Below are 124,467 nucleotides of genomic sequence, written 5' to 3'. Positions count from 1 at the left end.
GTTGACATGGCTGCCATCAGCTGGATGTGGAAAAAGAAGAAAAAAAGAGAACTGAGGAGTTTGAAATCTAACGCTCCATCGAGGGTATAACCGACTTCAGCAGATCGTGCGGAATGTTTGAAAAGGAATGCAATCCTTAAAATAAGAGCCACAGACTACTTTTTATCAGTTATATAAGGCTCAACAGATGCCAACCGCTAATCTAATGATGAATATCAAGTGCAGACTTTGTCAAAAGCTTTTATATTGAAGGTGTTGTGATTTTAGCAAATCTCCAGATCATTTTACCTCCTGAAATCGAAGGAGCTCGAGTAGCTGGTCATAATAAATTATGTCACATAAATCAATCTGCTGAAAAAAAAAAAAAAAAAAGACCTGTGGAAGAAAATCTCCATTCATGATGGGAAGAATGAACGCATTGTCTGAGCAGCACTGTACTTCACTGTACGGCGTTCCGCGTTAAAGAGACAAATCACCCCAGGGCTTCATGAGTGAAGCATAGTGGGAGGCCAAGATGAATTCAGGACATTTCCCCTCTCTGTTTCCCTCTCAGCTACAACATAGCAATTAAAAAGTCCCCATACAGTAGAAGCAGAGCTGTAAGGAGCCAGCAGCTCAGTGAGAGACACAGACCACGGCCTCTGCTCTAATTGAAACAGGGCCTAAAGTCTAACGGCAATACCCACATTTATTTATTTTCAGCCATTTAACATGTCTGAGATCTTTGTCTCGGAGAGCTAATTGCTCCTTCCGACAGGAAGACAGTGAGTCAATGGGTAGTTTATGTACGAAGAGATTTTAATCTGATCCCTCTCCTTGTTTTCAGCTTCGTAGAATCAGTAGAAAATATGGAAAGTATGAGGGTCTTGTCTCAGTGTTATAACAATACAGGATAATCCCCGACTGTTTTACTAAGGTTGGTAAATATTTAAACTGTTTGCCGGGGTGTAAACTTTTGGTTATTGCTCTAGCAGTGTGGACGAGAGTTTACGTTTTGTTGTTGCTTGCATCTCTCCAGTTCATTACATCATGAGATCATTTGTTTGAAAGTTTGATTAGGGGTCTCAGAAAATCCACAAAAATGCACAAAATCGCTTTTTGGCCTGGCACACTCTGAATAAAGGCAGAGAAAAAAGAAAAGAAAGCGCCGGGTGAGCAGGAATGTAATCATGGCGTGTTCATGGATGTGCACTGAAGGATCTTTTAAAGATCTCATCCGATGAGTCTCCCAGACCACTCCAAGTAAAGTAGAAAATGGGAAATGTTATACTTTCTCTCTCATCGACCACACACTCGCTTGACTAGCTAAGTATCTGAGAAGCACTTCTGGAGTAACCAGAGCTTTTTGGTTTCTTTGTGCACCCCCCCCCCCCCCCTTTTGTTTTTTCTAACTGTCTGCGTCGCAAGACCCCTTGTGTGTATTTCCAGAGTGTCTGCACACAATTTTATACGAGCATGAATTTTCTTTACTTCTTTGTTGCTGAATTAGCTGAACGTCAGGTGAGCGGAGAGGAAGGAACCAGAGACATGGTCACTGGCTCTCTCGTCTGAGCACATCTGCTTGCCAGCTGTGCATATGTTTACACCTGACCCCAGCCAAGTCACCGTCTGGGTCGCTCCCTCGCATCCCCTCCATGCACCCCCCCCCACACACACACCCCCTCTCCCAAAGGTTTTCCTTCCTACTGTCGAGGAAACTCTTGAAACTCAAATGAGCTACTGCAGCAATGCTCAGTGTCTCACCTCAGTCACACACACACACACACACACACACACACACCGGCTCGGTCAGAGCTACCGCAAACTCTGAAAATTGGTTAGATTCAGAGGTGATTAAAGTAATCAAAGCAAACTGAGGTTATTGAAAAAAAAGAGGATCATCTCAAACTTGTGGCAGTGAGCTAAGCCAGCAATCGGTGGAAAAAACTTTGACGTGACGGATTTTCAGAGAGAGAAAAGGCCGATTCATGGTGGTCATGTGTGTCATGGCTCACATATGACTGATACTACAATTACTGCTCCCCCCCCCATAAACACTGGCATTGTATCATGTGCTTCTGCTTTAGCAAACAATACAACTATGCCATCACATTCACAGAGACATTTCTGTCCTTTCCTTATCCAAATGAAGCCGTTTTGAGAAGACAAGTGTTTACATTCGCGCGGACAAAGGGGAAGTCTCGGTTTGACTGATTGCTAAACAATGCTAATCGCCATGATAAAAATGCAGCATTAAAATCAGCGTTCGATAAACATGAGCCGGGGAGTCACCAGAAGATAGCCTTTGATACAAAGGGGTTTTTCCCTCGTCTTTTCTTGTGTTGCTGTTCTGTAGGTGGCCAACCACTGGGCCGAGTTTGGAGTGTAGTGAGACTTTGGTTTAGAGAAGGACTTGGGGTTTTAGCTGTCATTCTGAGGAAACAAACAAATCTTGGCAATCAAAGTCACTGTTTGGAGCGGGCCAAAGTCCCATTCCAGCCCGTCTACCAGCCATGGGGGTTTTCTCATTAAAGGAATTTGTATTGTATTCTAAGTGCTCTTTAGCTTCCTCTGTTTACAGATCTCTGCCTTACAATTTAGTTTACCGTTAGACCTCATGAGTTCATGGCTTACATTGTTTGACAGAAAACTGGACAGAAATTGTGTAAAGATTACAAACAGTATTATTATTTGGACCATTACTAACACTTCCTTCTGTCACAGTATAAATAAGTACGATTTTCATGAAATTAAACCCAGTTTTTGATACTATTTATTATTTTGTATAATGCTTGTTCCTCTGAAATAGTTTCTTCCAGCGTTCTTGAGAAAAGCTCATCGCTCCTTAACTGCTAGACTCAGTCTGCAGAGCCCTGAAGCCCCAATAAGCAACACTACCAGGAGCCGAGCAGTCGGCCCGTTTCGATTGGGCACGCGCTCTGAACGGCCACGCCCAAGTACACCAGTGTCCCTAATTTCAATCATCTGTTAAAAATGTTTTTTTGTACCCTGACTTTGGTAAAGTCAGCAACAAGATCCTTGGGATTGAATCTCACAAATACACCGTAACACTGCTAGCCGGGACAGCTAAATCCTACACACTGCTCCTTTAATCATGAGTAGCTCAGCATGAACACACGTCATATGACCCCTGAACTCTGACGCGACAAATCCAAACACTGGCTCTGGAAAAAGGCCTATCGCGTTTGACCACTCTAGTTCTTCTACAAGCTTGGAGAAGCAGGGGTGGAGTATTCAGTTGGTTGCAATCTGCAACCTCGCCGCTAGATGTCACTAAATCCTACACACTGCTCCTTTAAAACAAGCTTGCGGCTTCAGAGTGAATGTACAGAACAAGCGCCACAAGTTGATGGTGACAGGTATGCAAGCTGTCTATAGTGCCAACATGTCGTAGTGCAATATTGTCTACAATCCACAATTGAAGTGTGGCGTTATGTCATATACCGTATTCAACAAGTGCTATATGTTAAATGCAATATAGAGTTATATATCTCCAGTATAATAGGTTGTAAAGTAAAGTGGTCTGGTCTGAAGCATGAAATTCCCAGGCTGGAAATGAGTCCACTCCGGCCCTGACTGCTTTATAAGGGATTTTCTTTTTTTTAAACTTAAAAACACTCCCACGCAGAGGCCTACCAGCCTTCGTCAGGGGCCAGGGGGTCTACGAGAGCCAGCGGGGGCCACATGGATGAGCACGGCCTGGTGAGCCAGACAGTTACGGATCGCTTGCTTTTAATTAGCGGCTTCAACATGCAGTCCGTGTGGAGCTGCGAGCCCACCGCAAACGCATGGAAGATGTGACAGTTCCCCCCTTTTGGGAGACACGGCCCGGGGAAAGGCTCCGGCATTACTGCAGCGTCTCGAAACTCAACACAATGCCCAATGTGCACGCCAGACCCACGGCAATTAGCTTCTAAGGTTCCCCCTCGTTCTTTGCCTTCTCTCTTTCTTTTTAATGTCGGAGCTTGGAAAGGCTCAATATAATCAAGTCAAGAAAAGTTTATTCTGTTTAGAATTCCATCTGGTTCCAGGGGGGCTAATTTTAGCGGCGTGCAGAGCGGTATGCAGTGAGGCTGCATGTACCATCCTACTTACAGCGGTGGTGGGTGGGTGGGGGGGAGCAGCTCAGCGCAGACACCCAGGCTCCTAGGCAATAGACTGGCCGACTGGTGTTTCTAAACACTGCTGTAGCCGTTCTCCCATCACTCAGCACACCCTGTGTTCCAACAAAATGTGTCCCTCTGGCACTTACCACAGGATCCGAGGCTCCTTCACCCCTCCCCGCCCCCTCCACCCCTGATCCCTCTTGCCCCCTTCTCTTTCCTCACCCTTTCTTTTCTGCTCCGTATCGGTAACTTTTACTGTGTTTCAGCGGTCGAGTATCGCCTCAGCCGAGGGCCCCGCGGAGAGAATGACTGCGCTCCAAGCTGTGATGCTTTGTGGTGATGGCCGCTGATTGGATGTGGCACTTGAAATTACCTTGGTCTGACTGCGTCGTCATTGCGTATATATACGCCTGCATCATTTACAAGCAGGACGGAACGGCAGAATTCAATTCACTGGGAAAGTATCGTCTTTGTTTCTCCATGGGATGATTGCAGGATTGTGACAAAACATTACTCTCGAATTTCAAGGTTGGAAAGCCACGTCGACCGCCCCTCGACCTGAACATGCACATATGGGTTTTCCATTCTACAGTGTGGCAAACATATCATGTATTCTTTCCATGTCATACCTGTGCATGAGTTTAGTAACAGATTTAAATGTATTTTGATTTGATTTTTAGCACAAGTTCCAGCATGCGTCGTGCAATTTCATTGCCACCTGCAGATGTATGGTGAGAAATCGCACCCGACTGAACAGCTTTTCGCGATGTAAGAATCTTTTAGGTGGTGGAAAATGAAGGCCCGACTGTGGATGTGTCTGCCTCATCCTCTCTGGTTGTGTGTGACTCTGCCGAGAGACGGGGAATAGAGGCAGACTTGTCCTCTGTCAGGCTTCCATTACACCAGAAGGGAAGCCTTTTCACGCCTAGCTGAAGAAATTTGAGAGAGCTTATATACGAGCTCTGTGGGACCCGCAGAGTCCAGTAGTGATTCAAACTGGTTAAGAATAACACACCCTCACCTACTAAGTACTGTTCGGGCTAATATTTTCTCTTTGGAAAAAAACCCTCTCTGGTCAGAGCACTGATTTGTTACCGTCTCTGGACTGTCATTTGTCATCGCACATTGTATGTCAGCATTTTTACTTCTGTGAGAAAGATGTGAATCCCCACCGACCATAAGCAGATTGTTTATGGTTTCACTAATTTTAATTTAGGGTGTTTGATGGATCATGGACAAGAGCACCAGCCACATAATCACTGCATTGAGGCATTCATACCCTCCATAATTAACCGTCTTATAGTGAAAACATCATGGCTTTTTAACCTTACCATTATCTGTGCCCTGATAGAAATAGTACAGTTTAATTTACAAAGTCAGTTTACTATTAAAAGCCGAGTAACCGAGTAAAATAACATTCATTCATCCTGAATGTCCAGTTGTTCCTTCCATTATTTCTTCAAATAACCCAGAGGAGAAGTGTGGATTGGTCATCAGAAAATAGTGTTATTAATCTCTGTCTGCAGTCTTAACAAATGAAGGCTGCAATCATATGGAAACAATCTGGCCCTTGCCCTCCAAGAGACAGAAAACAGAGCCAAATGAAGAACATCCTTTCTCTTAAGACCTGTAATTTGTTTTTATTACCTATTAGGTAAAACACCTCATTTATCAATGTCAAGCCCCTTACAAAATGATAGCTGTCCACATGTAAATCAGCTAATGCGATGTATGGTTCAGAATTAAGTGGGCTCTTTCTTATGAAATGCTCTACTCTGTGGGCTCAGTGACCCAGCTAAGCCACCCACGACCAGACGTTTTTCTTTCACAGGGCTGTGCTGGAAAACCGAGAGCAGAGAACACTTAAAAACAGAACTGATTAAGCACAGACCAAACTGTGTTTCTGCACCACACACAGTAGAGGCCAGGGACATGACTGTGTGTGTGTGTGTGTGTGTGTGTGTGCGTGCTACAAGTCAAGGAATTAACGCTGAATAATATTAAATACGAAAAGGCTGAGGAATGGAGAATAATCTGAAAAGCAGCGCTCCTCTCACTCTCCCTGTTTTTGCATTTTATTTGACGAAGTCATTTAATGCCTATATTCCATAAAAAAAGGATTCAGATCTTCACCTATTTTTCCACATTATCTTAACAGAGACTCAACAGTTTGCTGTTAATACGATCTCTGAAATAAATATATGACCTTTAACCACACAAAGATCTTCAGCGTCAAGACGCGTCCCCCCTATACTGCTAAACACATTACACATAATCAATAAAAACCTTTTATTCAGTATAGTATAGAGTATAGTTTGTCAGTTAATAACTTGCGTCTTTATTTCTCTGACATTAAAGTTAAAACATGCCAGTCAAAGTGGAGGATTTTGTCATATTTTATGTGTGAGTTCTTAAAGGGGGAGCTGAGCGCTCTATCCACAAGCGCCTTTACGATTACTTATTCAACATATTGCACCCTATGCCATCATAAGCAACTCGGACCACTACTCTCAGCTCGGCACAAGCACGATGAATGACAGGTCTTGTCTGAGCTGTGCCAAGTAACACAACTCAAAATACATGATACGGAACCATCCAATACTACTGTAGAGCATATCTGGCAGTCTGGCAGACCTCTCCAAAACAGGGACCACACACTCTTTATTACGGCCAGTAAAATGTCCCAAAGACGTGGCTCGACTGTGCTTTCTGCCTGGCTACTACGAACAATAGCAGGATTGTGCTGCTCCTCTCTTTTCCTTCTTGCAGGCCTATTATTTTTCTAGCATTTGTTATTCTCACTTAAACTACAGGCTGGCTCCACGAGTGGGCCACGGCGTCTCAGAACCGGGCCTGCTCAGGCCAGGAAAAACCCGGAGGAGCCAGACGAATAAAAAAGCCAAAGCGCCGACGCCGCGCGGCTCCCAATCTGGTTCCTGTCAGGGGGACATCAAGGGAACACCCGCAACGCAATCTCCAAGCTTCTCCCCTTCCTTTTTCCTCCCTCCCTGCCTCTCTCCCTCCGTCTCTACCCACCCTTCAAGCGATACGTCTTACAGATGACTGAACCATCGCCAAATGCTCCCAAAATGCTGCTTTTTTTTTTTCTTCCCTCCTCCATCTCCTCTTTTTCCCCGTCTCGTGTCTCTATGTTTGGAGCCAGCCCACATGGATTGGGATCAATTTAGGATGAAATGATAATTACCCTGTCAGTTTCAATTCCGATGTGATGAAGTGAGAAACAGGAAATGTAATAAACATAAATGGAATCAAGCGCTTCTGATTGGACACGGAATTGAATCAGACTCCACAAACTCGGTCGGATCGTCAGCTCCGTGCCATCCCTGCTGAGAGACAGTTATGCATTTATGCCTCGCCTCGCACCGAAACGCTGGATAAAGCGCATTGCTGCAGATAATTACCGAATTCCACAGTCAATACTGAGACTATATGCCTGTTACTGTTTAGTTTGGAGCTTCATACATAATAAATGATTCGTGTCACATCTTTCCAGAGGGAAACTCGGGAGCCTTTTCCCTCCTTCAGAAACCCTCAGCAGAAGCCACATATCTCAGTATATTTGATCGCCACATCCAACACCTGAGCTAAAGTGAGTTTGTCGTTTTCGAGCATATTTGGCGTTGGGAGATCAGTGATAGTGCGCGACTAACGGTAGCCAGCTCTAACCCTGTCATGTTGGCTGCTGCACAGCTGATGTATGGAGCTGATTCCTGGCGGGCCGCGCTGCCTGGATTTGTTTAACCCGGCAGATCAACCTTCAGACAGGAGCATGTGTGCAGGTAATGGCTGCCAGATGAGGTGAGGCCGGCTCTTAGAGGCCTAGTGGATGCTACAGACGAGCAAGAAATAAAGCACACACACACACACACACACATACATACGCACACAAGCACACGGCCGCTGGAAGTGTTATGAGAGACAACAACGAATGTGCAAATGAAAAAGCATCACAAACCCCTCCCTGTTTAGGTGGTTCATTGAAAGTTCCACCTTTTTAGATTTTCAAAATGTTGATACAGACCTAAAATAATCCGAGGCCGGGCTTGCTGCTGTGATGCCAGTGTGGCTTCGAGCTGAGCCCCGTTGTGCCGTCGGTTGCCATATAGCGTCTGGACACAGGGAGTGAGAAGTGAATGGACACGGGCTGAAGGGCGAGGTCGCCAGGCGGTGTCTGGACGTTGGTCTGGAGGAGCGGCCGCCTGACCAACCACAGTCTAGCGGGATGAACGGCCCCCTGTGATGAGGATACACTAGAACTAGTCGATGTTTCCAGCTTGCATATTCATTCACAAAGCAAACAAATAAATGTCAGAGATTAAACACGGCGGGGGCATCTTTGGCATGAGCCACGGCCACCCAGGCGGCCACAAGGGCCCAGAATGACTCAGCCGCTCGAACAGAAATAAACAAAAAACAACACCCTCTCACCGAGGATGCGAATAATTAATTGTGCATACAGAGTGTTTTGGAGTTAATGTTCTCAATGAATGCATCTTCAGATAAAAAAAAAAGTTTGAGCTGTAGATTTTGGCGATTTTAAAAGGAGCAATTTCAGTATCTGATTTCATCTCCTTCACACTGTTTTACAGTGTGGCTTTTAAGGGCAAGCTAAAACTACCCCCCCCCTCATACGTCATCATGTTCTAAACTGGTCAGCATGACTGTAAATTAATTTGTTCCCTCCGCTGTACAGACGGCGAACTTGAGCAGTAAATTTCCAAGAGTAAGCTCGGAAACGATGAAGGAGATCATTAGTGAGCGCGCCTCCTCTGATGGGTCAGATAAATTTAAATAGCTGTTACACAAACCCATCTTTTTCCCCTCAACGTGGTGATTAAAGATCGTTGGGTAACGCAGTGACACACACGCAGTGAACAGCAAGGGAGGGCGAGACGTGGAGAAAAACATAAAAAGAGGAACCACCCTGGCTCATGAGGCTGCTTTTACGAGCTGGCTTTTATGTAATTAAAAAGAATAAAGATGAACGGTGTAGCTGATATTTCACTTGACCTTCTGTGTGAGCCAGGGAGCTCCCCGACATCTCCTGCAGTCTTAATTTATATCGGCAAACCCACCGAGCAGCAGCAACAGGAGCACAAACTAGACCCAGGGGTTTGATAAAGAAGCTTGGCGATGAAAAGGCCTCCGCTACCAGCAGCCGCCCCTCCTGCCTGCACAAGCCAGAGAGCAGGGGGGGGGGGGGGGGGGGGGTGAAGCCAAACTCTGCACCTGGCCTCTGCGGAGTCCGCCAAGTCTTTTTTCCTGTTCCTGTTTCCTGTTATGACGTGTTTCTTTTCAATTATTCTTCTTTTTTTTTTTCTTCTTCTTCTGGCCGTGTAGCTTAGAGCAGGTAAAAGGGGCATTCAAGCATTGAAGCCACCTGGGATAGCAGGTTGAGCAAAGCACCAGGGAGTCGTGCTCTGGAACATGTCTGCGGGCAAATTACTCTGCCTTTACTGATTAGTCCGGCCAGCCTCTCACCTGGCAAACACAATATCACCATGTGACAGTGGAACAGAGGGAACTCTGTCAGCTAAGATGTGTGAAACATGCTCATGTTGTTTCTTTGACGTTTCAGGGATTATATTATTATTATTATTAGTAGTTAATAGTTTTGAGTCTGCAATGTGTTACATATAAAATATACAGTGTATCTGGTAGAGAACTCTTAAATGTAGCCTTCCATAACCTGAATGGATTTCATTCATACATTATGGCATCACAATTAACACACATTAAAATTAAAAAGCTCGAGTGCTTTCTTACGCAAACTATTTTTTAACAATATAAGTTACTATATTGGACTATTAACACAATATAGATTTTTTTAAAAATGCACATTTTGTGTTTTTCCCAGCTGATACTACTTGAGAACAGTCTTTTTTACTCCTGTTATATGACAGTCGAGATTAAATAAAAATGCCATATTGTACAATATATGCAGTAGAAAGTAATAAAAAATATATATATAGATATACAAATAACTCATTTTATATTTCTGTATCGAAGTCCAATCATATTCTTCCTGTAAAAGAGTGCTTCTGTAAGCTTGTACCGACCAAGTTCAACCAATAATATGACATCCATCACTCAATCTGCAACTTCTAGCCACGAGGAAGGTGTGCGTGGAGCCACAGTCTTATGACAGTCCAGTCATAAGAGAAGGATTTGATTTAAATCCCTCTGTAAGTACATCTACTGAAGTACTGTGCTTAACTACAATTTTGCGGTATACCTGTATTTTATTTGCGTATGACCAGCTACTTCATACTTAAACTCTACATTTCAGAGGTAAATATTGTATTTTTTTACTCCGCTACATTTAACAACTTTAAAGTTACTTTATAGATCAAGACTCTACATACAAAACGTATGATCAGTTTATAAAGTATGCATGGCTCTAGATTCAACTACTAAGCATATCAAATAGACAACATTAAGACGCTGCTTACATGTTATTGATCAATAAGAATGATCCAGTGATACAATAGAACATTACTCACAGGGTCCATGCCACATTTATTTTTGCTGATACTTGATTGCAGGATTTTTACTTGAATATCAGAGTATTGCTACTTTAGAGTAAATTATCTGAATACTTTTCCAACCACTGATTACTGATAACATTCACGTTGATCATTGTTTACTCATTTGTCCTTTTCCTCTTTGCTGTGCTAAAGCCCCCGTGGTTGTACACTGGGTGGCACTGTGCAGGCTGATGCTGAGATCCTGACTGCAGCACGAACAACAAATCTTGAAGATGGAGAGAAAGTGTAGCCAGCCAATCCAACTGGTGGTCCACTCTCTCACCATCCTCCTGCATCAGCACAACGCTGGCTGAGAGCTGGGCAATATTTAGCCGTAAGAAAATATGAAACCCTGTTTCTATGACGGTAGGCTGAAGTACACAAAAATCTGGAAGAAATCCCCCCCCCCCCAGGAAAACGGACTCACATTTCAGCACTCGGTGTACATAATAATTAGTCTGACCACTCTTTTCCTCGCCTTTCTTCCTCTTGTCCTCATCCTCCTCCTCTCCTGCCGCCTCCGTGAGACAGAAATAGTCGGGCGGATTCCCATGCAGGGTGTTTTTTACTCGGGATGTACTTTTGCTGCGTTTGTGCTTCATCCATAAAGCTAATCAAAAAGGTATAGAAAACCTTTTTTGATTTTGAGCAAGTAGGACATCGTGTATGTGCCTATTCTAAACATCAGCCTGTGTGTGTGTGTGTGTGTGTGTGTGTGTGTGTGTGTGTGTGTGTGTGTGTGTGTCATAGTGTTGGGTATTAGAAAGGCTGCTTATTATTGAATGGACTCTCTGTGAGGTTTCCGAGGCAGGAGGGCATCTATTAGGAGGTTAGCAAAACACTATCAGCTAATACGACCTGTAATTACCCCAGCAGTGAGGAAACGCAGCAAGCTAACACCAGTATGGAAACAATCTGACAATGCAAACACTGCAACTAAGCCACCGCGTGTGTGTACCTACATTTGTAGGCCTGTATATGGGTGAGTGAGTGCACGCATGTGTGTGTGTGTGTGTGTGTGTGTGCGGACGGTGGCCTCCTTGCGCAGATTGTGGGTGTGCGAACTGTCAAATTGGAGCGGGTGGGTGGGAGGGGAGGGAGCACATCTGGAGGGAATTTATTGTATAATTCAGTCTATTATTGCTGCGGTCTGTGCTTAAGGAGCACGCACACAATTACCGTCCACTCTGCAAGGCTACAAGTGGCCCCTGGCCTAAACTAATAAACTGTGGAGGAGGGTGGAGAGAGGAGAATTCATTTGAGGTTATCATCATCACACTCCTCTCTGCTACCTCTCACACTGACACTTACCAGAGTTTATAATAAATCAATAAGGAACACCTACTGATCAGGCCCAGATTATGTTCAAATTAGATCTGAATCTGGCTTTAAAGGTTTGAATTGGACACACATTGCTGGAGCAGCACACGCATGGCGAGGTTTGTTGAACTCGTGTTCAAATGCTTTGTTTTTCAAGTACTGAAAGTGTAACACCGGATATTAACTGAACAATTTTGATGTTTTTTTTATTTTTTATTTTATTGTAAAACATTTGTATGTAAAATAAGCAGTGGTGTACTTAACGTCGCAAATGTAAAACTACTAACTTTGTGAAACAAAAAGATACTTTGTGAGTGATCTATTATAATACAGAATATTATTATATTGTTAATACTGATAAATCAAAGCACAAGTCACATGCTACTGTTGTAGCAGGTCGCCGTGGAGCTCGTAACGTTACTTAGTTTGAACTACATGAATGCATCGTATTTAATAAACTCATCACAGGATTCTAATGTAAAATCTTAGTCTGAAAAGTAACTAGCTAATAAAGAAAGTTGCTAGTTAGAAATGAAAAAGTATCATGAAATAGAAATGCTCAAGTAAAGCATCAGCAGCTCAAAATTTGAGCTTGATACTTGAATAAATGTTCTTTCCAATACTGTAAATATGATTCTTTAAAATAGTTTAATATAAACTTTAGGGCTGCGAGTAATGAGTATCACTATTTATGAATCTGTCTTTATTTTTACAAGCTATTTAGAGTTGCTTGTTTAACATGACCAACAGTGCAAATCCCAAAGATATTCAAGTTTATTATCATGCATGGCAAAGAAAAGCACAAAATCAATTTCCACATTTCAGAAACTGCAACCAGAGAATGTTTGATTTATTTTGTTTGAAAAATGAAGCTATTATGTTGTTGATAATCAAATAGTAAAATAGTACATAGAAATAGTATAGTATCAATACTATAGATTCTTTTGTTTTTTGACAAATAATTTGAGCTCTAATGTAACCACACAAACGAGTGTTCTGCGGTCACCATTACAGTTCATATCATTATCTCAATGCATTTTGCAGCTCTCGTGTTTCATGTGAAGGACCCAGCGTGGTGCATTGAGTAGGTGCATGAGCGAGGAAACCCTATTGGTTTATGAGGTGGTGTCTTTTCATATACATTATAGTTTGTATCATAAAAAACGGTCCGAAATAAAAAACCCACCTCGTCTTTTCCATTTCAGCAGCCTCTAGGAATAGACTGGTGAGGCGTCTAGGATAAAGACTTTACCAGGGGAAAACTGTGCTCAGGCAGGGCAGTATCTGGCTCAGGCAGCCCCGAATGACCCGCACTGTGTGTGCGCGCGTGTGTTTGTGTGTGTGTGTGTGTGTGATTTAGGAGCTCCTAACAGCGCTGGCGAGGAGCTCGTAACCCAGAACAATAAAGCGCTTCCCCTCCAAGCCTCCCGGCAGCGACCTCCGCTAAAAGTTGAAGGTTCAACTAACTACACGTGTCGGGGTGGTGACCTTTCACCCCCTCAGCGTCTCGGCCTCTTGCTCTTTTTTTCCTGCCTATTCTCTCTCCTGCCTCTTCACTCACTGTTAACCCCTCTACACTCACCTCAACTATTCTCTCCTCATACCACTTAATGATGCTCTGTGTCGCTCGCTATCTACGAAAGTTATCGTTACGGATTCATTAACTTTACAATGTTTTTTATTTTCAGTGTAAGCTGAAATGTTTTCAGCTCCTAGTGTGGTCAGGCAGACTTCCAAAGCTGCATTCTACCGGCTGACAAAATTGCTGCTTGTGTTACTTCAGAAGAATTGCAAATACACCAACGCTTAGACACACACGTCATGGGTTATGCGTCATGTTTTGTTTCTCTCAAGGTGAGATCATAGCAACTACCTAACCCACCCTGTTTACAATTGTTTTTATTTGTCTGCCGTCTGTTCTTCTATCAGTTCAATGTCCTGGTAATGGATTTTAGCAACAGTATGCCATTTTATGGAATACACATATGCTTTCTTGTTGGGAGCTAAGGCCTTTACAGACCGGTGGTCTAATAAACAACAATAAAATGTAAAATACTTCAAGACTATTTTACAGAACAGAAGGAGTGGTTCTGTTATGCGCTGCTGTAAAGATTGTAAAGAGTAATAAAGTCTTGGTTCGGAATATTAAGCCGCCATGTTGTTAATAATCCTTATAAATGTAGGCGCCACTAACCCATTCCGCACAACTTGATTGGTTGATACCTTTTTATGAAAGTGTGAAAGCTCAGAAAAAAACAAACCCAGTACCGGGGGAAAAAAAGACGACACTTTCTGGCGAAAATACTTTTTTGAGAAAAAATATATTATTGTGCAAAATAATCGCACGGGAACTTTCTTTTTGTAAAGGCCCTAAAAAGAGAAGTTTAGGGCCAATCTCATGTCTGTACCTGAAAAACAAAGCTAGGGCTAGTAGCTGGTTAGCTTAGCTTAGCATAGAGTCTGGAAACAACATGAAACAGTTAGTTTTCTTTTAATAATACTTTGTTTACTGTAAAGCCTATGCAGCCTTTGCTGCATCGCAGTTTGTGGAAGTCGAAACGATCGTTAGCTAGATAGTTAGCTAGCTAGTTAGCTAGCTAGTTAGCTTGCTTGTTAGTTGTGAGCATATCTTGTTATCAGCTCCTGTTTTACAATACAACCGCAGTATTATGTCTGGCCCCTGAGGTGTCGAGTCTGCCGGTTGTAGCGCAGTCCCCATCCTGTGGATTCACTACAGTATTTACCAATTTTGAAATAGCTTCGGATGAAGTGAGTATTGAATCAGGAATGTGCTTGTGGCAGATCTCCACCCCTGATAATGTATGGTGTTTTTTCCCCCCAAGTGGTTTTGCCCACTTGTTTTTCTCTCCGTGTGTTTTTCTCCTGTTGCAACGCTCTGTCACTCTTCCAGTAACCGTATGTATGTGTGTGTGTTTGTGTTTGTGTGTGTGTGTGTGTGTGTGTGTGTGTGTGTGTGCGTGTGTGTGTGTGTGTGCGTGTGTGTGTGCTTTAAGGAGGTTTGTTTTTATTCCGGTTTCTGTTTGTGTTTGTCGTTATACTATCTTTACAAGCCTTGAGTAGCGAGTTGGAATGTAAAGTCACACATGTCCAAAGAACACAATAAGGTCTGATGGTTACACTTCCTCTGCGCAACCTCTGGGCTATGCTAGTCCATTTATACGACTTAATCACATCTTATTCAAGCTCCTGTAAAATAAAATAAATAGATATTGGTTATAGCTTCTGTGGCCTGTTGTAGTAAAGGAGTGTGTGCTTCTGCATTCATCTCTTACTGTGATTTGTTGGCTTGTTTTACAATGAATCTGAAGATGAGAATACATCAAGAATACTTGTTTTGGTGTCTGTTTATTACAGTGATAATTATGTAGATCTGAATTAAAATGTGTTGCTGTTGAAATAATAATAATAATAGTAGTTTTTGACAGACTGTCATGACACTGTAGAACATCAAACCCCTAGAGGCACTTCAGAAGGCGATCAAACATGCAAACTGAACAGGCAGCGCGTGTCCGGCTTGCTGCTTCATTCATTCAATACTGTGCCACAGCATACAGTATTCAAAATGATACCCTACTCTTTTGTCTGTCCCAATGTGCAACACAGCACAGCTTGGTGATTTGGTCAGAGGGAGACCACACGATGAAGGGTGATAGACCACAGACCAAGCGGCAAAAGGACAGGAAATATATGCGATGAAATGTGCAATGAAGTGGATGAGGTCACCCACACGCAGCAACCGAAAATCAAGAGACTCGCAGCCTCAGAATTAAAGATAATAATTTCTGTGACCTACAACATCTATGCTGCCACCACTAAAACATTTCTACAAGTGTAGTTTTGTTTTCCCTTCCTCAAAGCAAGCCTGAGTGTCCGTTCATTTAAGCTGAGTGTAGAGAGCCCACATAAGAGGAGGACACAAACAGAAGCCAATTAGAGAACGATGGGGAAAAAAAACGACAAGAAAATTAATGTCACGAAACAGCTGCGGTCACTATACTTGTGCGACAGTTAACGGGCTTTCATGAAAGGGCGAAGAGAAGAAACACTTTGCATATCTTGACGAGAACAAGGGGGATGTGGAGCAACCACCACCACGCATTCCTCTTTTAGTTGGTTCGCTGTTTTTATTTTCTCCTTTTTGTCACTTAAAAGGATCATGGTGTCTTTGTTCTCTGGATAGCGTGGAAAAGAGTAGTTGATTGTAAAGTTTTTTTTTTTGCTTTCAGAGGGTTGGGTGATTCAGAGGATCAGAGAGCACCTATACGCTCACTCAAGGCCACTGGCCAGAATATTGTAAAATACACTAAATGGGATCTGCCCCCCCTCGTAAACATGAGAGTGTGTCTATGTGTGTTTTTATAGCGGTGTGGCTTTACCCTCTGTCCGATGGTCAGTTAGTCCAGAACTATCTCAACAAATGAAATGTTGTACTGCCATTCATGATCCCCAGAGGATGAAACCTAACGACTTCAGTGATCCCTGACTTTTCTTCTAGCCCCAACAGCATTTTTTTTTTTTTTGCTTTGCAAGCATTGGATAGATTCCTATTCAGTTTTTTTTACATTCATTCAAGGTCTCCAGAGGATGAATCCTGATTGGTGAAGCCCTGATCTCTATAGTGGCAATCTGAAGTTGATATTAGTGGTTTTGAGTGATCAACTATTGGTTGGATTGCAGTACAATTTGGTACACATATTCATGTTCCCCTGAGGATGAATTGTAATTGTTATCTTTAGTGATCATTGGGTCAAAATGTATTAACATTGTCCAATACTTTGGTTTACGACCAAATACCTGCAAAACGAATAACATTCCAATCAGCCTCAAACCTACTAAACTAAGTTGTGTTAGAGTTCAGCTTCCAGCAGCGCCACACCGCCACTAGCATGACTGCAGACTGAGTCTTATTTGCATGTATATAGAATGTGTTCTTGTGTGTCTCATCTCGTCACTGTCAAAGTCAGACAAGTGTGCATGCTCAGTGTTATCCTGTTCACTTATATTCCTAGCCATGTTGAGCAAACGGTCAGCAGAAAGATGGTTACAGTGTATAAACCCTTGCCGCTGTCAAATTTCAAAGGGTAATCTGCGTGTGGCAGAAATACATTTCAAATTCACTCAGAATCTTACTCTGTCAGAACCCATAAACAGCGGCATCACAATTACCAACAATTACAGAGTAAACTTCCATCTACTGTTACCAAATAATTTCTTTTTGTGTTTAAAGGGGCCTTATAAATGTACGTAAATGTAAAGAGCTGTTTTTTTATTTTTTTTATTGGGTCCACAATCTTCTAATCCCGGAGCACTTCAAAGTATTTACAGGAACAAGCCATAACAAGATCAACCTCTGAACAAGGCCGGAGATCAAAGCCAGGGGCTGCTGCCGACATAAATATGGAAATAATATGACTCAGTGGGAACATAGGGTGTAACAGAGCAGAGATTGTTGGACAAGAGAGAAAAAGATTGGTAGACACACGAGAGAGGAAGAGACCTGGTTTGAAAGAGACGCTGATTTTGTACATTTGTGTTTCAAGTCAATTACTCAAGTTCAGGAGTTTTTTTTTTTCATTATTCCCCTGGAGCAATTTGTCTCACAGTTTGCAGATTTTCTTCGACCCAAATTTAGTGTTGTGGGGGGTTCAAAGCAGCAGGCTTTCTCCGTTGAGTGAGTTATGGCTTTTCATATAAAAAACACTAAGAATAACAGACAACACAACCGTGTGGGGGGAACTTGGCTGATTTATTTGTATGCAGGTAGTCAGAGACTTGTTAACTAACCATGACGCACTGGCAAACAGCACTCTATCGCTCCAACTCAAGGAAAACAGTAGCTCACGGCCCGCAGTATCCTGCTGACGAAACACTGCACATGACCCATGTTGAGTTTCATGACCTTTAAAAATGACAAAGGAAATGTTAACTTCTAAAAACCAACTGCATTCTGAGGAGTTGGTGACATGAATAAAACCCTGCTTGTAAAAGTTTTTTTTCAACTTAAGGTTGTCCAAATTAATCAGCGCACACATCTACGCATACTGTATGAATATACTGCAAACATTTACTTATCAAAGTTTATTTCACACCTTTATTGTACACTTTTCATAAACACTTATTTGATATAAGCCAACAAGGCCTAGATTTATGTTTTTAACAGGCAGCAACCTCCGGTTCTGCTGAGTGAAACCACTGCGCAAGTGTCTGAAAAGGTGCATTCTCTCTACCGACCATCAGGGGGCGACTCCTCTGGTTGTTTTGAAGTCTATGAGAAAATGACTCTACTTCTCTCTTGATTTATTACCTCAGTAAACATTGTAAACATGAGTTTATGGTCTCAATCTCTAGTTTCAAGTCTTCTTCAACACAGCATGATGTTCATTTAGTAAAATAGACCTTAAAGCGGAGTATGCTTTAGGGCGGGCTTGCGGTGATTGACAGGTCGCTGCCAATACCAGAGACCTCTACGCCGTCTCTACGTCACTCCTCCGCATTCCAAATATGATAACTTCCGTTCATTGGCTGCAAAAAAAACAACATGGCGACGGCGGAATCACCGAACTCGAGGTTTCAAAACATCAGTCCACAAACATATTCCTTACAGCACTGACGTCGTTCCTCCGTCCTTTACTGTGTCTTTACTTTTCTTTTATAAGTTAGGCCTTTATTTTTCTCATGGTGGTTGATCAGTTTGCTTGTGGGGTTGGGTTGGTGCAATAGTAATAAGATTTACCTTAATGTACTCTTATGGTCTGGTTGATAAGCTCGTCAATGCTGAGGGGTATGAGAGCATCTCTGTGTGGAGAATGCATGTTCTTCTCGTGCGCTGGTTTCTCCAGGTGATCCGGGTTCCTCACAGTCCAAAGACAGGCAGGTTAGGTGATCAAGGTGTGAATGTTTGGATTTAAATAAGTATGTTTATTACATGACTTTAGTAACGTAGTCTATCTTACTCATGTGATGTAAGTTAAGTACTTTACGTAACGTACTGACATAATACTGATAATAACTTATCACACGGGACACAAACAACTGTCTCCTGAGTGAAAGTCCTGTGATCGTTGATACATCCATCCACCCCGTCGTCCTCTCTACGCGGCCTTTGACCCAATTTATACCACGTCACCTGACTTCCAGAGCAGTTGCTTTGAGCGTCTAATATTGCTACGGATGGGTTGGAAGGATTGAGGTTATTCACAGCAGAATACAAAAATAAGATTGTATTTTTCAACTCTTCAAGCTCGTCAAAGCTTTAAAAGATCTGTTTGCTTGTTTTAAATGAAGATTACTAACCTCCTCCTCAAGCTAAGACATAATAAATATATAATCTTTCACTTCCTTAATCACAGTGCATGTTTATATATCTGTGCCCAGCCCGATGTGTGTCCACATATCCCTGTGTAGATGTGTGTGTGTTCTCTATTTGTGTGTGTGTGTGTGTGGGCGAGTGGGAGTGTGGGCGCGGGGTAAGAATTAAAGAGGCCCTGCGATGAATATGTACAGCAGATGTAGCAGCCGAGCTCAAAGGCTTACGCCTGGAGCCCATTTGACACTGTAGGAAATGTCGTCTCTGACAGAAGGCAAAGCGTCTGTGGGGTCACCAGGTTGAACTAATAACTGAGATCTTCAAAATGATATAAACATATTCAAAAGTATAACTGCTTGACCCTTCCAGAGGAGCGTTGCTGTTTAACAGAATAATGGAGGCTGTTGCCATAAGTCTGGGAGTGCGCTTTTACGACTTCCCCATTTAATTTCTGTTCCTCACATAAAGGCATTTGTAATATAATAAATGCCAGCGACTTCTAGGGGGAAAATCTATAATTCGCTCCAGTTGGGTAATTTATTCCATTTGTTTAGTCACAAAGGGCTTCGGTCCGGATCAGGAAACTACAGAGACAACTGTCTTTCGAAAGCGAGCAGACTGGCCAGTGATCAGTCAGTTCCTCCGGAGCAAAAACGAGGAAAGCGTTTCTCTGTAGTCTCAACAACGCCTCCGAACTCACAGGGCCGTTTCTGCACCATAAGGAAACTCCATGTCAGCGTTTCATCTGACTCCCACTCTCTCTCTCTCTCTCTCTCTCACACACACAGCTCTACCTCTCCCTATGTCTCTCCCTCCCTCTCGGATTCTTCTCTCTCAACTTGCAAAAAACAACAACAAAAATAGCACACACATACACACACACACACACACACACACACACACACACACACACATGCCCATAAACAAGCAGAAAAAAAACCCATCCATTAAAAGTCTGTGAAATGAAGCCTGAGCACCACAGCATCTAAGCAGCTAGAAAGAAAGTGTTTGATTTAGCAGCTGGCCTGCAGGCAGACAGCGTCGCAGGAGATTGGTCATTTAAAGTGTGAGCTGCAGCCTAAAGGTTAGACAAGCTGATTTGTGATCAGAAAGTTTGCTGAAAGGCTTGAAAGGCTGCCTATGCACCCAGTATTTAACCCTCATCCACGCCAGCAGAGCCGCTTTGTGGCCGGCACTCGACGACTTTGGATATTTTTGCAGCTACCATGGTGTGAATGTGTGTGACTTGTGTAAATGTGAAGCAGGGTGTTGCTGAACAGACCGCGTGTGCTCTGTCAACTTTTGTTGGAAAAATTAACAAAAATACTTGACTGAAGGCAATATTTGTCTTCGTCACATATATTCATTAAATGTTTTAATCCATAGAAAGTGTCTGCTTTACCCCGATAATATTCAAAAATATGTCTCCAGAATGTTGAAATTTTCAAAGAGCGTTGCTGCTCAGCTGCTCTGTGCCAGACACTATTTCGGATTCTTGTCCCAGTCTTGACTGATAGTGTTTATTTTTCTGGCAACGGAGGCACCGAGTGTTAGTGCAAGACACTGAACAAAGTGTATAAGTAGATTTGGTGTGGGACTTGGTATATTTGGACATCCACGCTTGTGTACAGTAGAGGCCCTGGAGCTCATTGCGGTGTGTATTTGTTTGCACCTGTCTGTCTCTGTAGATATAACCAAGAAAGATGCAAGTGTCCATATGGGAGAGGGACTAAAATAAGCTTCTTTTGAGAGTTTATCAAAGTAGTGAAAATATTACTTTACCTGCAAAACATACAGCACTGTGCAAACATCTGAATTGTTGAATCTCAAATGAAAGACAGCGTTGCTGTACTGAAATTAAAAAGAAGAGTCGGTTTGAGGATGAACTCGTATGGCATCATGTGTGTGTGTCTGTCTTATGGTATGTACTTATCACTGACCAATTCCTGTACAGTCCGTTTTACATCTTTCTGCAGTTTGTGGCTTGCAACTTCAGCTATCTATTGAAACCATGTGTCTCGTATTAAACACTTCCCCTCCACTTTAAATAAATCAGCCATAGTTGACGTTTTAACTTTATAGCAGCTGTGTTAGGCTGCGTCATCCCTCTCAAGCTACAGCTTAGATATTCTTTTATTTTTTATTGGAGCTCCTGTTTGGCTACCCAGGCGTGCTAAAGGTAAAACAGCTAGTTCCTGGTAATGCCATTTTGTTACAGAAGAAGTGGAAAATTTCACGTTTCCCTTTTTTTCATACATGCACCCAACTTTAATCTGGCATCAAATTCAAGATTTGCTTTGCTTAAGTTGATCTGAAAAGAAAACCCTTTCATCCTTTCACGACTGAAAGCTCAAATAGTGGAGGGATCTATTTTTAGGGAGCGCCACAACCCCGAGTCACCCCACCCCGCCCGTGTCCCATCCCCACAGTGCCTCGGTCTGCCCACTGCTCAACCCTCCCACACATGCTCGAGCCTCCTCTCCTGCGCTCGCCAAAGCCCTTCTGATGCTTCTCTGTGATGAACTAATCTCCGAGGTGAGGGTCAGGCTGCAGTAGAGGATGGCACGCCTCTGACTCTCCTCATCCATCCAGGCCTTTCATTACTTACCCCCATGCAGCTCCGTCTTCCGTGAAACCCCAACCCTCGCAGCCTCAGACTCAACCTCAGCCCAGGGCCCTGAGACAGCCAGGCAGCCAGACCCCTTAGAGAGGCACGGTTGCCTTTGTGTGGCTGCGCTCCCCAGCTCGTCTGCCTCCCATTATTCCCCCATTCAAGCTCCAAATCAAAGCCAGCTCACATATGAAATGCTTTTGAGGTTTAAAGCTTAACTATACCACTAGTGCAACTACTGCAGCTACTATTACCGACGTGCATGATGGATCAATATCCATGCATACCTCCAACTGTACAGAATTATAGGCATGGTCATCCTATGGCAGCTAATAACTCCAATATCAATCTCTTTGTATTTAAAACTAATAAGACTGCGGTGACCATGATAAAATATGCACTAATGTATATCTTCTTCATTAATAACTGCTCAGAGTCTTGTGGCGAGTCATAATTACAGTGTAACTTCTTCATTCTCAGTTTGACAAGTGGTCAGTCAAAAGCAGTGCCAGAGGGCTGGGGACTCCAGAGTACAGAGGGGATTTTTTTCTTCTTGTGCAACTCGCTCTTTATTTAATGTAGCGCGAGTGGAAATTAAATGACAGCTGTACCACTCATATGCTCCCCTCGCTGCGATGATGGATGCTTTTTGAATCGTTTTTTTCCCTTCTTTTTCTGATGTTCATTTTTTGCCATGGTGCCCTTTCAATAAATATTTTTAAATCTGTCAGTTAATTCTGAAATTCCATCGATGAACTCTGTCCAGATAAATAAACAGGGCAGCCACAGCAGTTGGCCTGGATGGGGAGTTGTTATTTTGTTCGGGCCATTGGCAGGGACTCTCTGCAGAAATATTGCTTATTTTGCTTCGTTTCACATTCAAGCTTCTGACAGTTTATGTGAAAAACTGCAAACTGTATTGCCATTTAAACACAACTGCTCGGCTCTGTAATTACAAGCTCCATTCACACAGATGAATGAGACGGACGGCCACAGAACGAGGATTGTTCTTGAGACGTACACATTCCTAAGAAACAAATTGTGGTTAATTTGCAATCAGGAGGAGAGAAAAAAAAAGCAGATAATTTCCCTCATCATATCAATCTCTACTTTGTTTTTAAGGATAGAACTAGAAACCTTGGAAATCCCAACCGGGCAATTTGTTGGGTTGAATTTGGGAAAACACTGTGGTGAATGTCAACGTCTGCTCCGTCACTCACATTTCTTTATAAAGGATGTTGCAGCGCAGAAATGTTGACACAATCACCTCAAAAATGTCCTGCGTCAAAAAGGCAGCTTCGTCGGGCGTTTTTTTCGACCCAATCATCTGGCTTTGTTGTAAAAGTCACGAGTGGGCGAGTGGCCGTAGTGGCCCACAACCCACTGAGTGGGCTCGCTCAGAAATAGAATGGTACATTCCAAACCAATATAACAGCGGCAGTGCACCATCACAAGACCGCAGTAAATGGCAAAATTATTGTGCATACTTTCTGAGGCACGCCTAAAAAAGCCCACATGCACTCCCGCTAACATCAGGTAGCACTTAAGTGTCCTTCGCCCTAATGTACGACTAAGCATGCGGCCCCTTCACTGAGCTATCCTGATACGCGGAGAGGTGACGCTGCCAATGCGTTGATGCTGCCTCACCAGGCAATAAAGACACCCGGGCCTTCAATAACAGGATATGGTCTGCATTTCTCATTTTGAAAATGTGCACAAACAGGTCTTAAAAATAAAGCGCAGCTTCTGTTTGATAGAAGAGAAAAGACAAAAGAGTCCCGGAGCTGCCGCCCATATCCTGGGAAACTTCGCTGTGTCGCCGAAGCGTTTTCAAATGTTTTCCTCTCTAACTGTGCAGTCTGCTGTTTTCCCACTCTTATGTTGTAAAAATCAGGAATGTCCCCCCCCCCCTATAATGAAGCGCCTCTCTGAAAAGACAGGATGAGAAGAAAATTGAATTAATGTTAATGTGGCCATTAGGTTACCACCCAGCAGGAGAAGTATGGCGAGCCCCAGCCATTCATGCCGTAAAAATCACTTTGTTACACTCCGAACTTTCATCTGCATAGTTTTGGCCGGGAGCAGGGGGAGAAGTCAAGCCCAGAGCTAAACCAGAGATCTGTCTGCAGCGTAGTCTGTCTTCCAACCACGCACTGAAAGCTCCTGGTGAACACACAAACTCCGCTGTGAGGTATCCTTGAGGAAAATATCCATTTACTTCACAGCAAACACACAAAGGTGTACCTCAAACCGGGCTGGAATAGAAAAGCTGACACACGCCGGCACACTGGCTGCGTCAAATATCCCCCCGTTTCAGGTTCTCGGGGGTGAGCGTATCTGCCAGTACTTGTTGGCCTTTGGGGAGGCCAGTGGATGAAAAGGAGTAGTGACTTGGACTAACGCTGTCAAAACGTTTAATTTGATCATGATGGAAAACTTCTCCTCACACAAAAACGGAGTTTTACATCTGTTGGGCTTTTATTTGTTGCAGAATTAATGGTTTAAATATTGACTTAAAATTGCGCCTGTAGTAAGCTGTGCCAAGTTTGAAATAAACAGCAACAGAAGGGCTGAAATTGCGCATGCGGATGCAGTCGCCGTATAGCACGGATGCAAAAACCTGCGCTCGTTCCCATTTCACCTGAACCTGCCTGTAGCCTGTCAGAGTGTTTGTGTATATCCCGTGAATCATCTGTTGTATATCAAATAGATCCACAGTTTCATCTGACAACGGGAGTAGCATCAATGTGTTCCAGATCTGGCAACGTGATAGCCTGCCTTTCTTCTCCCCTGTGAACAGATCATCCATTCAAAGCCTCTACATTTTACTTAAGACCAGCCCAGGCTCGGTGTCCGCTGACTGGTTCCACGTGTGGGCAGGCGGTACTGAGCTGTGTGTGTGCGTGTGTGTGTGTGTGTGTGTGTGTGTGTGCGTGTGTGCGCAGGCTCCACTAAGGGGGGTCATGAGTCACTGGAGCAGGGACGTGACTGATGCCCTCTCTAAGTCTTACTCTAATTACTGCTGAGGTGTCGGTGATGGCCCTGGTGACAATCCTGAGCCCGGCTGGTGTGCAGTTTCAGCCCCGCCAGAGATGACACTGTCACAAAACCCAAGACCGTAAGGTGTAATTGTGCATTTTCAAAAGTACTGCATTAGTCAATCACTGCACACCTTGGCGTTTGGATGTGCGTAGGTCGCGGGCGAGCGGCGACCCTGTCAACTGCTGTAGTAATTGCTGCTGAGTAATGTTCTTGCTTTGGCTCAGATGGTGAAAAAAAGTCACCAATAAATCTGGAGACCATTTTAGGACGTCGCCCAACAGGCTTTGAGTTCGCATGGGGGAAAAGAAAAAACCTCGACTATTACAAGCCAAGAGAAATGGCAAAGTTGAAACCGTACAACCTTAACAACATCAAATTAAAGCTCTCATCAAAAGTTGGCCGCCGTGGAAAGAGGGCGCGAAGGCACAACGTTGGCCAACAAAGCAGCACAGTTCAAGGAAATAGCCGCACCGCTGACTGCACAGAAGCACAGCCTCCAGTCATTTCCAATGCTTGCAAAGACAATGGGGATACGCTGAGGCTTAAGTAATAAGCCCAAAATGACTTCCAGAGCGGCGGGGCCTCCTCATTTCAGCGTGGCAGCGATGCGGGGAAATCAGAGCCATGCGAGTTGAGGTTTTTTTTCATGGAGGATCAAAGATCGTGATTAGCCGACGCTGTCCATCCACCATTACGGGGAGATCTGCCGCCGATGGCAACCATATGCCGGCCGGATTAACCTCTCCATCACAATCACTATCCGAGGGAGGCGGAGACGAAGGCGAGGGAAGAAAAGAGGAGAGAGAGGGAAAAAAAAAGCGCAAAGCAGGAGAGGAGAGCAGAACAGAGAGGTGAGAGGAGCCCAGGGAGGCGGGGGGAGGGATGAGAGGAGTGGAAGTGGAGAGGTGGAAAACATCAAATGTCAGTCAGCGATTGTGTGGCACAACACGTGTGCCCAATATGCAGGAAGCCGTTCGGCAGGTTTCCCTGACCTATATAGTCCGGAAGTTGGAGAAACTGCAGGCTGAAAAAAAGTCTTTCAACTTTTAAATGAGCCGCAGTAGATGCTCTGTGCTGCACATTTTTGGGATTTTAATAAAGCTGAGACGAGTGAGCAGTGAAGTCATGTAACTTGTTGAAGGGGAGGTTCTTCAATTCGGTAGAAATGGCAATATTTTGTATCCACCAAAACTAAAATTTGACTTCCTCGTAAATATTAGCAATTTTCGTCATTTAGTGCCTTAAGAGGACAGGAAATGAAGGGGGACATGACATGAACTAAGGCCCCCCACCGGACACAAAACCAGGGATGTTACCCCCCGTCCACCCCTTTGCCCCCCCATACTGCAGCTATATTGCTTTTTATTACATAAAGGGAAATCTAAATGTTATTTTCAGACGTTTAATACAGGTTAGAAAAACATGAACAAACTACAGGGACTACAAATCTGTGAAGTGAGTTGAACAAAACTGTTTCTATTATTACTATCAGAAACAGTTTATCAGATTCTGCAATTAAATGCATGAATAGAAAAATGATTTCGGCAATTATAACTCTGACCAAAATAGGTCAAATCAAACACCGAGGAGGATTTCTTTTGGAAAATCTAAATTTCAGTACAGCTTTAAAAGTTGAACCATAAAAAAAAATTTGTTTGTTTGTCTCTCTATCGTCTTTTTCTGCTCCCCCGGCTCTGTGCCTGTTCCAGATTACTCAGATGAGCCGATGAGTCGTACGGTTTAATGGTCTCTCTGCTCTCTTTCATCAGCAGAGAGCCGGGTCATCACCGCTGAGTGGAAAGCCTATGAGGGCCTTAGCTGCTCTGGGAATAGGAGCGGGATTAAGTCATATCATATTGTTCAGCGGGGGAATCTCCCTCCCTTGGCAACGACCCTGAGAGCCAGTCATGCCTTCAGTAGGTGGAGAGTCATCGTGTCTTATGATTCGGATCTGTATCGCTGATATTTTATCTCACAGCTGTCATGACAATAAATTGAAGTTAGAATGAAGGGCATTTATCAGAAAAGGATGAGTCACTTGTATATCATACAGGCACATTCATCCAGTTATATTACACACACACACACACACACACACACACACACACACACACACACACACACACACACACAGCATCTGTGACAAGTCTGTCTTTCTGCTCTCTCCAGCTGAGAAAGTGAGTGGGTGGGACAACTCAGCCAATTTCTCTTACGGCCTGATCTTACATGGAGAGTGGGCTATCTGATGAGTTTCATGAAGCAGTAGTTTACATGTTTTCTGTGTGAAAACCATTCGGCCTTGTTTAGCAGGAGGACACTTGGCCGCTGTGAAGTTTCTTTATTAAAGTGAGATCATGTTGACACATCAGTGAAACGTAGATGAACTGACTGTAGCGCAGAGATGCTTGAGGGAGAACCTGGCCCTGGTTATAAGAGAAGGTCAGGGCAGATAGCGGCTGCTGCTGCTCGGAGACTTTGTAGAACTCCCCCGTGGCTTTTTCAGCTCTCACAACAAAATGTTAATGTCAATTCTTAGAGCCTTGATACCGTGAAACCTGAACCTCCCGAAGTCTTGCAGTTGCTTTTTTTTTCAGAATCATAGCGCCAGAGAGAAATCCATGTCTTGCTGAATTTCACTTTGCGCTTGAATAACGCAAACCTGTATATCCTCGTTTATATTGAGGTTTGCCAAAATTAATGAAACGAGGAAACGGCGTACCTGAAACAACACAAAAGCATTGCGGTCGCTTCAGAGGGAAAGGGATATTTGTGAAACTGGTCCGGCGGTTTGTGCCTGTGAATAAAGCAGAGCCTTCCATCCACCGTGCCGCTCTAATTAGGTGCAACAGATTCAATATATAAACGTCACGGCCTTTCATATAATCCTGCCCATTAAAATAAGAAACCACCATTAGGGAACACTGAGGTAATGACTGTTATGAATGCAAGCAGTTCTAAATGTCAGATGTCATGCATCACGGCCACCCAAGTTTCTCCGTGTTATGAAACCTTTAGGAACGTTCACAGAGGATTATCACGATGCTACGTCGGTTCTTTTCTTTGACCAAACACAAGCCTCGACATGGTAAAAGTGGAAGTATTGAAAAGGAACAACACATTTCTGACAAATCTGGTAGTAATAGTGTCTCCTTTGAAGTAGACACTATAGGCTTTGTAGCTACTCAAGTTTTGCCCTTCACAAACCAAGCAATCCCAGAAAAACGCTGGTGGATAATAAAGAAAGAGTCGCCACCCTTCAGTGACTTTTAAACTCAGGATCTTCAGCAGCAGAGTTGTCCTGTTTGTGGCCAAAGGGGCGACTGAGAGCTGTCAACAGGATCCATTTCGATCATCTCTGATACTGTCAGAATTAACAGCATCCTCACAAGTGCAGAATGTCATCACTAAATTGAATGCCGCTTTTGAATCTAATAATTATTGGAGAATAATTGAAAAGTGAATGTGTGCATCCCAGTGCTGTAGCCGCTGTCACTAAATGATTTCAGCAAAGCGGTTTGGTTTTATTTCTTCAAATTTGGCACAAACGTCCATTTTTATTCGAGGTTTAACTGAGTAGAATTTGGTGGTCAGAGTTCACGACCTCGCAAAACACATTGTTGACCGTAACTCAAGGATTCATATATGCTAATTATGACAATTTCACACAAATGTCTAATAGCATCTCATTATGAAGTGATGACATGTTGGACTGGCGTGGATGTAAACTGCTGCTTGACTGCTCGGCGGTTTTCACGTGATTTTATAATTTAAGAAATATACTTACTTCTAAAATGCCTTCAACGATACACTCAGTGGCCACTTTATTAAGGACGCCTGTAAAATGTGATCCGATATAACAGCTCAGCCATAAATTCTGCCTTTACATTCTCCTCCATTTACATACATAAGGGGGCGGAATATTAGAAACACATCATTCAACATAACGCAGTCCAGCACCACTAACTGTGACCTCAATAATAAACACAAAGCACTCGTGTATAACCGCTCTGACGATGTCAAACGTGTTGTACTGGACTGCATTGAATTGTAAAGGTGTACCATATAAAGTGGCCAGGGTGTGTATGTCTAATGTAATTATGTAATATCAATTCTCACATCATTTCTATATTATTTTGTAGAAATCGACTGGTGTGTTGTTTTAACCGTATTGCTCGCTGGAGAATCAACTCCCTAGACAAATGTCTACACATTGCTCATTATATGTGTTTGACACAACACACTGCATGCTTGCCACTTTTCTACAAATACAGTAAGTCATATTTTAACACCACGTTCTAGTGTTTACTCATATTTCTTTTTGGTGTTTTCCATAAAAAGAAGGAGATAGTGTGTGTGCACGTGTTAAGATGATGTTAAGGAGTGCAAACTGTTTTTCTTGCAGTGAATTACTACGGACACATTTTGCATTATTAGCAAATGAATGACTTGTTTTTCATGAAGGAACTTACAAGTACGTTCAATGCTTTTTAAAGCAGGAATTGTATAGCGATGAAGCGTTCCAACATCTGAAAGTGAAAAAGCAGAGCTCGGATGTATTGATTGATTCCCCTCATGGTGTAACTTTAGCAATGCCCTCTGGAAGTATCTATTCCTGTGGCTGGTTCTCCAAAGGACAACACCAAATACACTCTAGAACATTTCATCAAATTTCATGACACCGAGAGACATACAACAAGACAAATGTTATTTTTACGTTTCATGACAGTTGACATTAATGGTGATGTATGAAGTGCGATGTGTGAAGTTTAGAAACTTCTTCAGTTCTCAAATACAGCGAAGGAGTCTTCCAGAGGAAAGAGGTTGACGGGTGAAATGTTCCTGCAATCTATTTTGAGCACAAGTTGGCTCATTAAATATCCTGGAAAATCACTTTTTTTTGTGCAGTTTATAAGTCAAAGAGAGGATTTAGAAATCGAAATAAAGACTGAGACAGATTTTGTCTTTAATGTCTCGTCTGTTATTTCAGTGGGATCAAATGGTCAGACTGTGCTTTGCTTGAGCAGCAGTCAGTAAACACTACAGCAAATATGTAAGTTGGACAGGCTGGAATGCCTCAGCATTTAAAATGTAAGTTTTGATTAATCTAAACTAAATCACCAGCGAAGACAAGCTTAGTTTATAGTGTAGTGATGATGTCTGCACGGACATAAAAAATGTTGCTTCCCCACCCCGACTCTTTAGGAAAGACACCAAGGGGAAAAACTGTAAATCTATCATGTGCAAGACTCTCAACAGTTTAGTCACCCTTTGAAATCTGCCTTGATGAGCTGTAATTGCCATCCAGCCCTTCCATCTTCTGCACACTTTCATGTCCCCTCAGTGGGTCTTGAATCATGGCAACTCGTGGTCTCCTAAATGACCCTTCAGGTGTCTGATCTCTGACAGAAGACCACCAGAACTGCACAACTTTGGCACCTAAGAGGGCCCTCCGGTGTGCCCATTAAATCATCTTACCCTATTCCCATCTCAATATAGCCACGTATTTCTGAACAAGATAAATATTTGACTAATGCATACTGTAGGTGCAGGACTGAGCTCGGGCCAAAAGCACCACTATCAAAACACGAGTGAAAGAGGAGCATTCACCAGCCGCTGATTATTATACACAGATGCAGCGTTTGCACATCTCTGATAAGGCAGGATGTTCATAAATAACACATCCTAAATAAAATATCCAACATTGACCTAAAGCCACAAAGTACATTTTTGTATTTTGATTCGCGGACACAAATTAGGTCCTTACAAATAACGTCTCTACAGCCAGAAACTACGCCTGTTACTTGTCCTCTTGGAATCTGTTGGCCCGTTTGATAATGAATTAGAAAAATAATTGCCGGCACAACGTCCTTGGTTTCAAAAGAAACAGAGTCGACGTAAAGAGCAGTGCCTTCCAATTACAAACTGTTTCAAAAAATATCAGATATAATGGAGCAAAAATAAACACTGATAATTTGTTGAGAGACAATTTTGAAATGTTTACGCTCTCTCAGTTACATAATGCCTTTCAGGATTCTAGTCCAATTCGACAGACACTGCTGGCTTTCATTAGCAGCAGGCATTTTTCTCCATCATATTGAGCGATGCTGCCAGAAGTCTGTGCTTCTGAAAACATTGCATGGCCCTGCCAACAAGTCCCCCCCCCCCCCCCCCCCCCCTCTCCTCTAAGCGCAGCCAGAGCGGGGCCAGATTGCTGAAAGGCAGCACAGCTAGTGTGGCCCTTCTCCAAAGCCTGGCCACTTTGGAAATCGCCACACGCAAGTGCTGGCCTCTCTGTCGGTGGCGTGATGGGGTCACCTCTGGGGCCCCGGGGTGGATAAACACACATGACCCAAGACAAACTTTCGCAATTCCGCCAGGTGTGCAAACAGAAGGCCGCAAAAAATACCCGGAAAACTCTGACCATGCAAAAACAATATAACCGCCTCCGATGAACTCCTACGAATGCAGAGGTAGAGAAGGCAAGAAAAGGCCCAACCGGCGGAGAGGGCATGTTAGCATTGCGCAAAGAAATTCGTCACGCCTTAGAGAAGGAGAGGGTTTGGATTGGTTTGGATGGGGCGAACTCACCTGCCCTGATTGGTCTCCAGCGTGGATCTCATCCAACCCATCTAGTCAGCTGAAAAAACTCTAAAACGTCATGTAGGAATAAAATGAGAAACAGGAAAAAGAGGCTTTTTTTTTTTTAACAGTGTCGATTAAATCTGAGCAGTTGTTGAGCATTTTGCTCCGTGCCTAGAATTCTAGCTCAATAAAGATCCCCGCTTGGCCAACAGTCTACTTAACGTCTCTCAAGTGTTCGTTTCATGGCCTCCACCAGCGATCCAATCCACCCGGTCCTGATCCACTGTCTCCTGGGCCCTTGAGTCCTGAAGCTGAACCCTGTGGGGAGTCTTCCAGGCACCACATGCTGGTTTTTGCATCCACATGAACTCTAACTTGCTTGAGCACTCGGGCCTACGGCACCAAGTCGGAAGGACACAGCTAAACAAGGATTTAACTACAACCAGATGCAGCACTGTCCTCCCAGATCATCCGCTATGCTTCGTGTTAGATGTTCCTCAGATAGTCGCGCTGCCGGTGGAAGCCTGTTTGTTTGCTCGTTCCCGAGGGGAAAAGTCAAAAGCGTTTTGCGATGTGTTCACAAATAGGTTTCAATTCCGGCTGCCAGCTAGTGCCATGGCACAGACTGAACATCTGGCGCTGCGCTTCTGCAAACGTCGTTTCCATTCGTGATTTCAGAATTATTCATCGGATGATAATTAGAGGATAATCCTACAGCTGACACCCAGAGTTAAGACAAACTGATCATTCTTTTTAAACTGCAGTAAATCTGTGTCAAAACAACATGCAATTTGAGCCCCCCCCCCCCGATTTCTGCTTCATAATGCTATCATTGTTACAGCTTACCTCTGCTCACCCCTGCTGCTAGACCTTGAGTAAGCACGTAGCAGCCTGCTGGTTATACTATTAGCAGAACAGATGAGAGATGTCTGCATGTCTGTAACGTCAACCTGTAATTATCATGGCTGTATATCCCCGGGCTAGAGACTAAGTCAGATTTATAGATTTATTCTGTCTTCAAATTAGCATCATGCCTCAGATTCCAGCATTTCATCTTTGCAAGCTGCTGGAATGTTTTGAGAGTAAGAAAAGGAGTCATTGTAATTCACAAGTACACATCCCGAAAACCACCATCTGTAAAATGATGTCGGAGAGGCAACGATATGCGAGTGTGCTGCTCAAAAGAGGCGCATTAGGAACCTCATTGAAGTGCGGCCTGCTCTCCTTGTATTTTCGTAACGGTTGCAGACTATTTTGATTAAAAAAAAGGCCACAACGGTATCTCATTTTATAAGTCTGTGCTCCTGCTACAGGGAGGTATGCTGCTGGAGGTCAGCTCCATGAGGGCTCTTTGCTCATTTGAATGATTTCTCCTGCTGTATTTAAAAGTGTTGCTGCCACAAGGCACAGCTCAGTACACACCCTCATTCATAAATTGCTCCAGCTTTCCATCTTAACGGTGTGTACCAAATATAATACTACACGTCTTAATTTTTATCTTTAGTTATTAGAAAGACTTGTATGTTCTATTTTAGAGTTCAATTTAAGGAACTGGACGGCCAACAATATCACATGTATTTAGTTTGATGAATAATCATTTTATGTCACAATGTTATGCGTAAAGTGGGCTATTAAGCCCCTAGGACATGAAATACTGTAAGTTTAGCACATTAAAAATATATTTCATTTAGTGACTGATAAGCTGGACTATCACAGTTCTCGGTGATAGTCCACATGCTGGAAAGTCAAGATGACGAGGTGATGAGACAAAGAATAGTGGTGGACTTTACCTTTACTCAATCAGTGTAATTAAGTACTTTACTTGAGTTTTATACTACTGTGTACCTTCTATTTCACTACATTTCAAAGGAAAATATGTACATTTAAAAAAAGAAATGTAACTTCACCTCCGTCAGTAAAATGCTGCTGATCAGTGAAACACATTTGTGCATCACAATCTGTAATCCAATGTCATAATATAGAATAATATGCCACTCACACTCTTTCTCCACAGCGAGTAGTTTTACTGTTTTTTGATAATATTTCTGTATTTTTCAGTGCAGGACTTTTACTTACAATCTTACTGGCCTTACTACTATTTAAGAAGATGATCTGAATATCTCCTGCGGCAATGAAGAAGCAACTGGTGTGAAATGTATTTCAGGAATGCATTTTAAACTCTTTCCTGTGCCACATTTTATAACACTGCGTTTAACTGGGCTTTTGCGTTTCTTGCCTTCACTCCCAGAAGCACAGTAAGCCTCTCATTTTTTACAAGCATATTTAATCTGCGTGCATGTTTTAACGGCACATACTGGAATGCAGGTTCTTTTTAAGAAAGTGTTTACAAGTGCTCCCTCACCCAGCCATCCTATAATAGATGCATACCTACGTGTCACTATGCTGTTGGATTAGTCAAATTCCAGCATGCATTATTATCTCTGTTTGAAGTTAAGTGGTTTTTTTCTTCCACGAGGAGTAAATACATTCCTCAGTTGTTCTGTCCCGGATTGATCTCTGCTGACTCAGAAAAAAAAGATTGCATACCTACCGAGCATCTAACAGACGATGCCTCGGGCTTCCTTTAGTGCACGTACTGTACGTGTGCAGACGGCTTATTTTACAGTCCAACCTCGTTGTTGATGTAGCGACACAGACTCTCATTTACACTCCGCAGACTGTAGTGTTCCGCTGTCAGCAAGAAAGAAACATCAATCTTACATTAACATTATGGGGTTCAAATATGAGCTCATAAATCCTGATACAAAGCAGCTTTATTAAACTGCTGTTTAATGATGAAAATAATAGTAAAAAACAGATATAAATGTCAGATGTAATATAGTTGTACAATGCTACACTACACATGGTAACCTCTTTTTTTTCATTCAGTATAAATCTGGGTTGACTCAGGAGTATTCCCATCTGATTTGAATTTGATATTCAGACAGCAATAAGATATAAAGCCATAAACTATGGGACAGTTGTGTGAGCTCTTTAAAACGATTATCCTAAGACAATACAGCCAGTAAACTGTGGGAGCTGGCCCGCCTTCCTGCGCTGCAGGCCGTATTGTGACTGGTTCAAGTCGGCGTCCTGCTCATACATCTTTCTAAAATCATACACCACAAAGAGGAAAAGCGGCCACTTCTAAACAATGTCAAAAATTCAGATTTAGATCCCCTCTGTCTGTTCTTTTTTATATCTTGTTATTGTGTTACACAGGGACTGAAAGACGAGTCACGGCATTATGAAATCATGTGAGGAGGGCAATTATCCATCACAAAAACCCCACAGAAAGAAAATAAAAAAAGACAACAGAGCCTTTTGTTTGCCCCATTGTCAGTGACACAGTGCCGAACTCCTCCTCATAATGGCTTGTTTCTCCAGTGAGCCGTCTGCCTTCATCAGGCATACTTTGTTCTCGACAGCAAGTAAACTTGAGTTTCTGAGAATCATAATGGGCGGCTTATGTATAAGCTCATTCAGGTTTGCGATTGGCTGCCGTGACCTCTGGCTCTGAGTCACGGCCAAGTGCCGAGTTAACGTATTCCTCCTCGCTCTCGCTGCACGCACGACACACACAGTCATTTCTGTTATTGACATTTGCCCAGAGTGACGGCATCCCTGCGACCGGGGGGCCATCATGTGACCTCGTAGTGGAGTTGTATCATCAGCACGATGTAATTATAATGCTGACTTAGCAGTTTAGACGCCTGAACTCGGTTGACCTCGGCCCAGCAGATTTGTAAAAAAAACTCTCAGCTGTTGACAACTGACCACGCAATGACAGGGTTCCCGGTGGCCGCGGCGACACTGCACCGACCTCAGAGTAGAGTCAGAGTAGAGGCTGGAGCATCACGAGGTCCTCGGTCACGGCCAGCTGGTCTTCGGTATGAAGACGCCGCTGGAAGTCTCGGATCAGGTCTCGGCCGGCTGGACCTGTCCTCACCTTTAACACAGCATGGCATATATAAGGCTCGCGGAGGACCGTGTTGCTTTTCATACTGAGAAGAACCATAAAGTTTCTCAGAGGTGGAGAAATAGCGGGAGAGTGGTATGCATGCCAAGGGAGAAAGATATATAGAAGTGCACCCTCCATCTACTTAGCACACACATTTAAAACAAGTTGTCAGTGAACATTTAGAAATCATCGCTCGGGTCTCAGCGGGCCACGCTGTTTGAACTGCAGTGTAGGTAGGCAGTGTTTATCCTGGACCGGGCCCTTGATTAAAATGAGGAATGGAGCAAAAAAAAAAAAAACGCAAAATGGCCGAGTCTGTCGGTGGTCAGCCACAGGCTCCTCATCGCAGCCTCCACCGCTGATCTGACTTTCCCCCCTTTTTGCAATTTTTATGTAATCACAACTCCAGGAGCTATTTTTAATGTGTGTTTAGGTTGTGCGCCCGCCATGCGATATTAAACATTTCCCCTTATTACTTAAAGGCCAACTTTATTTTCCCTCAAAGCTGTGACTCCAAAAACATCTGTCCAGACACCACAAGAAAGGGCCTAAAGTCACTGGAAGATGTAGATGCCACTGCTGGACTCCAGAAGAAAAATATCTACTTTTCATTAAGTATATACCATACCCGTACCTCGCCAAACAATTCACACAGAACATCAACATCCTCTTGGCGACGCGGCGTCGTGGATCGAGTTTCTGCACCTCCGTGAGTTTTGGAACCGTGTCGAAGTGAACTCCTCCACGACTCTTGCTTCGCTGTAGGGGTCCGGGGTCACCGTGCCGCCTCAGCAGCGCTGTGAGGAGATATTTACGTTCACACCGGCGGCACAGGGGCCAACAGGAGCTGATTGCAAAGTGGTGTTTGTTTCCAATGAAAGCACGTTAATTCGGGCTCGGGCCGCAGTGTAAACTACCTTGGCGTTTTACAGATGTCGCCTGTTAAAGCGAATCACTGTACCTGCCTGTTTGCCACGGCCGGGCCGTTCTGATGCCTCGCCAGAGAGAGTACACAACACGAGCCAAAGGGGCTATTAATAAGCCCTTCCTCTTCTAATACTGTAATACCTCCACGTGTGTAATGTCTGCGCTGGGCTAATTATGTCACGTCTATTTGAGCTCTCGCAGAGAGACGAATACAGACAGACTCAGTCTGAGTTAATTTTAACTCATCTTGAGTATCATTATCCCCCAATGTGTTTTCCCCAGAAATATTCTGTTGCAAGAAATCATTTCCTGTTAAAAACAGTCCACGGCGAAGTTCATCAGCTGCGACAAAGCGAGGAAAGCAGCAGCAGCACCGAATGTACTCACACACGCAGGCCGTCTTAATAGCATGTGTAATTTTAAAGCATGTTCCAACACATGATACCTCTATTATGTTTCTGCGAGAGCTTGCGATAACAAAATGAGTCCACTTGAAGGTGTGTGGTCCTGAGTGGTAGGAGAGAGAAAGTGTCTGGCAGGGTGGGCCATCGACCACAGTCCTCAGGGCAGACCTTGGCCAGAGCTCAGAGTACGGCCAGGCTCTTCAGCTCCGCACACACACACACACACACACACACAAGTATAGCAAGTGTAGTATACGGCCACCAGTGGAGAACCAGTAATGAATGAAATATTATATTCCACATCATATTCCAGCCTTTAATATTATTACCTTCGCATAAAGACCTTTTTTTTTTGACAGCAAGGAGGACATATATTACAAAAATTGTCTGTACAGCAAAATGAAGTCACTTCCAAACTGTCAGTTTCACCTCAAGTGAAATTTATTTATATTATTTATTGCATAGAATTCTCTGTCCACTGCTTCTATACATTCATAGTATTAGATATGTTAAATACATTAAAACAAACAAACTTCAGATCATTGGCTCCTCTCGTAATATAATTGCTAAAAATCCCTCCAATCAGGCCGGAATACATGCAATAAATACCATAGTCGGCGTTTTTTTTGCCAAATGTCCCAAAAACATTATACTCTGGAAAACAAAATCAAAAGCTTTCATTTGCATGTTTTGGTGATTAGATCAGCGGTGAGTTGAGTTGAATCTTCAGACTTGCTTACAGACACAAGTAGAGGTTGTAGTCAAGGTTTCAGTGATGGAAACAGTTTGTTGTGATTTTCCTAAGGTGGGTGAAACGCTGACCCGACCGAAAGTTTGGCAAGTGAAACAATATTTGGCCGACTTCAGCTAAACTTTGTTACCGTATCGGGGGGGAAAACATCATCCGTTCCCTGCAGTTTCAATCCATCGCAGTTCGTAAAGAATTCACGCAGAGACATCCGAGACTACAACGTCGTCATAGCTCAGGATACTCACCATCAAGGATGTTTATCACATGCCGTGCCACCCAAGGAGTGATGTTTGCTGCCATGTGAGTTGAGGTTTGACATTTATGCTTTGTTTTTCATTCGCTATTTTAGACTCAATCACGATGTGCGAATTACATTCCCATCACCCTGAGTGTAATTTACTGTGGCTCAGCAGAACTCACTGCACTCCGTCCTAAAGCTGAATGCTTCTGACAGCAAAGCATCCGTTCGCAGTTACCTTAAAAGTGTTTATACATGTCCTGGAATATTATTCCCGAGGTATCGAGTACCAGACTAAAGCTTATGTCTTTGCCATTGCGCTGGCGATCCAAAACATATAATCTTACAATTATTAAGGAAGACTTAAGACATATTCAGTGTGTGTGTGTGTGTGTGTGTGTGTGTGTGTGTGTGTGTGTGTGTGTGTGTGCGTGTGCAGCATCTGAGCAGGCCTTTCCCTAAGGATTCTGTAAAATGCCCTGCAACTCCAGAGGCGTGTTCTTGTTTTAGACAGCAAATATTTACAAAGCACCGAGCCAACGAAAATGTCTCACTGCACAAAAATAAGGTCGGCCGCAGAGAAGTGCTGTTGGATTTGTGGGGATTGTTTGTATTTCATGTTTTTTTTTATTCACTGCTTCTTCTTTTATTTTTCAAACTCTATATTAAGGTCATTAAGATTTGAAATAAATAAGGGCCCCATTTCTAAATAATGAAACATGTTTAGCAGAAGCACTTCAACAGATTATTTATTATTGCTCGGACAGATGTTTTTTCATTTATATTTGTAGCTTAAATGTATTTGTGTTGAGTGTGCAAACACTGGTTAGAGTTACTAATTTGTTTATTGACCTCACTTGGATGAAATGCAATAATATGTACATCATTGATGTTCGTTGATTTTGTTATCTCAGGGCTATGATGTAGTACTTATAGGCATTATAATTACCATAAAAATGTTTGCCTTTTCAGATAGTTCGAGACAAACGACCAAGTGCAAATCAAAAAATTTAAAAAACTTAGTTTATGTCCAAAAATACACCCAAAAATGCTTTAACATGTCTTATCACTTTCCTCTTGCGGTGTCTATCTATCCTTGAGGTTTTGGTTTTAAGATATGTCTGCTGTCACAACAATGCAATAGAAGTAAAAGTACGTATATTTGTGACACTATAGAACTACTATAGAACGCAATAAAGAACTTGTACACAAATTATCCACAAAACACAGTGAACAGTTTTAATTGGGGGACTATTTCTTCAGCAGAAAGTAGTTCCAATGAAAACAGTTCACAGTGAGGACTGTGTACTGTGAGTAGTAATGGGGACACTGATTCTAGAGAGATGTTTTCAATAACTTTCATTCTGCTCTCTTGCGTTCAAATATCAGGGAGGGTTGTCTTGAAACACATTGGCACATAAAACATGACATTTTTTAAAATTAATTTCTCTAAAATCACAGGCTGTAGTTAAACAACAGTGAGGGATTTAATAATGATTGGAAGCTAGTTTCCACTGGCAGCTAACAAATCACAAGAAAAGAGCCCGAAGCACTGTTCGTCTCTTTTCTGCTTAGTCACACTTGTCCACTGGCCAGTGACACGACGACTGACGTGCTTTCGAACCTGACTGAACTCCCAGCTTCATTCCACGCGTTCCACGCCCCCCCCCCCCTGTCTGTGGTTTTGATCTTTGAAACAAACACCTACGGACGCCGATCAAAGATGAGCTGCGACGTGTGAGGTTGTGTGTGGGAATCTGTGTGCGTGTGTTTGGAGTGGGATGATTCACCGTTGATTGTTCACGAGCTGCACACTACTTGTTGGCAGGCCATTCTTGCAGGGCGTCTGTGTTACAGTGTGTGTGTGTAGGTGTGTGTGTGTGTGTGTTTCCAAGTGTTCGCGAGACTGTGAGAAGGCATCTCTTTCACAGAGGAGACAGGTGGCCACGATTTACGGCCTCTTACTGGAATTGCCCTTGTCTGTCGCTTCTATGAGAGCCAATTAAAGGTCAGTGCAGACTTGCATTCATGCACACACAGAGTTGTTACACTCATGACACAATAACGTGATACTGTCTGCGGCACGGCAACATGAAGAGTGTGAAACGGGAGAGAAAAGCTTTAAAATTTAGGCTGCAAAAGTGACACTGAAGCAGCTCTCACACACTCTGTAAATAAGCAAGTTTCACACCGCCTCCGCTCTCTCCTCACACACACACACACACACACACACACACACACTCACCCAGCCTTTCTGTCTCTCTCTCTTTCCCCATTCTCTCTGCTGCACATGCATACACAGACAAACACACACACCCAGTCTCACACACCGCCAGCCAGCCAGCCAACCATTCGCTCCTCACTCACACCCTCAAATCTTACCAAGCTCAGCTCTCCCTGCTCAGAGGCAGACGGGAGCAGCAACGGCAGCCCGTTAAAGGAGCTGAGGGACGGAGCAGCAGAGTCAGAGAGAGAGAGAGAGAGAGAGAGAGAGAGAGAGAGAGAGAGAGAGAGAGAGAGGGAGGGGGATGAAAGAGTGACGGGACAGCAAAGCAGAGAGAGCCCTGTTCCCCATATGCTGAGGAGGCACGGGCGGTTGAACAAGCTGCCCCCCACCCCCGCCCCCACCGAAGCCTCCTGACTCATGGGAGCGTCAGACCCCGATCCCCCAGAGAGCCTGCAAAACGCCGCCGAACCACGCTTAAGCGAGAAGGAGGGGAGCCAGAGAGGAGAGAAAAAAGTCCTGGGAGGGGGGAGAGAGGAGAGGGAAGAAAGCCACAACGGTAGGCTGTCCCACTCAACTGCTCTGCCGTGATGACGTCAGGGGGCATGTGACCCAGGCTCTCCAGTGACGGCACATGGAGGGCAGGAAAGAGACGAGTTTTAAAGCTGGTGCCTCTTGGGTTGTGTGAGGGCTCTGCTCGCCTCCCAAACAACCACAGAACCACAGACGTGCGGCTCGGGCTTGGTGTTTGAGGGCGACCCGGAGTGTAAATGGTTAATCGTCGCGGGCCAGCACCAGTCACAAGGACGGCGCTAAGCGAGTAAGTACGTTTCCAACCACACTCGCCAAGCAAGCAAGTCCGACACCATCTGATCTATCCGCAGAGGCGATATTTGCCTCTGCAATTTTTCTTTTTTCTTTTTTTTTGCTCTATAAAACCAGACCTGGTTGTTACTTGTGGTCATCCAAATAGTTGATTCGTAAAAGCATGTCTTTTGGATAGCTTTTCCATTTTTTTTTCTTCATGACACGCTGCGTGCTCTTGGTTTAGGACGTGTCAAGGGTCACGGAAACCGCAGAGGAACGAAAGTGGGGATTGCTGCAACCAGAGGCAGCTATGGCATCTAACAGCCTCTTCAGCACAGTGACACCATGTCAACAAAACTTCTTCTGGGGTGAGTACCGCTTCGGTTGTCGCTGTTGAGTGTGGAGTTGGGTTAGAGGAGATCGGGTCACGGGGAGGACTTGGGGTCAGGTGTTGAGGTCTGGATCGAGGAATTAAGGGCTTTGGGTAAAGGGGTGAACGGTCTTGGATCTGATTGAGGGATTTGGGTCCAGATGAGCGGAGGGGGATCAGCTGAGGTTATCGAGGACCCTGATATCAAGGTCCAGGCTTTTGTGGTGGAAGAAAGACCCGACTATGATGAAGGCTTTTTGTGGTGCACAAATACAAAAAAAAAAAAAAAGCTCTCTGTGTTCACAGATTCCAGTATTTACTCTACGTGATGTTTATAAATATTTCTGGAGGAGGAAGATGAGATGTTTGTGCAACGTACCCTTAGATTTACAAAGCGATGCCATTGCGGAACCAAAAAACAAAAGCACGGGTGATATTTTTGACAAACGTAAACAGACGCCGCACAAGACAGTTTACAGTTGAGCATTGAAACAAGATGTGGGGATTACTGGGTTGTGTGTGTCGGGTGTCTGTTGTGCGTGGGGAAGAAGTATTGATTAATTTTGCCAAGAAAGGTCTGTAATCGCTTCCTGAAATTGTTCAGTGGTGCTGCTGTCATTAATTAATCAGTGTAGATTCCTGCAGCCTCCAGGGAGCACTTAATCGACAGACGTAAATCCGCTTTGGACAAAAAGTGACTCCATGTCGACATCCGTGATATGAATTTGTAATTTAAGTGCTGGAATAATTCATTCTAATTTAAAACAATCAATTAACTCTGAATTATTGCATCTCCACAAATTACTAAAAAGATCAAATGTATTTTTTGGAGTTGATAAACTCTCGATTCGTACCTTCTTCTCTTCAAAGACTTGCACCAGAAATACAACAATTGTTCTTCATTTTCAACCGTGTTTTGTTTGTCCATTCATAAACACCAGATCCTGCGTGGATCCCAAAGTGGATCCATAGGAAGTAAGACCACAAACATTCAAGACCCGTGAACAGTGTCAACTTTATGATTTTCAATTACCTGTGAAGGCCAACTCGCATTGTGCAGTTTGCGGCCTCTGTTTTGGGTTTGCTGTATTCTATTGTGACAGATTCTCTACACAATCAAATTTAATCAGCAAAATAAATGATGTTTTAGGTTTACCAGATGAATTTTCTAAATTTAAACAAACATTTCCATCCCCGTGCGACACAAGGAATAGACAGTTTAATATACCCCGCCCCCCCCCCCCCCCCCCCCCGCCCCCCTTTCTCCGCTTCGGTCCATAGCCTCCGCTCCTCTGTCCAAATCAAATGTTTAAAAGATGTTTTTAAGAAGTCGCTCCGTGGTCAGGCACAGCTGTTCTGGGCTCCGGCTCCGCACAGAAGCAGGGTGGCTCCTAATGCGCTCTGAAAGCCGGGAGAGAGTGAGCGTCTTCTACCAATCACCACCACCTATTACCATGTTAACCCCTGACCCCTCGGTGTGTCTCTGGGGCCGGAGAGGAGAGGAGAGAGAGGAGCGGCGCTGCAGGAAATTGAAAGCATGCTGCACGCGGAGGGAGAGAGGAGCAGATGTGTGCAGATGTTCAGGTGGAGGGACTCGGAGGAAAGGCGATCAACTGATCAATTCTCTGGTATAAAGCATTGCTAACTGATGTTGTGCTGCAGCTCATTGATGTTGCCCCTGTTTATGAACATCTGGGCAGTAAATCTGTCAGTGCAACCACAAAAAGCCCCCTTGACAGAGTAGTGTGATTTTGCAAGACCACCAGCGCTTTCTGTTGTATTTATGATTTAAAATAAATAAATGTAGTGTACGGTAGTGTATCAGAGCTGGTAAAAATTAGGATTGGCGCTGTAAACATTTTGGTTTTGGTTTAGACAAAAAAACGGCTCTGAGTTTGAAGGAAGTTGATTTTGAGTATTCATTAAACTGAAATATGGGGAAATTTGATAGAAAATGTCCTATAGAATTTAGATGATAAGACTTATATTTATTTCTGTTCATCTTAAGCATGAGGGTTAATTGTTTATTCCTCACAACTTGAATCCATTTGGTGGACAGACACATGAAATAACTGAGCTCAAGTTCTGCTTTTGTTTGATTCTCTTAAAGTTTTGCTCCCATGTTTCTCCCGGGTCGTTCTGTCCGGCGTCAGAGAGTTTTATGAGAGCAAAAGTTACAAAATATGTTTTGTTAGTTAGTAAGCCACATTGCTCCATCCCGTCCGTAGGTTTGTGTTCGAGGACATTTTTAATTTTGGACAGAGCGTACATTCCCAGTGATAAATTGAGCCGACTTGAGGGAGCAAACAAATATTCCAAATTGAGAAAAGGGGGCTCATTAAAATCTGCCTTGGCCTTTACGTCAAGCTTTTTTTTCCATTTAATTGCCTCAAATACATTTTTTTTTTATAACTCCTCAGACTGGCAGATCAGATGAGGAGGGCAGAATAATCTTCAACATGTGTGGCACCCACTCAACCACCGTGCCTCTCTGGGGAACATTTAAGTGCCCATTTTCTCTATTACAAACTTAATTACATATAGACAATTAAGTCATGGGAGCAATTATCGTTCGGTAAAGTTGTGCAGTCACAGTAGAGAAGAAAAAAAAAAAAAGTGCTTACACAGACGGACCCAAATCAACACGATCAAAAGGAAAGCGGGTAAATATCTGAAGACTCCGGGCGGAAAACTTTCCCCAAAAGAAAATCTCAGATAATTTGCAGGGAAACCGTATATGTATCTGAGAAAGGCAGCTTCTGTTGCATAAGTGTTGCCTTAGATCTAACCACAGGCCTGCTTCTTGGAGACATCTTAAAAGTGATCCAGACATCCTCCACCCCCCCAACCCCCCCCGGCCGTGGAGAGACTTGAAGTCCACTCATCAATAGGTAATTTGAAAAAGCCAGGGGGAAAAATCCGAGCGCTTCACTGGCTGCTACTGTGCGAGAAGACTCTTCCCTTAACTCCACGCTCAAAGGAACTCTATTTAGCATTGGTTAATTGTACCTCAGAGGCAAACATGTTATTTAGTCCCGGCAGGGTCATATTGATGGAGTGAAAACGCTGCTGTGTGTGTGTGTGTTTTACGCACCGCGCCAGCTATTAGGACTTATTAGCGCTGGACGTCCACATTAGTCTACATAATTCCTGAGGGTAATCAGGGAGGTGCAGCGTGTTAATGTGATCAGTGTTTAATCAGAGATAGATTGATTGGTCTGTATTTTCACTCACATGAAGCAACAGTGAGCAGTGGGTTGAGTTTGGCCCGGAATAGGCTGTAGGCACTTATTAAGGTCTGAATGAGAGCGCCATGGGAACTCGTGTTCCTGTAACCTGTGATTTGAATGGCCTGAAAGTTGAGGAGAAAGTTGTGCGTTTTTCCTGTAATTTGTAAAGCTGTTTGCGTGGTCACAGAGGATGTTCTTAACCGTGAAATGGGACTAAAACAAGATATATATTCAATCAATGAAAAGGAGCGTATAGTCGTTTCCCAGAAAACAAGAGAAAACCTGATTGTGAGGCACTTTTCTGTCTTTTTTTTTCCCAGTAGTGTCAACTGCCGCCCTTTGTTGTCTGGTCCAGAACGACTCTGAACTGCAGAGACATGTACAATATCTGCTTCTCCTGCTTCCAAAGGAAGCAGCGAGGAGTTATTGAAACATGGGAGAAAGGGAGTCTCACTGCAGACGGAGATTACAGTCGCTCCTGTATTATGGAGACGGCAACAACAAACGGAGAGTTGGGTGTAAATACTCACAAGGCGCTGTGTATTGTCCTTTCTTTTATCCACATATTCAGTAGCTGAGGGGCTCATTGCACTGTTATGATAAGACAACCTGCCAATGGACTGAGCTTATAGACTCAAAAACAATGATCCCAATGGAGCGATACATCCTATTTGTTAAACACCATGAGTGCTAACATCTCTGCTTTTTTTCCAACATAAATCAAAGCAAACCGTTAATATCTCCGTGTTTATTCTAGCTGCACGCCAAATTGGTGTGTGTTTTTTTTTGGATAGCGCCGCGTTTCTACACGACACAAAAGCTATGATTTTTTTCGAATGCACCATAATTACCAGCTGGTTTAATGCCATTGCGTTGGCCGGTGAGGCTTTTAATGCGGCGCTGCGCTATTTTCACACTTAACAAGATCCTGCAGCCCTTCATCCATTTCAGTTGCATCACGCTGGGCGAATTACCGTTATCCTATATAAGCCCTCAGAGAGGAAGTAACTACCTAACACTTTGGAAATTGGTCTGTCTTGGAACCAGTTCACCCTAATGAAACAGAACACCAGCATTATAACCCAGAATCATATACCTTTTTTCACTCTGTTCTCTCTGTTTCAAAGTCCTCTCTCTTCTCTTCATCCACGTTTTATTTGAGTTATTTAAGTCAGAAGACGACTTTCAGCAGAGCTGATGCAGCAAACCACAGGAAGCCTGAACAGCATTGTTTAGCTGCCCTGAACCCCCCACACACCCCAACTCGCTTTCTCGTGAAACGGCCGGTCGCTTCCACGCTCCGTGTTTCTATAAGGGGGAAATATGGAGTGTCGAACCTCCTGGATGTTTGGCTTCGGCCTGTAACGACGTGAGTGAGAGTGCGGCCGCAGCACCTACACAAGGCCGTACCTGTTCTGCCCCACGCCGGAGAAAAGGCCCGGTTTTTCCCCTTGTTAGTTTAATCTTGAAGGAATGCGGTGTCCCCTCCGACTCGGGCCAAACTCCCAAATATATAAACCTACTTACCAGCAGGTCACGAAAAGAGCAGCACAGGTTGGACGTGTTGTGTTTTTTCGAGAACTTCTGATTATTTATGTCAGGTAACACACACGCTGTGAATTGCCGGAGTGTCAACACAGAAGGGAGGGGACTCTGCTCAGCTTTCGAGGCGAAGGTGAAACAAGATGAGTCAAGGAGCATCAAAGAGTTGCAGCGAGCTCTGACTGTGATCAATGGCCTGGCAGCAGATCAGTGGGGCTGTCTGAGGGGGGATAAGTACACCTTGTTACAACGTGCCTTCAGACGCCGGTATCAGCGCTCCCACTCGCTTCATCACAAGTCATAATCGCTTGTCGCTCAGCGCGGGTTTTAAAAACACTCGTGGAGAAATTTTGTATTTTTAAATTGGAGTTTGATACGTAGCAACGTCGCGGAATAATGACTGGGGTTTGTAGTTACTACTGTGCAAACATAGTACTGTAAGGAGTGTATAAATGTACAGTATGGTGTGTGTGTGTGTGTGTGTGTGTGTGTGTGTGTGTGTGTGTGTGTGTGTGTGTGTGTACTTGAAGGTGTCTGACAGGAAGATCTGTCTGCTTGATTAATGCTCTCACTCAAACTGGCACCTGGAACCAATCCCCTCCTCCTGTGCCGCCCCCGTCCCATGTGCATCATGTGTGTGTGTGTGTGTGTGTGTGTGTGTGTGTGTGTGTGTATGCGTGTGCATTCCACACACTGCCCTGTTGTGTGTTGAACAGGAGGCACAGATGGGACCGGGGGGACCCTGAGCGGAAGAAAAAGAAAGGTGCATGCAGAGGGGGGAACAATAGGTGGACGTGCAGCAGAGGGTGTGGGGTGTCACTAATAACACACGGGCCCCATCTCCTAATTTGCTCAAATTACCTGCCCACACAGCGGGACCCCTGCCAGCGCAGAGGTGTGAACACAACAGATCAAAATACACCTGGAAATCAGAGTGCCCACCCACTCGGGCGACGCCCACGCGAGCCCTTTTATGGTCCGACAACTGAGAGTGTGTGGAAGAGATGGGTGCCGTGATTATTCTTTCATGTGAGAGTGAGGGATGAAAAAATAAAAAGTGAGGAAATTAGAGCGAGAAAGAAGGATTAAAAGGAAGAAGAAGAGTAAGCGAGACAGAGATACGACACAAAGGGAAGGATCGGTTTGCACTCAGGAGGCGTACAGCGAGAGCAACTCAAGACTGACTCTTTCAAAACCACCTCCCATATGGCACCGTGGGGGTGGCCATTTACCAGCATCCACCCTCCTCTTATTTTCCTTTCCTTCCTCCTTCTCCTTCCCCTTATGTCCACCCTCCATCCTTCCCCTCCCACCCACGCTTTCGGGGAAGAAATAAAGCGATGACAAAATGTGACGGGGCGGCGATGCTTTGGTCACCGCAATAATCAGTGCAGAGTAACCGGCACCGTACCACCTGTGGCACACACACACACACACACACACACACACACACACACACACACACACATGCATGGACACATAATCCAATGTGTGCACAGACACTGAAATTAAATATGCCCCAGAGACACAAAAGGGGACCAGGAGAGTGTGTGTAGGTGTGCGTAGTGGGATGCTAGTCTTTGAACTTTGAATAGTGCGTGTAGCTGATATTGACAAGTCTCCAGGGAGAAGTGGGAAGCTAGACATGCTAGCTCTCATTTGTAAAGATAATTGGGTTTTTATGTGGCCGACACTTTAATTTAACTTCTATATTAACCTCAAATGCTTAAACGTAGCTTAGTGTAGTTGTAAGCAGTTATTGGGACATTTTAAGTGGTTATTAATGTATTTGTGGACATTTCTAATCCCTGTTATGAAGCATCCACAAGCTAAACGTTCACTTGCCGGGTTTGTCCCGGGGCTTTCACCCGCATCGCATGGCCTTCATCAGCGGGCCGATTTTGCTCAGTTGTCACGGAGAGTGAAGGAGAGATGTTTACATATTAATGCATACTTCATTAATTAGTACTATTTCAATGCAATTCTGAACCGAAAGCTGACTGAACCAGAGTGAGCGGGTTAAATAATTACAAACACTTACATGTAAGGTGATTAGAATAGTTTTATATTGTATCGTCAAACTGAATGCAAAGGAGGAGTTACAGTCGTTGACAAATACATTAAAAGACACTTAAAAACCTCCGTATATCTGTTTAAAACTACATTATGATGTGTTATTAATGGTTCATTAAGTTGTAACGTACTGCTTATGAAGGCTAAACAGGGGGTTAAATAAAGTGTTGCCCGTTAGGTTTTCCTGACTTACAACTTTTCTGCATTACTTTTTACTGTGAAAAAAAAGTTTCTAACAATTATTGCTTGTACAGCAATGTTACAAAACTGCAAAAATCCCCCACGTTACACTTGAGGTTGGTTCAAAGCTCCCTCCTGTGACTGAGGCTGGCATCTTTTTGAGAACTTGTAGCTGGTGTGTTTTATGCTGATCCCAGAGCTGTTCCAGTTTACACACATTCAATCCGATCGCACCGCTCCGACACGCAGCTCTGTGTGATCAAAGTCTACATACATACACGTCGTCTGATCCTCACTGAAGCAGGCTTTCCGTCTGGAGTCGAATCCTGTCACTCACCCAGACAGCTGCCCTCTTACAGTCGTCTGTAGCTCATTTTGTTGTCGCAGTTAAAAGTTTTTCCGTCAACTGTTGCGCCGCTCATTCTATTTTCTGTCTTTCCCCAAAGGAAATAGGTCTCTCTCTCTTCTCTCTCTGTCTCCTTTTTTGAACGGAGACCAATACCAGGCGTTTTCCACTTCACGTCTCCTGATGCTGAATGAGCAAAGGAGGGTCCCAGAGGAGCGGGAATATTTTATTAGAGGGATATTCTGAAAGTTCCTCCTCTCCTCCTCTGTCTTTCTTCCTTTCTCGTGATGGAATTTTTGGGATGCTGCAACAAATCTTACTGTTAGCGTGTGTGTGTGTGTGTGTGTGTGTGTGTGTGTGTGTGTGTGTGTGTGTGTGTGTGTGTGTGTGTGTGTGTGTGTGTGATAGAAAACAGCTCACGCAGGGCAAAGACAATTCAAAGTTACACCTAAATGACAGGCTGGGAGCTCCAGTCTTTTGAATTGTATTGTTTTCTTTTTTATTCCTGCTCGGGAGGAGGATTGGTATAAAAAAAAAAAAAGACAAAGCCCAATTGGGACAGAAAGCTCGCAGTTTGGTCTCAGGAGAATTACTCTCTGCACAAACAAAAATAGCAGTCATTTTTTGCTGACAAACACTTTTTAATGTGAGGGGTTGTTTTTTTGTGAAGTTAAGCTCTTTTTGTTTTCTTATTTATGACAAAAGCTGCCATTGCAGGAAAGAAAGGGCGGTGTGTGTGTGTGTGTGTGTGTGTGTGTGTGTGTGTGTGTGTGTGTGTGTGTGTGTGTGTGTGTGTGTGTGTTGTAGCCTTGATTTACTGTCGCTTAAAGGTGTAGGAGGAGAAAGAAGAGTGAGGGATGTCAGAGTTCTTTGGCTTAATTGGAAGCGCTGGTTTCTCCAAAAAGAAGCTCATTAAAACAATATGTTACTTTAAGGAAATGTGTCCTCCAAATGCTCTTTACGATGGCCACGGACAAATGTATCTTTACATATTGTACAAAATGTCACTTTCACATGAATACGACATTACACACGCAATTACACCTCCACACACTCGTGCACACGCAGCCAGACATGAAACACACACACGCCCTTTTCCTGCAGGGCCCTGCAGATGCAGCAGAAACAGTGGAGTTGGTCTCTCTGGTAAACAAACAGTGAGAGGCTGCTGGGAGTCTTCACTGGGCCTCCAAATTATAGCCCGGTTAACCAAAGTCTCAGAGCCGGCCCCCTTTACTGCGCTCATGCTGCGCGTACACACACATGCGTATGCGCACATACACACAGGACCTGTGCACATTAAAGGCACCGTAGAGGCACTCTTTAAAAGAGCATATACAATCAGGTTCTAATGGGACCTTGTCTGCGCTACAGTTGAGCCGAGAGTAAAAGATTTTATAGACATAAGAGAGAGTGAGAGGGAAGCAGGCCCTGAGGGCCTATCATAAATATTACCCAATCATCAGGCTCACAGTGTGAGGCAATTACTAATGAAAAAGAATCCCTTGCAATGTGAACGCGGGTTTAATGTTTACAGCTTTTAACCTTGTATACCATTGTTATAATTTGAAGGTTTTCTTTATTGGGAGAAGCTGCTTTGCTTTGCTTGGACTCAAAGATGTTCAGAGAGCTGTGTGCTGATGTGTGTGGTTTGTAAAACGTCAAATATTTTTCTCCTTTTCCCAGAAAGCTGCTAATAGAGCACTAGTTTGGTTTTATCCAACAGTTCAGTGTGAGGAGGTGGGGTTGTTTAGAGCTTCTTTAATCGTCTGTAAATGAGTTCTGCAACTACTGGGGACAGTTTTCAGTCTCTGGAGGACACACCAACACATCAGAGTGATCTATGACGCCATAAAAATACAGTTAAAACATTTTAAAGATGATCAGTTCTCGTGAAATTATCCGCCGTAAATCTCACGCCTCCAGAGCGACGGCGTATTCCGAGCGGACAAGTTAATTGTCAGCCGGAGACCACATCCCAACAGCCCCGTTGCCAAAGAGGGATTTTTAATGTGTGTGACGTTCAAATTCTCAGCTTTGCCATAATGCACCACCACAGAGTAGATTGTGTTTGAAGGACCTGCATTTCACAACGTAATTCATGTTCCCCGTGGGACCCGGCAGTCGATGAGTCTCCCTGCTCGGGGACGCGTTGCAGGCGCTATGAAGCTGGCGTCATCCGAGCCTCAGCTAGATGCAGAGCAGACGCGACATGAAAAGGCCCCGTCCTGGAATAACCGGCAACTTCTGAGTGCGTGCGGAAAACACAGGGTCATAGGTCGCATAATCACACAATAGCCATTTATCTTGTGGGAAATTTCATTGAATCTGCTTTTCCAAAGACGACTGGAAGTGATTTTGTCTGAGGACGTCTCAGGCCGAAAGCTATGAAAGTGAACTCCACCCACCCTTCCCTTTCTCCCCCTCTACACCCCCACCTTGTTGTGAGTCACTTCTGACCAGTAGCTTAATAGGCTCAGTGTAATTACAGGCTAAGGTTTTTAGGCATCTCCGAGTGTGCTGCATCAGCGGTGACACTCTCCACTTGATCTGTTAACTCATTCGGCACGCAGAGAATCAGACGCCACACTGTGAGGCCTGTCGAAATGTTCACAAGCTCGAGGGCTTCCTGGGGGCCGTTTCCACGTCTTAACGGTTTGGAATCCGATCCAGTGTGTATGGCTCCAGGTTGCAGAGTTCATGCTCAGCGTTTTTTTGGAGCGGCTCCCGAGCTGGATTGTGATCAGTAAGAGATTGGCAACAAAAAAAACAAAAGGGAGAGCGATATCCAAACCCTCGGAAGTTGAGCGCTGGTGCTCGATGCTCGCTCGGTGCTGTGGCTGCTCGTGGCGCCTGCCCAGTACTGTTTTCATTTCCTGTTTATCTGATTGGCTGTCGTTTCAGTGCTTGACATGCTGACTGACAGTCTTGACATCGATTCCCCCCAACCCCCCCTCTCCCCCCAAAAGGAAGAAGCAATGCCAGGACTTCAGCTTTTTCGATATACGCTCACATACCATCAGTAATATTCATGATACCCAGTCTGTAGCGATGGCCAAGCAAAACATATAGTATATTTAACACATTTAAACGCTCTGAGACAGAAAATGCATATGGTACATTTCAAGACGTGGGTTCACCCGTCTATGTTTATGTCTGTGTGCAATTGAGCATCAATGGCAGACTTTTTTTCCCCCTCCATCTGGCCCTCCTCTACAGCTCCTTCTATCGATTTGGACCCAGTGCACCTGGACATTCCTCCACCCTGCCTCCGTTCATATGCACACATCCTCACCTCCTGTCTCCTTTCCTCTCCCTCCGTCACCTCCAGTCACCGTCCGTCCTGTCTTGCCTGCCCACCAGGCTCGAAACAGGAGCAGTGGAAACCGGCGAGCGATAGCTAATAGCCCCCTCTGCGACTGCGAGTCTGGGCCGCTGCGTGTTTGCCTCTCTCGCCGTGCGGTCACTCTATCTATCTCGCCTGGGCTTCCTCGCCTCACATAAATCATCCTCAGTCGCACTACCTGGACAGGGGGAGAACAGAGAGAAATCTGCCCCTATAAATCTGGTATTAGTTTTACCTCGCATAATGAACACAGGGCTAAACGGTCCTGGATACATGAGAACAGCATGTCTTGCAGATGTACTATAAATATTTTGATACTAGCCGGCTAGTTTGCAGAGGGGAAGTAGACCAGTGAAATACACAGAGGAAGGGGAAAAGTGTAAAGTGGAATGTTGGCCTAGCCCGAGTGTCTGTATTGTCTTTAGCACCTACAGAGGGTCTCGGTCCAAGAAAAACGCTCTTTACAGGGTTCCTGTTCCCAGCCGTGGTCCGGTACCACTCATGGATACGCTGCGTTTCCTCCAAGCCAATCCTTCAAAACTGGTCTCCGAGGAGGGGGGGGGGGGCTCATTGTTTGATTAATAGCACGATCAGACCTGATTGAGTGATAGATGCTTTGAGGGGGGGAACAGCGTGCCTCGGGGACACTCCGGGACTGAGTCTGGGAAAGGCAGATTGGTGGAGCGGCTGCATTAAAGTGAAGGGCTAATAATAGCAGAGCTAATGACACAACGGCTGCATAGAGCCAAATGTGCCTGATCACTTAACAGATATTTTGTTGCAGCTATGTAAAGACAAACTGTAACGCACACACACTTGCATGCAAAAGTGGAAAAACTGAACTCCCCCCCCCTTTTTTTGTGGCATATGTCTGGCCTCAGCCCCGGGCGCTGTCACTCTGCCCCCTTCAAAGAGCCACCCACCCACCCACCCACACACAGAAAGCCCCACGCACTCGCACAGTTGTAGCGCTGTGACAGCAGGTGGCGTGTGACACGTCAACATCTGAGGGTTCCCCGGCAGACGGGGAAAGAGTTCTCTGCCGCCCTTCGCGCCCCAAGTCGCTCAGATCTCTCATTGGGACTCTTTAATGGCAGCCTTCGTCACATATTACTGCTTTATTTTCTCCTCTCCATCTCCCAGCCCACAGAAGTTCCTTTTTTGTTCCTATTTTTAAGTACAAGTGATCTCAATTAGGGACCTCCATGAAGGCGGTAGGCGGCAGACAGTCAGAGCAATAAGAGCAGAGAGGAAATTGTCTTTATACCCCACCCTCCCTCCCTCCTCCTCTACCCTCCTGCCACAAGCAGTGAGCAGCCGCCCCCTCTGTGTCTCCATCACTTTCCAGGCTGCTCTCTGCCATTTTCAGGAACGGAGCGAAATATCAGGCAAACTCTTTCTGTATTCTCACCGAGAGATGAACACATTAAACCTGGTTAGCCAGCCACGCCACCTCAAGGTCTAACACAAAACTTGTGGTGGTACGCTCCGTGAAAACGGTCGCTCGGGAACACACACACATACACACACACACCACAGAACGTGCCATCCTCGTCTGAACGGTTCACGGTGATGTCACGGGCTCGGTGACAAACAGTCATCAAGGGCTTAGCTGTGATCCGAGATCAGCGCGTGAATGTGAGTCGGTGAGGTCGGGTAGATGAGGTCACGATGAGTAAAGTTTCTGCCCATCGTCATCCTCCTCTGATGGCTAGCTGGTTCACAAATTGAGTGCCCGGTTGGCCGACTACCAGCCCAGGTCCAGCTAAGTGAGCGACTAAGTTTTGTGGCCCCGTTTCTGCTCTCTTGGTTGGTTTGGTTGACGGGCTAATAGACTGGATCTTTGGCTGCTCTGCTGGCGAGCCTGGTGGGCTCGCTGATTGGTTAGCTGGCAGGCAGGTTTGCTCTGGTGGCCCGCTAAACATGGAAACATCCCGTTAGAGCTGAAAAAGCCTGGGCCTCGTCACTGCCCTCCTCTAGAAAGCTATAATTAAGTGTCTTGAAAAATGCACCACTGTGAAATGGAGCCTTTATCCTGAGTCTTAAGTGGCTGTACTTTTCCTCCTGAATGATGAGAGTATGCGCTTGTGAAAAGGAGAAGGACGGAGGAAGAGTGTTGCTCTCTTGTGTTTTTATTATATAGTCAAATATATTGTTATCGTCAAATTTAAAAGTGCGCGCATGAACCCATCGAGCCGGGTGTGTCCCGCTTAAACTGTTGCACCAGACTATTGATGCACTGTTTTAGCTCTTGTTTGTCCTGCTCTCTAAATGAGGTGTCAATAGTGAGGTCAGATGGGCCTCTTAGGAGTGTGTTTGTTTGTGTCTCTGCGTATGTCAGAGATGTGAAGATGTTGACAGACTAGACAAAAAAAAGACTACGGAAGAAAGAGATTCTGCATGCAGCTGACAACATTAAAGACAGCATGTGTGCGTACATATTAGCGGTTCACACAGTCTCCGTCATTCCAAGTGGGCACGAGAACAGAAACTTTCCTTACACGCTTGATATCTCGACAGGAAAAATCAGCCAGCGAGCGTCAGCCGTGTTTGATTTTTATTGAAAACAAATAATTGAAACTGAGCGGCAGAAATACAATATTACCATAAATCATAAAACGCACATCCTGCTCAATGTGGTTCGTCACTGTTAGTGACTTCTCCTACTGTGCAATGACTCTGAGCCAGTGTAACACAGTAGATGAATAATACCAGAGCTGAGAGAGACGATCCAGCTGTGCACCAGGCGAGCAAGCAGCCGCATCGAGTGAACGGCTTTATGCTTGATTCATTACTACATGATATTAAGTTTGTTAATACTGAGCGGGATAGGTCAAACACACCAGTACAATACTTGCGTAAAAGTTACAGCATTGGCGTTTAATCAGAAAGTTGATTTGTGGCTGGATTAAATCCAGGACAGTGAAGCGAGGAAGTGGTATTTTCTTGATTGAACAGCGTATTCTGGCACATTAACGCCTTCTCTGGTGTCTCCCTCACATCTCCGGGACTTCAAACGACCGATTTGGAAACTCAGAGGTCGCCTACCTCTGAATGACATGGAGACAGACAGCAGGCCTTGCTGTGTGAATGCGGGCCGTATCCTGTATAGGGAGCTGGAAGACAGATGCTGGACGTGCAGCGGAGAGGCAAAGCGGAGTCAGATGGGACAAACAGTCTTTGATGAGCCGAGCTTGTCAGTGTTTTAGTCACGACTACAGTGGGAGGGGGGGCGTTTGGGGGCCTGGGTTCAGGCTGGGAAAATCAAGAGGCTCTTCCTGCTGCCGTCTCTGAAGGGACAATAACAGGGTGCAGAAAATCCAAATTTAAGACTGATTAGTTGGCCTGAAAACGAGTGAAAAATTGGCTTGTGACATCTACAGAGTCTATTAGGGAAAAAAGAAAGTACAAAAAAAGATTGAATTCCAGTTCAAATTTCAGTCAAAATAACATAAAACACATATGCGTTATAAATAATTAGGCTGATTAAATTGATGGCATGAAATTGACTCAGAGGTTGTTTTTATTTCATCCCCGACATTTCCTAAATTAAATTCCACTACAACATTAAGGATGTTTTCCACATTACGCCAAATGTATTCAGCGGTGAAAAAATGATATTATCGGAGCTGAAACTTAACTCTGTTGGAATAAACCGGCTCCACGGTTTCTGCAAGGCCATGTTTATCACTATAACAGATTTAATTACCACTATTCACATTTATCCATCCATGAATAGTTAGTTGATCGTTCAGAATGTTGGACAATGTGAACCATATTTCTGGTGTTTGGGGCACACGGAGGGGAAGTGTAACTCAATCACTCTTTCTTTTTTTTTCTCTCCCCTTCCCCGTCCACATGACGAGGTGCCAGATGCATGTCAATGCTTTCAGACTTTATATATATATCCCTCCCACATCCTCACACACACACACACACACTCGCTAACAGACATGTATGCATGTGCACACCCACGTACATACATACTTATGAAACACAAGAAGTCAAGTTATTTCAAGTTACTGACAGTCCTCAGGCTTTAGGCTTTTTATTCTCTCAACACAGAAACCTTATTATAAAATGTATAAGACTGTGTCCAACTTTACAGCATAAAAAACAAGCTGCAAAAGCCCTGACAGGACCCAAATAACCTGACAGCTGTGCCTCCTTTAGTCCCTTTTATTTTGAAACAGGCCCCGGAGTATCAAAGGCCTTTGTCTTTAAGACTCTCTGCAATAAAAGTCTGTGTGGGAGCAACGGAAAAGGAACACAGAGTGGCAAATACACATGCTGCTGTGTGATGTGGCACTCAAAAAAGACGTGCTGGGAGACTGATGGGTAATCAGGGCCGTGGGTGGGGGGGGGGGGGGGGGGGGGGGGGGGGTGAGAGCCGGCTCACAGAGGGTAGATGATGCCCTCTACAGTAGACACAGGAAGGGCAGGCCTTCTGAGTTGTTGCCTTCAGAGCAGCATCCACACTAAAATATGACGCATTTCAGCCATGAAATCAAAGCATGAAATTATTTTTATTTGTTTGTTTTTTTCCTTACGGTGGGAAGTTTTAGTCATGCTTTGTTAAAAAGATACCTTTAATGTTTTTGTTTTTTTAGAATTAATCAAAATATGGGATTTGTTTTTGGCCTTGGTTTAGAAAATGTACAGTTTGCAAGCTGAATATTTTTACATTATTCAATTTGCAGTGATAGATTAAAATCCTTTTTTAAGTATATCATAACACGCTGGGAAAGTCTTGTGTTGAAAATATAACATGATAAATAAATAAGTACTCATAAAGCAGTACAAATGCTTCTGTGAGGGTTATTATATGTGTTGTTATTGGAGTCTTATGCATTGATGTGTAAGAATCTTTTTATGGTTTATGTTTGTCGAGGAGCCGCTCATTTTAACTATTTTATAATGCTGGGAAGTTGCATTATTTTTGATATACGCATACGTTTTGAATGTAAAATCTGTATTTCCAATAACTAAAACTGTGAAATAAATGTGGTGTTTTAAAAAAAACAAAAAAGTACCATAGTTCTTTCTGAATTGTAGTGGAAGTTGCACTCAATGGAAATACTCAAGTAAAGTACAACTACCTCAAATGAAGTAAAGTGATTAAGTGAATGCACTTAATTACTTTCCACCACTGTCATGTTGAATTATGCCTTGGAATAGTCAGGGAGTTGTGCGTAATTACGCATTGGCTCACCTTTTAGCGCTGTAGAGTTTACATGTAATTGTAAATATCTAATAATTGTACAAGTTGTATGAGGCGGACAGCAGATTAATTAACATTGTATACTGCGGACTTTCTCAAAAGAACCTTCGCTTTACAAGAGACGGCCACATGGGTGGAAGAACATAAATTAGAGCGCGTGTGTAGTAGAATACCTGTACACCTGCACAACAGCTCTCCCCTGCGACCGGCTGAAACTCTACTCCTGCGCCTCGACCTGACTCACCGCTCTCCGGTGACTCACTCGCTCCTCTACCTTATGGAGGAGTGTAACTCACTTGTCGCGCGGGCTCGGCTCTCTGAACGCACCTTTCCCCGAGCCGAAATTTGTCGGGACTTTAGCGGCAACGCTACACGGTAACACTGATGCACCGACGCGTGTTGCCGACTAAAAAATGATCATCCCCGGAGTCAGGAGCGCGCGGACGGTCCGGGGGGAGCGGTAACATGTCGGTACGTACAGCGGTCGGTGTGTGAAAGTCTTATCTGTGAATAACGAGAGAGAAAGACGTGAAGCCCCGTGTGTGTTTCATGAAGGTATAGACTGGCCGGTCGTCTGGCGTGATAGATCATGACAGAGGGAATGGATCTGACTCCAGACACCACGTGTTGGAGTCGCATCAGCGCAATAATTGGTGGGCGCTCGAGCTATATAAACCACAAAAAGCCTGAGCACGGGAAACCCCGTCCTCCAAACGCTAACCACATTTACGGCTACAAAAACGGGATTCTATTTTCCGCCTCCTTCATCTCACCGGCGATGACTTTTTGTTTCGACTTCATCAACCTTTTTTAAGCTTATTTACAAAACCTGTCGAGCGACTTTACGGAAAATATGCACAATTTGCAGGCGTCGCGGGGTTATAAATATCTGTTAAAGTATTGTTAAAGCGTTTTCCTTTGACTTTGAACACTTTTTGGTGTGTGTGTATGTGTGTGTGTACATCGCCTGCGGCCGCTCAGGGAGCCTTTCAGTTTGGCACAAAGACTTCAATGACGCACCTGGAGCAGCGCTTTGACTTTTCACTAAAGGAAGACAGACAAAAACTTCTTTGAACATCTGGGTCGACCGTTCCATTTTAGACCTGATTTTTTTTTTTTTTTTTTTTTTTGTAATCGTGTAGCCCATTAGGCACTCGGACATTTATTTGATGTTATTTATATCCTCACACAAGCAACTACGCCTGCGTTATGGCGCATGGACGCTTCCCTCGAGAAGTTTGAAAAAGGGCTCGTCATTTAAAACATCATCACGTTTTCAGGGGTTGTTTCTCTCTTGCCGGACAAGTATATTTTGTCGTTTTGAAGGCGCCCACTAAAGTTTGAAGTGGAGAGGGTTTTTGACACGCGGTGTGCGCTCACGAAGTCCCATTTTCCATTGGCATTAGGAAAAGCGGCGCACACTCCCGAGTTTCCCGAGCGTGTGAGAAACAAAGAAAGAAAGAAAGAAGAGAGGAGCTGGAGAGCCTGCGGTGCCTTCTTTTTTTTTTTTTTTGATAATCAACGCTGTTGTGATGCGAATTCCCCTAGATCCCAGCGCCAGTCGGAGGTTCAGTCCGCCGTCCAACAGCCTCCAGCCGGTCCCAGGAAAGATGAACGACGTGAGCTCTCCAGCCGGGCAGCCGGACGCAGCGGCCGCGGTGCCAAGACTGCGTCCCCACGAAAACCGCAGCATGGCCGAGATCATCGCCGACCACCCGGCCGAGCTGGTCCGGACCGACAGCCCCAACTTCCTCTGCTCGGTGCTGCCCTCCCACTGGCGGTGCAACAAGACGCTGCCTGTCGCCTTCAAGGTGAGGCCCCGTCTCAGCGGTGCGCTGCTGAATTAAAAAAAGCGGATAAACCACAATGTGCTGTAGGACAAACGAGCACAACATGAGGACAAATAACATTTTAGAAAAGCGTGAATGCATTATCTTTCTTTTAAAAAACAAATCTATACAACTTACATTAATTTAATTCTGTTATCAATTATTTGTTTTTTCATCCCCTTCTACTTTCTCCCAGTTTTTGAAAAAAATATGTCGTGAATTGTTATTATACATCGCAAACAAATGTAGTCTGTTTACATCGTTCAGCATGAATGCTGCAATGTGATCTGTGTGTCTTTTTAAGTATCTTTTCTCAAACTAAATATATTCAGAAAATGAATTACAAAATACAAAAGCATGAAGGAAACATGGTGTTTAAAAGGCCAGAAAAAAATATAAACGTCAAAGATTTGGTAACATAGAAGGAAAGGAGTCACGTGTTCTCTTTTTATTTTGTAACCAAACAAAAACTACTTTTTAGTTAAAGTATAATAATTATAGCTCATTAAAATAGCCGCGCAGTGAATAATTCCACAATCAAAGCTTTGTTTCCATAGTTATTTATTACATCTTTCTATATAAGGCAATTCTTCTTTTGTGTGTTAAAAATGATTTAAAAAAACTATATTACAACATGTTATTTATATGTTAAAACCACATCAAGGCCTATTATAACCACTATTTTTATGATTATACTAAATTACTGTCATTGGTCTCCACATGTTGATGTTAAAGCAATGTCAGAAAAACAGTGTATTTCCCCACACAGCAAAGACTAATTGTTTATACATTTCAGGCCTCCTCGGTCGTTTTTTGAAGCTCTGACAATTTTTCGCTCCCATGATATTTCACAGGAAAGGCCCTATTAATTACTTGACAGATATTATTTACAGGATGGATCAAAGACACATCACAGTGGAAATGTGTAGCTGTTGCCCTGGCTCCAAATCAAATGTGACACATTTCATTTTTTTATTACTGCGGCTCTGTAATTATTGCTGCTCTGTGGGCCTCCTCGCACTCTTTTATCTGTATCCAGGAATCTAAATGATAACATGAGGCCGATCGCCGCTTTTGTTTTAAAGACGGCACCAGAGGACTGAAATGAGGTGAAATTAAATCCGTTTATCAACACGATGCGAAGGAAGATGGTTTGGTGTAAAACAAGCCTGTCACATTAGCTCGATGAATTATTTGAATGAGGTTTGATTTCACTGTTATTCTTGGCTTTTAAACTGAAGCAATTTTTCTTCTTTTTTTCTGGAGTCTGATGTTCTCTAACCGTGAGCAGAAGAAGAGAATATGTTGTAGTATACCTGAGTCGTCACGGAATTTTCTGATCTTTGAGCTTTGTCCCCCCCCCCCCCCCCCCCCCGACAGGTGGTTGCCCTGGGAGACATAACTGATGGGACCGTTGTCACGGTCATGGCGGGCAACGACGAGAACTACTCCGCCGAGCTGCGGAACGCCTCGGGCGTGATGAAGAACCAGGTGGCGCGTTTCAACGACCTTCGCTTCGTGGGCCGCAGTGGCAGAGGTGAGCCCCCGAAAACACAACCATCCACGGAACACTGCTGCAACTGCAGCGGGAGCTATTAGGTTCAGTGGTGTGGATTAGTGGTCACATTCCCCTCGTGGCAACCACATAATGATCTCTAACTCCGGGCTCAAATCCCACCGCCCGTCTCTTAACGTCTGAGCGGTGAATCGTGTTGCTTTAAAACGAGGGCCCTTTATTTATTTGTTTTTGAACCCAGGTGAGACGGTAAAGCTTCATAAAGCCGACTGTTTCCCGCCTGTGATCTTTGTCCTTTTAGTTTAAGAAACAAAGCTTTGGACACAGATATTATGTGTGATCAGTCCAGCTGCATAAGACAGTGTTGATCTCATAACAAACAAGTCCTTTATTTATTTTCCTTGTTCACCTGACATGACCCGGCTCAGTTCAGGCTCATAAACATGTTGGGTGGTGCTGCAGCCCCACAGCTGATCTCTCTGTACATATCGTCAGGCAGCGAGGCAGAGGCACACTCCTATTGGCTCCAGTAGCATTCCCTGAATATTTGGCATCGCCAAGGCGACTGCTAGCAGCATTTACCGTCTTGCTAAATCGTCTGATTAACGATTTGAGATCTGGCACCGAGGATGTGCTCTCTCCAAACTCACTGGAAACGTTTTCTGAGAGTCTTGTCTACAAAGTCTCACAGAAACGATAAGTTGATGGTGATAAGAGCTGTCAGCGGCTCCACCAGTGACTCTCCTTCTCAGCTTCCTTCTCCGCTGTAGCTGTCAAACAGGAGAGGAAGCGGAGGCGATCGGGAGAGATGAGGAGGTGACAAAGTATAGAAAGCGGAGTAGGCAGGGTGGCGGGTACCTGTTGCCACGGAGACCTCGCGTGTGCGTCCCTCAGATGTGACACAGAATCTAGTCACAGGAAGTGACATAGGAGCCGGGGGAGATCAGACTACGAGGTGTCTGAAATGAATACCCGCGATGAGTGCAAGCAGAGCGAACCGATAGGATGTCAGATAGCTGAAAGTCGTGCACACAGAGGCGGGGACAGCCGACAGAGATGAGCAAGGATTGATAGTCGCTGGGCTGAAATGGTGCCGCAGTGCGATGACAGCAGGGATAGATGGGGCAGTTCATTTAGAGAGTAATCAGATACCTGTGATAACATCATTAGAGTTAATAGTATAGCGGGGTGCAGGAGTGTCTTGACATTAAGCCCAAATTAGATCGCAGGTAAACAGATGACAGCAGCAATTATGGCCGGAAAGCAGAGAGGTGACGCTCTATCGTCATTCACCCTCATGCACGCCCGACCAGGTATGTGGAACACCTGTTGCATCTTTGCTCTGCTATCTCCCCGACATCGTCTCATCACCGCTTTGAAGAGGCATGTTTACAAGTGAGCTGCTGTACTCTGCAGTGTAGAGGGGAGGACACGCAGTGTGGGTAGGTGGCTGCGGCCAAGCGGACAGCTGCTCCAATGAGTCGCCGCAGCAACCTGCCCACCCCCCCCACCCCCACTTCCTGTTTCCTGCACGTAGCAATGGCTATGTGACGCGTCTGCATACCTCAGACGTTAGCGCTGCTGCTGACTTGGCTGTTGCACTCTGATTCACAACCGTTCCTCAAGCGTGCACATGGGAGCGTACGCACACGCACTCAACCCCGAGGCAGCAACTGCTGGGGATTATCGGGAGGGGAAGTGACTATTAAAATGCCTCTCGCCCACTCACCCTGCGTTAGACAGGGAGAGAGTCTGGATAACAAGATGCTAGCTCCTCCAGTCGAGCTCCCATTCAGGCTCCGCCAAAAAAAGAAAAAATAGACCCTCTCGAATAGCCAAATGTTGTCTGTCGTTAAAGCTCTTAAAGGCGATTTAGCATTTGCTGTTATGTGATAACAACCACACTTGTGACTTAGGGATGATTTAGCAATGAATGCAGGTCATTGTCTCTGCGAATGGCATTTCATTTGATGTTGTTTGATGTCACCACAGGCAAGAGCTTCATGCTGACAATCACAGTATTCACCAACCCGCCACAAGTGGCCACTTACCACCGAGCCATAAAGGTCACCGTGGATGGACCGCGTGAGCCCAGGAGTGAGTACAAAGGCACACACATACAGTACAGCATGGGAATATGTTTACACACACACACACACTGCCAACAACATACTTGTTCCTTTAATTTGCCTTTTAACTGGTACAGCGATTTAGTATTAGGAAGCAATGGATCCTACATCTCCCAATATGCAACTCAATAGCATCCTTCAATTAGACTCTGCTACAACATTACAAAGCTCCCTCCGGAGTGCTAAACTTGAAAATCGGTGGCGTTCCCCTTTAACTAAGCTGTGGGTGTGGCTGCACTTAGCCAATGGCAGAAAATTCCCAGCTAAAACGGTGACAGGGTATAAAACCAGTTCATTAATAAACAAACTAAAGGTTTACTGGAAAAGCTTGTGATAGGGTTTAATTAGCAATCAACAGACATTTAATTAAGTCGACTTCTCAGAAAGCAGCCTCAAATGTGACGTTTGAGAGAACGAAATTAAAAAAAAAGTGAGGCAGAATAATCCTGAGAGGGTACACTGGGTAGCAGAACGCCAGCATCAGCTCATTTTAATGGGCCATATAAAAACAACTGAGGAGGGGAAAAAAAACTTTACTATAGCCCTCAGTGCCAACTGGTCTGGCATGCAGCTGTTTCCCCAACCCTCCTCCCTATTCATAAAAAAAAAAAAAAACACATATTCTCATCTCATGGCGTCTCAATGAACAATATCACATCACAAACAACCCGCCCGCCCGACTGCCCCGTCACATATGGCACCAGGGAGCACAGAGACACAGAGGAGCCGGCAGACAGTAGGATTAGTACCACCATCAGTCTCCGTTGTAGGAAACCTGCCCGTGGTGCCAAAAAAGTGCCTCAAACGCTCGCCGTTCTGCCGTACACGCACCCTGAAACAAAGGCACATGCTTATCGTCGAGCACACATGTACTCACAATCACACCCACTTTCTTCCCCTCCATCCCTCCTCGCTCTCGAGCCATCTTGTTTGATCAAAAGCATTTCCTGTGCATCTGTTGTCCCCCGTCAGATGACTTTCAAACAAGTCCCATTATTCGGTGGCGAGCAGATGGGAGTCGGAGCGGAATTTGTTTAGTACAACCTTCAGTTTGTTCTCAACAAAGTCGCAGTCTTAACATTTGTGTCTCGAATGCCTTCCTGGTATTACCTGATGATCCGGTGAGAGGAGTCTGGCAGTTTAAAGAGACTTTACACTTTCGGCCATTGTTCTTCCCTTCTATTTGCGGTCGGAGACAAGCTAAATTCTGCATGTTCCAGCTTCAGTCTCAGGACAGTAATTTAAGCAATAAAGAGTATGTCATCATACGTAACCCCTGAACTTCTTTACTTTGCTGTTAAGTGGTCAGAATTGCAGTGGCGGTGTAATTTACCCAGAAACTACAGCCAGAACACGTCTCCCTCTCAGGGGTCATTAAGCCGAGGTCGGAGGGTGGCAAAACACACATGTGCCCCCTCAACCGCACCTCCCCTCCTCCAGGTTTCCAGCACGGAGAAAGACTCGCAGCTGAGAGCACCGGCTGTCTGCACAACTGCGATTTCTATCTGTGAACGCTTCATTGACACATGGGGGCCTTTGTCGGCCATTACAGCTCTATTTTGTGTTAAATTATTGGGTAATTAGGAGGCCTGTGCTACACCGGGCCCCTTACAGGGAGGGGTCCACATGGAGACACACGGAGAAAGAACAGTGGGCTGTCTTAAGCGAGACACACACTGGCAGTCTGTAAAAACACAGTGTTGTTTCTGGGAAATAAGCTGACAATAACACTCGATTTTAACACGGCCTGGTAACTAGTCTGAAAAGCTAAAAATAGTGTCCATTCTCTATGCTTTTATCAACACTCTTAGACTTTTCCTGATGTTGTCGGACTCGACAGTCTTTTTTTCTCCCTGTTAATGGCTTGCCTGGTTGTGGGTGTCTGATTCAGGAAGGACATTTTGTGTCGGCGTGTTTGATGAGCCTTATGGCAGCCATATGAGCCTTCCTGAGGGATGTCCTTCCCCAGCAGTTCCTCATCTAATATCAGTGGGTGGATAAAGTTGGACCACCCGCGAATGGACGGTGGCTCATATCTCTGAACTGTGGCGCTGAGCTTTAGCTAATTAATTGCGTGGTCAAAGTGACGAATATCAGCAAGGCCCAGTTTAAAGATCTGTGGTATGATTTTCCTCAGAGGTCACGGTGTATGTGTGTGCATATGTGTGGGTACGGTAAGTGGTTAGTCAAGTCCCTCTGGCCACTGTGTTATTAGCGGGAGGCTAACTCGGTTTCTGTGGCTCGCATTGTGCTTAATCGCTTGACAGCTCCTGGTTACCCTGTGGTTTGCCACCGCACCAACAACTCAGCGAGTGTGTGCACATGTATGTGTCCGTGTGTGTGTTCAAACGTACTGTACAGGCATGTATAGGCGTCTCTCTTTGGCCATGTAGATATGATTGCAAATGCATGTATATCTGTCCTTTATGTGTGGACCCAAATGACAAGTTTTGCAGAGAGAGTATGTGTAATGCGTGTCATTAGTCTAGTGTAGCCACAGTGCTGATTCGGGGCAGAGCTAATAGGCCTCATTAAATGTCATTTTGAGCTAATGGACAGGGAGTGGCTGTTTAAACCAATATGCTTTTATAGGTGGTTCTGTCTACTTTCAGTTTCTCCTGATGGTGGCTGCGGTCAGCTGAGACAAACTTCCTCAGTGATAATAGCCAAGCCGTAATAACACAATATACTAGGCTTTCTGTCCAAACCCACTGTTCTCATTATAGTTAATTGATGACAGACAAACATAGGAGGTGACAAAAAACATAGGGTGTCACACGTACTGCGTCTTGCTGTGGCATATTGCAGCAGTTACTGTGCATAACTGAGAGCAAGTAATGTGTGTGTGTGTGTGTGTGTTGTCACTTGTGTGTCAGCGGTGGAGGTTGGCGGTCAGGCCCGTCTCTGCTCTCTGGTGTTTGAAGCAGCTGGGTCTGGGGGGTTTTGGGCTTGGGGACAGGGTCGTGTTTTGGTTCGATTTTGGTCAGGGTGTTAACAAGTCTGGGGAAGAGGCATTGGTTACTTAAAGGCCTGCAGACAATATTAGTGGTTCAGGAAACCTGTCTGCCTAGACAAACTCTTCCTGCGACACACACACATGCTCACACTCACACACGTATGCTACACAATATTTGCAGATATGCTTCTGTATACATTCACAAGAGGAACTTGAATAATAATGGCACCTTTATTCGTATGGCCTTTGAAAACAAGATATGAAGTGCTTCATACAGCAATGGAGATAAGATAATGCCTAAATATAACAAAGATAAGATAATAATAATATATAGACAAAAGGGAACAATTCAAGTAAAATATAAATGACAATAGATGAGCGTGGCTAATAGCAGGTTGGAAATTATGAGCACAAAAATGCATACAAAGGGACTTAAATGAAGTTGACGTAGAAGTAGCAAGCCTAAGTTACACCGGCAAAGACTTCAAAAGTCTGGGAGCCCTCCCAGCGCAAGCTCGGCCACTTCTAGTTACTAACCTGGGAACCTAGACACAGCCAGGAGGCCCTTGCCAGAGGACCTGCAGGCTGTGGTCCAGCTCACAAGGGGCCAGGGGTTGACAGATGCATTTTGGAGCTAGACTTAATGTTGTTAAGATCCTTGCTGCCCTACTTTAGACCAACTGCAGTGGAACTCTTAAACATGAATAAAAAGAGTTACAATAATCTCCAAATGTGATCAAGTAGAAGCAACGGATAACTTTCCTCGAGGTTGGCGGAAGATAAAAAAATGATCTCATTCTTGATATGATTTTTGAGTGAAGAAAGCAGAACTGTAAAACCCTCTTGACCCGAGGATGGAAACAGGACTCCAGAGGTTATGATATATGTCACGACTCCTAAGGTTATTACGGATGAGCAATATGAAGTTGAACTTACATTTACTGCTGTTTAGGATATTGTTAGACATCCAGCTTGCCAGGGTAGCTAATGTGTGACAAGATTATTGCTTGTATGGTCATGTGTTATTGATGCATACGACTGGATGTCATCTGCATAAAAAGGCAACTTAATATTATATTTGTGAATAATGTCCCTTAAAGGGAAGCATGCAATACGGAAAACAAAAGTGGACCTAAAACTGAGCCTTGTGGCACACCACAAGTGAGATGGGCAGCGAAGGAGGATGCATGGTTCACTGTATTAAATGCAGCACTAAGCACTAACACCCATACTCACTCAAATTCACTCAGACAAACACCCACTCACCTGCACAACCTTGTAGGAGTGGTTTCCCATTAAAACTCTTCAAAAAAAACTGCCACCTTGAGTGCTGCTAGGCTGAAAGCAGCATGAGTATGTGAGTGGATGCCATTAACATGTCTGTCATGATGACACCACGAGGCATACAAACTGTGTCGTCACACACACATGCCGTGACATGCGCTTGTAGGGTATTATTACCTGCTGTAAGGCATCGGCTCTGTTTCTGACAACAGCCGTTTGTGCTCAGTGCTAAATGCTAAGATCCTCACATATGCTAATTACATGGTACCACACTATTCCGATTATGTCAGCCTTTTGAATTATGTACAGGAATGCGTGGGCCTTGTATGTTTCTGGATTATCATGCCTTGTCAGTGCTTGCCTCAAGCAGCATGTCCAAAAGAATAGAATATTTTTTACAGCATCCAGGTACCTAAAGAGGATTTTAGAAGACTCAATACTCTTTTCTCCCTCACAGACAGTTACACACCCACAACTATCTGCTGCTGCCTTACTCAAAACAGCTTTTAACAATGGGAGCCGGACAAATAAAACTCACCCTAAACATCAGGAGGAAAAGGAATGAAAAGAGGGAGGGAGGGAGGGGGGAAAAGAGAGAAGAGAAGAAAAAAAAAAAGACTGCAGGCTTTTCCAGAGGCAGTCAGTCAGTTGAATGTCTTATGAAGTTCCTTGAAGAGGTGCCAAGGCCTTTACAACGCGAAACACAAAATCATTCAGTGAGAGGGAGAGACAGAGAGGAAGACAGCGGGATAAAGAGAGAGAAAGGGAGGCAGAAAGTGAATAATAAAAAGAGATAACGATTATGAAAGAGGGCCTGGAGTTGGTTGGCCCCGAGCTGCAGTTAAAAAAAGAAAAAGAAATCTCGGAGGGATTTGAATCAAAGCACTTTAATGTGAGCAGAGAGGTGCAGAGGGAGCACACGCAAGCGTGTGTGTGTGTGTGTGTGTGTGTGTGTGTGTGTGTGTGTGTGTGTGTGTGTGTGTGTGTGCGCTCTTTATACTTTGTACAATATCGTACAAGTGTGTATATAATGTATTTTTGTGTTCAATAAATGTTTCGCCTTTGGGAATTGTTGTGTATGGCTGTGTGTGTATGTAAGTGTGTGTGTGTGCCCTTCCCTTGCCTGGCTTGCTTCCTCCCGGCTGGAACGCATGGACCACACAGACCGCTGGCAGCGCTCCACGACAGCCTGGCTCCCCCCTTCTCTCCGTCTCCTTCTCTCCTTCGCTCGCTGCCTCATCTCCTGCACCTCCTCTCTTTTTCACTTCTTCCTCTTTTCTCTTTTTTTTTCCATTTCTATTTGTGTTGTCTCCCCTCATCTCTTTCCCTCCTCCCTCCCTCCCTCCTCTCCCTTTACACCAGACCCCCATGGTAGACGGGCGTCTGGCTCACCCACTCAGCGCTTTTCCTTTCGAGCCACGCTCTGCCAGTTTCAGATTGCCACCTGAAATAATTCATTGTCTCTGACCGCTCACAAAAACAACATGGCCACTGTGAGGGCTCCAAATAAAAAAAAAAAAAGTGAATTATGGAGGCAGTGTATTCATTCATCGGCTTCACTGGCTGTTCCACTGCGAGATGACTGACACACACACACACACACAGACACACAAACACAGACTGGCTGATTCAACCCAGGCTCCATGAGCATGGGGGTTTTTCTGAATCAGCCCCAAAGATACATTCATCCAAGCTCACCCAGTGATCATAAACCAGCCTGAAGGGCTTAGAGGGCATGACGCGACACCAAATTTCTAAATTATCCCATTTATCCAGAATTTTCTGGCGCTCTGCATTTTCCTCACGTGTTACTTATACAGGCAGCAGGCAAGAGAATGTCCTAGTGATGTGTCTGTAGTGATAGCTGAAACTGCATGTGTTGGGGGGGGATCTTTAAAGGATAAACTGACATGTAGCAAGCTCAACCTACCAGCACCTCTAAAGCTCACTTATGACGCTTAATATCTTGTTTGAAATATATTTTATTATCTTTAGACAGAGTCAAGCCAACTGTTCTCCCCTGTTGCCGGTCTTCATGCTAGGCTAAGCTAGCCGGCTGCTGACCGTAGCTTCATATTTACCATACCGACACTTTTTAGGCCTTGGAACTAACTAACCTCGCAAAAAAAGGGGGGTATCTAAAGGAATATTTTCAGCCAGGACATATGAGGGAGCAGCTATCTATTTGTCAAAGATCTCTGTGCTCAGACTCAGATCCAATCTAATGCTTCCATTAATTACAGAGGACTCATAGTCTGTTTGCCTACTTACTCTTACTAACTGTTATCAGATCAGCAGGGGCGAGTTGAATCCGGACTTATGTCTCAGGGACGGCTGAAATAATACTATTCTAGGATCACTGTGCAACTGTGTGATTAGAGATACTATCTATAGAGGTGTTATCTCGTCGTTATTAATCTTTTTTTAAGTGTGCATGTGTGTGCACGTGTGAGCCTGTACTGCATGTGCATGTGCAAGGGTGTATGCATGATGCATGTCTGCAAATGTGCATGATTGCCTGCGTAGACGTGTGTTTGCATACGTCCATACTTGTATGTGTGTGGGTTTCTACGTGTGTGTCTGTGTGTGTGTGTGTGTGTGTGTGAGTGTGTGTGTGTGTGTGTGTGCAAGCTGCTCACATCTGGTCTGAATCTGTCCATGTTTCCGGCCGCTGGCTGGGCAGGGAAGTGGCAGGCGCTATCGAAAATCTCCGCTGTTTTCACAGGGATGATGGGAATCTCAGGGACTTTCCCTACGGCAGTGAAATCATCCGCCTTTCCCGCTCCTTTAAATACCCCCGGCTCATTCCTCCGCCCTGCTTGGGTTCCGATAAAACAGCTGAGACGTCTTGTGTTTGGCAACAGTTGTAGTCTAAAAGGTGTAATTAACTCATGAAAAACTGTATTTACTGTCAAGGCAGGCTAAACTAATGGACTTGAGGTCGTTCTGTTTGGAGTGTAAATTGGACCTTAATGTGGTGGTTGACATGCTGCATTCCTATAGGATAAAAAATACGCTGGTTTCCTTGAAACTGGGTTGCATCCATAGGTTTCCTGACAATATGGCTGTCCAGGGTGGAAACTGAGAGCTACTGAAATTGCGACAAGATTAAGAGCCCCGGTGACAGAGAGCTGGCTTGTCCTACAGATCAGAACTTTCTTTATCTCCTTAAATATACGTGTAAATATCGTTTATCTGCCTGTATTTTGTGATCTTCCTCACAGATGTCGAAATGCTAAACCATCTCTAACTATTTCACCATTCCCTGTGCTCTGTGCTCAGCACTGTGTCCTCCTGACTGGTTTCGGATCCATCCAGTGCTCTTAATTTACTGGTCATCAGGGTCTCTTCCTCTCCATGTGCCTCCTCCCCCTCGTGCCTGTCCCCCTCTGTCTCCCCTCATCTCCCTCGGTCTCCCATTGCTATTTATTCCCATCACTAGGAGACGGGCTGTGCACAAAGCCCGCACTGTGTCCCGAGGCTTTTTTAGAATAGAAATTTGGTCTGTCGAAAATGGAAACGCTATGATTGACTGGGCACAGCTTGCACAGAGAGATGAGGAATGCCAGCGAGAGGCACAAATTATCCGCAGCAACGATGGGGGAAATATTATTAATGAAATGTGGCCATGAATTATGTTATAAAGCGAAAAACTTCAATGAGCTGAGGTTTTCAAGTAGCCGATATTATTTGCCTTCCGAAGCAACTATGTAAAGAAGCGGATGATGAGATTGTTTATTTTGAACTGGACGATGCCAGTCCGGTCACGTCATTGTAATAATAGTCATTGGTCCGTCTGACTGTCACCGGCTGCATTTCCACTCCCGCCACTCTCGCGTCGTTGCAGATCAGAATTCCAAAATAAATGTATTTATTTTGAGGAGTCACTTGGTTTTATGAAAGCATATCTGTGGCTAAAATATTTATGTTTTGAACTTGTTGCAGGGGAAACATGATACACATCGGATGAGGCCGTTTAAAAAAATATAATTTTGTTTTCATTTGGCTTTTATTTGATGGTGAAAGTGACATAAAAATCTGCAGAGAGAGAAAACGGTTGTGCTGACATTAGGGCTGGGCAAAAATTCAATATAATAATTTGTCATCTTTCGATAAATCATCATATTGAGATATTGCAATACACAAGTACGTCGTCTAAGTTGATAATAACAAGCACGTGCTAACAAATCTCTCAAAAAATCTGATTATGTTGCTCAAAAGTTCTAAATTAAATGAGGAAGTTCTTTTCATTTGTCAAGTGTTTAATTCACATAAAATGACATGAAACCATGTGGTTATTTCATATAGACTCTTTAATTATTGAATTACCAGAAAACATTGCTATATTGTGACATCGTTATCGAGAAATGAAATGACCTATATCTGGATAGAAGATTTTAGCCGCATCGCACAGCCCAAAGTGACATGCGACAAAGCTCCACAGCATGGGGGGGGGTTAGTACACTATTGGACTATTAGTCCACAAGGACCCCCGGTGGATTTTCTGTGGTCTTCGATCTTTGTGATGTTTCTGAAGATCTCCTCTCCCTCCACTACAGACACCCAGTCCTGTAGGTGTCGTGCCAGGCCTTTGTTCCCGCCCAGGCAGCAGGCAGGTTGGGCTGGATTCTGAAGTAGCTCGTTGTTTCTGCCCCGAGCCAGCTGGAGCTCTGCCAAGCACAGCGGGAGTTTCTACTCTTCTCTGTTTGATATTTACTTTACCGCCTTTACAGGAGAGCTAGTGCGAGACCAGACAGACACACTGACACAGACCTGTCAGGGATTAAGAAAAAGAAAAAGAAAGGACTGTGTGTGCGTGCGTGCGTGCGTGCGTGCGCGTGCGTGCGTGCGTGCGTGCGTGCGTGCGTGCGTGCGCAGGCCTCTCTTTCTACCCCACCTTTGCTAAACTATAGTCGACACCTGGGCCCCGGGCCATGTTTTGTTGTGGTTCCCACTACAGGGCTGATAGGGCTGCTGAAATAGAGAAGGGCTGAATCAGCCGGAGCGAGTGACACATTGTCTTTGTTTGTGTGCGTGATCTATGTGTTAGCAATGTGCGTGTGCTGAATTTGCATATTGGAGAGATCTAGCGTTAGGGATACAAACAGTGTAAAAGTATTGGCAGAAGAATACAGGAAATGCTGGAATATATTTGGCACCAGTCATGACCCCTGCGGGGATAATGGAGCTGATGGCGTGAGAGCTTGTGTTTACCTGAGGAAGAAGCCTCGGGTTGAAACTAAACATACAAGCAACTTCTCAATCTCCCCGTCGCTCGTTTCGCTTTTCTTTCTCTCTCATGCGAGGCAATACGAGATAATTGCCCAAGTCTTTGTTAATTAGCGGGACGTAGCATCCCATTTCAAACAGCCTGCCCTTTTGCTTCATCTTTGTGTCGGAGCACAAACGATGTTTACCAAGCAAGGCATGGCGCTCCAGAAGAGCTGAGTCATTAACTGATATTACGGAGAATAACTGACAAACTGCACGCCAAGATGAACAAACAAGTTAAGATCATGCGCATGCAACAGTTAGAAACACTTTGATGAAACATAATCATTTTTTCCACCACACCTCCCAATAAAACACTGTTTTTGTGTGTCCACAGGACATCGTCAGAAACTTGAGGACCCTCCCAAAGCTGGTCTTTTTTCAGACCGCCTTAGTGAGCTTGAGAGGATGAGGGTGAGGGTGGCCATTCCCACTCAAGGGCCCCGGCCACCTCTCAACACAGGGCCCAACTCCTTCAACCAGGGACAGACGCAGATAACAGGTGAGCAGCCGGTTCCTTCACCTCAGACCCAGAAAAGATTAGGTGTTCTTAGCACCATAACAGCAAGCCTCCGCCCCTCGTGAAGTGTCACAGATCTTACTGTTCTGTAGCTGATCTTGACCTCTGACCCCAGAAATATATTTCAAAGTGTATGTCATCTGTCAGAGGTGTCATACCATCAAATGATTTCCTTGTACTGAACAATGAAACCTTTTTATATCCACAATTAATATAATTACAGCTCTCTTTCAGCCTGGTTTAATTAAGGCTAGGCGATCATTCAACATAATAACAATAATTATTCGTCATTATAGTATTATGATACGATCAAAAGTCAGTTGGCATAAACATATGTGAAGAGTTACGTCTGAAGTGACACACAACAGTGGAACACACTTTATTGCTTTGAACATCAATTTGATTATTTCATATTTAATTATCTATTAGCGATATTGAGATTTGACTGAGCGCTGTAGGAAGGTTACCTCGCCTGCCGGCTGGAGTCTCACGATGTCTCGTGGTTTAGGTGTGTGTGGCGTCACAGAGAGGGGACTGCTTGTTCTAAACAACAATGGCGGCTCCTAAAGAGGTTAGCGTAGATGCTGCAAGAGCATCATTTAAATCGGAACTGGAGAGTATTTGATTATTGAAAGAAGAGGAAAGATCGATGGAAAAGATGTGTTTGCTCTTCTCCCATCTGGCTTTGGTAGGAGTGTGATTGACCGATGCTTCATCCGATCGCCGCATGTATTTTGAAAGTAACAGCTTCTCAGATGGTTCCGTGTAACAAATGCCGAACTGCATTTTTTTCCACTTCCGGTTCCCTCGTCTCAAAGTCAATGTTTTTTTTTTAATGGGTTTTGGTTAGATGCCTGAAATAAGGTCTCTGGTTGACAGAAGCTTAAGAGATTGTAACGTTTTATTCTACGATATGAAATTCGTCAATAAAAATCCTGTCGTCTTTTTGACGAGGGAACCAGTGCGGTGCTAACTTCCGGGTAGGCCACCAGAAATACATCGTCCCTGCAGCACTACAAAATATAAAATTGTATTTGACACCCAAACTGCCAAGTAAATCCAAATATAGCATTCATTGAAGAGGTAGAAACATCCACAATATGCACCACAAATGTTCTGTACCGTGTCCTAAAGGGTATCACCGAATAAGCAAGCAGGCTGAGTCACGAGCTAAGCAACACTTACTGTCAGGTGAGATATCAAACCCCCAACTGGAGCCATGTGCACATCGTGACCGGACCACAGAACGTCCACGTCTCTGCCCCGTCACTCATATCAATCTCCTAGAAGGTAACAGCATCTCTCACGACTGGGGATGGCTGCTACCCGATCGCCTACACCTCTGGAGGCTCGTCCCAGGTCGTCATTTAGCTCTTAGTTACCGTCTGGCACGGCTTTGCAGTGTTACTTAGTGGATCATTTGAGGGATGGTTAAACAGCGTAGCGCTCTGGTGGCGAGCGGAGACTATTATACACCGGATTGGACATTAATTGCGTGTGAGTGCAAGTGTAAATACTTTGAGGTGAAGCTTGAACTTTAAGTGCAGCTGTGATTAGAGCAGTAGCCCTACAGCCCTCTCACATGTACCTCTTCAACTGATTTTAAAATGGATGTTATCGAACACAATTCATTACATGATGTGGATATTAATGTTTTTATACAGTTGAACTGTTATTGAGTTCGATTTTTGGTCCCGTTTGCACACAATGCAACATCGGCCGACTTTCATGCTCCACGATTGTGTTGCAATGCAGACACACACAATAAAGTGTGTGCTGGTTGTCTGCTGGTGTGTTTACGCCCTGGTTGTTTGCCAGCAAGGCTTTCTGTGCCTCAGCTGCAAGCACAATGTTTTATAAGGCAAACAGGAAGATCTTCTCTTGGAGGGTAAACATTAGATGTGTCATTACGGCGGCTGTTGCTGAACTGATACTTAACCTCTCAACCCTAAGCCCAGAGAAACAGAGACACTAATACTGCCTGCAGTTGTTGTGAATGTTACTGTCCATTTGGTACCCAAACAAAAAAATAGAGCATTTTTAACCAGCTGATGGGCAACCGCTAATTATTCTTTCTTTCATTTCCTGTCTGTTTCTTTCTCTTTGTATGGCTTTTTTTTTTTTCTCCTTCCTCTCCTTCCGTCGCTTTCCTTCTCCCCATCAGACCCTCGTCAGTCCCAGTCCTCTCCTCCCTGGTCGTACGAACAGACGTACCCGTCCTACCTGAGTCCCATGGCGTCCCCCTCAGTCCACTCCACCACCCCCCTCTCCTCCAGCCGAGGCACGGGTCTGCCCGCCATCAGCGACGTGCCTAGACGATTGCCAGGTAGAACCACTACTCTGCCATTGTGTGAAACCACCCGGTCTCATTGTCCCATCGGGGCGGCCTGAACTGCTGCAAAAAAATCCAGATAATTCATTTTTCTTTCGCGATAGACGGAGGGGGAAGGGGGAGTGAGAGCGACAGACATGCACGCAAAACTCACTGTCAAAAGCAGGAACATAAACAGAGACTACAAAAAGAAAATCGACACGCTACGACTAACCAGAGACCAATACAGCGCACTGAGCTGCTATTGGCTCGTTCACGAATGAGGCATGTTAGTCAGAGCCCGACTGTTTCTCCAGAGAGCGGTTTTGGATGGCGTGGATGACAGTGGAGGGGAAAAAAGCGATTGTTTCCGTTTTTTTCCCCCTCGCTCAAAGCCTTTGATCCTAGAGGAGTATGGGTAATAACAGGCCCGGGGATAATAACAGGCTCGTGACTGACGAATAAAGTGTCTTTATGGCAATACGCTACTCTCACAAGGCATTCTGGGTAATTGCCTCAGCCTCAGTCTGTTTGCCATAACGGCAGCATCTGTGTTCCAATTTGTCTCTGTTCCTTTAAACTCCCTACATGCCGCCAGACAAGTTTGTACCCCGTACACCTGTTTGACTCACTGCCATGTGAGTTGTTTTTTTTCTACCTTACCTTTTTTTCCCTCTGTTTTCTTCTTCTGAAATACTACACCCTCCTGTGTGTGTGTGTGTGTGTGTGTGTGTGTGTGTGTGTGTGTGTGTGTGTGTGTGTGTGTGTGTGTGTGTGTGTGTGTGTGTGTGTGATTACGCGACGTAGCCGTGTGACTCTGCATTAGAGAGGGTTTAAAATCCAGCCAGCTGCCTTGTCAGCTTTGATTAGTTCGGTCTTTCCTTTCAGCTTTCATCTCACAAGCGTCAGGCTTTGTTCTCAAAGAGACACGCGTGCACGTGAGCGCAGGCCCCCGGAAAAAAAAGAAACTCGCCCTTTACCCGCTTGCACACCTCGGGCGCTTAATGCCCCCCTAAGTGATGCGACTAAGGCTCTCAGATCTCTGGAGATCATGTTGACACCTCGCCAGGCTGCTCTGTAACAGTATCCAGCCACAGAACATACCGACAAGTACGAGCTGAAGCTGTTATGGACGCTCCGGTGAAAACTCTGCAATGCCCCCCCCCCCCCCCCCCCCCCCCCACACACACACCTCTACGCGTACACCTTCACGCAACCCGGCTCGTGTAGTGGAAAAGCTACAGTTGCTAAGAAGCGATTGCAAAAGTTCACCAGTCAAGTAAAACACCTAATTCGGAAGTGATACTCTAGAGTTTGTAACTCTAGAGTATCACAATCCTTCCAATCCTTCCAAATATTTAGACATTGTTCCACTGTGGTTTCATTTAAACTAATAAAAGTTCGATCTGGCTCATCATCACAGGGCACGTTTGAGCACTAAAATAGGTCCAAATGTTAAAAGCAGGAGTTTTATTGAACAGCGCCAGTCATGTCTGAGCTCACACTGCTCCTCCACAGCGGAGACAATCACCTACTATTCCTGTCAGATTAAAACACATCTCGTGGAAAGAGGAAGTTTAAAGGCCCTAATTGGCAGCATATGCTATCTGACGCTAGCGACAAAACCCGGCTTCGCAATTCCTCCCTGCACATAAACACTGCGTCTCCCCCCTCCGCTCCTCTTCCCCGCCACCCCCTGTCCTCTCGCAGCAGACATGGTGACACAGAAGACGCCTGGTGATTTATGATAAGAGCGCCATGGCTGGACTAAACCACTGAGAGGAGACGGGAGGGAGGGAGGGAGGGAGGGAGTGCGAGAGGGGGAGGACCTCCTATTCTCCTTAAACTCTGTGCCCGGCGCGAAGCTAGCCACAGCCAGTTAGTGGTTTCTGGGTATTTTTTAAGGGATGAAGCGAAGAGAGGAACGAAGGGTGAGATGGAGCAGCTCCCTCTCTCCTCTCTCTCTCTCTCTCTCTCTCTCTCTCTCTCTCTCTCTCTCTCGCTCGGGCGCGTGCACACGGACACACAGACGTACACACACACGCTGGAGCCGATGGGAGGCGAGGAGAGGAGCCACATCAGAGCTCAGCCCTGCCTCATTATGGATCTCATGGAAACTGTTTCTGCTCAAAGTGTTTCCACATGTGCAGCTCCTGATTCATCCCAACTGCTTTTTTATGTGCATACAGTATTCACACACACACACACATACATACATACACACACACACCCTACCACCCACCCACACACACATTTGCATGCATAAACAGTTATGCAGATACACATGCGCCAACACACACACGGAAACACGGAAACACGGAAACATATTAAGGCACGTGCATGCGCGGGACTTCACTGATGTGTTTGTTAACTTCATCGAAACTTGTGAGTTGACAGAAAAAAAACGAGTTGATGAATATCACAATATTTGTAGATGAACGCTTTTCCATAACTGTGCCCACGAAACCCATTAGCCTAAATGAGTCAATGCACATATCTGGCTGAAATACTCAATCACGTATAATCCGGTTTGCTACTGTTTCATTCCTCAAGGGACTTATTTGTTAACTTCAATTACTCTACAAGACAAACTACGAAATAGTTTAAGAGTCCAAAGCCACATTTCAAACTGACAAAGTGGTAAGAAGAACTGTTCCTGCTTGCATGATGATGTCTGCTGTACTGAGAATCCTAAAGAAATGAATGTTTTCATGTGTCAACAGGTTCCTCCGACCTGAGCCCGTTCCCCGGTCAGTTCGAGCGTCAGTTCGCGGGCCTCCCCCCCCTCACGGAGACCCGCTTCTCCAGCCCTCGGATGCACTACCCGGGCACCTTCACCTACACCCCGCCCGTCACCTCCGCCATGTCGCTGGGCAGCGCCCACTACCACACCTACCTTCCCCCTCCTTACCCGGGCTCCGCCCAGAGCCAGAGCGGACCCTTCCAGACCAGCAGCACGCCCTATCTCTACTACGGCGCCTCGTCCGGCTCGTACCAGTTCTCCATGGTTCCCGGCGGGGATCGCTCGCCCTCCCGGATGATCCCGCCTTGCACTAGCGCCTCCACGGGCACCTCCCTGGTGAACCCCAACCTGCCCAGCCAGACGGAGGGAGGGGTGGACGGCGACGGGAGCCACAGTAACTCCCCGACCGTTCTCAACCCCGGAGGCCGTATGGATGAGGCTGTCTGGAGGCCATATTGAAGAAAACCAACGGGGCGGAGATCGGAAGTCAACTGATGTTGTGGTTTGAAAGCACAAAACCTTTTTTTTTTCTTCTTTTTTTATTGAAAAGGGGATTTTTGAGCTCTCATCAGCTATCTCTGCTTTTTACTTGGAAATTAAGGTAGAGATAAAAAGAAGAAGAAAACAGACTCGTACGGACTTGTCTTCCTGGAATGTGTTTTGACCAAGACACTACAAAGGGAGTCATTCTCACAGCAATAATGAGAGAGACATTTCTGGTTTACTAGGCCCAAGTGGATGAGACATTATTTCAGTTTTATTATAATCCACAAGCTAAGGGATGCTTCAAACAATATTTGTAAAAGACTGCCTCTTTTGTATAGTGTTTGTATTTCAATAAGGCTTTTTGCAGAGCATGTTTTTGTACTACGACAATATCAAGATGCAAGTTAGGCACTGAGTAGCAAGTGATGAGAGTAACACATATGTTACCTTCAGTGGTATGGACAGTAAATTTGCTTTAAACCAATTAATTTAACTTGTATATTGTGGGTGAAACGTTGATGTAGATTAAGGCGTTTTCTTAGTTTTAACTTATAAAGCCATAAATTATGTATTGTATTTGAAACTTGAGTCAAAGAAGTGTAATCTGAATATTTTTGATGCATCTATATGACTTAAGTTAAAATGATTTTTTTTTTTTTTTGATTGGTAATTTAAGAGAGTGAGAGGTTTAATCTTTTTTTTCGTAGTACCCAAAGATTTAAATCGTTTCGAATATGAAATGTAATATCCAAAGAGTATTGCGACATGTTTCTTCTGGTGTAACTTTCACTTCAACTGCTCCACACGTCAAGAGCCCGACGTCCTCGCTAGGCGTTCACACACATTTGGCATTTATTGAGCAATAACTGGTGTTGTGCCTCTTGGCAGGATACCTTGAAAGAGAGAAAAAAAATGATTATCCGTCGGGGAAATTCAGCTTGATTTCTTTGGTTTGTCTAGTCTGACATGCGCACAGATATTTGTGTATTTTATTGTCCAAATAAGAAATGGTACGTTTACACATGTAGCCCAAAGATTATTCTGTCAACACGCCTAGTCGGTGCTCCGAGTGCGCTCCAAAGCAGCCGGTCAGACTTTAAGGTTCACTTATTTTACGATACATCAACTCAGGACTGGAATAATCCCTGGATGATCTCAAATTCCATCTTTTTTTTTTTTCCGTATCCAGTCCGGCTGAATCCTCTGTCAAGGTTGTCGGGAAAACATGCCAATATCATGTGCAAGAGATGGCTTTGAAAAAGTTTGTCTTAGTGTGTGACACACACGTGGGTACTTTCTTTGTTTGTTCCTTTTGCTTTTTTGTTCTCTTTCAGTCTCTGAGACTGGAAAGGAAATATCACAGCTAAAGACAAAAGAGACTGTGACATTCCTTCTCACAATTATTTATTTCCCCTTCTTTTATTTTATTCTTTTGCTTTTGCCGACATGGTTTTCCTGATAGATGTGTACCATCCACACTCACCAGTGTCACAATCTAAAAAGGACCAGTATGAAAGGAGGTCTGATATTTTCCCTTTTTTTTTTATTTAGGAGTTGAAGTTAAAGGAAAAAGTGCAAAAAAAAAAAACAGAAGTGATTGGATGCAGCTGCTGGCAGCAAACTGGTAACCAAAAAATATGGGAGACTTGTGTATGTTTGTTTCATAAAGCACTTATTTCTTGTTTTATTTCTAGCAGCACTTGCGGCGGGCTGCCAGCAGGGCTCGTGGTTTTGGTCCTCAGTGCCGATTTAACGCAACTGGAGTCACACACACACACACACACACAATGGATAACACTTGGCCAAACAAGCCATTTTACATTGGAGTTGAATCTGATCTCACAAGGCAGTTGGTATTTGTTTGAAAAGAAAGCATTTGCCTTGCTTTCATACAGTATGATATTCAGTGCATGAAGGTAATATAATAACCCAATTTGAAAAGCTGAGAAAAACACGGCCCTGTCCAAGACTTCAAGCTTTTCATTGAAGGTTTGCACGCAGTGCCTCTCTTCCAGTCTCTGCAGAGGATGTTGTGAACTCACTTAATGGAATTGAACATGTCACACTACATTTCCCCAACTGCTCCAGCCCAAGTGAAGTCTCTTTTTTTTTTTTTTTTGCTGTTACAGTGTAACATAAGAGAGCGAATAAAAAGCTTTTAGATTGTCGTGATTTTATAGCTTTTCTTCCCCGTTACAAATGTATTCAGTGTCTCCATAGTAACTATGCACATCTGTTGGAATTTATTTAATCTGCTTTTTTTCTTTCCAAACTTTGAACAGGAAATGGTCTTTTGAAAACTGTTTACACATCAACGCAGCACTGACATCCCACGTTGTCCTCATCTGCTTTTGTTTGTGTTTTGTTTCTTCTTCTTCAGTAAACAAGGTTCATCCCTTCTTCTTCTTTTTCTTTCCTTTGGTTAAATGTTGCGTACAAACCTTGTATTATTTAATGATCAACATGTATGATGTCCAGGAACCATACCGTACCCTGCTCTTATGTAAAGTTTACTTCTTATGTCTTTTGTTGTGCTTCTTCTCTCATGAACTGTCAGGAAAATGAAATTAATGGAGACTCCATTAGTAGCTGGTACGTTTCATAAAGATCATCAAGTGAGTTTTTTGTTGTTGTTTTTTTTAAAGGGACAAACAGACCTGACAACAGTGAGTGAAATTGGCATTGTGATTGTACATTTTGTTTATTTTAAGAATAAAATAGGAATTTTGTAACTTAATTATTCTTCTCTATCTATTTTCATTTAAAGCCCCCTCCTCCGCTAAAAACAATGGTGTTTTCCTTTCTCTCACATAATGACGTGTGTTGTTGACGTGACATGTTATTTTCACTTCCACGTTATTTTAATGAACAGAAATATTTTTTTTCATCCGCTGAAAACTATGTCCTCCGGTGCGACACCATAACCTGATTTTAAATTGGGCAATTCCATGGACAACTTTATTTAGTTGAAGGACCCCATTTAAACGTGTGTTACTGAAGCCCCCTGTGAAGCCACATACGTGCACATACGTACGTTTTTGTCTCAGAATTGTTAACTTTCTTTCTTTAGTTCAAAGGTGTGTTTTGCTTTTTGTTTCTTGAATGAATGACGTTCAAGCGGAGTTTAACAGGCGGTTTTCTCGTTCATCTGCTTGAAGGTGGAACGTTTTTATGTGTCTTTGCTTAAAAACTATTTAAGACGTGTAGGTACGAGCAGAATTTGGTGACAACTCACAACTATCTGATCAGGGGTTTTTTCTGTGGACAATTGAAGCCTCCAGTGCACAAACACTGAGAAGTATAGGAGACACCTTTTTCTCCAGGTTTTTAAATTTACAATATTTACATATTGATAGATTTTTATTTTTTGAAAGAGGGAGAAGTGTGTTAAGATTTTAAAACTGTGTAATTTAAGTTTTTTTGGAGAACCATATTTTCTGGATATCTGGATTATATTTCTGCTGCCGATTCCCATTTAGATATAAAGGTCCACCACTGAGCACACTCTTAGTTCTCCAAGAACGTCACATCACTTGTTTAAAGGGGACACATCATGAAAAACTCACTTTTCCGTGTGCACATGCATCTGGAGTTCCTACCAACCCACAAACTATAAAATAAAACAACCCAGTTTTTTTGTGGGCTGCCTGGATCACAAAACATGTGTTTCAACAAGCCAATTAGATTTGGCTCCTCTTCCTATGTCACATGGTTCATTAGAATATAAGGCCCTCCCACCTGAGTGTCTCCTCCCACGTTTTGAGAACTACCTTTGCAAAGGTGCACCAAATGTTTCATGCAAGACAATCAGCAATCAACAGGTATACTCAGACAGACAATATTAGAAAAATAATGCATTTTTTGGAACATTAAAGCATGTAAACATGTTCTAGTATAAACCCAAAACACAAGTATGAACCTGAGAATGAGCATGACATGTCCCCTTTAATCTTGTCTGTAACAAGCAGATTGTCCGAGCGTGTTGCGCGTACAAAGCCCATTTAGCGGTGTCATCATGGTCTGCCGCTCCGTCTGCACCAACATTGTCTTTGGACGGGGGACTAAGGCGGGCTGGGGCCCCCGGCACGCTCAGCCAGACTACTACTGCCACTGCCGCTGCCATGGCTTCATTTCAAAGGTACACTGGGAAACCAGAGAGATGGAGACAGGAACAGAGACAGGGAGACCCAGGGAAGCTGTTTTACATTATTCCAAGACATAATAGAGCCAATCTAAGTGTGCGCACACACACACACACACACACGTACACATGCTGAAATAGAGACGAGAAGGAGAGCTACACCATCCCTTGTGTTTTTTTCAAGGTTCAGATTGGGAACATTCTCGGGATTTCCCTGAATATAGATTGCGTGGAAAAAGGTCCCGCTGGTTTCAGGTTCACATTCGCAGCATTCTCAGCCATGTATAGCAATTATAATAATGAACTCGGGACGAGCAAAGGGACCCAGACACCCAGAGAAATTAGCATAATGTCCTGCACGCACGGGGAGAGACAGCAGAGCCGAGGCAGACTCCTTTAAGAGGGCTCGGTTTGGAGCTTTTGTCCCCCCGTTCAATTCGGCGGTTGCAGAATGATGCCAGCGATGATGTGCGCTTGATTTTTAATACCAGCTTGTAATGTAGCCTTGCAGCACAAGGGAGACTGCACTCTCTTACTTATGTTATGCAATCAACCGAGAAGAATACAAGCAGGAGTTTGTGAGGAGACAGACCCACTTCAATCTGACGACTGCGCACACACACACACACACAGCTGATAGCCAATATACAAACTGTTTACTTGACCTTTACAAAGGTTTCAGAGTAGCAGCTCAGGCGGGAAGTGATCCTCGAGGGTCCCATAGCACTCAGAGAGCTGTATATCTCTGCCTATGTTTCCGTCTCCACTAACAGGGCTGAGGGCTGTGTGTGCGTGCATGCGTAGGTGTGTGTGTGTGTGTGTGTGTGTGTAACTTTTCTGCAGGAATCCCTGCATCTTGATTTCTCATCTTGTCCCGAGATAAACTCAGGGTAAGGGACTCTCCAGTGTGTTCTTGACTGCTGAATCAGCGTGAAGCGCTGACCTGCCTGAACCTTTCTAATCTGATGTCATCTGATCTTCACCAATGGCAACGGGCCACCTTAGTGTCTCAAGGACCATCCTTGAGCTCAGACCATGCCCGCCATCAAACACACAGAATTGATCTTAATTTGATCTGATTGTAATTGAGCTACCCCCCCTCCAGCTCCAGGAGAATTTAAAACTGATTCAAGAATAACAGTGTACTTTGGCGCACTCTAGTGGTTTTCTTTCTTTTGTTTATATTTAACCTTAGGGACCAGGGGGAGGGGCCCACCCACACTGTATGGTGTTCCACACTGCCAAAGGCAGCCTGGATGAGGCCAAACTAGTTAGTACTCCTATACTGAAGGTCCAACACCCCACGTTTTGTCCCTGCGGACCTCAGCCTGCACAAGAGGTTTTGCTCCATAACTGAACGTCAGATATGAAAAGAGCCTCACCCTCACGGAGAGGGGGGGGGGGGGGCGGGGGATGTAAACGACGACTTGTCTTTTGACCCCTAATAAAAGAAATGATCATTTGGCAGGCGCTCTGCGTCCAGGCAGCAGCCCAGAACCCTCACAGACATGCTAGGTTGTAAGGCGGCCCGACATCCAGCACCAGGATCCATTCATCACTAGATTAAAGCGCGCCCGTGTCTTCAGCCCACTTTGGAAACATTTGATTCCACGAAACCATTTGCCGCTAAGTGAAACGCAACTCAGGGAAAAGTGCACTTATGAAACATAAAAAGCCTACATTTAATGAGCTCTGCCAGTTCAGATTATGCAATCTGATACGCGGCCACACCGCCTGAAAGAAAAAAAAGGAATTACTGTGAAAACGCGAGTGTCAGGACCATGGACAGCGACCAAACACAGTAAACAAAAGGCCTCTTTGTCCAAGGCCTCCGCTTCATGTCAGTGTTTCAAATTATACACCATCTCCACTGTCAAAAAAATGGCAAACTGTTGCAGCACAACTGAGTGTACAGAACATAAGACAGGATAAACCTCCGCTCGGTGCCAAAATATTCACGCAAAACAGGCCTTTTTCCATAGGTTTCAGCCAGGCAATAAAATTTCAAAAATTTCGGGCAGGGGCCCCATCTTTGCCTGAAACTCAAGCATGAAGGAGCCCTATGTGTTCTTCCTGTCAGATGAAGGGCTGTTCAAATTTTATCATGCGAGTGTTAATTGAGAACTAATGGACTGGTAATTCAGAGCAGCGAGATCCAGTTCACCGCCGAATGTCACACAACCCTGGTGGCGTTTAGATCACGTTGGGGCTTTTTTTGGAAAATCCGCCACATGACTGTAGCCATCGGGGGATGCCAGGCTAAACGGAGGGGGGGGGGGGGGGGGGGAGGGGGATGCCCGCCATCGTGTCTGGTTCTGCTTTAGACATTCAACCCCCCCTCAGTCTCCAAGGATCATAACTCATGTTAGAGGCAGGTTTTATGGTTTATGACTGGAAAATAAAATGCTGCGTGTTTCCTGCAGGCGAAGCGGTGATTTACAACTATGAATGATAAAGTGAGCGCCCGCCCGACGGCGCGGATGTGTGAGGGCTGCTGAGGATCCAGACATGTCCGACATGTGGATGTGAGTGTGGTCGTATAAGCGAGTGTGGTCGCCACAGTGCGGTTATATACATTGGAACACAGCGTGGAGGGGGGAAAGTTCTGGCTCACTTATAGGTATCAATACCTGACATCATCATCTCACATAATTAGCACGGTGTCCACATCCTTCTCCAGTGACCATGGGTTATTTCATGTGGTCCAACAACTGGAACCGAAACCTCTAACCAGTAAATCTAACCAACAGCGTAAATACCTCCGGGGCTCTGCTGTCTGCAGACATGGTTACTCATTTCAACTACTCCTCTCCAAAAAAGCCAATCAGATGTGTTTATTGTTATCTTCTGCCTAAATTTGGGGCCTGATTATTTTAAATACACAGTAAAATGTCTTGATCACCTGGCTCCGAGCTCAAACGGGCCACGCTTCAGGCCGGGACAGGCCCGTCCCAGCCTCCACGCAGCCCTACCTCTGATCTAAGACAGGGACCGGCGTGTGCCAAGAACTCTCTCTGGTGAGGTCGTCAGTCTTACGCCCAAACCGCAGGCGCGCGCCGGGCAGATCAATAATCCCCATCATGCCTCACCACAAGTCACTCAAACCTCCAAGGGTAGGCGAGCGGAGGAGGGTTGTGGGGGACCTGCTGAGAATCTGATACTCTCTTAGATGCTCTCTGTCTCCAAGTGGAAGACATGAGGACTCGTCTTCCGCAGCCCCGTCTGCTCTTTTAAACACGATCTCCTGTTATGACATGGTTCCTGACGTTGTCGGCCGTGCTCTGATTAGATACTTCCCTCTCAGGCCTGCGGGACGTCAGCCGTCACCTTCTCAAAAGGTTGACGTTGAAGTCACATGTCGGTCGTTACCCAACACCGAGAGTTAGCTATCGGACGGCGTATTTCAGTAAACAGAGCTGAATCTCAGGTAGCCTTTTATCGTTTTGTACGACGCAAGAAAAATATTAAATTTGTAAATGAAAATATAAAATAATAGAAAGAGAGAATTATAGCTGATGAAAAAATACTTACATTTTTGTGCACGTCACATAAACTGAGCAAGGACATAAGTCATTTCCGGCCACCATCTTTGTTTCTATTGCGACAAAAGAGGAACAAGTAAAAAAAAATCTCCTTTTTTTGTGCAACGCACATAATCATTTTTTCATCCAGATGATTGAAAGACTCTTTGAGGGGTTCTGGAAATACTTTCAGTACAGCAGTACGTGTTGTTAAACAACCTTCAGAGGCATTCATTCAGAGGAACAGATGGTTAGCGAATGTAATGATAACACAGGAAAGGCACAAACTGGTGTTAGCTCTCGTCTATGAACAATCATTCTAAAAAGATGCAGAACAGGATATTGTATGAGATTACAAAACAAATGGAGCCCTCTCTGCTGCCCTTGCATTTAAAGGATAACACTGGGCTTCTACTGGAAATAGCGGTACAGTGTGAGGTAAAACCAAACTTCACCTCGGGCTGAAACACATGTGTCCGTCTCCTGGGTACAATATGCAGAGGCTAAAGGAGCGCCGAGGTCTCCGTATGCAGTATTTCTTTAACTATGGGCCCTTAATTGGATCACAGGTCTGTTTCAGGTGGGTCCTCACGCCGCCAAACGCACACCAGTTTGTTTTAATCACCTCAGGTCTCAAAAGCGAGGCTCAATTTAGACAATTTATGCCTGAGCTGAAAAGGTTTAGTAAACCTGGCTATAAATGTGCGCCGTGTGTGTGAGTCCCCCGTCAGCCTATATGGACTCCCCGCGCTACGGTGGCCAAGCCAAGCCCAGCGACTGGTAGATCCACTGGGAGTGTAATAACAGATTAATGTGGCGTGCCAGGCCCCACGACCAGACGTGTTTGACGTTAATGCTCCACTGTATATTATCCAGCTTGCAGAAATGTTGGATGTGAGCGATGGGATCCAAGGACAGGGATGTTTAGGTACTAATTACCAAACAGCAAGGCACAAGTCTCGCTCCATATTTCCTTACTCCTGTGGAAACACTAGGCAGGCTCCATTTATTTTTCTTTGACTGTTGTTTCTGGCAAGGCCGCGTCTCGGTAAACACCACTCGCCCACCATTGTAAATCCGACAGGCGCAGATCTTTCAAGTTAGACTCCTTTGAGGAAAAATGGAGACGGATCGGATGGCGGCGCTCGGGTTTTCCGTCTTAATGAGAGAGTGGAGAAGAGGGATGGCGTTTGATCCCTGGCATGGAAGCCTCTATTTAAGCCTGTCAACGGTCATCACTCTCTCTCTCTCTCTCTCTCTCTCCCTCCCTCTATCCTTCCTTCTCTCTCTCTGTTATGGATGGAGAACCAGACCTGCACCACTGGATTTGATCAACTCAGTCAGGCACACTTAACCCTTTTCAGGACCGCGATCCAGGTCTCCACCGGCTCCTTCGCTATCGCTTCACGATGGCCTGCAATGTATCAGTGTTGATTGATCACCTAGCTGGGAACGCGAAAAAAAGAAAAGGCAGAAGCAGATCTGTGAAAATATTATTTTATTTGTGGAGCTTCGCAATGAGCAAGGCCTCTCAGTCATCATGCTCCGATTTCATATTGTATGTTTTGTCCAAACCACACAAGGCTCTTCAAGGAAGTCTCGCTGTAGTTGCAGCCTGACGCCGGGCCAAAGACGATAAGCCCCAAGACAAATTTCCATCCACCACTGCGTGGACAATGAGACTTTTTGAACTTTAGCCCCGTGGATGTTGATAGGCTCCTCAGAGCGGAGGAAATGTCTCTTTGATGAGGGGCTGGAGGGCAGGGCTCCTGACCGTCGTCGACCTGGCCCCGGAAGGCGCTTCCCATCGCAGCACTAATGGCTCTACCTAATCAGGCCTGATTGGGGCCGCAAAATAAATACTCTCTCCGTTCATAATATCATGTGTAACTTTAGACAAAATCAATACCTGTACTGAACACTAATAGCTAGAGGCAGAACAAATGCTCTGGCTGCAATACATTTTCTTTTTTTATCAGAATGAGTCCGTCAGTGACATTGGCATGGATTTTTGATTATTCCAAATAAAGGCACATTAGTTGAGGGTTTTTCATGTCTTAAAAATAAGCTCTTAAATATTGCAATTTTAAACAGATTGATGCATGCAAACGAATCAGAAACAAGCTTTGTTCTAAGCTATCAATATCCTCATCAGCTAAATCATCAAGCATTTCATCTTTACCTATTAAAATCAATCTTTCTTTCAAATCAATCTTTCAGGAGCGGGAGTGAAGCTCAAGATGCGTACAAGCTCAAGGAAACAAAACAAATACAGCCACACCTACAGTAGTGGCAATCAAAATGAAATCTGCGGATCGCAACAGGCACATTAAGCGAAACAATTAGCGCCAATCATCAATCATAGATGGATCAAGGTGTCTCCCCCCCGGGAGCCAAAGCGTGATAATAAACACTGGAGTCAGACTAGACTTCTGTGGGCTTAGGAATAAATAAAGAGAACGACCCTGACATCAGCAGCTTGTAAAAATGTTTGGCCGTGCGGACCGTTGGAGGACGTATGAAAGAGAAGCTTTGTGTTGTGAGAAATAAATAACAGACTGACACAATCGTTTGAGTGAGAGTGTCGTGTCAGACGTTTCACAGCAGCGAACTTTGAATGTGGTCTGAAAACCTGTGAATTGCGTTAAAATGTGCCTGATTTATCGTCCGCTCCACTTCGGCTTTGGCGCGTCTGTTTCTGCCATTGCAACACCGTATCGAGCTGTAAAGCAGCAGGCCTGTCAGCCACCCTAAAACACAGACATCTGCAACGTCTGACACGACAAAAAATATTCCTGGTTCCTGAAAATGCCACGAAAGAAGACTCAAAAAGGACAGTCACATGTGTGTATATTTTTTGTGTTGTGTTACTAGTTTATCTTGTTTCAGCTCGGGTCGGTTGGCGAGTTACTTGGCCAGTCTCCTCGCCACGTCCTTGTAGGCGGCCTCGATCTCGGAGTCAGCGGCGCAGGTGTTAGTGAATTCATCGTGCGTGTAGGCGTTCTTCAGGTACCGCCACACCCCCGACATGTCAGAGGGGATGTCGTAGTTGCGGTACTTCTTAGCAACCACCTGTGAGAGAAGGAAAAGCTGTCACTTCAATGTGAACTGGAGACAGACTTGATTTATTTTGTCAGACATTTTAAATCCAGTCTTATAAGTGTACCATCAGTTTATGTGCAATAATATATATATATATCTTATTTTTAATTGCGCAATGTTTCCCAGCATGCAACCGTTTTGCTAATTAGCGCCAAACACAAAGTGCAGCTGACAGAGGCTGATGGGAATGTCATTAGTTGAGCTGGTATCTGGTTGTAGACCTGCAGGTGGTGCAAGAGGTATCGGGGATCACCAAGGTACACTCCCGTCTTTACCTTGACTATGTGCAGTTTAGGCAGCAGGTTGCAGTCTGCAAGAGTGAGCTCGCTGCCATCGAGGAAGCATCGGTTGGAGCCCTTCTCCTCCTCCATGCTGTCGGCATCGATCTCATCCGGCAAGGTGCTGTTCAGGTAGCCATCCAGCTTCTTCAGGGCCTTGGTCAAACCTTTCTCTAGAACTAAGCACACAAGTCACACACATAAGTACAATACCTCTGTGTGTGTGTGTGTGTGTGTGTGTGTGTGTGTGTGTGTGTGTGTGTGTGTGTGTGTGTGTGTGTGTGTGTGTGGTGATAATCTCACTAGGTGGCAGCACAGCAAAAAGTCTCAAATACTGGACTCTGCTACTACCTAGTGGAGGAATTTAATAACAGCTGTCATATATTCCTTTTTTCTGTTGCATGTGACTGTGTGTGCGTCTGTGAGTGTAAATGGCACAAAATGAGCAGCCCACCGGCGTTGGCCTCTGGTTTGGTGTTCTTGATGTAGGCTGAGAACTTGGCGAAGATGTCGTTTCCAGCTGTGTTCGACTCCCTCTGCTTGGCGGCTAGTTTGGGATACCTGAGCAGACGGGGGGGGGGGGGGGGGGGGGCAGTCAGAGACGCAGGCAGAACAAAACCATCTGGATTGCATTAACACCTGGACTGGGGCTCAGCTCAGACTATAAGCATGTTACACACACACCGAGTTGGCCGGCCGCCCCTTAAGCGCTCTCACACTAAGGCCCATTTATAATGCACGAAACTTTACAGGCAGTAACAGAAAGATTAAGTTGATCTGACGGTTTTCTCTGCAACTGCTCGCACACTGGCTCATTTTTTTTCTCTTCTTCATGGCAATGAAAATAACAAAAACCCATTTTTCGTAAATAACACAAAAGCTGCAGCACAATAAAGCACTTATAGTTTGAGACACATACATACTCATTCACAAAAGATTTACCACAGCCATAAACAACAACAGAGCGATATCAGTTAACATCGGCCTGCATCAAATACAGCACAAATTCACTTTTATTGGGCTTAAAACGTTTCCTGTCCTTTCAGCAGTGTCGCTGAAGTGAAATAAATCAGCGCGTGTGTAGTCAGCGATACCGTAAACTACGAGCTGTAAAACCTTCCAGCTGAATTACTTTGGAGGACAGAGCGTTTCCTCCAGGAACTCCTCGATCTTGTTGATGTCGGTCTTCACTTCTCCGTTGAAGGTCAGGAAAGGAGGGTGTGTCCCCGGAGCCAGGTTGTGCAGATCTGCCGGCTTCCTGCAGAGAGAAACACAGAGATAGAACTGGTGTGTGGTGTTTTGTCTTCGCTGGAAGCTTGCGTTGCATACATCCTAACACATCCTGACCTTTTGAGGTCGACGGTGGTGACGTTGAACACGACTCCTTTGAGCCAGAGGATCATGAAGAGGCGCTGAGAGAAGGGACAGTTGCCGATGCTTTCCCCGTCGTTGCCGGCCTGCACGCAAACAAGACGACAGAAAACAAGTCAGACAAGTCACTCATAGTGGAAACATAGCCAAAGAGTTGAGTCAGCACATTTCTGACATCAGAGCTGCATCGATTTGGTGAATAACCGATTAGGTGACGAACAGAAAAATAATCATTTGATGGTGCCAGGCTCTAAAACGTTACATTACATTGTAGTAAATAGGTTCTTCTTGGATTTGGGAGTGTTGGTTTGGACAAAACAAGACATCTGATGACAAGGAAACCGTGACGGACATTTTTTTGCACCGTTTTAGGATCCGTTCATTCACGATTTAATCGAGAAACTAATCATCAAATGAATCGATAATGAATGTAGTTCCCCCTACATGCTACACCAGCTTTCGGTCGTTGGTCACAAGGTTGACAACCTTGCTACTAACAATTAAATACATATTGAATTTAACTGATTGTTATCTTTGCTTTATATTTGACCAGTAAGGTCGTTCAGGAAAAACACTACGCAAACGCACATAAATACGTCACCCTTAAATCCCCTTAAATACAAAGGACAGAGTCAAACCAAAAGTACACTCAGTATTGTTTTATGTGTACTATATGGTGAGTATACTGGTGTCCAGCACTGTAGTACTTGAGATCGGCCTTGGCCTCGAGACTGGTCTCAAGATCACTTTATGAAGGTCTCGGAATCGGCCAAGACAAAGGGGACTCTGGATTTTATTTCAGGACTGCAACTGTGGGGATATCACTAAACTGACGTGGTCTCAACTCCTCAAAGTCTTCATCTTGCTCTTGGAACAGCCGTGGCTCAGAGGTAGAGCAGGTCACCTTCCAATTGAAAGATTGGCGATTCAATCCCCGTCTCTTCCAGTCTGCAAGTCCACTGGGTCTTGGTTTAGGGGGTCTTGACTACAACATATTTGTCCGAATTGGTTTCGAAATAAGTTCATCCATGAATCCAGAATGTTTAAATCCTTTAAATAAAGCGTGCAAATAACACAATAGGATTCAAAAGGTTGCCTCTCCGTCGTTTACTCATGAAACATGTGGCGAGATCGTGTGTCGGCATGTATGGATACACAGCAGAGCATCAGCAGTGACACCTGACCCGCATGGCCCAGCTGAATTATACATAGTGATTCCATCACCTGGTTCACTGGCCGACGGGGCACCGACTGCAGGGTCAGACCTGTAGGTCTGGAGTCACAGTGAGGTCCACAACACGCTGCAAAATAAGTGCAATGACCTCGAGCTCAACAGAGATCTGCCTGCGTAGAAAGTTTCCTTCGTTTAATACATCAATGATTCGGAAATTAAACTATTCAAGAAACAAGAATTTATTCATGTGCAGTGCCGTAATTTCTATATTTGATGTGGGTAACAACACAAATGACATTAAATGATTGACTTGGAAGCAGCACCAGTGATGAAAGATAAACAACAGAAACAATTTGGCCGTTGAGTTCATGTGCCCAGCGGCAGCCTACACTGCTCCTCGCAAACACCAGAACACACAGCTGTCAGTCTGAAAGTAGCTGAGCCAACTGTATGCACAACCAGCCATTGATGCCCAGGGCTGTCGTGCAGCCTGGGCGCATGTGACGCTCCTGTCCGTGCATTGTTATGGCTCGGCTCAGCGGTAACACAATACACAGCCGCTGATAATGGCCAATCGACATCTAGAACACCGGGGGACAAAAGCTGTCACACACAACTGTGCCTGTGGGCACAAGGAGCGGGAGCCGACGATGAGAGGGGTCCACTGGAGGCAATGTTATCACATGATCCATCCAGTGCATACACATACATGTGTACTTTACTATGGCTGGGTTAGGGCGCAGGTGGTAGATCAGCTTCAGCGTAATCATCTTGCCATTTTCTTTTCTAAAGCACTTCATGAAAGCTATGAGTCTGCCAGGAGTGACAGCTTTCTACCTGTAAGACAGAACACTAATTATCTATAGTTACAGCGTTTCCCTTTCTAGAAATAAGAGTTTGATGTACTGAAACAATGTTGTTAATGGCAATACAAGCCGAGGTGTCGGCAGACTTCCCAGCCGACCGGTTTCCTAGGAGGTGGTTTGGCAGAGAGCGGCCTCCGCACCAGCTAATCAGGTCAGTGCGTCCAGGCAGCACACCAGCAATGAGCTCCTCCACCTGCTTCCCTCCACCTCACCTGCCTCAGGTATTTTTCATCTGCCTCTAACATCTCCCACTGGGCCTCCAGTGCATCTTGTGGTGGAGAACGAAACAACACTGCTGTGTTTGCCGAAGGGCGGCACTTCCAAACCGGCACTTGTATACATGTTTGCTCTATTTCGGGAGATAATCTGGAGCGTCTATTGATCAGCGACAAAAAAAAAAAAATGTCAGGGATACTTGAATATAAAAGAGCAGAGTGGCTGATTCAATTGCTGAGCATTAGCCTGTCATGCACTGCCTTTTAAAGTGTAATATGGAGTAACGGCCCACTATCAGCAAGCAGCTTCAGTATCACTGTCACAACAATCCTGGGTCACCATAGAGTGCCAGCGCCACTGTAACTCTACCTCCACTATTGAGTTACACAAGCTTTCCACAACACACAGCCGTGCACTGAAGTCCTGCTCATATATTGTCTCTATCTTACAATAAAACTAAAATACCGTAAGCATAGTCGAGTCTCTGTCTTACCTTGACAAAAAGCTCGATATCAGGGTCTCTGTCCTGACTGTTGGTGGACATGATGCCTGGTTTTGGCTGTCACCTTGATTCTTTTTTATTTCACCTAAAGTCCTTTGCTTATCCTTGAAAGGTCTACATTCTCCAGAAAAACAGATGCATAAAAAAAAAAAAAAGATATCTTCTGTGAGATTATCTCTGCTGCTGCTGTGATCCGTTTAAGAAGCCGTGTTTGTTTTCTAGTCCCTGATTCGATGATCTCCACCACCTCTTGGTCCTGCGAAGGCCGTCTTCCTTGTTTGTGTCCTGTCCAGGTGGCAGGTAGAGCCCTGCGCTCTGATTTAGAACCCAGATGGAGAGCAGAGCTGGCTCTCACTGACACAAAGTGGAGAACAGGTGTCAGTCTATAACCCGGGGGGGTGGAGCCCCATCCCTCTCTTCCCACCGCTGCAACCAAACTCCCCTCCAACACACACACACACCTCTACCATCGCCTGCTCTCCTGTCTGTCTCGTCTAAACTGGTCACCTCACTTTCTTGTTTTTCTTTTTATATAAAGAATAAATGGTATGTGTGGCATGTTCACTTGTTTGGCTGATTGAGGCAGGTTACATCTGATCACCAGCAGGAGACCCGGAGAGGATTCATCTGTGAAATATTGATGCTTGGCTTTGGTTTTAAGGCCAGAATTGATGTTCGTTTACGCAAAGGGCCTAAGTAGGGCAACAAAAATAAAGCAGGTCTGACAGCTAGCATTTTCATCAGCACACACTGAAGAAATTGACGGGGCCCACACTATTTACTTTGTTCGAACGGGCGCAGTGTTCTGAGAGATTCACACATGAATAAAATCTCTCATCATCTGCAAGTTTGAAAGTCAGATGAAAGAAGAGAGAGAGAGAGAGAGAGAGAGAGAGAGAGAGAGAGAGAGAGAGAGAGAGAGAGAGAGAGAGAGAGAGAGGCTCCAGCTGGTTTCTAAAAATGTATTCTATTTATAGAGCAGCCCCCTCTCCTGGCTGACATGCCAACATGCAGCACAGACCAGTTACTGAGCTGCTATGGAGGAGTTCATTATCAGTGGTTCTGAGGAACCATGCTGAGTTCTTTCTAAATGTGTTATCTGTAGAGGTCTTAATCAAAGTTAGGGTCTCAATAGGCCTCACAGCACCCACACAATGAAAACAATACATGAAAATGAACTGTCTTTTCAGATTCAGATCTCAAATAAATAAAAACTTATATTTGATGTGACTTTAGTTCATTTTCTGTTTATCAAAACAACAGTTCAACATTTGGAGAAATTGTCAAAAACAATCAATCTACACTCGTTATCACCACAATGACAAAGTGAACACACCTGGTCTGGTCTCACAGCTGACACAAAAGAGCAAGAACCAAAGCCATGAGGCGCATTCAGAGCTCAGAGACATGATTGTGGAGAGGCACAGATCTGGAGAAGGCTACAAAAAAGAAAAAACTGCAACATCAAAGGTTTTCAAGGCCTCCATAATTCTGAAATGGAAGAAGTTTGGAACAACGAGGACTCTTGATAGAGCTGCACGCCTGGCCAAACTGTCAGAGAAGGCCCTTCATGGTAAGAACGGTCCCCTGGAAGGCTCCACCGATCAGGGCGAGTGTCCAGACGGAAGCTTCTCCTTAAAGCACCTTAATGATTCTCAGACAGAGAAACTAGACTCTCTGGTCTGACGAAACCGAGATTGAACTGTTTGGCCTGAACTCTAAGCAACAAGGCACCACTCATCACCTGAGCAATACCATCCCAACGGTGTAGCCTGGTGGTGGCAGCATCAAGCTGAAGGTCCGCCCTCCAACAGGACAACGACCTTAAGCACAGAGCCGAGACAAAGCATGAGTGACTTTATGTAAATGTCCTTTTGAGTGGCCCAGGCAGAGCGCTGGACTTGAACCCAATCCAAGATCTCTGGAGTTTCCTGGAAATGTCTGTCCACCGACGGTTCAAACTATTTTAGCATCCACAATGTGGAAATGTGGGACGGGGGTGTGAATACTTAATGAATGCGCTGTATGGTCTTCAAATGCACAGCTACAGCCAGCAGCCAATTAGCTTAGCATAATGACAGGGGAAAACAGCTAACCTGACTCTGTGCAAAGGCCAAGACATAGTCTGGCACATAACTCCTTGTAAAACTGCAACTTTTTGGCTCCACATTTCTGAAAGCTAACAGGCTGCTGGCTGTAGCTGTACATTCACCGGACAGATACAACGGTGATATCAATGTTGTCATTTCAAGCGTATTTCCCAAAATGTCTAAATCCTTGATGATCATACAACCATTAAGGGTTTAGAAGAAATGTCCTTGGGGTTTTTTGTGTCCTCTTGAGACAAAAGGAAGCTCAATCACTGACTTGTTGGGCTAATCATTCACCTGAACATCAAACAGTAACTGACATTTTGTATCTTTCCAGAGCCAAAGTGAAGGGAGTGATTGAACTCTCCACTTTGTGTCGACACTTTCCAAATGTGACAGTCTTCTCAATATCGTACCGTCTACGGTCAATACAGTGTCATCATTGTCTTGATTGTGAGATGATAAATCAGTGACAACAAACCCCAGTAATATGATTATACGGCCAAAGAAACTTTCCTCTTTCAGTTGTTATCTTAAATGGAGTTGTTATCACACAGTATTACAATATTATAAAGATTAAAAAACACTTATAAGTGGTGGTAGCCTATTCTGCAACGACCTGCTTTATCTCAGTCGGCAGCGGAGGAGCCACGGAGGGTTTCTGCATCGACAGACAATCCCCCTTACTCCCTCCCTATTTTTTATAGCGCAGCTCGGTTTGGTTTATGGCGATTGCTGAAGATGAAACTGTTGGGAAATCCGTCCCACGGGTTGGACAGGATAGAGGGTGGGGTGGTACGTGGAGAAGGGGCCAAGTGTGTTGTCACCTCCATGGTGAACTATGGTCCGTGTTTGTCATAATAGTCATATAACGACCTCCAGATAGCGTTTCTCTAATCCCACATCCCACCGATGTTTCTCAAGAAAACGGGTGAAAATCGTCTGCGAGGACAGAAGAATAAGATTTCTTTATGACTTTATAAAAAGAACAATGGACATTCAATATTGTTGTTCTGAAGATATGATATTCATGAAATGTTGGCTTTGGCAGAGCTAAAGCTAATGCTCTTTCTGGAGTAAGCCCCAGTCCCTGTCACAATTATGGGAGGAATGTTTGGATCGCTTCAAGAAAACATCATCCAGTTCAGATTGTAGCAATCACTTTTGTTTGTTTGCAACTCATCTGCGTTGATTGGATACACCCATTCCTATCCGACCACAGCCTGAACTGCAATAATACAGAGACGATTTAAAGATTTAGCACATAAAAAGACGGCTGTCGTTCCCTATTACGAGGCCTTTAGTGAGCTCAGACAGAGCTGCTCGAGCCCAGCCCACTGACTCTCAATCTCTGTTGCCCAGTCAGCAAAGTGACCCCTGGGTGTGCTGATACACCTCACCGACCAGCTCTATCAGAAAAGCAGCAAAACACACAGTGGGATTTGCTCAGGCATGGAGTTCACCCCTGGTTTCTATGTGCGTACAGTAAACGAGTTAATTATTACATCAGGCTGCCTCCAGATTAGTCACTGACAAAGCTTCTGATACAAGAGATCACTGCTTCTGACATTTCTTACTGAAACAATACTTAATGACTTGAAACTAGAGATTGAGACCATAAACTCATGTTTACAATGTTTACTGAGGTGATAAATCAAGAGAGAAGTAGAGTCATTTTCTCATAGACTTCTATACAACCAGAGGAGTCGCCCCCTGGTGGTCAGTAGAGAGAATGCAGCTTTAAGGCACTTCCACATTGGCCTCACTTTACAGAAGAGGTTACCGTCTGGTTAGGCTTCAAAAGTAAATGTGTATACAGTGGCTATGAATAAGTTGATGTTATTTATAGTTATAGCTTTTTACATCGTTTTAAATATTCCTGCTTTACGTTTGAATTATTGTATGTTTTCTTGTGCTTAATATGACCTGCAAATGGAATCCACAAAGTTAAATTTCTTACTTGGCGAATCAAACTTATTAAGATCTGGATCTTTGTGAAATGACTTACGCATATCAGCCACTGTTCCAGATTATTTTATATGACTATCATAATTTTTTCACCTCAGGGTGGTGATTAGTCATGTTTATGGCTCAGACTTGGCCGACGAATGTTACGCCGACGACTTTTACTTTTACTTTTTTGTTACTTTGAGTATACACTTTTGTAATGTTTGACTTTAAGATTTTGAATGTGGAACTTATAGCTGTAACAGTGTGAGCTGTATTACCGCCTCAGTAAAACATTTCTGTGAGGAACCAACACTAAAGAATCAATCAGGAGCTGTACAAGAGGATACACAAGTGAGGGATTCACAGACAAGATGCCTTCACGGAGCGTTTTGGAAAAACTGATATAGAACCGAGTTCATCACTTATAAAAGGGAAAAACGAACTTTACAGCAGCTGCGTTTTGTCGGATGCCTCATGCTGTGAGTATAATGCTGAAGCTAAAAACCTGGGTTGCATGATTTGGGTCGACCCTGCACAGAGAGTCTGCATGTGCATGTCTTACCTTGACGAACAGAGAGACGTCCGGCTGTCCGGGATCAGCCGGCGCAGCACTGCTCTCATCCAGAGTGACATTCTCCAGAGTTTTCAGGCTGTAGTCGACGGAATCCTTCGGCGTGGTGCTGGGGTTTGTGTAGGACATCAGCATCCCGTCATCTTCTTCCTGGACCCTCGGCTGGACCGGCGGGTCGTCGCACGGGTCTCCGAATGACTCGGAGGATGCTGAGGAGGCCGACGAGCGCCTGGATCCGTCGCGCGCCTCGCCGTTCACTTCCTCGACCTCCACCGCTGGCTCCGGCTCCACGTTCACCTCTTCCTCAGCTTTGGCCTCTTCCTCAGCTTTGGCCTCCTCGTCGTCGCTGGATGAAGAGGAAGAGGAAGAGGACGAGGACGAGCCGCTTCGTTTGTCCTTATCCCTGGTGTCCATGTAGTCCGGCGAGCTGCGCTCTCCCTCCGCAGCGACGTGGACCTGCACCTCGCGGTACAGCCGCTCCTTCGCCTCACCTGGGTTCTCGTATGCGGGCTCTGGGTTGGGGCTGTCCGCTCCATCGCGGCTCTCTTCATGCGCGCTTCCCTCGCATACTGTGTCATATGCGTTGTCCATGTTTGTTGGCTTTGGGGTAGTTTTTTTCCTTCTGGTGGACCTGGAGGTTTTCACGTGTTGGAGCGCTGAAGTGGTGGCACACGGTCTCGCCTGCCTCTGAACTGACTGAGCGTCCTGAGCGTCCGGGCAAATTCCAGCGATAACTCATAGGAGACCTTTGATCCTGCAAGTTAACAAGTGATTTATGCAAAAGCCGAGGCCTTCAAGGGCACATCAGCTCAAATGCAACACCCCTTCAGTGCAGTGAACACATTTTTTCCCCCACTCTTAATCTACTCAAAGCTGGAACAATTTAAATAATTATAATTTATATTTTTCAATTTTGTGAAATATACTTCAAGCGAACAGAAGTTTCTTAGTTTGTAATTAATCACAGCTAAAGATTTGAATGGATTAGTTCACTTAGGTTGAAGCGACACATTAGTTTAGTTTGTTACAACTTACATTTTTAATGCTAATAATATTTCTAAGGGGCTGTGTGGAAATTATTAGAGGGGGAGGAGGGGGTCAGAATGGGGAAGGTTCTGTATTTTCCTTTTGCTGAAGGGAGGATGGTCATTTTATTTTTCACCAGATTTATATTTTATTTTTAAACAGTGTGTTGTATGTGCTCCATTTATTATTCATTGATAGTTTAATTAGAACCCATTTGTTTAACAGACCACTGCTAGTTATATTTAGTAGTATGTCAAAGAATTAGGCAATTTGGAAGTCAACCTCTAATGTGCATATCATTTCTCAAACAAAGGTTCAAATTGGGGTAAATCATTATTCTACAATTATTTCTGCTTTGCCTTGTTCAGTTATTGATAATTCAGTTATATCTTTTTGAGAATTTTTTTCTCAACAAAAGACTGTAATGCTGAGGGCCTTGTTTTTTTAAACTAGCCCTGCTCTCTCCGCCAAAATAGTTTTAATGCCATACAATTACTATTTTTACATGCTTTTATTCAGCCTTCAGAATCAGATCTTTTGAACTGTTTGGCCTGTTTCCTGTGAATCCGTGGGAGGAAAGTGACAACATAAATGGTCTGCACTAGCAAAATGTGTAAAAGGCCCTGGTATCACACAAACACATGCACACACACACAAAATAAAATACAAATTGCTCAGTTTCACATAAGTCTTTAATTGCATCAACATGGCAAAGATAGTTCATTTGTAAATCATATTTAATTTTAAAAACAGGTTAATAATCAAGTAAGATTAACCTGATGTAACAATTTGTTATTTTCTAACAATTTCAAATGAATTGTTTGAATATATTCAGGATATATTTCATTTCTCTGTCAATAAGTCAGGGGAAATTATCAGACACGTCTCTTTCATAAAACAAGAAAATTATCATAAAATTAACAATTTCCATATAAATGCTTTCAATTAGTTAAATTTTGTAAAAAGTCTATATCACAGTGATGTCTGTAATCTTTTGGGGGGCACAGGTCAATGCATCTAAAAGCACAAGGAGAAAAAACAATCGTTTCTGAAAAAAGATTCTGAAAATATATTAGAATTTTATTTGCAGATTTGGATTCTACTTGACTTTCTATAATTATACTAATTTAAAAAAGCTTTTTGGCAAGACACACCTTTTTTTTTTTACACCATTTGAAATAGCAACTACCAACAAGAAGTGCAAGTTAACCATGACCTAAAAAGCATCCAGCTACTGCCCCTTCCTTCTGTTTCATTTCTATCCCGTACTGCAAATCAGGGGAACAGTTCTTGCACGTCATGCCGAAATAGTCTTCTTAACAAAGCAACAACAAAACCCTTATAATCCCTATGACGAAATACTGACCCAATAGCAATTGCACTTCACATTTCACCAACACATGGCCACGGTTATGACATATGAACACTGCCATCTATTCAGAAAAATGTCCTCCAAACACAAATTCTACAAAAAAAAAAGAAAACAGACTTGACACACAAACAATTGCACACCTTAGAGAAATGTTCTCCGTTAAGTTAAAAGGCAAATGGCAACTCTCTACTAAAGAGCAAGGTTGTGATGGGATTACTACATGAGCAGAAGCCTGGCACACGGAGTGAGTCTCTAGTGGAACATCTGCTTTCATGTAACATTCAAAAATAACACCCCAGTCGACACTAAATTCATTTGATTACTTCTCTGATTAATCACAGCATTTATAATTTAAAGCAACTTCTAATTCAGTGCTCGGACCACAAGTAGAACAATTGGTGGCAAAACAAATCTGAAAGGCCCGTTCTGCGTTTCCCTTATGACACAAATCTATTTTGCATATTCGAAAAAGCCGAATTAACAAAATCTACCGACGTCCATACTGCTGTCACTGTCGGGAAGTCAAGGTGTCAGTCTGCTTCAAACACGGTGTTTCGATTGTTTGATAGCATGTGTGAGGCACTTTGGAACATCCGTTCTGAAAAGTGCTTTTTAAATGAATGTATTGTTTTACTCTGTCTGGACAATAACTTTCCAAAACGTACACAAGTATGCAGAAGAACTTCAGCCTTTAGCATTCATCAAAAGTTTTACGAGCTCACATGTCAACACATCAGGATAACGTTACAATTTACCTCTGGCCAAAACTCACGTTTCACTAAACAGATTTTACTGAATATTTGAATGTAATAATAACTAATTAATCCGCATGTGAGGGGGGATGCGTACGGGTCCCGGATCGACAATGGTCCGTTACACCGCAGACTTTCACCTTTCAGACTAACAGGTTTGTTTAGAGCATACTGACGCCTCAATTTTGGCCAACAAGGGTTCATGTTTTCTATAATCACAGGCAAAAATCCTACTTTTAACTTTAAAGTTTTACTTATAAAGTGACAATGAGGAGATGATATAGGGTGAAATTCACAATCAAAGCAAAGCCACTATAAAACCCATGTAAAGGTTTATGTATGTTGATTAACCCTACACCAGAAGCAAACCCCAGACATTTCCCTTACACTCAAGCCAGCCAGATGCACATCTGGGGGGGGAGGGGGGGGGGGGGGGGGGGGATGCTTCTGGACAGAGCGAACTACCTTGGGGAGCGACACCTCCTCTTCTTTTACGTCTGCCAGCGTTTCCCTTTCTTCACCTACAGGTGCATGTCCTTCAGCAGCAGGGGCTGAGACATCTCCCTGCTCCCGTGTTTCAGCGGGGGCAGCTGTTTGAGCATCACTTGTTTTATGTAGATCACCAGAAAGCCCAGCACCATCACCACGCCGAGGAAAGAGCCCACAACGGGGGCGTAGGAGTGGACGTTGACCCTGGGAGGGGCGCTGAACGCGGACGGGGCCGCCTCCTGGGACAGCAGGTCCTGTACGTTTAGGAGGGAGCCGTTGTTCGGCAGAGGGTGGATGGACAGGATGTGGCACATGAGAGGGTAAAGGTCGACGGAGCGCATGGAGGTCTTGAGGTAATTCTGCCGAAAGGCCGGCCCGTGGGCCACAAACACAGGCTGCATGCTGCGTAAGGTGTTGTCGTACCCATGGTTCCCAACTGGAGAGAAAAGACAAGAAATGTATTAGCATGAATGCATGAATACTTCCAAAACTAGACGACTCGCACCAAAAGAATATTGACTGATAAATGGCACTAGTAAGAGAAAAAATAGTTTTCTCTTAAAAAGGTACCCTGAGAGGTATTTATTTTTCCACTGGTAAAACTATGTAGAAATGTTTTTCTATGTTTAGTTTGTATTGTCTACACGCATGAGGCACATGTGCACACTCCTAAGTACTTGAGAAAAAGCAGTATGTTTGTTATTTTGGAAGGTTTTCAATATGTTTGGAAAATTACATGATGACCTATTTTTGACCTATGCTACTGTGCACACATGTGCCAGCACAGTAGCAGCAGAATACACAGTCCTGCCAATTGCATTCTCTACTGACCACCAGGGGGCGACTCCTCCGGTTGCAAAAAGAGGTACATTTGTAAAAAAGTGTGAGAAAATGACTACTTCTCTCTTGATTTATTACCTCAGTAAACATTGTAAACATGAGTTTATGGTCTCAATCTCTAGGTTCAAGTCTTCTTCAATACAGCATGATGTTCATTTAGTAAATGATGGTCCATTTAGAGTCAAACAGACCATAAAGCAGGGGATGCTTTAGGGCAGGGCTTTAGGGGGCGGGGCTTACAGGTCGCTGCCGCTAACAGAGCCATATACGGCTTCTCTACGTCACTCCTTCGCATTCCAAATATGGTAACTTCCGTTCATTGGTAGAAAAGTTAACACGGGCGTAAAGAATGCAGGATTTAAAATATTTGTTTTAAATGGCTTTGCAAATGTTTTATGAGGAAGGAAATGTATTTAACATGTTAATTAGACCTAAAAGATACTGCATATTGACAACCCAATACAAGAATATAAAAACACCAGATGTGAGACGCATCAACACAGGAAACAAGCTAGAATTCATCTGTCCTACCATCTTCAGTTGAAGTAAACGAGGGAGAAAGTGATTATTCACAGAGCAGAACTGTAACGTTGCAACCAGGAAGTGCAGGTCCAGTAAACGCACAACGATAACGAACATTATGAGTGAGCATTGGGGCGATTCATGCACACTGGGTCTATACACTAATGTAATTAAGTGCCTTCACCGAGGAGCAGACAGTAACTGCTGTAGTTTCATTGTCCAGGCCTATTGATGTCTCATAAATCAAACGGCCATACAGTAGAAACTATCTTTGAGAAGTGTCTTACTACACATCTTCAGCTTCGCAGTCTCACCCCACGATGTTCGTGAGGACAGAGTCAGCAGGTCTTTCCTTCCAGCCACAGACTCCACCAGGTCATTTTACTGATTAACAAGCCTTCAACAGCAGAGCAGGAACATTAGCTGCTTGGCTGCAATGAATAGCTCCAATACACAGTTTGAGATATCTTATCTAAAGAGGTTTTTTTTTTTTTTTAAGACAATTGAAGAAGAAATTAGTGCACTTTGAGGCGGCGCAAGACAAACTTCCAAACCCAGACACAGCTGCCGTTTCAAAAGGGAAAACCAATCTGACTTTCTTTGTTGATTACAGCTGGTAATACATGAGCTCCTGTGACGCTATTAATAGAGCAGACTGGAGCTGCTGTTTGAAACAACAGCTACAAACCAGCGTATTGTGCCCACACAGCTTTATATGAGCTTTGAACACGTACGCATGAAGGGCCCGGTCCTGTTCTGCATGATGGTCCAGCCTTCCTTGGACTCTATGAGGATGGGCATGATCCTGATGTTGTGTTGATAATGGAAGCGCTCGGGAAGGTCTTCCTTCTTGTACACCACCATGTTCGGGTTCGCGTCCACCAGCTTGCTGTACACCTCGTCAAGCTTCCCTGCAAGACGGAGGAGAAGAAATGATACAACACATTAGTGGGTGGATTTTTGTCACCTTTTAGGACATACTCAGGCTAGCTGTTTCCCCCCGCTTTCAGTCTTTATGCTATGCTACGCTAACTATCTTGTAGCAGTACTGGATCTTCTCCCCAAACAAAAATGTCAAACATTTAATGAACTTCTTGATGGCACTGAATGTGACGAGATGTTTTAAAGTGATACCTTCTTTGGGCAGTAATGCCACCACCGGACTCTTGTCCACCCAGGTGTACAGGTCTCTGCTCACATACTCATCCAGTTCTATGATCTTGTCGGGGGAAAGCTGCGCCATGCCGTGGTCACTGGTCACTATCAGGTTCACGCTCTGGTACAGCCCCGCCTTCTTCAGCTCGTTGATGAGGAAGCCGAGCTTCACGTCGATATCAGCGATGACGGGGTCCATGAGGGAACTCTCAGGTCCCAGGCTGTGCCCGCTCTCGTCCGGCTCCTCCCAGTACAGAACTCCGAAGTCCACCGTTTCCTCTTTGGGTGCGGAGAACCACTCAATGATCCGCTCCACTCTGGTTTCAAAGGAGACCGAGGCATTATACGGGAGGTACCGATTGGGGAACACGCCGTGGATCTTCACGTCGGACCCCGGCCACATCGCCGCTCCGCTCCGCCCTCCAGCTTTCTGGATGGTCACCCAGAGAGGCACCGCCTCCTCCCACCACCGGGACTCATATATACTGTCCGTCTCCATGGAGAAGGACCGGTTCAGAGCGGGGTCGTACATCTCGTTGGCCACGATGCCGTGCGTCTCGGCGTACAGCCCCGTCACCAAGCTGTAGTGGTTGGGGAAGGTTTTGGTGATGTAAACGTTCTCCACGTGCTCCACCATCACGCCGTTGTCAATGAGGTTGTGGAAGTTGGGCGTTGGGACTCGGTTGATGTAGTCCCAGCGGAAGCCGTCGAAGGACACGAGCAGCAGCTTGGACCGGTCCCTCGCGCCGTGGCTCCTGCGCCCATGTTGGTTCAAGCGATGGAGGGAGACCAGAGGCAGCATCAGGGCCCACAGGAGAACCAGAGGACCGCAGCCTCTTCGCAGCAAGCAGCCCAGCATAGTGTGGTGTGTGACGAGACAACCTACAAGCAAAGGAAGAAGTCAGTGAGCTGAGCAATTAAGCCCTCGTCTGGAAAAAAAGTATAAGGACACACCAGGCTCTGCAGAGTGAAGCCGATGTGCAAGTGTCTTAAAACCTGCATTCTCTCTACTGGCCAGCAGGGGGCGACTACTCTGGCAAGTCTGATTTGTATAGAAGTCTATGAGTAAATGACTACTTCTCTCTTGATTTATTACCTCAGTAAACATTGTAAACATGAGTTTATGGTCTCAATCTCTAGTTTTAGGTCTTCTTCAATACAGCATGATGTTCATTTAGTAAATTATGGTCCATTTAGAGTCAAACAGACCATAGAGTACAGTATCCTTTAGGGCGGGCTTACCTCCAACACCGGCTGACTTATTTACATTATTCTTTTCTTGATAAATCTTTTGTCTATCAGCTGTGACGTCTCCAAACATCTCTTTTTATCTGACCCACAGCCAAAAACAAAGACATTCACTATCATGTAGGACAAAGAAAATACACCGGTCATCTTCAGCCTTTGACCGACTCATTGATTATTCAATCAGCAGTACTTCCAACTTTGTTTGTTTGGGAGACGCCTCTGCCTCCAAACATCAGTGTCCAAACCACCGCTTTACATTTAAAAAGCTGTAGTTTTTTAACGAGATGTTAAAAACAACAATCACAAATGAGGCGTAACATTCAGGGGTTGACCTACTTTGTTCTAATGTGAAAAATACAATTTGGTAATTTAGTGTACTTCCTTGTACACTAAAGGAAGTACACTTCCTTGTACACTCGCAGTGCAAAACAGAGATCTTGGCCATATTGATAAAACCAACATTAAGCCATTTGCAACCAAATGCCTTTTGAATCAAGCGATATTTTTCTTGATTATGACATATAATCGATTAGTTGCACGGTAGAAAATTCATTGCCACGAATTTATAATCAAATTGCAAGAAATTGGCTGGTTCCAGCTTCTCAAATATGAAAACCAGCAGATTTATTATATTGCACATTGAATATCTTTGGGGTTTGAGCTGTTGGACAAAAACAAGCAATTTAAAGATGACACATTGTGACACATTGGGAACATAATGGGTACATTTTAAAGGTTGAAATTATGTATCAGTTTGGAGTTAGACAGCAGCCACACTCAACATAAAGACATGCTCAGCTCAGGAGGAACAATGATGTCATTGTTCAGACTGAGGATATATACCGACTGCAATGCATCTTTAAGAGCAACTTACCCACAAATGTCTACATGACAGCCCTCCTGCTGAGAGCCTTAAGGGGAATAATGGGTTCCATGTTTTAGCATTTCAGCTGCAGAGCTAACTGCTACAAACACGCAGCTCCGCGAGCAACAGGAAGACAACCACGCACAGCGAAGACACTTCACGCGAGCGGACCGGGGGGCAGAGACATTCATTTAAAAAACGCAATTTATTGTAGTGTTCCACTTACGAGTCGGAGACAGGGTGAACTGTACAGGGTCGCTACAAGATTATGCTGTCAACAAGCTTACCTTGTTGTCTGATCGTGAGCTGGCTGGCCTCGCGCTGCAGGCTGCACACTTAGATAACCAGCCGGATGGAAGTCCCGCCTATTAACCTGCTGTTTTGTTATGTGTGTGTGCGCGTGTCGCATTTATTTAAAGATATTAAACCAAACCAGATCATCTGAAGACAAGACCGGAGAGCTGCATCCCCCCCTCAAAATCAACTGCGAATGCACCGGCACCAATGACGTAATGCAGGGAGAGGAGGAGGGAGAGAGTTCCGGTATTATAAATAGACATCTTGGTGTCAGTCAGGTCACGAGCATTTTGTTTTTTGCCTTTAAGATAAACAATAAAATAAATGAAGGGAAATATGTCAAACGTGAAGGGCGTTACATTCAAATACGTGAAGGCAGAAACAAATATCTATTCTCCTAATTGTCCCTCCTTAAAATATTCGCCTTCAGAGACATTGTTGTTGCCCTAATTCTCCCCGGTAATGATGATGCTGAAAGTGCGATGTAATAGCCGCCCTGTGACGCTGTCATTACAGACAGCGTCCACGAGGTGTCAGTCAAGTGCTGTCTAAAAGGTTCCTTCACATTCTGTTAAAAATAAAGATGGCATCTCAATTATGACGCTGCATCGTCAGAGAGAGAGACTATTTCTGACCTACTGAGAAGCACCTCTATGTCTGATGCGCAGTACTCCAATACAACTTTTAAATTCGCTCTTCATTTGTTATTAATTGCTATTTAACACAATGTCCATTTATTTTATGATTTTGTTCACGGTGATTATGATCAAAAAGCTCCTGAAGAAGCTGATAAATGGACCTTGAGATGAGATTGTTTAGTCAATTTCTGTTTCCAAAGTCAAGCATGAACTCCAAATGTGTTTTAATACGAGGTTACAGTGTGAAATAGACTTCTACAGGAGCAATGCTCTCTTATGACATTCGGGTTTAGGTTTATTTCTAAAGCACATATCAGAGACACAGACGGGTGAATAAATAAAGAATAAATGAGTGAAGAAACATAACAAATGCAGTTGTCAGGTGTCACTAAATGGCTCGAAGAGCATCAAGGGATCACATTCTGTTCCTCACTCTCAAACTCAACTCATACATCTGATGTAGCGGAGCTGAACTAAAACCTACTAAACCTCACATGAAGCCTCCGGGGTTGTTTCTAGACCGGAGATCATACTCTCTAGTTTGATTTGTAACAATGTTTTATGTTTTTTTGTTTATGCAAGAATGGGATTTGGGACACTCTGTGTATTGAAAAACTCCCCTCCCAAGCATATCATGTTTATTCTCACACAGGTTTTGGGTTATGGCCTAAAGGAACAGTGTATAGCATTTAGGGGGATATATTGGCCAAAAAGGGAATATAATACTATATATTCTCTTTAGTGTGTAAAAAGTAGTTGTGTTTCATTAGCTTAGAGTGAGCCGTTTATATATCTACATATGGAGCAGGTCCTCTTCACGGAGCCGGCCGCCATGTTTCTACGGTAGCCCAGAACAGACAAACCAAACACTGGCCCCAGACAGGGCCCTTCATGTGTTTACGTTTTTAGCATCGGTCACCGTACTCTTCTACACGCTTGGCACACGGGAGAGCTTTCAGTTGGTTGCAACCTTACTCCAAATCCTTCACGCTGCACCTTTTAAAATGGGATGAGGTTTGCTCTGGTTTCTTTCAAGTAGAGTAACTTATCATTGGACACGCGTCCTCCTATAAATATGTTTAGATCATACATCAAATGAAAAGCCTTTTTCTATTTGAGTGGCAATGTCTGGTCGTCTATCGTCCATTCTACCACTATGGTCCAGACTAAAGTATCACAACAAGCATTAGATGGAGTGCCATGACATTTTACAGACATTCATGGTCCCCAGTGGATGATCCCTGCTTTGCTGATCCCCTGACCTTTCCTCTGGTGTCGCTGGCAGGTTGACATGTGATGATGTGGGTTCTGCCACATCCCCCCTTTAGGAGACTTGCGGCAGGTCCTCAGTCTATTAACTCCAACGGGAAACGGGGACACAGATTATGACCGATTCTTTCGCTCCATAGTAACCAAACTAAATATTGGACCCATTTTTCACAAGCCACATATCTTGAAGAAAACACAAATCGGGGGGAAATTCATTTTATTCAAGTCTTTTCTCTGTCTCACACACCTGGTAGCTAATGTTTGCGAACTCCCTAGCTTCACATCGTGACCAAGTTAGAAGACAAGAAGTGTATCTCAAACCATTGGCAGATTTTGTAATGCGTCATCTTTTTTTATAGAGCCTCTTTGATTGTAACGCACTTTGGTGATCCCTTAACGTTTCCTCTAGCGCCATCATCAGGTCAAGGATTTGAATCCCCTTGATACTTTGTTTACGACCTGCAAAGCTAATGACATTCTAATCAGTTTCAGCTGTGTTTAGTGTTAATCAGACAATGTTACCCTGCTAACAAGCTAAACTAATATTGTAAACATGGTAAACATTATACATGCTAAACATCAGCATGTAGCATTGCTGTATAAAGAGCTGCTGGCACGGCTGATTATAGGCTATCGGTGGCTATATATTATTTTAGAGCACACGTTTTCAAAAGTGTCAACATTCATTGATTTATATCCTCTTCTTTTCTTTTGTTAAAGATGAAAGCTTTATGTATTGTGTGAAGAAAATCAAACCACCACAATTTCTAAGCTGTCATTGATCTGTTGTGCATGTTTTGTGTTGGGTGCTTAAAAACAACTGAAAACTCCCCGTCGAGGCCCAGAATGCACACAGTTTCCAAGATTCAACATTTTAAATGGATATTATGTTACAATAGAAAAAGAAAGCATTAGGAAAAAAAGACAACTGATGCTCATAATAAGTGACAAAAGGGTAGAAGAGCATGCAAACCGAGCGGTAATGGTGAGTTGTGCCAAAGAAGTGTTATAAAACATTTAAAGCAACATTCTGGGGACGATTTCCTTTCAGTGTGGATTCCTTTTGTGTCTTTCTTTTATGTATGTATGTGTTGTACATGTTCCTCATTGTGTTTTCCCTGCCGTTTAGCTGACAGTGTGAATTTATGTGGGAACAGTGGAGCGGTCATCGAGCTACCTGTCCTGTGTGTTCTGGGTTGACTTCTAACATGAAGGGTTTTGTTTGTTTGGGCAGGAAAGCTCCGTCTATTGTGAGATTTGTAGCTGTGTGTGTGTGTGTGTGTCTATTGTGATGCTACACAAGAATGTCGAGGCTGCTATTGTCGATTTCCCTGTAGAATGTTTTTTGGCCTTCTATGTTTCAAATGATGTGCTGAAGGTAAATGCATAGCAGAAGCCATTGTTTTATAGAAGATGTTCTTATTTCCATACTACTGGATGCACAGAATATTATTATAAATTGATTAGATATAAAAATGCCAAACATTCCTTGGTTTTGTCTTTATTAAATGTGAAGTCTTTCTTTGTTACGTATGGTAGTAAATAAATATTATTCCACTTACCTGTAGTGCTATATATCAACCTAGATTGTTTTGGTGTGAGTTGTCTGCCTTGTTTGATGTAATGGGACCAGGTCGGACTCTGCATTGTGGTGCACAAAGCACCGAAAACAAATTGAAAAAATGAACAGCAATGTTCTTTCCACGCGTCCTGACCTGGTTAATCAAAATAATCCGCACACCTTGATGTGAGCAATTTTATGCAGGACCTTTTTTTCTTACTACTAAATGACTCCTGAGCTAGCTAACGTTACAGCTCAGCCGAGGAGGACGCCATTTATGTCATGAATGTTCACATCTTGCGCCGTCACGAGCATGAACCTCTCGTCGATGAGTAGATGAAACAAAAATTTATTAGAATTGGAAAAAACAATCTACAGTTTAATCAATAAAAAGAGGTTCATTGCAGCCTCACATTTAAGCACAGCGGACAAATTGGAGTAATGGCACAAATGGATAATTAGAAATGGTTCCACTCTTCAGTCTCTTGAATCTATCAAGTCTGATTCCGTCTGTTTTATCAGACAGACATTTTGTATGTTTGAGTTACGTGGGGCAACTGAAGCAATACATATGAACAGCGGTTTGCAGAAACTTGGTAAGGTCTGTGCAAAACAGGGTTAGGGTTGAGATTATGAGTTGGATTTTGCCCTAAAGTTACAACAGAGTGACATGCTGGAAGAGTCACTTGGGCTGCCCTGAGAGGTACTTTTGGGACTCTGGGACCAATTTGAGCGGATCTTGGGTCAAACGGAGGGTAGCTACCAGATCATAACTTTCTGCCACTTGGTCTGGCTGAAGTCTAATTTATACCTTTCACATCTGACAAGTGAAGCCAATGTGGAAGTAAACCTGCATTCTTTCAAATAGTCATCAGGGGACAAATCAATCTATAGTTTCAAGTCTTCTTCAATACAGCATGATGTTCATTCAGTAAATGATGGTCCATTTAGAGTCAAATAGACCTTAAAGCAGGGTAGGCTTTGGGGCGGGGCTACCTTGCGACTGACTGGTCGCTGCCACGGCGTTGTCCGATCTGAGAGTTGTCTGTGTTTTTCTTCTTTCAACTTTCACACTTTCACACTGTTTTCACTTCAAGAACGTTTATTGTAACATTTTGAAAATGTATCATTCAGCATTCGGTTGTACTTAGCTCCAACCTCTCGTGTTGCTTCTGTTTGCAAAAAACAAGATGGCGACGGCCAAATACACGAACCAATGGCTGACGTCACGGTGACTACGTCTGCTTCTTGTATACAGTCTTTGATTTATAAAGATTTTTGAGTTTAGTTTCAAAAACTCAAACCTATTCCACTATTTTGAAAATATACATTTGTAAAATGCTTATGAATGCAGGTTTTGATACATTAAATATTCCTTGACATAATTTGAGAAAATGTTTTCTTGTTTATTATTTATGTGAGGGATAAATTGTTATGTGTACTAAACACATTATTACCTCTATGGCATATCCTGATCTAAGAGCTTTAAGTCTGTTATGGTATTCTTTCTAGTTATTAGGTTCATTTTATTCTGACTTTGCTGTAAATTCAATTCCTAGCGGAGAGATAAACACAAATGAAGCACTGCTGCATATTAAATATACAATTTAGCCTTCAACCTATATGTACACCTGATATTTTACACTCTTATTAAAAAAAGTGTCCTTATAATGAAATAAATTACTCAGCAGTCCACTCAGTTTTCTGCAATAATGCATTTATGGTAGCTGTATTTAAGTTATTGTTTTACGAGTATTATGATGCCCCCTACAGGGACCGGTGCCTCTGCAGTGATGGTCCATTTGTTGCGCAAAATGTGATGCATGTTGCTCTAGTTCTTTACAGAAATGGAAACCCTACAAGACACAATACCCGCCAGAATTTCTGGAGCTCCTCTGTGGCCGACATTGTGTTATTGTGCCCGTGTTTCTGGTCCTTTGTGTTTTATTTACACCATTCTCTCTCTCTCTCTCATCCTACATTACCCAGATCCACCGAGAGTCGGCCCTCGCTTTCATTGGCCCGTCTCCACTTTCCCTCTCAGCCGTGGCCGTGTGGTAGGATCTGCTCACAAAGAGCGCGCAGCCAATCACAGACACCCTCTGATAAACCTCGGCCAATGACCGCGAGCCTCTTATTTACATAGAGACGGCACGAGCCAATCACGAGTCAGCACAGGAGAGGATTTTGACTCCTGTGCCCAATGGCTGTTGGAGGTAGGCCTGTAGAGTTTTGGGGAGTGCATATAATCAACATATTATCGAAGGTGCCTAGATATTGATCCCGTATTCCGAGGTAGTTCAAATTCGCCTCTTCTGGACCTTCGGGTTTGACCTCAAATCGTCCGTGCTTGGTGGAGAATAATTCACGCGTAAAATGCCGAAGAGAAAGGTGAGTGTCGTCCGTGCCACACAGCTCACTTCACAGTAGTTGTTTTTTTTTTGCTCTTGCATTTGAGGAAAATTGCGCTGCGTGATTTCTGTGGCGACGTCGAGGCAGGTGAGGCGATGCCAAAGTTTGAGGAAGCGTATTTTCGCTCGCGACCTCTCGTTTTTAATTTGACAAGTCTTTGCGCGTATAGGATATATCTTATTGTAATATAGATTTCTCTTTTTATGCTCCTAAATGTCCCCCGCGTTCATCTCAATGGCCGTTCCTGTGGTCGTTTTATTCGCCACTTCCCCGTCTACTGTGCGCACTGGTGAATGTCAGACGGACCCGCCGGATGGATGGATGCGTAAATCTCGCTCGAGACGTGCGTGGTGACAATTATTGTAGGCGCGACTTATCGATTCTGAATAACATGTAATATAACAGTTAAAAACAAACATATCACCACCTCCCTGTCTCATGTTGGTTCTCTGGTGGTGATGAATGTCAAGCGCCAAGCAGATTGAACGAACCGAGATTGACATGGAGAGAAAGGGAATAAAGAAAGAGGGGATCAGGGACAATTGCCGCTGCGTTAAAAGAGGCCGTGACTTCTAAACAGCGGTGCTCGACGAGCTCCAGTGCATTGTATCGGCGCATACATGGAAATTGGCTTTTTTTCCTGCCATCTAAAAACATGCCATTGTCTGCGCAGATTCGCATTTGAGGACAGAGAATGGGGGGCCTCTAGGGGCGGAGGTCGCCCACATGCAAATGATGCGATTGCCAACCTGCGGGGTTTAACCAACATTTTTTTGTTTTCATGGTGGGGGTGGGCTCCACTGTACACGCTCCTCACCTGCCTGCAGCCTAAATGTGTGTCCTCCCATGTTCATGACGCGAGGATCTAAATGTAGGCTGACAGCCCTCGCGATGTGTTCTTAATCAATATCTCCATGTTTATGTTCCATTATAGTTTAAGGGAGCTCAGGTTACTTGGCATGTAAGCAAGAGGAACCCATTGAAATGGTAATGAGCAGAGAGATCACATATCACCAGACAGCCTCAAATGAAATTATGTTTGTACAAATAAACAGACTACTTTAAGCAAATGCGGATTTGGATTCAAACTAAGGTTTAATTATGTAAAACATCAGGTTGTTTCTGATATTTTAAGAAAAATACACAATTATAAGTTTATTCAGAAAATACTGAATATCATTTTTAAATTATTTAACTTGAGACATTTACGATTCTGATAACTCTTAATATTGTGCACAAATGTATTCAAATCCTCAATGTATGAATATTCCACTAGACTACCTGACTGCGTGTTAATAAATCAGTGTTTCGTTTTTTGTTAATTTATATGATCTTATCATGTTTGTAACTACGTTTTTAAGTTTGGTTATTTTCATTATCGATTAATCTGTCGATTAATTTTCTCGATTAATCATCATTTGGCCAATAAAATATCAGAAAATTGCGAAACATTTCCCAAAGCTGAAGTTGATGTCTTCAAATTGCTTTATTTTTTTGTTTGACCAGCTGTCACAAACGCACATCTTCAGCTTACTACTTGTAATAACTAGTTTACTACTATTACAAAAGACTAAAAACTCCAGGAATTTCTTTGGCGTTTTTTGCCCGATTTGCCCAATTTATTGATTATGAAAATAGTTGCAGAGTATATTTTTGTTGACAATTGATTAATCAACACACGTTTCATCTGGTAAATATTCATTACATTAGTGTGATTTCTGTTTCTCAGTTTGTAGCCTTTTCACCTTTTTCTCATATACTGCTCATTTGCCTCATTCAGCTTTATAACTCTCCCTGGCTTCCTTTATTAGCCATCTCTCTGAACAGAGGAAAAGCTTTGGGATTTTCATGATTTAATAATTCAAATTTATTGACTGACAGATGAAAACAACCAGAAAACAAAAATTCATAGGCTGTGTGAGCACACACTTACCTTCTAAGACCTGACACTATACTGTCTTCAAGAGGCTGTAGCTAGAGGGAAGATAATGGTATTATATTAAACTAGTTCCCTTAAGGTGTCCACTGCTACCAACAATGTGATGCTAGCTTGTCGTTAAGGGGGGTGTAAAATGCAAAAAATATATAATTTTACCCCTCAAGCTTTATATGAAAACGGGTTCTATCGGTACCTACGAGTCTCCTTTCACAGATGTACCCACTTACGATGTAACAATATTATAAAAAAATGTAAATGTATTTCTAAACTAAACAGTCTTGGAATTGAATAATTTGATTATGACTGGAAAGCTGAGACTTGTATTCATGTGTGATGTGTGTGATGATGTTAGTCCCTATTGTAGCCGTTTCATTGCAGTGAGTTTTTGAAATGACCTGTTGTGAGACCTCTAGGACAATCCCAGCCTCATGAACCTTTACAACCATAAACCAGAGACCGAGGGCATTCAGAGGATGTGTGGTGTTCCTGAGCAGTTACCCCAAACCAGTCACAGAAAAATGAAATTATTGCAGAAATTTCCAAAAGTTGTTGATACCAAATCGCAGCATGACTCTTTCTGTGGCGCTTCTCGAGGTCTTGGTGTCTTAATGTGGTATTTTGGAGGAATTTTTATCTTATCTGAGACACGAGTGAGCATGGGGATGGCCATCATATACTTCCATTATAATGCTCTGAGCCCTTACAACAACTTGACACAGACTGCTAATTTCAGTTTCCCAGCTTTCATACGATGTACACCACTTCTGTGTGGCATGTACTGTTGACCTGCTATCCCAACCTAAAGACCCCCCCCCCAAAAAAAGGCCAGAAATTGGACTATGTGGTTCTCTATTAACAGTCTCTCCTTTCCTTGTTTCCTACAGTCTCCAGAGGGTCCCGAGGGCAAGGAGGCCTCCAAAGTCACAAAGCAAGAGGTAACTGTTGATCAATGTGTGTTTGTGTGCTGTGTGTGGGCGTGCGTTTGCGTGCTGTGTATTTTTTGTACTGTGTGTATGTGTGTGTGAGTGTGAGTGAGAGAATAGACACATGACAGGTTAATGATTAGGACACTTGTAGCAGTCACCAAGCACTCAAGATCAGCCTGCAAAGGTACAACTGATATCTGTGTCTCTCTGTCACTGTCTCTCTCTCTCTCTCTCTCTCTCTCTCTCTCTCTCTCTCTCTCTCTCTCATTGATCATCCCTTGCTCCGGTAGACCCCCAGAAGGTCAGAGAGATTGTTAGCGGTAAGTTTCGTTCTCCCCCCTTCCTGTCCTCACCTCTCTCCTTCCTCACCCCGCCTCCCGCCTCAGTCTTGTGGGATAGGAAGTGTCATACTACCAAGGCTCAGAGCAAAGTCCTCACCGAAGTTTATGGATTCGATCAAGGCAATTTACAAATTCCATAAACGTGCTCCCTGAGGATTGCGTCTGGCTTGGTACGCACGTCTTTTCTCTGTTGTCTTTGTCCGTTCTCGGTCCGGTCTGTTGCAACACCTTGTTGATGTTTGGGGCTGCATGGTTCAATGGTAACAGAATGAGTTTAGAAAACTGTTGTCTCAGTAACGATAAAGCATTTTCTTCTCAATTAGATCCCCCTCTAAAGTTGACTCAACAGTAATCAAAATGACTCCTGGAAAATGTTCAATTTGCATTCAAAATGCTCAAATTGTTCCCCAAATCCTATTAAAACTAACGATAGCTATAATATTATCTAGCACATGAATGATAATCTATGTTATGTGATCATGCAGCTCTGCCATACAAGTCCATGTTTTTTTATCTGTGTTGTACTTTGCATGTTGAACCCATCTGTATTGAGTCTTTGCTCGTGTTTGTACATCTGCATGTGCAATTTGAAGACATAGTTTGACATTTTGGGAAATATGCTTGTCATGTAGCTAGCACCTGGTTAGCTTTGCATTACAGACTGGGGGGGGGGGGCACAGCTAGTATGGCCCTCTCCAAGTTTAAATTAAACTAAAGCTCACAAATAAACACAATATCTCATTTTGTTTGATATGTGTAAAACACAAACTGTAAAACTGACAAATTGCTTTTTTACGGGGGACTATTTCTTGGCCCCAAGCAACCGCTGGTGGTCACTATGCTAGCTGTATCCAGCTTTTATGCTAAGCTAACCATCTCTTGGCTAGCGTCATGTTTAACAAGCAGACATGAGCGTGTAAGAAGATGGAAAAAGGATATTTCCCAAAATATCAAACTACTCCTTTAAGTTTTTGACTATCTAAACATGCTAACTGTACTTTTTTTGCATGTTTCCTGATCTGATGCTTCCTTGTCTATGAACACCTTTTACTTTAATGAAATGTGACTTTTTTTGGCAGTAAACTAGCATGTTGTATATTGGATGCTATCTGCACTGCATAACAAAAATGTAGTCTTTCTAGTGTTTTCCATATTGCAATATGATGCGGAATTTCCTACTTGTAATTGTAAATGTTAAGCCCGCTTCCCCCCAGTGTAAGAATAAGAAAAACTGAGATATTCTGAGGAAGAATCACATGATTTACTTTAGTCACAGCAGTGCTACTGTAGCTCGTGGCTTCACGCTCAGCGGCCTGGAAAAGCTCTGCAGCAAACTTTCTCACACTGAGTGGCCAGAATCTGAACTCCCATCTGATGTAGTCATTGTGCAGCGGCCGCGGGTCGGTTCCCTTTGAGAAGAAGCAGATATTTAAAACTACTTAGCACTGCTTAGGAAATATGTTACAAGTACTTGATTATTATGAATAATATCGGGGAGTGGGAGCCAGTACAGCCTCGGTGTGTTCTGTGTTAGTCCTAATTCATTCTCTAAGCAGCTCTTGTGGCTAAAGCGACAGGATTTGAAACAGTGTAGAGAGCGGGGCGACTCAAAGACAAACTTAATAGTAATGTTATATAGATAATAGATAGATACTATTCTTCCTATAACTACACACTGTTCAGTTGGTCAGTCCTAACTGACTTCTGCTTAATTAGCAGAAACCTGCTCCAGCCAAGCCTGAGACCAAGCCCAAGAAGGCCATCGCCAAGGTACACACACACACACACACACACACACACACACAAAACAACGCCTACAATGATTTATTCATATCACCATAAATGTGTAACAGTGTGAGGCCCTCACTACTGGTTTATGTGCGTGACAGAGGCCGCTGGATGTGTAAAAAACACATAAACGCACACACGCGAACATACAGCAACACCTACAGTATGCAGGGTTCATTCTTTCACCCCCTTTATTGGTGTTTCTTTTGAGTATTAAAGTATGAATTGTAAAATATTATGATCATCTTTGAGGTCATGCTGGAAATATTTTCCAAGGATAATTATACGCACCCTCATGTGTTTTGTTTTTCTTTCTTCCTCTCTCCCGTGCAGAAGGTGGCAGAGGATAAGGGGGCGAAGGCAAAGAAAAGCGTCGCTAAGGGTAAGAAGGATGACGGCCCCGCCCAGAACGGAGAGACCAAGACCAATGAGGTATGAGGAGGGAAAATTGAAAAAAAAAAAAAAAAAAATCAGTCAGAGACAGACGAGAAAATAACTTTTATTCCCTTATTTTGTCAATTTGTGTAAAAACATGACATACACATCAACCGCACCTATAATCCTCCACTGCATAACATCCCTGCTTCTTATCACTAATACACATCTCTTAACACATGTGCATGCTGACACACACACACACACACACACAGATCTACGTGTCTCGTCCGTCTGTCCGTGTGTCCTCCATCAGAAGCTCGGCTCCCTCCTTGATGTCAGTGCGAGGGCAGAATGAGACAGTCAGAGTTAATGGTATGGTTCGAGTGTTTCTAATCCCTCTTCAGAGTGCGTGTTTGGACACTAACTCATTACGTATTCAAAAAAAGTTGCATGTTAATTGAGCCAACATTTACACCGGTGTGCTGTGGAGTGCTGTGGCGTGTGTTTCGAGAAAGAGAGACAGAATGAGAGCGAGTGAAGAAGAGAAGGAGTGATGTCGCCGTGTGCAGTGAAGTGGGCCACGGACAACTTTTGAGCAGGAAGGTTTTGCTGCTCGCACAGCTTTGATGTGAGACGTGATTGGCTGTTCATAGACAGCTGGCTCCACTAGTGGTCAGGTCAGAGGAAAGAAAGAGATGATTCCTGCAGATACCACAGGAGTTATGTCTTTCAGCGAGTAGCTTTCCAGAGCAATTAAGTTAAAAAATATAGAATACCACGATAATACACATAAGTCAATGATGATCATTCATTTGAGCTGGCAGCTTGAAGCCGGACCAATCATCAAATTATGGTGAGTGGTTACGTTTTTCCTTTCGCGACTTCTGATAGTTTCGGATTCATTCGCTCAGATTTGGAGGTATCCATATCTGATATCCCGATAAGATGGAGGTGAATTCAATTGTGTTTGTGCTGCTCCCAACATTAAATCAATTATATTAGAGGAATTCAACGGCAGCGTGTCTTTTCAGAAACAAGGTTCCAGTTACTTTTGATAATAAACAGATCTCACCGTAAAAGAGGTTGTAATTGGAACTACTTTCTGCTCGAGAAATAGTCCCAAAACTCACCGCATAAAACCAAAACGCATAGAATCAAAACTGTCTGCTTCAACAAGTGGACTAGAGTCCATGTTCTAGATCTGAAAGGGTTACGTAATCCTGATGACTCCATAACTGCTTCTTGGAACACGGCCCAGTTTATCAAAGGAGAACAACACTGCAGCTGTTCTGTAAATACTGCATCTATACAACTCTTCTCTGAGGGACAATGCAATTTCTGAATTATACCTGAAGTAATGAACAAACATAATGTGCTCTATTGCCAAGAGTTAGATGAGAAGATACCGCTCTCGTGTCTCTACCAATCCCCCAGGAAGAGCGCCGGGCTTTGAAGCCAATTTGAATGGCCAAGCCGTTGGATTACAACCTCCGGGTTCGTCACGTGATGCCATTGAGTCCAAAAAGATTTTTTTCCGTTGATTTATATCGGGAAAGAGACAACTATAAACCAGCAGATCATTTGAAAAAAAAAATGTAAATCTACTAATAGCCGAAACTAAAGCAACAGGGAGGCGGGGTTAAAGGAAATGCTAATGTGCTTGATTGCCGGAAAGGTCCGGCAGGGACAGCTCGCCTCAAGCCTGGCTCTGTCTTCAGCTTTTATAAACCAGATATCACTTTTTAATTAATAAGCTTTAGGGTAGATGCCCCAGATGAATAGGGTAAAACTAATTAGCTAATAGATATGAACATACTTACTTACATTAAGAAAAATTGTATGTTTAAATATGCAAATAAGGCATCATGTAATGGCAAGAAGTCTACATATGCAAATGGCCTAATTAGTCAAATGTACACATAAATGTCTGTCTTGGATGTTTTCTTCCCACTAGTCTCAAAGAAGACATGTTATGGAGGCACAATAGCCCTAAACTTCGCAGTGAATGAGAAACTATGCATTTGCTGCGGTGTCTCCCCTTTAGAGGTGCTGGTAGGTGGATTTTTTTTTTGTTGAAACAACAGACAGGTTGTTTATCGCCCTTCCAACCTGTTCCAAGTCTGTATGCTAAACTATGCAAACCACCTCCTTGCTCTATTTCCCCAAAAAGTCCAGTGGGTTTTTAGAACCTACCTGTTTGATGGGAGACGCCTGCGTCGTCGTGTGACTCACTCCTCTCTTCTCTCCTTCAAAGGTAACTGAGGCGGCAGAGGAGGCGACCGAGGAGAAGGCGTAAAGACACGGGGCGCGTCCACCGACTCGTCCCCCTTCTGATAACCGTGGCAGCAAAGCATCTTTTTTTACTGACGATTTTTGTACCATGCTGAATTTTTTTTAGACTTGTGATAGTAGAGACGGACAACCAGCAGCCCCATCCCATATGTTCACGCTCCTTTCAGCTCCCTCACCCGCAGTATGTGTTTTGCTCTACTCTCCTCCCTCCTCCATTCTGTATCGCTCAACGCAGAAAAAGACAGAATGAAGTGTTTTTATCGGGCGGCTGCAGATGTTCTTCATCTTGCCTGAAGGGGGCCGTAGACACGACTGTTATGATCTCTAAACCAGCTCTGGCTATACATGTAGTCTCCACGAAGGATCATTACTATCATTGGCACTCTTGACTACCCCCCCGATGGTTACACGGTGAGGATTTGAAGATGCACAGTTTGGATGCAGAGCTACAACAAACCAGGTTCATAGTCGCCATGGAGAACATCTGCAGCTTTTTAAACAGATTTTAGTTTTTAGAATCGCCACCACTGTGTTTCACATGTAGCTCCTTTTGTATGTGTGTGCCGGAGTGAATGTGCTTGTGGGTCTCTGTGTGTGACTTTATTTACCCCCCTTATCTTTTTCTTTTCCTCCCCTCCTGACCGCCTTGTCCTGCAGCAGAGTGACATAGCAATAATGAGTGGTGCTTCTGTTCTAGACGCCTCTATTGGCTTTGGACCCTCTGGGCTTCTCTTGAGTTTCATCCTGTTGGGAGAATATTTTGAAAATAAAAGAAAAAGTTGATGTCACATGGCGGTTTTGGTGTTTTTTTTTCAGGTGTATAAAACTACTGTAAGCAGAATTATAATTATCGTGCATTGCATATACTCTTTATTTTAGTTGGACAGTGATGCCACCTGTTTGCCACTATTTGTCACCTATGCTGTTTTTTTTGGCAAACTCGGGTATCCGACAACATGTGTGGTATGCGTTCTTCTGTGTTGGAGAGCTCCTTTTCACTGGGTTCATGTTTAGAATTACTTTTTTAAACCAACACAAAGCCGGCGCTATGTGTTGTGTATATCTTTGTGTGTGTGTGTGTGTGTGTGTGTGTGTGTGTGTGTGTGTGTGTGTGTGTGTGTGTGTGTGTGTGTGTGTGTGTGTGTGTGTGTGTGTGTGTGTGTGTGTGTGTGTGTGTGTGTGTGTGAGGTCGCCAGGGGCACGTGGCTGTGTTAAATACAACTGCTGTGTCAGGAAGTGAAAGGTCAGCATTTGCAGAGAGAGTGGTGGGACTGATGAAACCGTACGCTCTCTCCATTCAGGGGCAAACTGTCACTCACTCTCACGGACCAATGATTGTGGACCAGTTCCCTTTTTTCTCTTTTTAGCCCGAGGAGTGAGGAAGTCTGAATGCCACGAATACTTTAGAGGCCAATTTTAAAAATGTATTTTCAGAGGCCTTGGGTCAACAATATGAGGTAGAACGTAGCAGCAGAGGGAATGTGTTGCAACTGCTGAATACATACAAATTATATTTTGGCAGGTTTGTTTTTTTAAAGTCGAAAAAAAACTCCAATCGGATGATCTGACCTTTTGACCCAAACTGCTGAAATCCAGAGTGAAGCTGACCAGGAACAAAAAAAAACGTGTAGACCTCAGCGAACAAGAACACCTGACAATTAAATAAAGCTCTTCTTGGAAACGCTACAATGGCAGCACAGGCACGGATCATAGAAGCTATAACTCACAATGCAAAGAGGCACATTAAGGTATCAGAATCCTGGATTAATGTGTTTGTTTATGGCCGTTCTGAATCATTCACACGGGGAATACACTCATGTGTATGACGGTATCACAAGACATGGCAAAAACCTCAGGATGCAATTTGGTAAAAGGGGTGTGGCCAAGAATAATCAAGCTCACACCTTTTTTTAAATGGGAAATGCAATTGTTGTCGAAGTTATAAAACCATCATGTCCATCACAGGTGATTATTTACGGCGAGCTCAACACACTGTCACAGAAAATCGAATGCGTAACTGATCACATGTCCCTCCATTGTCGGTAACCTTTGACTCCTCTGTGGCCCCCCCGTGCACTAATTCCTGCCGCAGAATGAGGTTGCCTCCTTGTGGCCACGTCGGCCAGCACAACGGCAACACTTCAGGGGTCAGGATGAAGGGTGACCCACAAAGATTCAGACGTGGCCTCAACTCTGTGCTGTAATGGTTTTTCCAAGTCTTAAAGCCTGTGAAGTTTTACGGATCGAAGCATCGTCTAGTTTATTGGAGAGACCATTCTAGCGTGGTTGCCGGCTACACCTTCACTCTGAATTCCTGGAAAGCAATAGAGGTAGATATATGCAAAAGCAATAGTCATAAATCAAGCACTCCTTTATTATCATTAGGCCTTGGAATTCACCATTTTGTAATTCAGCCTGGCATGACATTAGCACATTTGACACGGCTGACTGTTGTCAGTGGAGGGTCAACATACATTATGTGAACCGGACTCGGGTTAAAACGTGTGGGCTCCAAACTGTTCCTCCATTAAAAACAGTTCAGACGTGATATGACTATGTATCAGTGTTGTAGTCAAGACCGCCAAAATCCAGACCACGACCAGTAAAAGTCCCACACTGCATGACACACTTGTGGAACATGCAAACCAGACAGGCCCCCCTCAAATAGATCTGAAAGATCCACATTCCCATAAAAACACGCACAGAAAACAAATGATCTTGATCTCTTCAGTAATACTATGTGTGGATGTGTGAGTACCAGGAGGAACGTCTTAATAAATAATTTACGTGAGTAATCAGAGTAATGATGTTAACAAATAAATCAGACAATGCACAGGCAGTTTGGTGATAACCCCGCAGTTGTGGTCCCGAAATAAAGTCCAGATTCCTCTTAGGCCGAGACGAGGCCGAGTAGAAATGCTGTCCGAGACCAGATCAAAACCTACAAGTGGTCTTCATACTGGTCTCGATACCAAGACCATCTTGAGTACTACAGCACTGCTATGCATAAAATATATATGTTACATATTCATTTCATTATTCACACCTTGTTAAGAAACTGAATTAAATTATTATATTTAACTACATTAAAGAACTATGAAAACCAAACACATTTTCAGTAAATAACAGGCCGAGATTTAGTCAGTCATCTGTTCAAGTTTCTATCATCAGCTTCTCTCCAGCCACGAACCCGTCTGTTCCCTGATGTCTCTGCCGGGGACATAAAACAATCTCTCTATAAATAGGAGAGTGGTTGCTATACAAGTGCATATGATTTTTTTAAATGATGCTATTGGAACAAACTAAATAAATTCAATGATGTGCTAGGAATTCATTATTTAGGTAGATTACACCACATAAGCACCTGCACATTACGCACAGGTTGTATTATACTGAGGGGGAAAGAAAATAACAACAGGGATGGAAATGTGTGAACAAACACTTCAAGGTTTGTCAGTGGGTTTTTTATTTTAAATACAGTCTTTGGTTCCTCTTAGGTGTGTAAATATCTCTCACTGGATTTTAGGTTGTGCTCTGCCTGGATTGCTGTAACGAAACACAACATTGACATTACTAAGGAGGCGATTTGTTTTGGAATTGATGAAGTAGTCTCAGGGAATTTTCAACAGAAGATAGACTATGGTAATATTAGAGATACGTGTTAATTAATGACGCGTGCTCTCATCCATGTCTTACTTCAAATAAAAGAGAGTACAAAGTTCAAAAGGTCAGTAAGAGACTGGGAGCTCGTGGAATTTTTTGGAAGGGGGGCAACATGCTGCATGATACATGTATTTTATAAATATATAAAATACACTGTTTACATAAATAATAGCATATTAATTGATGTAGGAAACAAGTGTTCTCTTTCTCAGTTTTCTAGTGAACCATAGAGGAAGTGTGCCGTGTGATGCATTTCCTTGATTATCTATCTTGGCGTAAATGTCTCATCGGCATTAAAATTCCTGTAACTCATGAGGTTTCATTCATTAAGCTGCATTCCCCTTCTTCTTCAACCCTTCCCCCATTTTACTGCCTGGCAGTATTTGGAAGAGAAATGGACGACTTCCCCACCAAACGGCTCCCAGAGAGAGTGGGTGTGTTAGCCAGACATCTTGTTACACAACGACAGAGTAATCACAAGCGAAGCCAACAACACACAAAACACACACACAGAATGAAGACAGCTAGGTGTATTATTTAATAAAAACCGAGCTAAAACGGTTAGGTCGGCTGTAAATCCCCTTCAAACACGGCAGCCATATTCTACATCCGCAGCTACAAATACATAACAAAATAGGACAGGAATTGCGTTGTATTAATCCGCAACAAATTCTAAATGATGGGTGCATATGCCTTTAATGACTAAAAACG

The 124,467-nt window shown here is 44.0% G+C and overlaps 4 protein-coding genes across 13 annotated transcripts; 2 read left to right on the top strand and 2 right to left on the bottom strand.

Annotated features, from left to right (window-relative positions):
* The first annotated feature begins 40,660 nt into the window (after positions 1 to 40,660).
* On the top strand, positions 40,661 to 81,791 carry runx2b (RUNX family transcription factor 2b). 4 transcript variants are annotated; one of them, XM_076084604.1, is made up of 7 exons: positions 40,661 to 41,216; positions 58,705 to 58,967; positions 60,366 to 60,522; positions 62,494 to 62,598; positions 72,479 to 72,643; positions 74,826 to 74,987; positions 77,696 to 81,791. In XM_076084604.1, exons 1-7 carry the CDS (start codon positions 41,159 to 41,161, stop codon positions 78,172 to 78,174), a joined length of 1,389 nt encoding a protein of 462 aa, XP_075940719.1. In that variant the 5' UTR covers positions 40,661 to 41,158; the 3' UTR covers positions 78,175 to 81,791. The 4 variants fall into 4 exon arrangements, with proteins under 4 accessions (XP_075940719.1, XP_075940720.1, XP_075940722.1 ...); XM_076084605.1 differs by lacking the exon at positions 40,661 to 41,216 and adding an exon at positions 74,992 to 75,011 and having other exon boundaries at positions 57,515 to 58,967; positions 74,826 to 74,956; positions 77,670 to 81,791; XM_076084607.1 differs by lacking the exon at positions 40,661 to 41,216 and having other exon boundaries at positions 57,515 to 58,967; positions 74,826 to 74,871; positions 77,907 to 81,791.
* Positions 81,792 to 87,373: 5,582 nt separating this feature from the next.
* Positions 87,374 to 99,539, bottom strand: clic5b (chloride intracellular channel 5b). 2 transcript variants are annotated; one of them, XM_076084382.1, is made up of 6 exons: positions 97,975 to 99,539; positions 90,591 to 90,700; positions 90,376 to 90,501; positions 89,698 to 89,804; positions 89,241 to 89,422; positions 87,374 to 88,935 (listed from the first exon to the last, which is right to left on the bottom strand). In XM_076084382.1, the coding sequence occupies exons 1-6, from the start codon at positions 98,572 to 98,574 to the stop codon at positions 88,771 to 88,773; spliced, it is 1,290 nt and encodes a 429-aa protein (XP_075940497.1). In that variant the 5' UTR covers positions 98,575 to 99,539; the 3' UTR covers positions 87,374 to 88,770. The 2 variants fall into 2 exon arrangements, with proteins under 2 accessions (XP_075940497.1, XP_075940498.1); XM_076084383.1 differs by lacking the exon at positions 97,975 to 99,539 and adding an exon at positions 93,364 to 93,932.
* Positions 99,540 to 99,683: 144 nt separating this feature from the next.
* Positions 99,684 to 106,755, bottom strand: enpp5 (ectonucleotide pyrophosphatase/phosphodiesterase 5). Of its 3 annotated transcripts, none has more exons than XM_076084381.1 (4): positions 106,479 to 106,755; positions 104,119 to 105,021; positions 103,719 to 103,895; positions 99,684 to 102,058 (listed from the first exon to the last, which is right to left on the bottom strand). In XM_076084381.1, the coding sequence occupies exons 2-4, from the start codon at positions 104,996 to 104,998 to the stop codon at positions 101,655 to 101,657; spliced, it is 1,461 nt and encodes a 486-aa protein (XP_075940496.1). In that variant the 5' UTR covers positions 104,999 to 105,021; positions 106,479 to 106,755; the 3' UTR covers positions 99,684 to 101,654. The 3 variants fall into 3 exon arrangements, with proteins under 3 accessions (XP_075940496.1, XP_075940494.1, XP_075940495.1); XM_076084379.1 differs by having other exon boundaries at positions 106,540 to 106,754; XM_076084380.1 differs by lacking the exon at positions 106,479 to 106,755 and adding an exon at positions 106,262 to 106,470.
* A 5,487-nt stretch (positions 106,756 to 112,242) lies between these two features.
* On the top strand, positions 112,243 to 120,049 carry hmgn3 (high mobility group nucleosomal binding domain 3). 4 transcript variants are annotated; one of them, XM_076084385.1, is made up of 6 exons: positions 112,243 to 112,408; positions 115,253 to 115,303; positions 115,585 to 115,614; positions 117,355 to 117,405; positions 117,757 to 117,855; positions 118,074 to 120,049. In XM_076084385.1, the coding sequence occupies exons 1-6, from the start codon at positions 112,394 to 112,396 to the stop codon at positions 118,260 to 118,262; spliced, it is 435 nt and encodes a 144-aa protein (XP_075940500.1). In that variant the 5' UTR covers positions 112,243 to 112,393; the 3' UTR covers positions 118,263 to 120,049. The 4 variants fall into 4 exon arrangements, with proteins under 4 accessions (XP_075940500.1, XP_075940499.1, XP_075940502.1 ...); XM_076084384.1 differs by having other exon boundaries at positions 117,352 to 117,405; XM_076084387.1 differs by lacking the exon at positions 115,585 to 115,614.
* The last annotated feature ends 4,418 nt before the right edge of the window (positions 120,050 to 124,467 follow it).

This window comes from Anarhichas minor, unplaced genomic scaffold (genome assembly GCF_050575085.1).
Source record: "Anarhichas minor isolate MPS153535 unplaced genomic scaffold, ASM5057508v1 ptg000136l, whole genome shotgun sequence".
In the NCBI taxonomy this organism is placed as follows: Eukaryota; Metazoa; Chordata; class Actinopteri; order Perciformes; family Anarhichadidae; genus Anarhichas; species Anarhichas minor.
Note: the sequence above shows the minus strand (reverse complement) of the source record. Positions and strands in the feature narration are given on the sequence as shown.

Coding starts and splice junctions, on each gene's coding strand:
- hmgn3 (XM_076084384.1), top strand. Junction 115,615..117,351: donor GGTCAGAGAGATTGTTAGCG/GTAAGTTTCGTT, acceptor CTGCTTAATTAG/CAGAAACCTGCTCCAGCCAA. Junction 117,856..118,073: donor GAGAGACCAAGACCAATGAG/GTATGAGGAGGG, acceptor ACACACACACAG/ATCTACGTGTCTCGTCCGTC.
- clic5b (XM_076084382.1), bottom strand. CDS start 98,574: ATGGACAACGCATATGACACAGTATGCGAGGGAAGCGCGCATGAAGAG. Junction 90,502..90,590: donor ACCACCGTCGACCTCAAAAG/GTCAGGATGTGT, acceptor TTCTCTCTGCAG/GAAGCCGGCAGATCTGCACA. Junction 88,936..89,240: donor CTAAACTGCACATAGTCAAG/GTAAAGACGGGA, acceptor CTTCTCTCACAG/GTGGTTGCTAAGAAGTACCG.
- enpp5 (XM_076084381.1), bottom strand. CDS start 104,998: ATGCTGGGCTGCTTGCTGCGAAGAGGCTGCGGTCCTCTGGTTCTCCTG. Junction 103,896..104,118: donor GGCATTACTGCCCAAAGAAG/GTATCACTTTAA, acceptor TCCGTCTTGCAG/GGAAGCTTGACGAGGTGTAC. Junction 102,059..103,718: donor CAGGACCGGGCCCTTCATGC/GTACGTGTTCAA, acceptor TTTTCTCTCCAG/TTGGGAACCATGGGTACGAC.
- runx2b (XM_076084604.1), top strand. CDS start 41,159: ATGGCATCTAACAGCCTCTTCAGCACAGTGACACCATGTCAACAAAAC. Junction 58,968..60,365: donor CGCTGCCTGTCGCCTTCAAG/GTGAGGCCCCGT, acceptor CCCCCCCGACAG/GTGGTTGCCCTGGGAGACAT. Junction 74,988..77,695: donor CGTGCCTAGACGATTGCCAG/GTAGAACCACTA, acceptor ATGTGTCAACAG/GTTCCTCCGACCTGAGCCCG.